This window comes from Anomaloglossus baeobatrachus, chromosome 1 (genome assembly GCF_048569485.1).
Source record: "Anomaloglossus baeobatrachus isolate aAnoBae1 chromosome 1, aAnoBae1.hap1, whole genome shotgun sequence".
In the NCBI taxonomy this organism is placed as follows: Eukaryota; Metazoa; Chordata; class Amphibia; order Anura; family Aromobatidae; genus Anomaloglossus; species Anomaloglossus baeobatrachus.
Genome location: NC_134353.1, coordinates 289,769,678 through 289,913,856, shown reverse-complemented (window position 1 = coordinate 289,913,856; position 144,179 = coordinate 289,769,678). Strand labels below are relative to the sequence as shown.

The window sequence follows — 144,179 nt, the reverse complement described above, 5'->3', positions numbered from 1 at the left end:
TCCTTTGGGGGGGTATTGCAACTTTTGGCCATTTTGAGGCAAAATTGTTCCTTTGGGGGGGTATTGCAACTTTTGGCCATTTTGAGGCAAAATGGTTCCTTTGGGGGTATTACAACTTTTGGCCATTTTGAGGCAAAATGGTTCCTTTGGGGGGGTATTGCAACTTTTGGCCATTTTGAGGCAAAATGGTTCCTTTGGGGGGTATTGCAACTTTTTTCCATTTTGACTAGAATTTGTTCCTTTGGGGGGGTATTGCAACTTTTGGCCATTTTAAGGCAAAATTGTTCCTTTGGGGGGGTATTGCAACTTTTGGCCATTTTGAGGCAAAATGGTTCCTTTGGGGGGGTATTGCAACTTTTGGCCATTTTGACTCGAATTTGTTCCTTTGGGGGGGTATTGCAACTTTTTTCCATTTTGACTCGAATTTGTTCCTTTGGGGGGGTATTGCAACTTTTGGCCATTTTGAGGCAAATTTGTTCCTTTGGGGGGGTATTGCAACTTTTGGCCATTTTGAGGCAAAATGGTTCCTTTGGGGGGGTATTGCAACTTTTGGCCATTTTGAGGCAAAATGGTTCCTTTGGGGGGGTATTGCAACTTTTTTCCATTTTGACTCGAATTTGTTCCTTTGGGGGGGTATTGCAACTTTTGGCTATTTTGAGGCAAAATGGTTCCTTTGGGGGGGTATTGCAACTTTTTTTTATTTTGACTAGAATTTGTTCCTTTGGGGGGGTATTGCAACTTTTGGCCATTTTGAGGCAAAATTGTTCCTTTGGGGGGGTATTGCAACTTTTGGTCATTTTGTGGCAAAATGGTTCCTTTGGGGGTATTGCAACTTTTGGCCATTTTGAGGCAAAATGGTTCCTTTGGGGGGTATTGCAACTTTTGGCCATTTTGAGGCAAAATAGTTCCTTTGGGGGGGTATTGCAACTTTTTTCCATTTTGACTAGAATTTGTTCCTTTGGGGGGGTATTGCAACTTTTGGGCATTTTGACTCGAATTTGTTCCTTTGGGGGGGTATTGCAAATTTTGGCCATTTTGAGGCAAAATGGTTCCTTTGGGGGGTATTGCAACTTTTTTCCATTTTGACTCGAATTTGTTCCTTTGGGGGGGTATTGCAACTTTTGGCTATTTTGAGGCAAAATGGTTCCTTTGGGGGTGTATTGCAACTTTTTTCCATTTTGACTAGAATTTGTTCCTTTGGGGGGGTATTGCAACTTTTGGGCATTTTGACTCGAATTTGTTCCTTTGGGGGGGTATTGCAAATTTTGGCCATTTTGATGCAAAATGGTTCCTTTGGGGGGGTATTGCAACTTTTTTCCATTTTGACTCGAATTTGTTCCTTTGGGGGGGTATTGCAACTTTTGGCCATTTTGAGGCAAAATTGTTCCTTTGGGGGGGTATTGCAACTTTTGGCCATTTTGAGGCAAAATGGTTCCTTTGGGGGGGTATTGCAACTTTTTTCCATTTTGACTAGAATTTGTTCCTTTGGGGGGGTATTGCAACTTTTGGCTATTTTGAGGCAAAATGGTTCCTTTGGGGGGGTATTGCAACTTTTTTCCATTTTGACTAGAATTTCTTCCTTAGGGGAAGTATTGCAACTTTTGGCCATTTTGAGGCAAAATTGTTCCTTTGGGGGGGTATTGCAACTTTTGGCCATTTTGAGGCAAAATGGTTCCTTTGGGGGGGTATTGCAACTTTTGGCCATTTTGAGGCAAAATGGTTCCTTTGGGGAGGTATTGCAACTTTTTTCCATTTTGACTAGAATTTGCTCCTTTGGGGGGGTATTGCAACTTTTGGCCATTTTGAGGCAAAATTGTTCCTTTGGGGGGGTATTGCAACTTTTGGCCATTTTGAGGCAAAATGGTTTCTTTGGGGGGGTATTGCAACTTTTGGCCATTTTGACTCGAATTTGTTCCTTTGGGGGGGTATTGCAACTTTTGGCCATTTTGACTCGAATTTGTTCCTTGGGGGGGTATTGCAACTTTTGGCTATTTTGAGGCAAAATGGTTCCTTTGGGGGGGTATTGCAACTTTTTTCCATTTTGACTAGAATTTGTTTCTTTGGGGGGGTATTGCAACTTTTGGCCATTTTGAGGCAAAATTGTTCCTTTGGGGGGGTATTGCAACTTTTGGCCATTTTGAGGCAAAATGGTTCCTTTGGGGGGTATTGCAACTTTTGGCCATTTTGAGGCAAAATGGTTCCTTTGGGGGGGTATTGCAACTTTTGGCCATTTTGAGGCAAAATGGTTCCTTTGGGGAGGTATTGCAACTTTTTTCCATTTTGACTAGAATTTGTTCCTTTGGGGGGGGTATTGCAACTTTTGGCCATTTTGAGGCAAAATTGTTCCTTTGGGGGGGTATTGCAACTTTTGGCCATTTTGAGGCAAAATGGTTCCTTTTGGGGGTATTGCAACTTTTGGCCATTTTGACTCGAATTTGTTCCTTTGGGGGGTATTGCAACTTTTCGCCATTTTGAGGCAAAATGGTTCCTTTGGGGGGGTATTGCAACTTTTGGCCATTTTGAGGCAAAATAGTTCCTTTGGGGGGTATTGCAACTTTTGGCCATTTTGAGGCAAAATGGTTCCTTTGGGGGGGTATTGCAACTTTTTTCCATTTTGACTAGAATTTGTTCCTTTGGGGGGGTATTGCAACTTTTGGGCATTTTGACTCGAATTTGTTCCTTTGGGGGGTATTGCAAATTTTGGCCATTTTGAGGCAAAATAGTTCCTTTGGGGGGGTATTGCAACTTTTTTCCATTTTGACTCGAATTTGTTCCTTTGGGGGGGTATTGCAACTTTTGGCTATTTTGAGGCAAAATGGTTCCTTTGGGGGGGTATTGCAACTTTTTTCCATTTTGACTAGAATTTGTTCCTTTGGGGGGGTATTGCAACTTTTGGGCATTTTGACTCGAATTTGTTCCTTTGAGGGGGTATTGCAAATTTTGGCCATTTTGAGGCAAAATGGTTCCTTTGGGGGGTATTGCAACTCTTTTCCATTTTGACTCGAATTTGTTCCTTTGGGGGGGTATTGCAACTTTTGGCTATTTTGAGGCAAAATGGTTCCTTTGGGGGGGTATTGCAACTTTTTTCCATTTTGACTAGAATTTGTTCCTTTGGGGGGGTATTGCAACTTTTGGCCATTTTGAGGCAAAATTGTTCCTTTGGGGGGGTATTGCAACTTATGGCCATTTTGAGGCAAAATGGTTCCTTTGGGGGGTATTGCAACTTTTTTCCATTTTGACTCGAATTTGTTCCTTTGGGGGGTATTGCAACTTTTGGCCATTTTGAGGCAAATTTGTTCCTTTGGGGGGTATTGCAACTTTTGGCCATTTTGAGGCAAAATGGTTCCTTTGGGGGGTATTGCAACTTTTTTCCATTTTGACTCGAATTTGTTCCTTTGGGGGGGTATTGCAACTTTTGGCCATTTTGACTCGAATTTGTTCCTTTGGGGGGGTATTGCAACTTTTGGCCATTTTGAGGCAAAATTGTTCCTTTGGGGGGGTATTGCAACTTTTGGCCATTTTGAGGCAAAATGGTTCCTTTGGGGGGGTATTGCAACTTTTGGCCATTTTGACTCGAATTTGTTCCTTTGGGGGGGTATTGCAACTTTTGGCCATTTTGAGGCAAAATTGTTCCTTTGGGGGGGTATTGCAACTTTTGGCCATTTTGTGGCAAAATGGTTCCTTTGGGGGTATTACAACTTTTGGCCATTTTGAGGCAAAATGGTTCCTTTGGGGGGGTATTGCAACTTTTGGCCATTTTGAGGCAAAATGGTTCCTTTGGGGGGGTATTGCAACTTTTTTCCATTTTGACTAGAATTTGTTCCTTTGGGGGGGTATTGCAACTTTTGGCCATTTTGAGGCAAAATTGTTCCTTTGGGGGGGTATTGCAACTTTTGGCCATTTTGAGGCAAAATGGTTCCTTTGGGGGGGTATTGCAACTTTTGGCCATTTTGACTCGAATTTGTTCCTTTGGGGGGGTATTGCAACTTTTTTCCATTTTGACTCGAATTTGTTCCTTTGGGGGGGTATTGCAACTTTTGGCCATTTTGAGGCAAATTTGTTCCTTTGGGGGGGTATTGCAACTTTTGGCCATTTTGAGGCAAAATGGTTCCTTTGGGGGGGTATTGCAACTTTTGGCCATTTTGAGGCAAAATGGTTCCTTTGGAAGGGTATTGCAACTTTTTTCCATTTTGACTCGAATTTGTTCCTTTGGGGGGGTATTGCAACTTTTGGCTATTTTGAGGCAAAATGGTTCCTTTGGGGGGGTATTGCAACTTTTTTTTATTTTGACTAGAATTTGTTCCTTTGGGGGGGTATTGCAACTTTTGGCCATTTTGAGGCAAAATTGTTCCTTTGGGGGGGTATTGCAACTTTTGGCCATTTTGTGGCAAAATGGTTCCTTTGGGGGTATTGCAACTTTTGGCCATTTTGAGGCAAAATGGTTCCTTTGGGGGGTATTGCAACTTTTGGCCATTTTGAGGCAAAATAGTTCCTTTGGGGGGGTATTGCAACTTTTTTCCATTTTGACTAGAATTTGTTCCTTTGGGGGGGTATTGCAACTTTTGGGCATTTTGACTCGAATTTGTTCCTTTGGGGGGGTATTGCAAATTTTGGCCATTTTGAGGCAAAATGGTTCCTTTGGGGGGGTATTGCAACTTTTTTCCATTTTGACTCGAATTTGTTCCTTTGGGGGGGTATTGCAACTTTTGGCTATTTTGAGGCAAAATGGTTCCTTTGGGGGTGTATTGCAACTTTTTTCCATTTTGACTAGAATTTGTTCCTTTGGGGGGGTATTGCAACTTTTGGGCATTTTGACTCGAATTTGTTCCTTTGGGGGGGTATTGCAAATTTTGGCCATTTTGATGCAAAATGGTTCCTTTGGGGGGGTATTGCAACTTTTGGCCATTTTGAGGCAAAATTGTTCCTTTGGGGGGGTATTGCAACTTTTGGCCATTTTGAGGCAAAATGGTTCCTTTGGGGGGGTATTGCAACTTTTTTCCATTTTGACTAGAATTTGTTCCTTTGGGGGGGTATTGCAACTTTTGGCTATTTTGAGGCAAAATGGTTCCTTTGGGGGGGTATTGCAACTTTTTTCCATTTTGACTAGAATTTCTTCCTTAGGGGAAGTATTGCAACTTTTGGCCATTTTGAGGCAAAATTGTTCCTTTGGGGGGGTATTGCAACTTTTGGCCATTTTGAGGCAAAATGGTTCCTTTGGGGGGGTATTGCAACTTTTGGCCATTTTGAGGCAAAATGGTTCCTTTGGGGAGTATTGCAACTTTTTTCCATTTTGACTAGAATTTGCTCCTTTGGGGGGGTATTGCAACTTTTGGCCATTTTGAGGCAAAATTGTTCCTTTGGGGGGGTATTGCAACTTTTGGCCATTTTGAGGCAAAATGGTTTCTTTGGGGGGGTATTGCAACTTTTGGCCATTTTGACTCGAATTTGTTCCTTTGGGGGGGTATTGCAACTTTTGGCCATTTTGACTCGAATTTGTTCCTTGGGGGGGTATTGCAACTTTTGGCTATTTTGAGGCAAAATGGTTCCTTTGGGGGGGTATTGCAACTTTTTTCCATTTTGACTAGAATTTGTTTCTTTGGGGGGGTATTGCAACTTTTGGCCATTTTGAGGCAAAATTGTTCCTTTGGGGGGGTATTGCAACTTTTGGCCATTTTGAGGCAAAATGGTTCCTTTGGGGGGTATTGCAACTTTTGGCCATTTTGAGGCAAAATGGTTCCTTTGGGGGGGTATTGCAACTTTTGGCCATTTTGAGGCAAAATGGTTCCTTTGGGGAGGTATTGCAACTTTTTTCCATTTTGACTAGAATTTGTTCCTTTGGGGGGGGTATTGCAACTTTTGGCCATTTTGAGCCAAATTGTTCCTTTGGGGGGGTATTGCAACTTTTGGCCATTTTGAGGCAAAATGGTTCCTTTTGGGGGGTATTGCAACAACTTTTGGCCATTTTGACTCGAATTTGTTCCTTTGGGGGGTATTGCAACTTTTCGCCATTTTGAGGCAAAATGGTTCCTTTGGGGGGGTATTGCAACTTTTGGCCATTTTGAGGCAAAATAGTTCATTTGGGGGTATTGCAACTTTTGGCCATTTTGAGGCAAAATGGTTCCTTTGGGGGGGTATTGCAACTTTTTTCCATTTTTACTAGAATTTGTTCCTTTGGGGGGGTATTGCAACTTTTGGGCATTTTGACTCGAATTTGTTCCTTTGGGGGGTATTGCAAATTTTGGCCATTTTGAGGCAAAATGGTTCCTTTGGGGGGGTATTGCAACTTTTTTCCATTTTGACTCGAATTTGTTCCTTTGGGGGGGTATTGCAACTTTTGGCTATTTTGAGGCAAAATGGTTCCTTTGGGGGGGTATTGCAACTTTTTTCCATTTTGACTAGAATTTGTTCCTTTGGGGGAGTATTGCAACTTTTGGGCATTTTGACTCGAATTTGTTCCTTTGGGGGGGTATTGCAAATTTTGGCCATTTTGAGGCAAAATGGTTCCTTTGGGGGGTATTGCAACTCTTTTCCATTTTGACTCGAATTTGTTCCTTTGGGGGGGTATTGCAACTTTTGGCTATTTTGAGGCAAAATGGTTCCTTTGGGGGGGTATTGCAACTTTTTTCCATTTTGACTAGAATTTGTTCCTTTGGGGGGGTATTGCAACTTTTGGCCATTTTGAGGCAAAATTGTTCCTTTGGGGGGGTATTGCAACTTATGGCCATTTTGAGGCAAAATGGTTCCTTTGGGGGGTATTGCAACTTTTTTCCATTTTGACTCGAATTTGTTCCTTTGGGGGGTATTGCAACTTTTGGCCATTTTGAGGCAAATTTGTTCCTTTGGGGGGTATTGCAACTTTTGGCCATTTTGAGGCAAAATGGTTCCTTTGGGGGGTATTGCAACTTTTTTCCATTTTGACTCGAATTTGTTCCTTTGGGGGGGTATTGCAACTTTTGGCCATTTTGAGGCAAATTTGTTCCTTTGGGGGGTATTTCAACTTTTGGCCATTTTGAGGCAAAATGGTTCCTTTGGGGGGTATTGCAACTTTTTTCCATTTTAACTCGAATTTGTTCCTTTGGGGGGGCATTGCAACTTTTGGCTATTTTGAGGCAAAATGGTTTCTTTTATGTGGGTATTGCAACTTTTTTCCATTTTGACTAGAATTTGTTCCTTTGGGGGGGTATTGCAACTTTTGGGCATTTTGAGGCAAAATGGTTCCTTTGGGGGGGTATTGCAACTTTTGGCCATTTTGACTCGAATTTGTTCCTTTGGGGGGGCATTGCAACTTTTTTCCATTTTGACTCGAATTTGTTGCTTTGGGGGGGTATTGCAACTTTTGGCCATTTTGAGGCAAAATGGTTCCTTTGGGGGGGTATTGCAACTTTTTTCCATTTTGACTCGAATTTGTTCCTTGGGGGGGTATTGCAACTTTTGGCTATTTTGAGGCAAAATGGTTCCTTTGGGGGGGTATTGCAACTTTTTTCCATTTTGACTAGAATGTGTTCCTTTGGGGGGGTATTGCAACTTTTGGCCATTTTGAGGCAAAATTGTTCCTTTGGGGGGGTATTGCAACTTTTGGCCATTTTGAGGCAAAATGGTTCCTTTGGGGGTATTGCAACTTTTGGCCATTTTGAGGCAAAATGGTTCCTTTGGGGGGGTATTGCAACTTTTGGCCATTTTGAGGCAAAATGGTTCCTTTGGGGGGGTATTGCAACTTTTTTTTATTTTGACTCGAATTTGTTCCTTTGGGGGGGTATTGCAACTTTTGGCTATTTTGAGGCAAAATAGTTCCTTTGGGGGGGTATTGCAACTTTTTTCCATTTTGACTAGAATTTGTTCCTTTGGGGGGGTATTGCAACTTTTGGCCATTTTGAGGCAAAATTGTTCATTTGGGGGGGTATTGCAACTTTTGGCCATTTTGAAGCAAAATGGTTCCTTTGGGGGTATTACAACTTTTGGCCATTTTGAGGCAAAATGGTTCCTTTGGGGGGGTATTGCAACTTTTTTCCATTTTGACTAGAATTTGTTCCTTTGGGGGGGTATTGCAAATTTTTTCCATTTTGACTAGAATTTGTTCCTTTGGGGGGGTATTGCAACTTTTGGCCATTTTGAGGCAAAATGGTTCCTTTGGGGGGGTATTGCAACTTTTTTCCATTTTGACTCGAATTTGTTCCTTTGGGGGGGTATTGCAAATTTTGGCCATTTTGAGGCAAAATGGTTCCTTTGGGGGGGTATTGCAACTTTTTTCCATTTTGACTCGAATTTGTTCCTTTGGGGGGGTATTGCAACTTTTGGCCATTTTGAGGCAAATTTGTTCCTTTGGGGGGGTATTGCAACTTTTGGCCATTTTGAGGCAAAATGGTTCCTTTGGGGGGTATTGCAACTTTTGGCCATTTTGAGGCAAAATGGTTCCTTTGAGGGGGTATTGCAACTTTTTTCTATTTTGACTAGAATTTGTTCCTTTGGGGGGGTATTGAAACTTTTGGCTATTTTGAGGCAAAATGGTTCCTTTGGGGGGGTATTGCAACTTTTTTCTATTTTGACTAGAATTTGTTCCTTTGGGGGGGTCCTGCAACTTTTGGCCATTTTGAGGCAAAATTGTTCCTTTGGGGGCTATTGCAACTTTTGGCCATTTTGTGGCAAAATGGTTCCTTTGGGGGTATTGCAACTTTTGGCCATTTTGAGGCAAAATGGTTCCTTTGGGGGGTATTGCAACTTTTGGCCATTTTGAGGCAAAATAGTTCCTTTGGGGGGTATTCAACTTTTTTCCATTTTGACTAGAATTTGTTCCTTTGGGGGGGTATTGCAACTTTTGGGCATTTTGACTCGAATTTGTTCCTTTGGGGGGGTATTGCAAATTTTGGCCATTTTGAGGCAAAATGGTTCCTTTGGGGGGGTATTGCAACTTTTTTCCATTTTGACTCGAATTTGTTCCTTTGGGGGGGTATTGCAACTTTTGGCTATTTTGAGGCAAAATGGTTCCTTTGGGGGTGTATTGCAACTTTTTTCCATTTTGACTCGAATTTGTTGCTTTGGGGGGGTATTGCAACTTTTGGCCATTTTGAGGCAAAATGGTTCCTTTGGGGGGGTATTGCAACTTTTTTCCATTTTGACTCGAATTTGTTCCTTGGGGGGGTATTGCAACTTTTGGCTATTTTGAGGCAAAATGGTTCCTTTGGGGGGGTATTGCAACTTTTTTCCATTTTGACTAGAATGTGTTCCTTTGGGGGGGTATTGCAACTTTTGGCCATTTTGAGGCAAAATTGTTCCTTTGGGGGGGTATTGCAACTTTTGGCCATTTTGAGGCAAAATGGTTCCTTTGGGGGTATTGCAACTTTTGGCCATTTTGAGGCAAAATGGTTCCTTTGGGGGGGTATTGCAACTTTTGGCCATTTTGAGGCAAAATGGTTCCTTTGGGGGGGTATTGCAACTTTTGGCCATTTTGAGGCAAAATGGTTCCTTTGGGGGGGTATTGCAACTTTTTTCCATTTTGAGTAGAATTTGTTCCTTTGGGGGGGTATTGCAACTTTTGGCTATTTTGAGGCAAAATGGTTCCTTTAGGGGGGTATTGCAACTTTTTTCCATTTTGACTAGAATTTCTTCCTTAGGGGGGGTATTGCAACTTTTGGCCATTTTGAGGCAAAATTGTTCCTTTGGGGGGGTATTGCAACTTTTGGCCATTTTGAGGCAAAATGGTTCCTTTGGGGGGGTATTGCAACTTTTGGCCATTTTGAGGCAAAATGGTTCCTTTGGGGAGGTATTGCAACTTTTTTCCATTTTGACTAGAATTTGCTCCTTTGGGGGGGTATTGCAACTTTTGGCCATTTTGAGGCAAAATTGTTCCTTTGGGGGGGTATTGCAACTTTTGGCCATTTTGAGGCAACATGGTTCCTTTGGGGGTATTGCAACTTTTGGCCATTTTGAGGCAAAATGGTTCCTTTGGGGGGGTATTGCAACTTTTGGCCATTTTGAGGCAAAATGGTTCCTTTGGGGGGGTATTGCAACTTTTTTTCATTTTGACTCGAATTTGTTCCTTTGGGGGGGTATTGCAACTTTTGGCTATTTTGAGGCAAAATAGTTCCTTTGGGGGGGTATTGCAACTTTTTTCCATTTTGACTAGAATTTGTTCCTTTGGGGGGGTATTGCAACTTTTGGCCATTTTGAGGCAAAATTGTTCCTTTGGGGGGGTATTGCAACTTTTGGCCATTTTGAGGCAAAATGGTTCCTTTGGGGGTATTACAACTTTTGGCCATTTTGAGGCAAAATGGTTCCTTTGGGGGGGTATTGCAACTTTTGGCCATTTTGAGGCAAAATGGTTCCTTTGGGGGGGTATTGCAACTTTTTTCCATTTTGACTAGAATTTGTTCCTTTGGGGGGGTATTGCAACTTTTGGCCATTTTGAGGCAAAATTGTTCCTTTGGGGGGGTATTGCAACTTTTGGCCATTTTGAGGCAAAATGGTTCCTTTGGGGGGGGGTATTGCAACTTTTGGCCATTTTGACTCGAATTTGTTCCTTTGGGGGGGTATTGCAACTTTTTTCCATTTTGACTCGAATTTGTTCCTTTGGGGGGGTATTGCAACTTTTGGCCATTTTGAGGCAAAATGGTTCCTTTGGGGGGGTATTGCAACTTTTGGCCATTTTGAGGCAAAATGGTTCCTTTGGGGGGGTATTGCAACTTTTTTCCATTTTGACTCGAATTTGTTCCTTTGGGGGGGTATTGCAACTTTTGGCTATTTTGAGGCAAAATGGTTCCTTTGGGGGGGTATTGCAACTTTTTTCCATTTTGACTAGAATTTGTTCCTTTGGGGGGGTATTGCAACTTTTGGCCATTTTGAGGCAAAATTGTTCCTTTGGGGGGGTATTGCAACTTTTGGCCACTTTGAGGCAAAATGGTTCCTTTGGGGGTATTACAACTTTTGGCCATTTTGAGGCAAAATGGTTCCTTTGGGGGGGTATTGCAACTTTTGGCCATTTTGAGGCAAAATGGTTCCTTTGGGGGGGTATTGCAACTTTTGGCCATTTTGACTCGAATTTGTTCCTTTGGGGGGGTATTGCAACTTTTGGCCATTTTGAGGCAAAATTGTTCCTTTGGGGGGGTATTGCAACTTTTGGCCATTTTGAGGCAAAATGGTTCCTTTGGGGGGGTATTGCAACTTTTGGCCATTTTGACTCGAATTTGTTCCTTTGGGGGGGTATTGCAACTTTTTTCCATTTTGACTCGAATTTGTTCCTTTGGGGGGGTATTGCAACTTTTGGCCATTTTGAGGCAAAATGGTTCCTTTGGGGGGGTATTGCAACTTTTGGCCATTTTGAGGCAAAATGGTTCCTTTGGGGGGGTATTGCAACTTTTTTCCATTTTGACTCGAATTTGTTCCTTTGGGGGGGTATTGCAACTTTTGGCTATTTTGAGGCAAAATGGTTCCTTTGGGGGGGTATTGCAACTTTTTTTTATTTTGACTAGAATTTGTTCCTTTGGGGGGGTATTGCAACTTTTGGCCATTTTGAGGCAAAATTGTTCCTTTGGGGGGGTATTGCAACTTTTGGCCATTTTGTGGCAAAATGGTTCCTTTGGGGGTATTGCAACTTTTGGCCATTTTGAGGCAAAATGGTTCCTTTGGGGGTATTGCAACTTTTGGCCATTTTGAGGCAAAATAGTTCCTTTGGGGGGGTATTGCAACTTTTTTCCATTTTGACTAGAATTTGTTCCTTTGGGGGGGTATTGCAACTTTTGGCCATTTTGAGGCAAAATTGTTCCTTTGGGGGGGTATTGCAACTTTTGGCCATTTTGAGGCAAAATGGTTCCTTTGGGGGGGTATTGCAACTTTTTTCCATTTTGACTAGAATTTGTTCCTTTGGGGGGGGTATTGCAACTTTTGGCTATTTTGAGGCAAAATGGTTCCTTTGGGGGGGTATTGCAACTTTTTTCCATTTTGACTAGAATTTCTTCCTTAGGGGAAGTATTGCAACTTTTGGTCATTTTGAGGCAAAATTGTTCCTTTGGGGGGGTATTGCAACTTTTGGCCATTTTGAGGCAAAATGGTTCCTTTGGGGGGGTATTGCAACTTTTGGCCATTTTGAGGCAAAATGGTTCCTTTGGGGAGGTATTGCAACTTTTTTCCATTTTGACTAGAATTTGCTCCTTTGGGGGGGTATTGCAACTTTTGGCCATTTTGAGGCAAAATTGTTCCTTTGGGGGGGTATTGCAACTTTTGGCCATTTTGAGGCAAAATGGTTTCTTTGGGGGGGTATTGCAACTTTTGGCCATTTTGACTCGAATTTGTTCCTTTGGGGGGGTATTGCAACTTTTGGCCATTTTGACTCGAATTTGTTCCTTGGGGGGGTATTGCAACTTTTGGCTATTTTGAGGCAAAATGGTTCCTTTGGGGGGGTATTGCAACTTTTTTCCATTTTGACTAGAATTTGTTTCTTTGGGGGGGTATTGCAACTTTTGGCCATTTTGAGGCAAAATTGTTCCTTTGGGGGGGTATTGCAACTTTTGGCCATTTTGAGGCAAAATGGTTCCTTTGGGGGGTATTGCAACTTTTGGCCATTTTGAGGCAAAATGGTTCCTTTGGGGGGTATTGCAACTTTTGGCCATTTTGAGGCAAAATGGTTCCTTTGGGGAGGTATTGCAACTTTTTTCCATTTTGACTAGAATTTGTTCCTTTGGGGGGGGTATTGCAACTTTTGGCCATTTTGAGGCAAAATTGTTCCTTTGGGGGGGTATTGCAACTTTTGGCCATTTTGAGGCAAAATGGTTCCTTTTGGGGGGTATTGCAACTTTTGGCCATTTTGACTCGAATTTGTTCCTTTGGGGGGTATTGCAACTTTTCGCCATTTTGAGGCAAAATGGTTCCTTTGGGGGGGTATTGCAACTTTTGGCCATTTTGAGGCAAAATAGTTCCTTTGGGGGGTATTGCAAATTTTGGCCATTTTGAGGCAAAATGGTTCCTTTGGGGGGGTATTGCAACTTTTTTCCATTTTGACTAGAATTTGTTCCTTTGGGGGGGTATTGCAACTTTTGGGCATTTTGACTCGAATTTGTTCCTTTGGGGGGTATTGCAAATTTTGGCCATTTTGAGGCAAAATGGTTCCTTTGGGGGGGTATTGCAACTTTTTTCCATTTTGACTCGAATTTGTTCCTTTGGGGGGGTATTGCAACTTTTGGCTATTTTGAGGCAAAATGGTTCCTTTGGGGGGGTATTGCAACTTTTTTCCATTTTGACTAGAATTTGTTCCTTTGGGGGGGTATTGCAACTTTTGGGCATTTTGACTCGAATTTGTTCCTTTGGGGGGGTATTGCAAATTTTGGCCATTTTGAGGCAAAATGGTTCCTTTGGGGGGTATTGCAACTCTTTTCCATTTTGACTCGAATTTGTTCCTTTGGGGGGGTATTGCAACTTTTGGCTATTTTGAGGCAAAATGGTTCCTTTGGGGGGGTATTGCAACTTTTTTCCATTTTGACTAGAATTTGTTCCTTTGGGGGGGTATTGCAACTTTTGGCCATTTTGAGGCAAAATTGTTCCTTTGGGGGGGTATTGCAACTTATGGCCATTTTGAGGCAAAATGGTTCCTTTGGGGGGTATTGCAACTTTTGGCCATTTTGAGGCAAAATGGTTCCTTTGGGGGGGTATTGCAACTTTTGGCCATTTTGAGGCAAAATGGTTCCTTTGGGGGGGTATTGCAACTTTTTTCCATTTTGACTAGAATTTGTTCCTTTGGGGGGTATTGCAACTTTTGGCCATTTTGAGGCAAAATTGTTCCTTTGGGGGGGTATTGCAACTTTTGGCCATTTTGAGGCAAAATGGTTCCTTTGGGGGGGTATTGACACTTTTGGCCATTTTGACTCGAATTTGTTCCTTTGGGGGGGGTATTGCAACTTTTTTCCATTTTGACTCGAATTTGTTCCTTTGGGGGGTATTGCAACTTTTGGCCATTTTGAGGCAAATTTGTTCCTTTGGGGGGGTATTGCAACTTTTGGCCATTTTGAGGCAAAATGGTTCCTTTGGGGGGGTATTGCAACTTTTTTCCATTTTGACTCGAATTTGTTCCTTTGGGGGGGTATTGCAACTTTTGGCCATTTTGAGGCAAATTTGTTCCTTTGGGGGGTATTTCAACTTTTGGCCATTTTGAGGCAAAATGGTTCCTTTGGGGGGTATTGCAACTTTTTTCCATTTTAACTCGAATTTGTTCCTTTGGGGGGGCATTGCAACTTTTGGCTATTTTGAGGCAAAATGGTTTCTTTTATGTGGGTATTGCAACTTTTTTCCATTTTGACTAGAATTTGTTCCTTTGGGGGGGTATTGCAACTTTTGGGCATTTTGAGGCAAAATGGTTCCTTTGGGGGGGTATTGCAACTTTTGGCCATTTTGACTCGAATTTGTTCCTTTGGGGGGGTATTGCAACTTTTTTCCATTTTGACTCGAATTTGTTGCTTTGGGGGGGTATTGCAACTTTTGGCCATTTTGAGGCAAAATGGTTCCTTTGGGGGGGTATTGCAACTTTTTTCCATTTTGACTCGAATTTGTTCCTTGGGGGGGTATTGCAACTTTTGGCTATTTTGAGGCAAAATGGTTCCTTTGGGGGGGTATTGCAACTTTTTTCCATTTTGACTAGAATGTGTTCCTTTGGGGGGGTATTGCAACTTTTGGCGATTTTGAGGCAAAATAGTTCCTTTGGGGGGGTATTGCAACTTTTTTCCATTTTGACTAGAATTTGTTCCTTTGGGGGGGTATTGCAACTTTTTTCCATTTTGACTAGAATTTGTTCCTTTGGGGGGGTATTGAAACTTTTGGCCATTTTGAGGCAAAATTGTTCCTTTGGGGGGGTATTGCAACTTTTGGCCATTTTGAGGCAAAATGGTTCCTTTGGGGGTATTACAACTTTTGGCCATTTTGAGGCAAAATGGTTCCTTTGGGGGGGTATTGCAACTTTTGGCCATTTTGAGGCAAAATGGTTCCTTTGGGGGGGTATTGCAACTTTTTTCCATTTTGACTAGAATTTGTTCCTTTGGGGGGGTATTGCAACTTTTTTCCATTTTGACTAGAATTTGTTCCTTTGGGGGGGTATTGCAACTTTTGGCCATTTTGAGGCAAAATGGTTCCTTTGGGGGGGTATTGCAACTTTTGGCCATTTTGACTCGAATTTCTTCCTTTGGGGGGTATTGCAAATTTTGGCCATTTTGAGGCAAAATGGTTCCTTTGGGGGGGTATTGCAACTTTTTTCCATTTTGACTCGAATTTGTTCCTTTGGGGGGGTATTGCAACTTTTGGCCATTTTGAGGCAAATTTGTTCCTTTGGGGGGGTATTGCAACTTTTGGCCATTTTGAGGCAAAATGGTTCCTTTGGGGGGGTATTGCAACTTTTGGCCATTTTGAGGCAAAATGGTTCCTTTGGGGGGGTATTGCAACTTTTTTCTATTTTGACTAGAATTTGTTCCTTTGGGGGGGTATTGCAACTTTTGGCTATTTTGAGGCAAAATGGTTCCTTTGGGGGGGTATTGCAACTTTTTTCCATTTTGACTAGAATTTGTTTCTTTGGGGGGGTATTGCAACTTTTGGCCATTTTGAGGCAAAATTGTTCCTTTGGGGGGGTATTGCAACTTTTGGCCATTTTGAGGCAAAATGGTTCCTTTGGGGGGTATTGCAACTTTTGGCCATTTTGAGGCAAAATGGTTCCTTTGGGGGGGTATTGCAACTTTTGGCCATTTTTAGGCAAAATGGTTCCTTTGGGGAGGTATTGCAACTTTTTTCCATTTTGACTAGAATTTGTTCCTTTGGGGGGGGTATTGCAACTTTTGGCCATTTTGAGGCAAAATTGTTCCTTTGGGGGGGTATTGCAACTTTTGGCCATTTTGAGGCAAAATGGTTCCTTTTGGGGGGTATTGCAACTTTTGGCCATTTTGACTCGAATTTGTTCCTTTGGGGGGTATTGCAACTTTTCGCCATTTTGAGGCAAAATGGTTCCTTTGGGGGGGTATTGCAACTTTTGGCCATTTTGAGGCAAAATAGTTCCTTTGGGGGGTATTGCAAATTTTGGCCATTTTGAGGCAAAATGGTTCCTTTGGGGGGGTATTGCAACTTTTTTCCATTTTGACTAGAATTTGTTCCTTTGGGGGGGTATTGCAACTTTTGGGCATTTTCACTCGAATTTGTTCCTTTGGGGGGTATTGCAAATTTTGGCCATTTTGAGGCAAAATGGTTCCTTTGGGGGGGTATTGCAACTTTTTTCCATTTTGACTCGAATTTGTTCCTTTGGGGGGGTATTGCAACTTTTGGCTATTTTGAGGCAAAATGGTTCCTTTGGGGGGGTATTGCAACTTTTTTCCATTTTGACTAGAATTTGTTCCTTTGGGGGGGTATTGCAACTTTTGGGCATTTTGACTCGAATTTGTTCCTTTGGGGGGGTATTGCAAATTTTGGCCATTTTGAGGCAAAATGGTTCCTTTGGGGGGTATTGCAACTCTTTTCCATTTTGACTCGAATTTGTTCCTTTGGGGGGGTATTGCAACTTTTGGCTATTTTGAGGCAAAATGGTTCCTTTGGGGGGGTATTGCAACTTTTTTCCATTTTGACTAGAATTTGTTCCTTTGGGGGGGTATTGCAACTTTTGGCCATTTTGAGGCAAAATTGTTCCTTTGGGGGGGTATTGCAACTTATGGCCATTTTGAGGCAAAATGGTTCCTTTGGGGGGTATTGCAACTTTTGGCCATTTTGAGGCAAAATGGTTCCTTTGGGGGGGTATTGCAACTTTTGGCCATTTTGAGGCAAAATGGTTCCTTTGGGGGGGTATTGCAACTTTTTTCCATTTTGACTAGAATTTGTTCCTTTGGGGGGTATTGCAACTTTTGGCCATTTTGAGGCAAAATTGTTCCTTTGGGGGGGTATTGCAACTTTTGGCCATTTTGAGGCAAAATGGTTCCTTTGGGGGGGTATTGACACTTTTGGCCATTTTGACTCGAATTTGTTCCTTTGGGGGGGTATTGCAACTTTTTTCCATTTTGACTCGAATTTGTTCCTTTGGGGGGTATTGCAACTTTTGGCCATTTTGAGGCAAATTTGTTCCTTTGGGGGGGTATTGCAACTTTTGGCCATTTTGAGGCAAAATGGTTCCTTTGGGGGGGTATTGCAACTTTTTTCCATTTTGACTCGAATTTGTTCCTTTGGGGGGGTATTGCAACTTTTGGCCATTTTGAGGCAAATTTGTTCCTTTGGGGGGTATTTCAACTTTTGGCCATTTTGAGGCAAAATGGTTCCTTTGGGGGGTATTGCAACTTTTTTCCATTTTAACTCGAATTTGTTCCTTTGGGGGGGCATTGCAACTTTTGGCTATTTTGAGGCAAAATGGTTTCTTTTATGTGGGTATTGCAACTTTTTTCCATTTTGACTAGAATTTGTTCCTTTGGGGGGGTATTGCAACTTTTGGGCATTTTGAGGCAAAATGGTTCCTTTGGGGGGGTATTGCAACTTTTGGCCATTTTGACTCGAATTTGTTCCTTTGGGGGGGTATTGCAACTTTTTTCCATTTTGACTCGAATTTGTTGCTTTGGGGGGGTATTGCAACTTTTGGCCATTTTGAGGCAAAATGGTTCCTTTGGGGGGGTTTTGCAACTTTTTTCCATTTTGACTCGAATTTGTTCCTTGGGGGGGTATTGCAACTTTTGGCTATTTTGAGGCAAAATGGTTCCTTTGGGGGGGTATTGCAACTTTTTTCCATTTTGACTAGAATGTGTTCCTTTGGGGGGGTATTGCAACTTTTGGCCATTTTGAGGCAAAATAGTTCCTTTGGGGGGGTATTGCAACTTTTTTCCATTTTGACTAGAATTTGTTCCTTTGGGGGGGTATTGCAACTTTTTTCCATTTTGACTAGAATTTGTTCCTTTGGGGGGGTATTGCAACTTTTGGCCATTTTGAGGCAAAATAGTTCCTTTGGGGGGGTATTGCAACTTTTGGCCATTTTGACTCGAATTTCTTCCTTTGGGGGGTATTGCAAATTTTGGCCATTTTGAGGCAAAATGGTTCCTTTGGGGGGGTATTGCAACTTTTTTCCATTTTGACTCGAATTTGTTCCTTTGGGGGGGTATTGCAACTTTTGGCCATTTTGAGGCAAATTTGTTCCTTTGGGGGGGTATTGCAACTTTTGGCCATTTTGAGGCAAAATGGTTCCTTTGGGGGGGTATTGCAACTTTTGGCCATTTTGAGGCAAAATGGTTCCCTTGGGGGGGTATTGCAACTTTTTTCTATTTTGACTAGAATTTGTTCCTTTGGGGGGGTATTGCAACTTTTGGCTATTTTGAGGCAAAATGGTTCCTTTGGGGGGGTATTGCAACTTTTTTCTATTTTGACTAGAATTTGTTCCTTTGGGGGGGTATTGCAACTTTTGGCCATTTTGAGGCAAAATTGTTCCTTTGGGGGGGTATTGCAACTTTTGGCCATTTTGTGGCAAAATGGTTCCTTTGGGGGTATTGCAACTTTTGGCCATTTTGAGGCAAAATGGTTCCTTTGGGGGGTATTGCAACTTTTGGCCATTTTGAGGCAAAATAGTTCCTTTGGGGGGGTATTGCAACTTTTTTCCATTTTGACTAGAATTTGTTCCTTTGGGGGGGTATTGCAACTTTTGGGCATTTTGACTCGAATTTGTTCCTTTGGGGGGGTATTGCAAATTTTGGCCATTTTGAGGCAAAATGGTTCCTTTGGGGGGGTATTGCAACTTTTTTCCATTTTGACTCGAATTTGTTCCTTTGGGGGGGTATTGCAACTTTTGGCTATTTTGAGGCAAAATGGTTCCTTTGGGGGTGTATTGCAACTTTTTTCCATTTTGACTAGAATTTGTTCCTTTGGGGGGGTATTGCAACTTTTGGGCATTTTGACTCGAATTTGTTCCTTTGGGGGGGTATTGCAAATTTTGGCCATTTTGATGCAAAATGGTTCCTTTGGGGGGGTATTGCAACTTTTTTCCATTTTGACTCGAATTTGTTCCTTTGGGGGGTATTGCAACTTTTGGCCATTTTGAGGCAAAATTGTTCCTTTGGGGGGGTATTGCAACTTTTGGCCATTTTGAGGCAAAATGGTTCCTTTGGGGGGGGTATTGCAACTTTTTTCCATTTTGACTAGAATTTGTTCCTTTGGGGGGGTATTGCAACGTTTGGCTATTTTGAGGCAAAATGGTTCCTTTGGGGGGGTATTGCAACTTTTTTCCATTTTGACTAGAATTTCTTCCTTAGGGGGGGTATTGCAACTTTTGGCCATTTTGAGGCAAAATTGTTCCTTTGGGGGGGTATTGTAACTTTTGGCCATTTTGAGGCAAAATGGTTCCTTTGGGGGGGTATTGCAACTTTTGGCCATTTTGAGGCAAAATGGTTCCTTTGGGGGGGTATTGCAACTTTTGGCCATTTTGAGGCAAAATGGTTTCTTTGGGGGGGTATTACAACTTTTGGCCATTTTGACTCGAATTTGTTCCTTTGGGGGGGTATTGCAACTTTTGGCCATTTTGACTCGAATTTGTTCCTTGGGGGGGTATTGCAACTTTTGGCTATTTTGAGGCAAAATGGTTCCTTTGGGGGGGTATTGCAACTTTTTTCCATTTTGACTAGAATTTGTTTCTTTGGGGGGGTATTGCAACTTTTGCCCATTTTGAGGCAAAATTGTTCCTTTGGGGGGGTATTGCAACTTTTGGCCATTTTGAGGCAAAATGGTTCCTTTGGGGGGTATTGCAACTTTTGGCCATTTTGAGGCAAAATGGTTCCTTTGGGGGGGTATTGCAACTTTTGGCCATTTTGAGGCAAAATGGTTCCTTTGGGGAGGTATTGCAACTTTTTTCCATTTTGACTAGAATTTGTTCCTTTGGGGGGGTATTGCAACTTTTGGCCATTTTGAGGCAAAATTGTTCCTTTGGGAGGGTATTGCAACTTTTGGCCATTTTGAGGCAAAATGGTTCCTTTTGGGGGGTATTGCAACTTTTGGCCATTTTGACTCGAATTTGTTCCTTTGGGGGGTATTGCAACTTTTTTCCATTTTGATTCGAATTTGTTCCTTTGGGGGGGTATTGCAACTTTTGGCCATTTTGGGGCAAATTTGTTCCTTTTGGGGGGTATTGCAACTTTTGGCCATTTTGAGGCAAAATGGTTCCTTTGGGGGGGTATTGCAACTTTTTTCCATTTTGACTAGAATTTGTTCCTTTGGGGGGGTATTGCAACTTTTGGGCATTTTGAGGCAAAATGGTTCCTTTGGGGGGGTATTGCAACTTTTGGCCATTTTGACTCGAATTTGTTCCTTTGGGGGGGTATTGCAACTTTTGGCCATTTTGAGGCAAAATTGTTCCTTTGGGGGGGTATTGCAACTTTTGGCCATTTTGAGGCAAAATGGTTCCTTTGGGGGGGTATTGCAACTTTTTTCCATTTTGACTCGAATTTGTTCCTTTGGGTGTATTGCAACTTTTGGCTATTTTGAGGCAAAATGGATCCTTTGGGGGGGAATTGCAACTTTTTTCCATTTTGACTAGAATTTGTTCCTTTGGGGGGGTATTGCAAATTTTGAGCATTTTGACTCGAATTTGTTCCTTTGGGGGGTATTGCAAATTTTGGCCATTTTGAGGCAAAATGGTTCCTTTGGGGGGGTATTGCAACTTTTTTCCATTTTGACTAGAATTTGTTCCTTTGGGGGGGTATTGCAACTTTTGGCCATTTTGAGGCAAAATGGTTCCTTTGGGGAGGTATTGCAACTTTTTTCCATTTTGACTAGAATTTGTTCCTTTGGGGGGTATTGCAACTTTTGGCCATTTTGAGGCAAAATTGTTCCTTTGGGGGGTATTGCAACTTTTTTCCATTTTGACTAGAATTTGTTCCTTTGGGGGGGTATTGCAACTTTTGGCCATTTTCACTCGAATTTGTTCCTTTGGGGGGGTATTGCAACTTTTGGCTATTTTGAGGCAAAATGGTTCCTTTGGGGGGGTATTGCAACTTTTTTCCATTTTGACTAGAATTTGTTCCTTTGGGGGTGTATTGCAACTTTTGGCCATTTTGAGGCAAAATGGTTCCTTTGGGGAGGTATTGCAACTTTTTTCCATTTTGACTAGAATTTGTTCCTTTGGGGGGGTATTGCAACTTTTGGCTATTCTGAGGCAAAATTGTTCCTTTGGGGGGGTATTGCAACTTTTGGCCATTTTGACTCGAATTTGTTCCTTTGGGGGGGTATTGCAACTTTTGGCTATTTTGAGGCAAAATGGTTCCTTTGGGGGGGTATTGCAACTTTTTTCCATTTTGACTAGAATTTGTTCCTTTGGGGGGGTATTGCAACTTTTGGCCATTTTGAGGCAAAATTGTTCCTTTGGGGGGGTATTGCAACTTATGGCCATTTTGAGGCAAAATGGTTCCTTTGGGGGGTATTGCAACTTTTTTCCATTTTGACTCGAATTTGTTCCTTTGGGGGGTATTGCAACTTTTGGCCATTTTGAGGCAAATTTGTTCCTTTGGGGGTATTGCAACTTTTGAACATTTTGAGGCAAAATGGTTCCTTTGGGGGGTATTGCAACTTTTTTCCATTTTGACTCGAATTTGTTCCTTTGGGGGGGTATTGCAACTTTTGGCCATTTTGACTCGAATTTGTTCCTTTGGGGGGGTATTGCAACTTTTGGCCATTTTGAGGCAAAATTGTTCCTTTGGGGGGGTATTGCAACTTTTGGCCATTTTGAGGCAAAATGGTTCCTTAGGGGGGGTATTGCAACTTTTGGCCATTTTGACTCGAATTTGTTCCTTTGGGGGGGTATTGCAACTTTTGGCCATTTTGAGGCAAAATTGTTCCTTTGGGGGGGTATTGCAACTTTTGGCCATTTTGTGGCAAAATGGTTCCTTTGGGGGTATTACAACTTTTGGCCATTTTGAGGCAAAATGGTTCCTTTGGGGGGGTATTGCAACTTTTGGCCATTTTGAGGCAAAATGGTTCCTTTGGGGGGGTATTGCAACTTTTTTCCATTTTGACTAGAATTTGTTCCTTTGGGGGGGTATTGCAACTTTTGGCCATTTTGAGGCAAAATTGTTCCTTTGGGGGGGTATTGCAACTTTTGGCCATTTTGAGGCAAAATGGTTCCTTTGGGGGGGTATTGCAACTTTTGGCCATTTTGACTCGAATTTGTTCCTTTGGGGGGTATTGCAACTTTTTTCCATTTTGACTCGAATTTGTTCCTTTGGGGGGGTATTGCAACTTTTGGCCATTTTGAGGCAAATTTGTTCCTTTGGGGGGGTATTGCAACTTTTGGCCATTTTGCGGCAAAATGGTTCCTTTGGGGGGGTATTGCAACTTTTGGCCATTTTGAGGCAAAATGGTTCCTTTGGGGGGGTATTGCAACTTTTTTCCATTTTGACTCGAATTTGTTCCTTTGGGGGGGTATTGCAACTTTTGGCCATTTTGAGGCAAAATTGTTCCTTTGGGGGGGTATTGCAACTTTTGGCCATTTTGTGGCAAAATGGTTCCTTTGGGGGTATTGCAACTTTTGGCCATTTTGAGGCAAAATGGTTCCTTTGGGGGGTATTGCAACTTTTGGCCATTTTGAGGCAAAATAGTTCCTTTGGGGGGGTATTGCAACTTTTTTCCATTTTGACTAGAATTTGTTCCTTTGGGGGGGTATTGCAACTTTTGGGCATTTTGACTCGAATTTGTTCCTTTGGGGGGGTATTGCAAATTTTGGCCATTTTGAGGCAAAATGGTTCCTTTGGGGGGGTATTGCAACTTTTTTCCATTTTGACTCGAATTTGTTCCTTTGGGGGGGTATTGCAACTTTTGGCTATTTTGAGGCAAAATGGTTCCTTTGGGGGTGTATTGCAACTTTTTTCCATTTTGACTAGAATTTGTTCCTTTGGGGGGGTATTGCAACTTTTGGGCATTTTGACTCGAATTTGTTCCTTTGGGGGGGTATTGCAAATTTTGGCCATTTTGATGCAAAATGGTTCCTTTGGGGGGGTATTGCAACTTTTGGCCATTTTGAGGCAAAATTGTTCCTTTGGGGGGGTATTGCAACTTTTGGCCATTTTGAGGCAAAATGGTTCCTTTGGGGGGGTATTGCAACTTTTTTCCATTTTGACTAGAATTTGTTCCTTTGGGGGGGTATTGCAACTTTTGGCTATTTTGAGGCAAAATGGTTCCTTTGGGGGGGTATTGCAACTTTTTTCCATTTTGACTAGAATTTCTTCCTTAGGGGAAGTATTGCAACTTTTGGCCATTTTGAGGCAAAATTGTTCCTTTGGGGGGGTATTGCAACTTTTGGCCATTTTGAGGCAAAATGGTTCCTTTGGGGGGGTATTGCAACTTTTGGCCATTTTGAGGCAAAATGGTTCCTTTGGGGAGGTATTGCAACTTTTTTCCATTTTGACTAGAATTTGCTCCTTTGGGGGGGTATTGCAACTTTTGGCCATTTTGAGGCAAAATTGTTCCTTTGGGGGGGTATTGCAACTTTTGGCCATTTTGAGGCAAAATGGTTTCTTTGGGGGGGGTATTGCAACTTTTGGCCATTTTGACTCGAATTTGTTCCTTTGGGGGGGTATTGCAACTTTTGGCCATTTTGACTCGAATTTGTTCCTTGGGGGGGTATTGCAACTTTTGGCTATTTTGAGGCAAAATGGTTCCTTTGGGGGGGTATTGCAACTTTTTTCCATTTTGACTAGAATTTGTTTCTTTGGGGGGGTATTGCAACTTTTGGCCATTTTGAGGCAAAATTGTTCCTTTGGGGGGGTATTGCAACTTTTGGCCATTTTGAGGCAAAATGGTTCCTTTGGGGGGTATTGCAACTTTAGGCCATTTTGAGGCAAAATGGTTCCTTTGGGGGGGTATTGCAACTTTTGGCCATTTTGAGGCAAAATGGTTCCTTTGGGGAGGTATTGCAACTTTTTTCCATTTTGACTAGAATTTGTTCCTTTGGGGGGGGTATTGCAACTTTTGGCCATTTTGAGGCAAAATTGTTCCTTTGGGGGGGTATTGCAACTTTTGGCCATTTTGAGGCAAAATGGTTCCTTTTGGGGGGTATTGCAACAACTTTTGGCCATTTTGACTCGAATTTGTTCCTTTGGGGGGTATTGCAACTTTTCGCCATTTTGAGGCAAAATGGTTCCTTTGGGGGGGTATTGCAACTTTTGGCCATTTTGAGGCAAAATAGTTCCTTTGGGGGGTATTGCAACTTTTGGCCATTTTGAGGCAAAATGGTTCCTTTGGGGGGGTATTGCAACTTTTTTCCATTTTGACTAGAATTTGTTCCTTTGGGGGGGTATTGCAACTTTTGGGCATTTTGACTCGAATTTGTTCCTTTGGGGGGTATTGCAAATTTTGGCCATTTTGAGGCAAAATGGTTCCTTTGGGGGGGTATTGCAACTTTTTTCCATTTTGACTCGAATTTGTTCCTTTGGGGGGGTATTGCAACTTTTGGCTATTTTGAGGCAAAATGGTTCCTTTGGGGGGGTATTGCAACTTTTTTCCATTTTGACTAGAATTTGTTCCTTTGGGGGGGTATTGCAACTTTTGGGCATTTTGACTCGAATTTGTTCCTTTGGGGGGGTATTGCAAATTTTGGCCATTTTGAGGCAAAATGGTTCCTTTGGGGGGTATTGCAACTCTTTTCCATTTTGACTCGAATTTGTTCCTTTGGGGGGGTATTGCAACTTTTGGCTATTTTGAGGCAAAATGGTTCCTTTGGGGGGGTATTGCAACTTTTTTCCATTTTGACTAGAATTTGTTCCTTTGGGGGGGTATTGCAACTTTTGGCCATTTTGAGGCAAAATTGTTCCTTTGGGGGGGTATTGCAACTTATGGCCATTTTGAGGCAAAATGGTTCCTTTGGGGGGTATTGCAACTTTTTTCCATTTTGACTCGAATTTGTTCCTTTGGGGGGTATTGCAACTTTTGGCCATTTTGAGGCAAATTTGTTCCTTTGGGGGGTATTGCAACTTTTGGCCATTTTGAGGCAAAATGGTTCCTTTGGGGGGTATTGCAACTTTTTTCCATTTTGACTCGAATTTGTTCCTTTGGGGGGGTATTGCAACTTTTGGCCATTTTGAGGCAAATTTGTTCCTTTGGGGGGTATTTCAACTTTTGGCCATTTTGAGGCAAAATGGTTCCTTTGGGGGGTATTGCAACTTTTTTCCATTTTAACTCGAATTTGTTCCTTTGGGGGGGCATTGCAACTTTTGGCTATTTTGAGGCAAAATGGTTTCTTTTATGTGGGTATTGCAACTTTTTTCCATTTTGACTAGAATTTGTTCCTTTGGGGGGGTATTGCAACTTTTGGGCATTTTGAGGCAAAATGGTTCCTTTGGGGGGGTATTGCAACTTTTGGCCATTTTGACTCGAATTTGTTCCTTTGGGGGGGTATTGCAACTTTTTTCCATTTTGACTCGAATTTGTTGCTTTGGGGGGGTATTGCAACTTTTGGCCATTTTGAGGCAAAATGGTTCCTTTGGGGGGGTATTGCAACTTTTTTCCATTTTGACTCGAATTTGTTCCTTGGGGGGGTATTGCAACTTTTGGCTATTTTGAGGCAAAATGGTTCCTTTGGGGGGGTATTGCAACTTGTTTCCATTTTGACTAGAATGTGTTCCTTTGGGGGGGTATTGCAACTTTTGGCCATTTTGAGGCAAAATTGTTCCTTTGGGGGGGTATTGCAACTTTTGGCCATTTTGAGGCAAAATGGTTCCTTTGGGGGTATTGCAACTTTTGGCCATTTTGAGGCAAAATGGTTCCTTTGGGGGGGTATTGCAACTTTTGGCCATTTTGAGGCAAAATGGTTCCTTTGGGGGGTATTGCAACTTTTTTTTCATTTTGACTCGAATTTGTTCCTTTGGGGGGGTATTGCAACTTTTGGCTATTTTGAGGCAAAATAGTTCCTTTGGGGGGGTATTGCAACTTTTTTCCAATTTGACTAGAATTTGTTCCTTTGGGGGGGTACTGCAACTTTTGGCCATTTTGAGGCAAAATTGTTCCTTTGGGGGCTATTGCAACTTTTGGCCATTTTGTGGCAAAATGGTTCCTTTGGGGGTATTGCAACTTTTGGCCATTTTGAGGCAAAATGGTTCCTTTGGGGGGTATTGCAACTTTTGGCCATTTTGAGGCAAAATAGTTCCTTTGGGGGGTATTCAACTTTTTTCCATTTTGACTAGAATTTGTTCCTTTGGGGGGGTATTGCAACTTTTGGGCATTTTGACTCGAATTTGTTCCTTTGGGGGGGTATTGCAAATTTTGGCCATTTTGAGGCAAAATGGTTCCTTTGGGGGGGTATTGCAACTTTTTTCCATTTTGACTCGAATTTGTTCCTTTGGGGGGGTATTGCAACTTTTGGCTATTTTGAGGCAAAATGGTTCCTTTGGGGGTGTATTGCAACTTTTTTCCATTTTGACTCGAATTTGTTGCTTTGGGGGGGTATTGCAACTTTTGGCCATTTTGAGGCAAAATTGTTCCTTTGGGGGGGTATTGCAACTTTTGGCCATTTTGAAGCAAAATGGTTCCTTTGGGGGTATTACAACTTTTGGCCATTTTGAGGCAAAATGGTTCCTTTGGGGGGGTATTGCAACTTTTTTCCATTTTGACTAGAATTTGTTCCTTTGGGGGGGTATTGCAAATTTTTTCCATTTTGACTAGAATTTGTTCCTTTGGGGGGGTATTGCAACTTTTGGCCATTTTGAGGCAAAATGGTTCCTTTGGGGGGGTATTGCAACTTTTGGCCATTTTGACTCGAATTTGTTCCTTTGGGGGGTATTGCAAATTTTGGCCATTTTGAGGCAAAATGGTTCCTTTGGGGGGGTATTGCAACTTTTTTCCATTTTGACTCGAATTTGTTCCTTTGGGGGGGTATTGCAACTTTTGGCCATTTTGAGGCAAATTTGTTCCTTTGGGGGGGTATTGCAACTTTTGGCCATTTTGAGGCAAAATGGTTCCTTTGGGGGGTATTGCAACTTTTGGCCATTTTGAGGCAAAATGGTTCCTTTGGGGGGGTATTGCAACTTTTTTCTATTTTGACTAGAATTTGTTCCTTTGGGGGGGTACTGCAACTTTTGGCCATTTTGAGGCAAAATTGTTCCTTTGGGGGCTATTGCAACTTTTGGCCATTTTGTGGCAAAATGGTTCCTTTGGGGGTATTGCAACTTTTGGCCATTTTGAGGCAAAATGGTTCCTTTGGGGGGTATTGCAACTTTTGGCCATTTTGAGGCAAAATAGTTCCTTTGGGGGGTATTCAACTTTTTTCCATTTTGACTAGAATTTGTTCCTTTGGGGGGGTATTGCAACTTTTGGGCATTTTGACTCGAATTTGTTCCTTTGGGGGGGTATTGCAAATTTTGGCCATTTTGAGGCAAAATGGTTCCTTTGGGGGGGTATTGCAACTTTTTTCCATTTTGACTCGAATTTGTTCCTTTGGGGGGGTATTGCAACTTTTGGCTATTTTGAGGCAAAATGGTTCCTTTGGGGGTGTATTGCAACTTTTTTCCATTTTGACTCGAATTTTTTGCTTTGGGGGGGTATTGCAACTTTTGGCCATTTTGAGGCAAAATGGTTCCTTTGGGGGGGTATTGCAACTTTTTTCCATTTTGACTCGAATTTGTTCCTTGGGGGGGTATTGCAACTTTTGGCTATTTTGAGGCAAAATGGTTCCTTTGGGGGGGTATTGCAACTTTTTTCCATTTTGACTAGAATGTGTTCCTTTGGGGGGGTATTGCAACTTTTGGCCATTTTGAGGCAAAATTGTTCCTTTGGGGGGTATTGCAACTTTTGGCCATTTTGAGGCAAAATGGTTCCTTTGGGGGTATTGCAACTTTTGGCCATTTTGAGGCAAAATGGTTCCTTTGGGGGGGTATTGCAACTTTTGGCCATTTTGAGGCAAAATGGTTCCTTTGGGGGGGTATTGCAACTTTTGGCCATTTTGAGGCAAAATGGTTCCTTTGGGGGGGTATTGCAACTTTTTTCCATTTTGACTAGAATTTGTTCCTTTGGGGGGGTATTGCAACTTTTGGCTATTTTGAGGCAAAATGGTTCCTTTAGGGGGGTATTGCAACTTTTTTCCATTTTGACTAGAATTTCTTCCTTAGGGGGGGTATTGCAACTTTTGGCCATTTTGAGGCAAAATTGTTCCTTTGGGGGGGTATTGCAACTTTTGGCCATTTTGAGGCAAAATGGTTCCTTTGGGGGGGTATTGCAACTTTTGGCCATTTTGAGGCAAAATGGTTCCTTTGGGGAGGTATTGCAACTTTTTTCCATTTTGACTAGAATTTGCTCCTTTGGGGGGGTATTGCAACTTTTGGCCATTTTGAGGCAAAATTGTTCCTTTGGGGGGGTATTGCAACTTTTGGCCATTTTGAGGCAACATGGTTCCTTTGGGGGTATTGCAACTTTTGGCCATTTTGAGGCAAAATGGTTCCTTTGGGGGGGTATTGCAACTTATGGCCATTTTGAGGCAAAATGGTTCCTTTGGGGGGGTATTGCAACTTTTTTTCATTTTGACTCGAATTTGTTCCTTTGGGGGGGTATTGCAACTTTTGGCTATTTTGAGGCAAAATAGTTCCTTTGGGGGGGTATTGCAACTTTTTTCCATTTTGACTAGAATTTGTTCCTTTGGGGGGGTATTGCAACTTTTGGCCATTTTGAGGCAAAATTGTTCCTTTGGGGGGGTATTGCAACTTTTGGACATTTTGAGGCAAAATGGTTCCTTTGGGGGTATTACAACTTTTGGCCATTTTGAGGCAAAATGGTTCCTTTGGGGGGGTATTGCAACTTTTGGCCATTTTGAGGCAAAATGGTTCCTTTGGGGGGGTATTGCAACTTTTTTCCATTTTGACTAGAATTTGTTCCTTTGGGGGGGTATTGCAACTTTTGGCCATTTTGAGGCAAAATTGTTCCTTTGGGGGGGTATTGCAACTTTTGGCCATTTTGAGGCAAAATGGTTCCTTTGGGGGGGTATTGCAACTTTTGGCCATTTTGACTCGAATTTGTTCCTTTGCGGGGGTATTGCAACTTTTTTCCATTTTGACTCGAATTTGTTCCTTTGGGGGGTATTGCAACTTTTGGCCATTTTGAGGCAAAATGGTTCCTTTGGGGGGGTATTGCAACTTTTGGCCATTTTGAGGCAAAATGGTTCCTTTGGGGGGGTATTGCAACTTTTTTCCATTTTGACTCGAATTTGTTCCTTTGGGGGGGTATTGCAACTTTTGGCCATTTTGAGGCAAAATTGTTCCTTTGGGGGGGTATTGCAACTTTTGGCCATTTTGAGGCAAAATGGTTCCTTTGGGGGGGTATTGCAACTTTTGGCCATTTTGACTCGAATTTGTTCCTTTGCGGGGGTATTGCAACTTTTTTCCATTTTGACTCGAATTTGTTCCTTTGGGGGGGTATTGCAACTTTTGGCCATTTTGAGGCAAATTTGTTCCTTTGGGGGGGTATTGCAACTTTTGGCCATTTTGAGGCAAAATGGTTCCTTTGGGGGGTATTGCAACTTTTGGCCATTTTGAGGCAAAATGGTTCCTTTGGGGGGGTATTGCAACTTTTTTCCATTTTGACTCGAATTTGTTCCTTTGGGGGGGTATTGCAACTTTTGGCTATTTTGAGGCAAAATGGTTCCTTTGGGGGGGTATTGCAACTTTTTTTTATTTTGACTAGAATTTGTTCCTTTGGGGGGGTATTGCAACTTTTGGCCATTTTGAGGCAAAATTGTTCCTTTGGGGGGGTATTGCAACTTTTGGCCATTTTGTGGCAAAATGGTTCCTTTGGGGGTATTGCAACTTTTGGCCATTTTGAGGCAAAATGGTTCCTTTGGGGGTATTGCAACTTTTGGCCATTTTGAGGCAAAATAGTTCCTTTGGGGGGGTATTGCAACTTTTTTCCATTTTGACTAGAATTTGTTCCTTTGGGGGGGTATTGCAACTTTTGGCCATTTTGAGGCAAAATTGTTCCTTTGGGGGGGTATTGCAACTTTTGGCCATTTTGAGGCAAAATGGTTCCTTTGGGGGGGTATTGCAACTTTTTTCCATTTTGACTAGAATTTGTTCCTTTGGGGGGGTATTGCAACTTTTGGCTATTTTGAGGCAAAATGGTTCCTTTGGGGGGGTATTGCAACTTTTGGCCATTTTGAGGCAAAATTGTTCCTTTGGGGGGGTATTGCAACTTTTGGCCATTTTGAGGCAAAATGGTTCCTTTGGGGGGGTATTGCAACTTTTGGCCATTTTGAGGCAAAATGGTTCCTTTGGGGAGGTATTGCAACTTTTTTCCATTTTGACTAGAATTTGCTCCTTTGGGGGGGTATTGCAACTTTTGGCCATTTTGAGGCAAAATTGTTCCTTTGGGGGGGTATTGCAACTTTTGGCCATTTTGAGGCAAAATAGTTTCTTTGGGGGGGTATTGCAACTTTTGGCCATTTTGACTCGAATTTGTTCCTTTGGGGGGTATTGCAACTTTTGGCCATTTTGACTCGAATTTGTTCCTTGGGGGGGTATTGCAACTTTTGGCTATTTTGAGGCAAAATGGTTCCTTTGGGGGGGTATTGCAACTTTTTTCCATTTTGACTAGAATTTGTTTCTTTGGGGGGGTATTGCAACTTTTGGCCATTTTGAGGCAAAATTGTTCCTTTGGGGGGGTATTGCAACTTTTGGCCATTTTGAGGCAAAATGGTTCCTTTGGGGGGTATTGCAACTTTTGGCCATTTTGAGGCAAAATGGTTCCTTTGGGGGGGTATTGCAACTTTTGGCCATTTTGAGGCAAAATGGTTCCTTTGGGGAGGTATTGCAACTTTTTTCCATTTTGACTAGAATTTGTTCCTTTGGGGGGGGTATTGCAACTTTTGGCCATTTTGAGGCAAAATTGTTCCTTTGGGGGGGTATTGCAACTTTTGGCCTTTTGAGGCAAAATGGTTCCTTTTGGGGGGTATTGCAACTTTTGGCCATTTTGACTCGAATTTGTTCCTTTGGGGGGTATTGCAACTTTTCGCCATTTTGAGGCAAAATGGTTCCTTTGGGGGGGTATTGCAACTTTTGGCCATTTTGAGGCAAAATAGTTCCTTTGGGGGGTATTGCAAATTTTGGCCATTTTGAGGCAAAATGGTTCCTTTGGGGGGGTATTGCAACTTTTTTCCATTTTGACTAGAATTTGTTCCTTTGGGGGGGTATTGCAACTTTTGGGCATTTTGACTCGAATTTGTTCCTTTGGGGGGTATTGCAAATTTTGGCCATTTTGAGGCAAAATGGTTCCTTTGGGGGGGTATTGCAACTTTTTTCCATTTTGACTAGAATTTGTTCCTTTGGGGGGGTATTGCAACTTTTGGGCATTTTGACTCGAATTTGTTCCTTTGGGGGGGTATTGCAAATTTTGGCCATTTTGAGGCAAAATGGTTCCTTTGGGGGGTATTGCAACTCTTTTCCATTTTGACTCGAATTTATTCCTTTGGGGGGGTATTGCAACTTTTGGCTATTTTGAGGCAAAATGGTTCCTTTGGGGGGGTATTGCAACTTTTTTCCATTTTGACTAGAATTTGTTCCTTTGGGGGGGTATTGCAACTTTTGGCCATTTTGAGGCAAAATTGTTCCTTTGGGGGGGTATTGCAACTTATGGCCATTTTGAGGCAAAATGGTTCCTTTTGGGGGTATTGCAACTTTTGGCCATTTTGAGGCAAAATGGTTCCTTTGGGGGGGTATTGCAACTTTTGGCCATTTTGAGGCAAAATGGTTCCTTTGGGGGGTATTGCAACTTTTTTCCATTTTGACTAGAATTTGTTCCTTTGGGGGGTATTGCAACTTTTGGCCATTTTGAGGCAAAATTGTTCCTTTGGGGGGGTATTGCAACTTTTGGCCATTTTGAGGCAAAATGGTTCCTTTGGGGGGGTATTGACACTTTTGGCCATTTTGACTCGAATTTGTTCCTTTGGGGGGGTATTGCAACTTTTTTCCATTTTGACTCGAATTTGTTCCTTTGGGGGGTATTGCAACTTTTGGCCATTTTGAGGCAAATTTGTTCCTTTGGGGGGGTATTGCAACTTTTGGCCATTTTGAGGCAAAATGGTTCCTTTGGGGGGGTATTGCAACTTTTTTCCATTTTGACTCGAATTTGTTCCTTTGGGGGGGTATTGCAACTTTTGGCCATTTTGAGGCAAATTTGTTCCTTTGGGGGGTATTTCAACTTTTGGCCATTTTGAGGCAAAATGGTTCCTTTGGGGGGTATTGCAACTTTTTTCCATTTTAACTCGAATTTGTTCCTTTGGGGGGGCATTGCAACTTTTGGCTATTTTGAGGCAAAATGGTTTCTTTTATGTGGGTATTGCAACTTTTTTCCATTTTGACTAGAATTTGTTCCTTTGGGGGGGTATTGCAACTTTTGGGCATTTTGAGGCAAAATGGTTCCTTTGGGGGGGTATTGCAACTTTTGGCCATTTTGACTCGAATTTGTTCCTTTGGGGGGGTATTGCAACTTTTTTCCATTTTGACTCGAATTTGTTGCTTTGGGGGGGTATTGCAACTTTTGGCCATTTTGAGGCAAAATGGTTCCTTTGGGGGGGTATTGCAACTTTTTTCCATTTTGACTCGAATTTGTTCCTTGGGGGGGTATTGCAACTTTTGGCTATTTTGAGGCAAAATGGTTCCTTTGGGGGGGTATTGCAACTTTTTTCCATTTTGACTAGAATGTGTTCCTTTGGGGGGGTATTGCAACTTTTGGCCATTTTGAGGCAAAATAGTTCCTTTGGGGGGGTATTGCAACTTTTTTCCATTTTGACTAGAATTTGTTCCTTTGGGGGGGTATTGCAACTTTTTTTCATTTTGACTCGAATTTGTTCCTTTGGGGGGGTATTGCAACTTTTGGCTATTTTGAGGCAAAATAGTTCCTTTGGGGGGGTATTGCAACTTTTTTCCATTTTGACTAGAATTTGTTCCTTTGGGGGGGTATTGCAACTTTTGGCCATTTTGAGGCAAAATTGTTCCTTTGGGGGGGTATTGCAACTTTTGGCCATTTTGAGGCAAAATGGTTCCTTTGGGGGTATTACAACTTTTGGCCATTTTGAGGCAAAATGGTTCCTTTGGGGGGGTATTGCAACTTTTGGCCATTTTGAGGCAAAATGGTTCCTTTGGGGGGGTATTGCAACTTTTTTCCATTTTGACTCGAATTTGTTCCTTTGGGGGGGTATTGCAACTTTTGGCCATTTTGAGGCAAATTTGTTCCTTTGGGGGGGTATTGCAACTTTTGGCCATTTTGAGGCAAAATGGTTCCTTTGGGGGGGTATTGCAACTTTTGGCCATTTTGAGGCAAAATTGTTCCTTTGGGGAGGTATTGCAACTTTTTTCTATTTTGACTAGAATTTGTTCCTTTGGGGGGGTATTGCAACTTTTGGCTATTTTGAGGCAAAATGGTTCCTTTGGGGGGGTATTGCAACTTTTTTCTATTTTGACTAGAATTTGTTCCTTTGGGGGGGTATTGCAACTTTTGGCCATTTTGAGGCAAAATTGTTCCTTTGGGGGGGTATTGCAACTTTTGGCCATTTTGTGGCAAAATGGTTCCTTTGGGGGTATTGCAACTTTTGGCCATTTTGAGGCAAAATGGTTCCTTTGGGGGGTATTGCAACTTTTGGCCATTTTGAGGCAAAATAGTTCCTTTGGGGGGTATTCAACTTTTTTTCCATTTTGACTAGAATTTGTTCCTTTGGGGGGGTATTGCAACTTTTGGGCATTTTGACTCGAATTTGTTCCTTTGGGGGGGTATTGCAAATTTTGGCCATTTTGAGGCAAAATGGTTCCTTTGGGGGGGTATTGCAACTTTTTTCCATTTTGACTCGAATTTGTTCCTTTGGGGGGGTATTGCAACTTTTGGCTATTTTGAGGCAAAATGGTTCCTTTGGGGGTGTATTGCAACTTTTTTCCATTTTGACTAGAATTTGTTCCTTTGGGGGGGTATTGCAACTTTTGGGCATTTTGACTCGAATTTGTTCCTTTGGGGGGGGTATTGCAAATTTTGGCCATTTTGATGCAAAATGGTTCCTTTGGGGGGGGTATTGCAACTTTTTTCCATTTTGACTCGAATTTGTTCCTTTGGGGGGTATTGCAACTTTTGGCCATTTTGAGGCAAAATTGTTCCTTTGGGTGGGTATTGCAACTTTTGGCCATTTTGAGGCAAAATGGTTCCTTTGGGGGGGGTATTGCAACTTTTTTCCATTTTGACTAGAATTTGTTCCTTTGGGGGGGTATTGCAACGTTTGGCTATTTTGAGGCAAAATGGTTCCTTTGGGGGGGTATTGCAACTTTTTTCCATTTTGACTAGAATTTCTTCCTTAGGGGGGGTATTGCAACTTTTGGCCATTTTGAGGCAAAATTGTTCCTTTGGGGGGGTATTGTAACTTTTGGCCATTTTGAGGCAAAATGGTTCCTTTGGGGGGGTATTGCAACTTTTGGCCATTTTGAGGCAAAATGGTTCCTTTGGGGGGGTATTGCAACTTTTGGCCATTTTGAGGCAAAATGGTTTCTTTGGGGGGGTATTGCAACTTTTGGCCATTTTGACTCGAATTTGTTCCTTTGGGGGGGTATTGCAACTTTTGGCCATTTTGACTCGAATTTGTTCCTTGGGGGGGTATTGCAACTTTTGGCTATTTTGAGGCAAAATGGTTCCTTTGGGGGGGTATTGCAACTTTTTTCCATTTTGACTAGAATTTGTTTCTTTGGGGGGGTATTGCAACTTTTGGCCATTTTGAGGCAAAATTGTTCCTTTGGGGGGGTATTGCAACTTTTGGCCATTTTGAGGCAAAATGGTTCCTTTGGGGGGTATTGCAACTTTTGGCCATTTTGAGGCAAAATGGTTCCTTTGGGGGGGTATTGCAACTTTTGGCCATTTTGAAGCAAAATGGTTCCTTTGGGGAGGTATTGCAACTTTTTTCCATTTTGACTAGAATTTGTTCCTTTGGGGGGGTATTGCAACTTTTGGCCATTTTGAGGCAAAATTGTTCCTTTGGGGGGGTATTGCAACTTTTGGCCATTTTGAGGCAAAATGGTTCCTTTTGGGGGGTATTGCAACTTTTGGCCATTTTGACTCGAATTTGTTCCTTTGGGGGGTATTGCAACTTTTTTCCATTTTGATTCGAATTTGTTCCTTTGGGGGGGTATTGCAACTTTTGGCCATTTTGGGGCAAATTTGTTCCTTTGGGGGGGTATTGCAACTTTTGGCCATTTTGAGGCAAAATGGTTCCTTTGGGGGGGTATTGCAACTTTTTTCCATTTTGACTAGAATTTGTTCCTTTGGGGGGGTATTGCAACTTTTGGGCATTTTGAGGCAAAATGGTTCCTTTGGGGGGGTATTGCAACTTTTGGCCATTTTGACTCGAATTTGTTCCTTTGGGGGGGTATTGCAACTTTTGGCCATTTTGAGGCAAAATTGTTCCTTTGGGGGGGTATTGCAACTTTTGGCCATTTTGAGGCAAAATGGTTCCTTTGGGGGGGTATTGCAACTTTTTTCCATTTTGACTCGAATTTGTTCCTTTGGGGGGTATTGCAACTTTTGGCTATTTTGAGGCAAAATGGATCCTTTGGGGGGGAATTGCAACTTTTTTCCATTTTGACTAGAATTTGTTCCTTTGGGGGGGTATTGCAAATTTTGAGCATTTTGACTCGAATTTGTTCCTTTGGGGGGTATTGCAAATTTTGGCCATTTTGAGGCAAAATGGTTCCTTTGGGGGGGTATTGCAACTTTTTTCAATTTTGACTAGAATTTGTTCCTTTGGGGGGGTATTGCAACTTTTGGCCATTTTGAGGCAAAATGGTTCCTTTGGGGAGGTATTGCAACTTTTTTCCATTTTGACTAGAATTTGTTCCTTTGGGGGGGTATTGCAACTTTTGGCCATTTTGAGGCAAAATTGTTCCTTTGGGGGGGTATTGCTACTTTTGGCCATTTTGACTCGAATTTGTTCCTTTGGGGGGGTATTGCAACTTTTGGCTATTTTGAGGCAAAATGGTTCCTTTGGGGGGTATTGCAACTTTTTTCCATTTTGACTAGAATTTGTTCCTTTGGGGGGGTATTGCTACTTTTGGCCATTTTGACTAGAATTTGTTCCTTTGGGGGGGTATTGCAACTTTTGGCCATTTTGACTCGAATTTGTTCCTTTGGGGGGGTATTGCAACTTTTGGCTATTTTGAGGCAAAATGGTTCCTTTGGGGGGGTATTGCAACTTTTTTCCATTTTGACTAGAATTTGTTCCTTTGGGGGGGGTATTGCAACTTTTGGCCATTTTGAGGCAAAATGGTTCCTTTGGGGAGGTATTGCAACTTTTTTCCATTTTGACTAGAATTTGTTCTTTTGGGGGAGACTAACACTGTCCCTGCTAGGGATCCCTCATTTCAGGGGGGGGGTCAGGGGCTGTGACAGTGACCACAGACTCTGCCCCTGCTCTAATCATGCTTTGTTTGAATATATCAGCATGCACTAGGATTCTGTAACAAAGCATCATCAGACTGGAAATAGGAAAAAAAAATAGAAGAGCAGTTAGATAGTGTAGTTAGGGAACGGTAAGTAATTTTTTAATACAATAATATCAGAAAATAGCTTAGATTACAGTCCTAAATAGATATGGATTTAAATGGTAATTTATTTTTACTTGGGACCACCACTTTACCTGATTTAATGAAGAAAGGGGCTGATGTGATCTCCTGGAAGCCTGAGGCAATCGTTGCCTTCACAAAGTTAAAACAACGCTTCTAATAAGATCCTTTTATAGTGAAGCCTGATGCCTCAAAAGTTAATGTTACCTTTTTTCTCACTCAACTTTGCCCATGCACCTTCTTGACAAAAACATTCATCTGCTAAAATGAATTATGATTCCAGTAATCAAGTGGGGCTTCGAGGAATGGAACCGCTCCCTCGAAGGTGCTAAACATAAACTCACTATTATTACTGATCACAAAATTCTTACTTATCTTGAATTTGCCAAAAGACCAAATTTTAGACAAGCTAGATGGGCTTTGTTCTTTACTAGGTTTGATTTTGTGGTAACAATTAGCCTTGTTACTAAGAATGTTAAAGCCGACGCTCGTTCCTGAAGCTTTTGTCTATCTCAATTCAAAGACTTTCAACAGGTCTCTATTGTAGCTGAAGGTACTGTTTCCCACAATCCTTTTGAGGAGATCCGTAGATCCTAAAGCGGGCTTTACACGCTACGAGATTGCTACAGCGATCTCGTTGGGGTCACGGATTTTGTGATGCACATCCGGCCACTGTAGCGATCTCGTTGTGTGTGACGCCTAGGAGCGATTTTGGATCGTTGCAATAACGTCCAAATCGCTCCTCGTTGACATGGTGGTCCATTCTCAAATATCGCTGCTGTTGCGTGGGCGAAGTTGTTCCTCGTTCCTGCGACAGCACACATCGCTACGTGTGATGCCGCAGGAACAAGGAACCTCTCCTTACCTGCCACACGCCAGCAATGAGGAAGGAAGGAGGTGGGCGGGATGTTCGTCCCGCTCATCTCCGTCCCTCCGCTTTGATTGGCCGGCCGCTTAGTGACGTCGCGGGGACGTCGATGTGATGCCGAACGTCTCTGCCCCTTGAGGTAGGGATTGTTCGGCAGTCACAGCGACGACGCTGACCAGGTAAGTGCGTGTCATAGCGATAATGTTCGCTGTGGCAGCGATCACAAAATATCGGGATAACGAAAGGGGCGGGTGCTATCACGCTCGCCATCGCTAGCATCGGCTAGCAATATCGCAGCGTGTAAAGCCCGCTTTAGTGTTAGCTCCAGAAGAGAAAAAAATCCCACCCACCCCCACCCCTGTTTTGTATATAAATTCTTCAGGAATCCCATGATTCAGCGCTCACAAGTTGTTCAATATTGTAATTTTAAGATTGGAATGTCATTACTTGTGAAATTTGGGCCAGAGCTAAAGTACCCTGCACTGGCCCTGCTGTCTTTCTCCAGTCTACCTACTCCCAGAGGTCATTGGACTCATTTCTACATGGACATTACTTACCTGCCATCCTATGAGAGAAAGATTTCTATCTGGGTGGAGGTCAACAAATTCAATAAAGAGTATCATTTTGACCCTTCGTCTAGGTTACCTGACTATCAAACCTTAAGAAAATCATTAATTGAACGCATTGTGCATTTACAGGGTATGCTAGAAAATAATGTTTTACAACCGGTTACACAGTTTGTTTAAAAATTTTGGTAGGGATTTTGAAACAAGTTCAGTGTTGAACTGTCCCTTTCATCTGCTAGAGAACAATGGTCTAACTAAATGTGCCAACAAGACACTTTCTTCGTTGTTATGTCTCTGTCTCTGACTATCAGTCTGACTGGGTGGAAGATCTGCCTCTAGCCGAATTCACTATAAATAATCAATAGTAAGAATTTCTTAATACATCTTCTTTATTCTGCAATTTTGGGTATTGCCTTCGGTTTGGGCTTTTTAAAGCCTCTGAATGGAACATTTGAGGCCAAAAAATCAATAGACAAGTTAAAGATTATCTTGTCTTAGAGCAGTGAAAACCTGAGAATGACACAGGACACACAGAAGAGGTAGCCTTTTTGACCCTGTGGTCTATTACAGACATAATTGTATCGCCCAGGGTTATGGGGTACTCTGTCTTGGGCGGTCTATAACTGGGGAATGTCACTTTGGTGGCTGTTGCCCGGTCCAGTGCCCTGGGTCCTTTTTGAAAAGGGGAATATTTACAGGGTATTTACAGGGTATTAGAATAGTGTTCACACGTGACGCTACTTGCGGTGTTGCGGCTATGTGGATGGAGCCGCCACTGCACAATGCCCACTACTGGGGCTGGTGTCAATGGCAGTCTGGATAGTAGGCCCTCTGCAAGCAGGGCTGGGCCCCAGAGGGTAGGTGATGTGAAGGGTGTCGGAAGAAGGTAGTCCACACAAGGGGTTTAGTGCAACTGGTTCTTTACTCACTTTCTGGTGGTAATTGGTCACCCAACGCCGGCTGGTTTCTCCTTCAGGTCCCCATAGTCCTAGTGCCAAGAGCTTCTGCCTGAACTAGGGTCCTGTCCCTCGTTGTTGAGTAGTTCCGGGAGTACTCCACCGGCAACTAACCTCCTTGGCACCAGGTTACTGTTCACTCCTAGTCAGTGAATCTGCTCACTTTCACTGTCAGTTAGACTCTCTACTGTCTCCCTGACTGTCCACTGTCTTCCCCTCCTACCTAGTCAAATAGTGGACTGGACTGGCTCCACCTCTAGGTGGCTGTCCATCGGTCCGACACTAGCTTTGTACCATTCTCTTGGGGATAATTGGGTAAAACTGGGATTTTCAGGAGTGTTTGTGTGTTACCGGCACTGATCTTCTGGGTCCCTAGGGGGTAGGCCCTGCATCCCGGTGGGGATGCAGTACCTTGTAGCTCCCTGATGGCTTCAGGGGTGCTACATAATACACACCAGTAGAACAACTATTATAATACTCTCCCATCTCTGTAGAGTTGTCTTTCAGGGAGAGGACTCCAACTGGAGATTAAGATGTGGATGGAAAACTGTTCATAATGCCTCAAACCTTTCATTGCATCCAGATAGATCAACAAAGTTTTATCCCAAACACAACAGCATGGGAAGAAAACATTGCCTGTTGAAGATGTGGATCCATTTACATCATGCAACATTTTTGAGTGTAATGTCTCCTCCCCCACCAGTAGACTGAATTCAACTGCACCTGGCGAGGTAAGCAGATGTCATAGGGGCAGGTCCACGTAACGGCAACAACCAATAAGTCTCCTTTGGTATCTTTTGTATTATCCCCTTGGGATTTACAGCCACCTACATACAGTATAATTCCCCAAAAGCTCTCTATATACAGTATTTTTAATGAATCAGGAGAATATTACTCCAACGCATCTACTCATCAAGACCAGCATGAACATCGCTGGGGATCATAAGTTGGGCCACAGAGTTTTTTACCTTTACTATCTGCATATATAGCAGATAAAAGCCTATGGAACATCTTTTTACCAAAATCTTCTATGCTCTGCCTGTTTTTTTCAGCCCATAATATAATGCAGATTTTAGCTTCCAACAAAATAATAGAGCATTCAGACTTTGTGAGAATAAAATGTTTAACTTGGGACATACAGCAATCATTATCTGCTTCATTCCAACAAGCAGGATTACAGACAAAAACAACTGTATACAGATACACCAAAGAGATCACACACTACAGTATGAGAAAACAACAACACAGCGACATCTGGTTGGGTGAGTTTTGTGTTGAAAAACTTGTTAGGCCTGCACAAATGGTCTACTAGATGAATGGGCAAAAATTCCCACTGGCATGCTTCAATGTATATGTGACTCAATACATTTGTCTGTATAAAATAGATGGATAGACACAATCAAACCTTAAATATTGAAATGCATCCCTAGTAGGGATCATCAGTCCCTGCTATCAGCAAGACCTGTTCTTCCTGATTTCCCTGGTGTGATGACAATTGGGGTAATATTTTTAGGGGTTGGTATCAGCTGTATAATGCCAGCTGGCATCAATTCAAGGGGTTAGTAATGGAGAAGTGTCTATCAGGCACCCCCATTACTAACCCAGTAATCCAAAGAAAACACACACAGGAAAAAATAGTTCATTTGAATAAAGACTCCCCACACTATCCAGGGTTCACCAATTTGTATTCAAAAATGTTCCCACAAAGTTCCATCGATCGTAGTTAACATTCCCCGAATGCAGCACTGGCAACTGTAAAAAGAAGTTAAGTACAGCTTCACTAGTGGAAGCCGGATAAACATATAGCTGGGATGATTTAGGAAAACCTGCACTCGCAGAGGGTTGGACCCGATAGCCCTAGTGGTCCCTTCCAACTTTACCATTCTATGATTCTATGATTCTATGAGCTATTCACAGGCGTTAGGTAGTGACAACAAGTCTCATCAGAACTGCCGGCTCAATACTGCACTCAGTGAGATCTGGCAGCTCTGGTGAGAGGTGTTGTCACCTAAAGCCTGTGTATAGCTGTACTTTACTGCTTTTCACAGTCACCAGAGCTGCATTCGGGAAACATGGATTTCGTCAGAGGAGCTTCGTGGAAATTTTTTGATAATAAAGTGGTGAACGAGGGATAGTGTAGGGGAGTCTTTATTCAAATAACCTATTTTTTCCTGAGTGTTTTCTTTCTTTTTTTTTTATTACTGAGTTAGTAATGGGGCATCTGATAGATAGCTCTTAATTAGTAACCCATGGGATTGATGCCAGCTGAAATTACACAGCTGGCATCAACTGGCAAAAATATTACCCCAGTTGCCAACAGGAGAATCTGAAGAGCCGGGAAAAGCGATAGAATTGGCACATCTAATGTAATACACCAATTCTGTGGCTGATATTTTAGGCTATGAAGGGCTAAATAACAATTAGCCTTCCTAGCCTGATAATACCAGCCTGCAGCTTCCTGCTTTACCTTGGCTTGTTATCAAAAATAAGGAGGACCTTCAGTCATTTTTTTAAGTTATTTATTAGGTTATACAAGGCTTAAAACACCCTTAATTGCCACATAAAAGGTACTAAAGGGTGCAAGTGTACAGTATACAATGTACTGCGATAGCAATTAAACAATATATATGCCTCGTCAAAAGTCTGCTCTAATCTGAGCTTTCCCTCTTAGGCCTCATCCATGTCTACGGTACGTGTGATGTCTGTTTCCACATGTACCGGAGACATGGACACATGTAGACCTATTAAAATCAATGGGCTAGCACACGCTGTTTTTACACGGAATGTTTGTTTGTGTGGAGCACACGCATTTCTGTGTGCTCCACATGGCAACATGTTCATTTTTTGCCGACAGCACGGATGTCAGACAGAACACATACTGATGTGATCTGTGTGACATCAGTGTGACACGTATCAGAGGAAACACACATGTCACTGAGAAATAAATATATTTATATACTTACTTGTCTCCAGCGCTGCTTTCTCAGTTACTGCTATCACACTTGTTTTTGAGCTTGCTCATTATGCTCATGAATATTTACTGCATTGACTGCGGACCCGGAAGAAAGTATGACAGCAGCGCTGGAGACATGTAAATATACAAGTTTGTGCTATCCGGTTGTCACAAGGTTAACACACGATTAGCACACTGTACACTACACACAGACAGACATACGCACCTACTAGTGATAGGTAGACTCGCAGATAACCGGCACTGGCGGGTCTAACTGGGTTAAAAAAAACACTTCAGGCTCAGGATTAATCCTGGGTATCTGGCCGGATGCTGGTCCCTATATTAGTCTATGGGGACCAGAATCCGGAGATTAGAAATGGTGGTAGAAGGCTCCAACGGAGCTGTAACTACTTCCAGGCCACTTATTCACCTTCATGCATATGCACTGCTTTCCCTGCCCAACGGTGTCTGTGATTGGTTGCAGTCAGATGCGTCCCCACCCTGAGTGTCAGCATGTGAGCTGACTGCTTACAATCACAGATGTTATGTTCGCGTATCGTGGTATAAAAATCAAGAAATTAAAATATTTGGCATAGGGTCCCCCTATATATTGATACCAGTACAGATAAAGTATATGGCTACAAGCTGCAGCCCCCAGCCATGTGCTTATCTTGGCTGTGTATCAAAATGAGAGGAACCGCTTTTTTTTTTGGTCCTCCCCAATTTTTATACCCAGCCATGAGAAAGCCTGACATCTGGAAGCTGGTATTCTCAGGCAGGAAAGACCCATGTTATTGGGCCCTCCCAGCCTAAAAATACCAGCCTCCAGCTGCCCGGAATTGTCGCATTCATTAGATGTGACAAGTCAGGTGCTTTACCTGACTCTTCCTGATGGACCTAGTGTGGTGGCTGTAATAAAGAGTTCATGGCAGTCCACAGCTGCTACTAAGCCCTATGTTAGTGAAGGGAAGGGTCTCCGAGACCTCTCCCATTACTAGTCTGTAAGTTAAAGTAATAAACACAAACACCGAAAAAATCCTTTATTTGAAATAAAATACAAAAAAAGCATCCTCTTTCACCACTTTATTAACCTCCAAAACACCCCTGCTGGTCTGATGTAATCCATACAAGGTCCCACAACAATTTCAGTTCTACTACATTTGAAGCTCACAGCGAGCGCCATAGAACAATGACCAGCCGCTGTGAGTTGTAGGCAGAGGCTGAGTGAGCCACGCGATCAGCGGTGATGTCACTTAGGTGATTTGTGGTCACAGATGGATGGCCCCATACACGAGTGATAGTTCTCATGCAATGATGGCAGTCTTGGTTGATCGCGCCCATTTACTAGTTTGAACTCAGTGAATGTAAATGCAACCCAAATATTTGAGTGTGATGGTGCAATATTTGGGCATTTAAGACCACACTTTAATCTTTTGCCCAGGGCCCCACTTTGTCTAAAACTGGCCCTGCCCATGTGCTCCAGTCGCCACAGCATATTACACCATAATTAAGGAGCGATATTCGCCTCGGGTAAGCAGGGGGTTAATCACCGGTGTTCCACATTCATACTTTACATACAGCTTAGGAGCCTTTTCACGGGGGAGGGGGGATGGCTCAGGGTAGATAAGGGGATGGCCATCACGATGCATGGGACTTCACTGAAGCCAGCCACCTGGGGGGCGGGTTCCACTTGGGGTAGAAGTAGGAGCAACTCACACAATCTTCAGTCAGTTGACCTGGGACACTAGTTCTGGGACACAACACCATCACCACTTTCTTCTCTTCTCTTCACGGGGCCTGTGGCTTGGAGCAGTCCACGTTCTTCAGAAGGGTAACTCTGAAAAAGGACCTTCTTCTTTCAAACACTGGTGTCTGCTTCTAACTTATCCAAGGTCGACGGGGCACATCACAGCGGGTGACCAGTACTACCCAGGCGAGCGACATAAAGAGTGAGTAAAGATACCTGGAACCGCAGCATCTGACTCGGATTCTTATTACCGGCACCGCCGCCGCTCGCCTCGGCGCCAAAGGCCTTCGTCATCACTACTCCCCTCATCATCCTTCCTGGGGCCCGCTCCACCTGTGGGGAGCGATCCCATCTTCGGCTGCTATTACCATCCACCCCGGAGGACTGCGACAGCAGCGGCGGCTAATCTCTGGCCGCATACCACAAGTGGCGTCACAACAATCATCCTACTACAACCCCCATCATTCTCCCTCGGAGGCACAAAGTCGGGCAGGCCACCGCGACATCCCAGACTACAACACCGGCCTGGTGACGAGTAAAGCAGGTACAAGACCCATGCCTGACTACCCCCTTCCCCCTGGGTGCTACACCCACATCTTACCAATTTATAGATTATGGAATCTGACTAATGTTATCTGACCTAATTTACGCTTCAAATAATAATGCATTTGATGAAATATTAACTGTAAAGCAAACAAATCATTGTCAACGTGCAACAGAGAATGACAAACCCATTGTGTACAGTGGATTGTGTCTGCCAAAATCTCAGGCAGGCAGAGTTTATAAGCCTGCCTAGGACGCAGTGCTTGGGGCTGAAGAAAAAGCTCAGGGAGTGTCAAATACTCACACAGGACACAAGAAGGTTAAAGTGGAGACAGTGTTCAGCCCTGTAACCGACACCAAGATGTGCACCACAGGAAAGGTATTGTACGAGTAACATTAGAACGCTGCTATGCTGGCATATTGCTTCTTTCTTAGTTAAATGCCTTTTAATGACAATGCTTTATAGTATTTGTATGTCTGCATTTTTTGCAGTTTGTGTTACTTCCTATATTTAGTCAACCGATGCATTTACGAGGTCTCAAGATTTGTCAGATACTCAAGAATGAAATCTATAAAATGTTCTGTGAACATTGTGCTCGCATACAGTGAGCTGTTTACAATTCTGGAAAAATAAGAGTAACCTAATACAGATGTAGGAAATAAGATGGTGCCAAGAATGGAGTGTGTGCAGATCCTTAAAGGGAAACTAAACCTATTACATTTTTATATCTATGTGCATTTTATTTGTAAACAGATCACTGGAGTTCCAGGTCCGGAGATCCCACCAATCATTCAACCCTACACTCCCCTCCCCCACCTCCGCCCTGGTTTAAAAACTGCATGTGTGATATGAGCTTCATTATTTACTGGCTTTAAGGCTATGTGCGCACTTTGCGTTTTTACCTGCGTTTCCGCAGCGCTTTGAACTGCAGCGTTTTAATGACAAAAGGCATGCGTTTTGATTTTCAAGCAAAGTCTAAGGGAAATGGGGTTTTCTTGTGCGCACTTTGCTGTTAAAAACGCAGCGTTTAATTTGCATATTTTTGGGCAAAAACTCAGCGTTTAAAGAAGCAGCATGTCAATTGTTTTTGCCATTTGGGCAGCGTTTTGCTAACATTGAAGTCAATGAGAAGTTGCAAAACGCATCAACATCAAAATTCTTGCATTTTACCTGCTTTTTGATGCTGAAAACATGCGTTTAGGACCAATTAATTGCATGCATTTTTGGCAAAATATTAATGGCATGATATGTCCCTTTACACACACTTATTGTCCGACAATTATTTTTAAGAAAATTCATAAATAAATGTAATTTTATGCAGAATGATTATCACAAACATATCATTTTAATAAAAAAAGCCAATTTTTGATTTATAATAATTTTGATATTTTGTTATTTTTTTCCGTTTTTTTCATAGTGTTTGAATGTTTAAACTTTATTTAGAAGTGTCTTTGTATTTAAAACACATCTGACTTTAAGCAATGGAAACGCGTATTTATCGCGTTTTTGTGGTCAAAACCAACTTTGGCAAAAACCATTTCTGCCAGAGGATGAAGTTAGACCTGCAACTACCTCGACGCAAAGTGCGCACATAGCCTAAATGTTAGAGGTCCAATTAAGAAAAAAAATGACTGTTTTTCATAACTGTATATATCACCCATTTTCTCGGCTAATGATTGTGGACGCTATATAGATGGTGTCTGGATAGAATGCAGCCATTGAGTTTAATATTGTCACATCTGATCCAAAAAATTGTAGTGCAAGCTGAAATATTTTACATGTGAACCATTGTAGTTCAACTGAACTACACTATTCACTTCAACGCGTTGTGTGCTGTCCGTGTGCCATCTAAAAAAGAAAAAAAAGCATCATCTGAACAAACCCTTAAGGCCGCTTTACACGCTACGATATCGTTACCGATATCGCTAGCGTGCGTACCCACCCCTATCGGTTGTGCGACATGGGCAAATCGCTGCCTGTGGCGCACAACATCGCTCAGAACCGTCAAACTACTTACCTGCCTAGCGACGTCTTTGTTACCGGCAAACCGCCTCCATTCTAAGGGGGAGGTTCGTTCGGCGTCACAGCGACGTCACTAAGCAGCCGCCCAATAGAAGCGGAGGGGCGGAGATGAGCGGGACATAAACATCCCGCCCACCTCCTTCCTTCTTCATTGTGGGCGGGACACAGGTAAGGAGAGGTTCCTCGTTCCTGCGGTGTCACACAGAGCGATGTGTGCTGCCGCAGGAATGACGAACTGTAGTTGCAGTAGCAACGATAATCGAGATTGGGGGGGCATGTCACTGATTAGCAATTTTGAAAGTTTTTGCAATGATTCAAAATCGCTCATAGGTGTCAAACGCAACGACATCACTAACGCGGCCGGATGTACGTCACAAATTCTGTGACCCCAACGAGATCGCTTTAGTGATGTCATAGCGTGTAAAGCGGCTTTTACACTTAATACACAAACAGCATTTTCTCTTTTTTAGTGTTTTAATTTTTTTTTCTTTTTTAAATAGTATGTTTTTGATGGCCTTATTTTAGGTTAAAAACATGCTGTCCTTGATATTACTTGTCTGGTATTTGTGCTAAATCTCCTCTAAACTTCAAAAATGGCTGAAATAAATCATGCTTCAATTGCTATAAAACTAACTCAACTATCCTAAGAAATGGCATGAAAAAAGCTTGAAATTCTTGATTGCTTTCTACAAGTAATGCTGAAAAAAAGTTTATAAAAATACAATTAAGGTGGACAGCCAAAGATATACAGGTCCTACTGTATATCATGAATACATAACTAACCTGTGAAATGGAGGAAAAAACAATGCACTAAAGATATGCACACCTGAATGGAATTTTATGATATGATACACCCTGTCTATTTTTTTTTTTTAAACTGTTTTACCTCACAAAAAGAATAAGCTATGATCCTTTGCTGTGCTGTCTGTATACTTTTTTTACTGCTTCTCCAGCCCAGGAGCTTTGGTATGATTAGCCCATGTGCCTGTGCAGTCAGACATAGTTATTACACAGTACATAGCAGGGACACATATATAAGATCATCTCAGCACAGGAACATTTTTTTTTTATTTGTTTTAAACAAATCCAATTGTGGAAATTATTATTATTATTATTATTATTATTATTATTATTATTATTATTATTCCAAGATCTATTGATTAAAATCAACCTTCAAATGAATTTTGTTAGTGGGAAAACCCCTTTAACTGCAGGCTCTAATATATTTATACTTTCAATTTCTGGGCACATTTGCCATGTATTTCCTTATCTGGTTTGTCAGCACCTGTTGGGTCCCCTTTGCATGATATTTGCACATTGCCATTTAGCTTAGACTATTCTAAATACATAACTATTGCAGTGGACCGACTCCTTTATTATTTTTCTTTATATATCATTGTTCATATTTATTGTCCCTTTGACTACATTTCTAGACAGATATCAGCACATATTCAATAGGTTTGTAATGTTTTGTTTTGTTTGTTTTTTTTTAATGGTGTGGTCTGTTATATTATTGTTTAATAAAATTCCATTCAGGTTTGCATCCCCCTAGTGCATTGCTTTATCTTCTATTTCATCTTCTATTTCATAGGTTAGTTATGCATGCATGATATTGCACCTGTATCTGATACATTTGACTGTCCACCTAAATTGTGTTTTTATTGACTTTTTCAGTTCATTGCTTTTTCTTCTACGTATTTCAAACAAAGTCTGTGAATTATGGAATTTGTTGAATTCTTTCCATAATCCTGGCCATGAAACATGCTGACAATACAAGAGTAAAGGGGGTTTTACACGCAGCGATATCGCTAACGATATCGCTGGTGAAAGCACCCGCCCCCGTCGGTTGTGCGTCACGGGCAAATCGCTGTCCATGGCGCACAAAATCATTAGGAGCAGTCACATGGACTTACCTGCCTAGCGACATCGCTGTTGCCGGCGAACCACCTCCTTTCTAAGGGGGCGGTTCGTGTGGCGTCACAGAGGTGTCACTAAGCGGCCGCCCGCCCAATAGAAGCGGAGGGGTGGAGATGAGCGGCCGTAACATCCCGCCCATCTCCTTCCTTCCTCCTTGCCGGCGGCCGCAGGTAATCTGTAGTTCGTCGTTCCCGAGGTGTCACACGTAGCGATTTGTGCTGCCTCGGGAACGACGAATAGCCTGCATCCTGCATCAATCAACGATTTTTTTCAAAATGAACGACGTGTCAACGATCAACGATAAGGTGAGTATTTTTGATCGTCAACGGCCGCTAGTTGGTGTCACACGGAACAATGTCGCTAACGATGCCGGATGTGCGTCACGGAATCTGTGACCCCGGCGATATATCGTTAGATTCCTCATTGCGTGTAACAAGGCCTTTAAGGCCCTGTGTGACACCTCGGCAACGACGAACTGCAGCTTACCTGCAGCCACCGGAAATGAAGGAAGGAGGTGGACGGGATGTTACGGCGTGTAAAGGCCCCTTTATGGCTCATGGGCACGTTGCGTACTTACATGCATTTACGTTGTGTATTGTACTGCAGCGTAAATGCATGCGATGCTTTTATGAATGCAGCGATTTGGGTGCTACAATTTTGACCCAAATCTGTGCGTTTATAAAAGCAGCATGTCAATTATTCCGTGCGCTATGGATGCAGCTCCCACTCTGTCTATGGTGGAGGCAACAGCCATAGCACATGAAATCGGCTTTTTTTAACAAAAATACTGCATTCATTATGCAGTGTTTCTGTTGCGGGCGGGGAGGAGGGTGTCAGCACTGCGCTCACCCCTCTGCTCGGGTCCGGCGGCTGCTGCTCAGTGGTGGCTCGAGCGGTGGGCCGGATCCCGGGGGTTCTCGAGCGGCGCTCCTCGCCCGTGAGTGAAAGGGGATTGGGTCTTGGGATATTGTCTATTGTCCGTGACGCCACCCACGGTTGTGGTGATTTGTTGACACCACCGCTGCTCAGTATGGGGATCCCGGGAGTGATGGCGTGGAGCAGCAAGTTGTTGTGTTGCCCCTCCGTGGGTAGGGGTTGGTGATCCCGGTGCCCAGTGACTAGGTGTGAGATGCAGGGCCTGGTGGGCGCAGGGACGCGGGGGCAGCGCTGTGCCTTGCGGCACTGTGGTACTCACTCAGCCTGAGACGATGACACAGTTCTCGGTAAACCACACGGCTGGGAAGACGGTTCCCACGGACGGCTGCACTTGCTTCCCCAGTAGGTGATGGTGATGTCCCTTTTCCTGCACCTAATGTTGTTGATGGTTGATGGCTCTACTCTTTGCCCGCAGGCGCTGGCCCTCAGAAACTGGTGCCCTGGCGGTGGCGGTGTCTCTGCTTTAATGTTTGGGCTGTTGCCTTCAATCGGGACTTGGTTGTTTGGAGACGTCGTCCCCTTCACTGACGGATTTGGCAACTTATGGCGACTCCTAGCCTTGCCAGGGTCCGAGAGGCCCCTGCCCTGGTGCTGACTGTCCTTTGTCCACTGCTCCAGACCGCCGGGTCACCACCCGTCCGCGGTCCTTCCAGGAACTCCTGAGCAGTCACCCCTGCGGACTATCACCGCCGTCTGCTGACCTTGCTGTCTCTCGGCCCGGGGCACACACCCGGACCAACTTCAGGCTTTACAACTGTCACCTTTCCGTCCTCCTTTACCACTTCACTTTGCTTCACTTTCACTGCCCTAGCTGGACTTCCACTTCACTGTTTACTCAAGCTCTCCCTGAGCTAAACTGCCTGGTTTTTCTGCCTCCAGAGCTGTGAACTCCTCGGTGGGTGGAGCCAACCACCTGGCCCACCCCCTGGTGTGAACACCAGCTCCTGGAGGAAGGCAACAAGGATTTTGGTAGCTTTGGTGTGCCTAACTGGTGTGTAGGGTGTGGTGGTGCAATGACCTGTGACCCCTGGCTTGCCCAGGGCGTCACATTTCTGCATTGATTTGAAGCGCATATGTGCTGTCAAATCGTTGCAGAATATTCTGCAGTTACGTGCGCATGAGCCCTTTGGCTGGATTCACACAGTGGTGTGGTATCCAATGCGAGTGTATCGGATGCAATAAGCTAATGACCCTCGGCTCACGCTGTACTGCCAGCATGAAACCGAGTGACTGTGATCTGATCTTGCGATTGGATCACGACTGCGGAGGAGAGGGCGGGTGCTCCAGAGGAGAGGGAGGGATTAGTCTCTCCATCTCCTCCATTGTCAGCTGATGCGATTATCGCACTGCATTCAGATATCATCCGAGTGCAGTCCGATGTTTCAATCGCACCCATAGATTTGTATGAGTGCGAGTGACATGTCTCTCCTGACAATCACAGCATGCTGCGACTTTTCTCTCATCCAGAATTTGGATGAGAAAAAAGCTGACCATCTGCTCTCCCTCATTGTCCCTGTCCAAGTCATACGCTCGTATGAGCATACCTCAATATTTTTATTTAGGGTACTTACACACTGCATCTTTTTAGCCTTTATTTTCAAGTCAAAACTACTGGAGGAGCAAACACAGGAAAAACGATCTTATGTACATCAATTTTTTTATTTTTTTGGCACGTGTGGTATCTGTTAATTTTTGGATAGATCACAGACTCATTACAATCAATGTGTCACTTCTCATGACCTTTTTGTTTTTCTGCAGATCATGGATTTCATAAAAAAAGATGAAAAATGTCATACTTTGAACAGTGCTGCTAACAAAACATGCCAATGCAAGTTTATCACACACACACACACACACACACACACCTGTATTTTACTGTTTCAGGCTACATTCATGCATCAGTGATCTTTCTTAAGCCAACCAATGCTTCAGTTTTCATCACTGTTTCACTCGTATGCATTAAAGTAATAAAAAAAATAAAAAGCTTCTCATGTCCATTGCAAGAATAAAGACAGATTACACATTAAATCATAGGCCACACAGGTATGTTTTCTATCCATGAAAATCCCACATCTTAACAGGTGCAGTATATGAGAAACGGGCATTTGATCGAGCCTTCATGGGTAGGAGAAGCTAAGAAATATTCTATTTAAGAAAAAAATTGATGAAAGAAAACCCACTGACCTTTATTCACATGAGTTAAAAAACTGGCCTAATGGAAACTACTCCATCTTGTCTTTATTTTGAACCCACTTCTTATTATTCTGCAAAGAGAACATTCACACAACCGTATGTTCAGGTTCGAGTGTTGTCCATAAAAACATCTGATCTCACTCAGACAGCACTCAAACCAATGCCGTTTTATTTGACTGCTCAAATAACTGTTCATTTTTCCCCATACTCCAAATATCCGTATGAAAAATTATTGCAGTATGCACTGGACTCTTCCATAGTTCAGATGAGACTTGGGTATCCAAGTCTGTGAGTGTGAAAAAAATAAAAACGGATTTCGTACATATCAGCCATACAGCATCTGATTTTTACATATACATTGGGATTATTAAAGGGGTATTCCCATCTCCAAGATCCTTGTTTGCTTTTGCAGTTGCTGCTTGACATTGAGTGCTGCTGCTCAGCTTATTTGTAACCAGAATACCCAAGTCCTTCTCTGTAGTATCTATCTATCTCTGTAGTCCTTCCCGGGTATACTTCCATTACTTCCATTTAATGTATACGCAGCTATAGGATTACTCCATCGTAGGTGCATTACTTTACATTTATCAACATTAAATTTCATTTGCCAAGTATCTGCTCATTCTGACATCTTATCCAGATCATTTTGTAATATTGTACTTTGAAGGTCTGTTTTTAACTATCCTACATAGTTTGGTGTCATCAGCAAAGACTGACACTTTACTATCAATCCCATCCACAAGGTCATTAATAAAGAGATTAAAAAGAATCGGTCCTAGCAAAGATCCCTGTGGTACCCCACTGCTGACTATAGCCCATTTAGAAAATATACCATTTATGATTACTCTTTGTTTCCTATCTTTTAGCCAATTCCTTACCCATCTGCTTATAATTTCCCCTAGTCCTTTACATACTTCATGTGTATGGTATCCATAGTTCCGACCATTAGCAACTAACTGTTGCTATATGTGTTGCTGTAACCTTGGATTCCTAAGTTACAGTAATGCCCTGCACATACAGTTAGGTCCAGAAATATTTGGACAGTGACACAAGTTTTGTTATTTTAGCTGTTTACAAAAACATGTTCAGAAATACAATTATATATATATATATATATATATATAATATGGGCTGAAAGTGCACACTCCCAGCTGCAATATGAGAGTTTTCACATCCAAATCGGAGAAAGGGTTTAGGAATCATAGCTCTGTAATGCATAGCCTCCTCTTTTTCAAGGGACCAAAAGTAATTGGACAAGGGACTCTAAGGGCTGCAATTAACTCTGAAGGCATCTCCCTCGTTAACCTGTAATCAATGAAGAAGTTAAAAGGTCTGGGGTTGATTACAGGTGTGTGGTTTTGCATTTGGAAGCAGTTGCTGTGACCAGACAACATGCGGTCTAAGGAACTCTCAATTGAGGTGAAGCAGAACATCCTGAGGCTGAAAAAAAAGAAAAAATCCATCAGAGAGATAGCAGACATGCTTGGAGTAGCAAAATCAACAGTCGGGTACATTCTGAGAAAAAAGGAATTGACTGGTGAGCTTGGGAACTCAAAAAGGCCTGGGCGTCCACAGATGACAACAGTGGTGGATGATCGCCGCATACTTTCTTTGGTGAAGAAGAACCCGTTCACAACATCAACTGAAGTCCAGAACACTCTCAGTGAAGTAGGTGTATCTGTCTCTAAGTCAACAGTAAAGAGAAGACTCCATGAAAGTAAATACAAAGGGGTCACATCTAGATGCAAACCATTCATCAATTCCAAAAATAGACAGGCCAGAGTTAAATTTGCTCAAAAACACCTCATGAAGCCAGCTCAGTTCTGGAAAAGTATTCTATGGACCGATGAGACCAAGATCAACCTGTACCAGAATGATGGAAAGAAAAAAGTTTGGAGAAGAAAGGGAACGGCACATGATCCAAGGCACACCACATCCTCTGTAAAACATGGTGGAGGCAACGTGATGGCATGGGCATGCATGGCTTTCAATGGCACTGGGTCACTTCTGTTTATTGATGACATAACAGCAGACAAGAGTAGCCGGATGAATTCTGAAGTGTACCGGGATATACTTTCAGCCCAGATTCAGCCAAATGCCGCAAAGTTGATCGGACGGCGCTTCATAGTACAGATGGACAATGACCCCAAGCATACAGCCAAAGCTACCCAGGAGTTCATGAGTGCAAAAAAGTGGAACATTCTGCAATGGCCAAGTCAATCACCAGATCTTAACCCAATTGAGCATGCATTTCACTTGCTCAAATCCAGACTTAAGACGGAAAGACCCACAAACAAGCAAGACCTGAAGGCTGCGGCTGTAAAGGCCTGGCAAAGCATTAAGAAGGAGGAAACCCAGCGTTTGGTGATGTCCATGGGTTCCAGACTTAAGGCAGTGATTGCCTCCAAAGGATTCGCAACAAAATATTGAAACTAAAATTTTTTTTTTGGGTTTGGTTTATTTGTCCAATTACTTTTGACCTCCTAAAATGTGGAGTGTTTGTAAAGAAATGTGTACAATTCCTACAATTTCTATCAGATATTTTTGTTCAAACCTTCAAATTAAACGTTACAATCTGCACTTGAATTCTGTTGTAGAGGTTTGATTTCAAATCCAATGTGGTGGCATGCAGAGCCCAACTCGCGAAAATTGTGTCACTGTCCAAATATTTCTGGACCTAACTGTTAGGTAAGTGACATCGCTTTTCATAAGTATTTGCTAGTATTATTATTACGCCTAATATATAGTGAGATAGAATCCTGGAGATGGGAATACCCCTTTAACACAGCAACCTGAACTTGTCTTGTAAATTTTATTACCTGTTGATGTATAAAAATGGATGGCATATGGATAATAATGGATATGAAAAACAATTTTTCCTGGACGACATTTTTATACGCTCAGTTGAGACGAATACCGATGTAAAATACTGCGGCGTAAAAGGAGCCTTAGCTAAGAACTCATACAAATAATTATAACTGAGATGTTTGTTCCAGTATTCACAATATATCCCCATATGCCTGCACTGTAGTAAAGCATTATATAACTGAACCTTTACTTATTTATTATAAATGTTATATTTAGTTATTAAAAAAACAACATTGCCTAAATACTTGTAAATATGAATAGTAGGAAGCTTTATAAATCTACAAATCTAATTTTCTTGGACAGTTGAGGCTGCAGTTGGTGAACACCATCTTACAAGTGGTTTCAGCTGCGTTTCTCTTTTAAATGTCCACAGGCCAAACTATTATGTTAGATTTCTGTGCTGAAATGACTAGTCATAAATCCATGGCTGGTTTCACATGTTCACAATAATTATGTTAGATAATTGTATGAAACATTATCCAACACAATGGTTTTATGTTTAAGGTCATTAAATGCAAGGCTGCCATTGCCTGGGAACCCTCTAAGCCCCTCAGCATTGAAGAGATTGAGGTTGCTCCACCAAAGGCTCATGAAGTTCGCATAAAGGTAAGAGAACTGTAATAAAATATAACGCAAATGTATTTGTTGCTGAGAAAATTCTGTAATATACATTATGCAAAGTAAATAAATGTCAAAGGAAGAACGTGGATCAGAAACAGACCCAAAGGCAAAGTGGGCAAATTCCATAAAAAAAGACACCATTTTTCTGTAATATGCTATTGACCCTCTCCTACAAGCGTCAGCCAGGGGTCATACGACTGTGATCCGATCTTGCGATCAGTCAAAGGTCAGGAAAGGTGCTCTGTAGCACTTAGCTCTGTAACTTTCTCCCATCTCATTCGCTGCCTGTCTCTTCGTATATCTCACTACACTCGGATTACATGCGAGTGCAGTGCAATATTTCACACACTCCCATAGACTTGTATGGGGGGCGTGAGCCGAGACTCGCTGCCAAATGCAGCGTGCTGAAATGAATTTTGTGTGCCACTATGGCATGAGAAATCATTTGCAGATGGACACTGCCCCATAGTTTTGCACTAGAGTGAGAGCAATTCGATGTTTTATCAGATTGAATCGTCCATGCAAAACTCAAGTGGAGCCGAAGCCTTAAGCGGGCTTTACACGCTGCGATATCGGTACCAATATCGCTAGAATGCGACCCACCGCCATTGTTTGTGCGAGACGGGCATATCGCTGCCCGTCGCGCACAAAATCGCGCAGACCAGACTTTTTTTGACTCATCTTCAGATCTATCATAAATTATACATTCTGTCCATCTTCTTGGAGAGGACAAAGCCCACTACTTTCCAAAAAAGATCTCCTTCCAATGCCATTTAAAGGGAATCTGTCAGCAGGTTTTTGCTATCTCATCTGAGAGCAGCATGATGTAGGAAAACAGACCTTGAATCCAACGATGTATCACTTATGGCCCTGTCACACCCAGATAAATCTGTGGCAGACCTGTGGCAGATCTGTGGCAGATCTGTGGCAGATCTGTGGTTGCAGTGAGATTGTGGACAATCAGTGCCAGGTTTGTGGCTGTGTACAAATGGAACAATATGTCCATGATTTCACTGCAACCACAGATCTGCCAAAGATTTATCTGTGTGTGTGACAGGGCCTTTAGTTTACTGGGTGCAGACTTTCTGACAGAATCGGAGATTTTAGATTTAGCATGTAGCAGAGCCTTGAAAGCTAACGCTGCCCACACCAGGCTCTCTATGTATAATGTTGGTAGACCATAAGCTGCTTATCAGAGGACAGGTATGCTGAACTACCAGACACGAGCAATGTAGTCCAAACAATGATAAGGTCCTGGTAATAAAACAACCAAAGCAGGTAAATAAAAACACGTACTTTGAGAAGAGACACATTGTTAAATTCTATGTGTTAACCACTATAGCATGCTGTCATCAGATTCATAGCAAAGATTTGCTGACAGATTCCCTGTAACTTGCTGTCTTAAAATTGTATTACCAAATCTCAAGGTTTCACACATAGGCATATTCACACAGGGTTTTATGATTTTAGGCATTGTTTCATTTTGTGTAGGAAAAAAAATGCTAAGAGCCTTTGCCTTTTTCACACTTGGTGGTTTCAGGAAAAACTCCATTCCATCCACTGTTCAAGGTTGTTTAAAGGTTGGAATTACACATCCTGTTTTACTGAAGCTCTAGATGCAGTGATGGAAAAGTACAAAGGAAAGAATAATTACCCCTTTGCTCAAAAACTGCCACACATATTCAACTTGTGATTCCAGTATAACATGATTTTTAGTAGTGTTTTCTAGTGTGTGTGTGTGTGTGTGTGTGTGTGTGTGTGTGTGTGTGTGTGTATATAGATAGCTATAATAAGAGGGTGAAACAAGTACTGAACAAAACACCAATGTTCTACAATTTCTCTGCAGATGTCAGTTAACTCCCATCCAATCCACATAGGCATAAAGTCAAACCATAGATGTAATCAATTAAGTTATGTGCAATAATGATAAATTACACAGGAATAAAGTATTGAAGAAAAAGAGTTGCACAAAGCCATGGAAACTCATGACACTAGCTAAAATCTATCACTAATTTAAAAGGAATTCTGTCAATTAGTGAAAAATATTATCAATTGGTTCAACGGATGGCCTATAAAAAGGTGTCTCATTGTTGTCTCATTACCAAGGTGTCACATAAGAAACATCTCATGATGGATAAAACCAGTGAGCTGTCTCAAAACCTTTGCAACCTTGTTGTTGCAAAACATACTGATGGCATTGGTTACTGTAGAATTTCTAAACTACTGAAGGCTCCAGTAAGTACTGATGGAACCATAATCTGGAAGTGGAAAAAACATAATTTCATTAAGAGGTGCTCCCCGAAGGTTTCAGACAAAGTTTTTTTTAAAGAATTATCAGAAGAGTTGTCCAAGAGCCAAGGCCCATCTGTGGGGAGCTACAGAAAGACCTGGAATCGAAAGGTACAATTGTTTCAAAGAAAACAATAAGTAATGCCCTCAACCTGTATGGCCTGTATGTACGCTTATCAAGCAAGACTCCTTTGCTAAACAAAAAGCATGTTCAAGCACGTTTAAAGTTTGCTCAACAAATTGAACTCTTTGGACGGCATAATACACTCCATGTTTGGAGACCAAAAGGCACTGCATATCACCCCAAAAACACCATGCAAACAGAGACGTTTAGAGGTGGCAACACCATGGTGTGGGGATGTTTTTCGGCATACAGCACTGGCAAACTTCATGTAATTGAAGGAAGGATAAATGTACAAATGTGCAGACACAGTCTTGATGAAAATCTGCTGCCATCTACCAGGGTGATAAATGAAACAAGGGTGGATATTTCAGCAAGACAATGATCCCAAACACACAATCAAGGAAACTCTTAATTGATGTCAGAGAAAGTAAAGCTGCTAGAATGGCCCAGATAATCGTCTGACCTGAATCCAATAGAAAATGTAATGAAGAAATCAAAGCTCAGCGTTCATAGAAGGAGCCCACGGAATCTTCAGGATTTGCAGAGTATTTGTGTGGAAGAACAGGCCAAAATCACACCTGAGCACTGCAGCATGTGACTAATTTCTCCATACAGGAAGCGTCAAACGCTTTTGTATGATGTATTAAATAAATTTAAGTAAGCGTGTAGAATACTTTTTCCCTGTGTCATTTCTCATTATTACACATCACTTAATTTCTGGACCTGTATTGTTTTGATGTCTTTTCATGTGTGGATTGGATAGGTTGTTACCAACATCTGATGAGAAATTTATGTCAATAGCACCTCAAGAAATATATTATTATTATTTATTTATTATATTATATTATTTAGAAAATTTGTGACATGTTGAATACTTATTATACCCCCTGCATATACATATACACATACCTATATGGTGGCTCCAGGGCTCCTTTCCTGACCTTTGACTGAAACCCATCCACCCATAAGTTACACTCCCATGTAGGCCTAAAGACAAATCATTAGGTTACATAGGTGTTAGGGCCAGGTGGACGGGCAGACCCAGGAGGTGGATCCACTGGGCTGAACACCTCACCGAAGGCAAGGTGCCCGGTAGCCGAAGCACTACGGGTAGCAGGACAGTCCGTTCAGAGGAGCGGAGAAGTCCCTGGGACCACGGAGTCACTGAAGGTAGTCCGGGTGACGGAGCTCAGGTTCGGAGGCCGAGATGACGTCAGGCAGAGTCCGGAACTGACGGAGCGAGAAGACGGGTCACCACAGGGATTGGAGATGGTATGAACTGACGGGATGGCAGACAGTCACCGTTCGGGGTTCGGGTATCGTCAGGACCAGTTGGCGAGGCAGGAGCGGCTCTACGAGAGAGATAGGTAAGTATACCAGAAGACACAAGGAGACCTGACTCCTAGCTTAGCAAAACATGAAGAACAGGCCCCGCCCACTTGGAAAGGATTCCCCTATATACCCTGTACCTGATTCTTCAATATCCTGTTGGAGGACACTGGCCCTTTAAGAGAGGGTCAATGACCGCGCGCGCGCCCTAATGCGCATGCGCGAGGCCCGGGTGCCAGAAGCCAGAGCAGGGAGCGGTGAACGGGAAGCAGGAGAGCCAGGCTGGAGCAGAGTTGCCGACGGGCGCCGGGAGCGGGGACCGGGCTTCCTGAGGACCGCAGGTGATGGGGCATGGAGGCTGTGGAGCGGGGGACGCCTGGCAGAGGAGCTGGGGAGCGTGGCAGGGGAGCCGGGGAGCATGACAGGGGACCCGGGGAGCGTGACAGTACCCCCTCCCCCACGCCCCCCTCCCCGCAAGCGGGACAGGAAGGCACGTATCAGAGGAGTACCCACATTCTCCCGGGGTTCCCAGGACCTATCCTCAGGACCATACCCAGCCCAGTCCACCAGGAAGAACTGTCGGCCCCGTACAGTTTTCATGGCCATGATATCCCTTACCGCATAGATGTCATCATCAGCAATAGGAGGAGGAGCAGAACTGGCAGCAGCAGAGAAGGGACCAAGGACAACCGGCTTGAGACGTGGAAGGAGTTGGGTATTCTCATCGTGGCCGGGAGCTGCAGCTTGTAGGAGACCTCATTTATTTTGCTGAGGACTTTAAACGGCCTGATGTAGCGAGGACCCAGCTTGTATGATGGTAGCTTCAATCGGACGTACTTGGAAGCAAGCCAGACCAGATCTCCTGGAGAGAAACACGGAGGATCCAGACGCCTCTTGTCTGCGTGTCTCTTCATCCGCAGGGAAGCACGTCCAAGGGACGTCTTGACAGAGTCCCAAATTGTTGTAAAGTCACGGACTACAGCATCAGCAGCAGGGACATCCGAGGAAGAGGATACAGGTAATGGGACGGAAGGCTGAAGTCCGTAAACGACATGGAAGGGAGAGCTGGAGGAGGACTCACCGACATGGTGGTTATGGGAGAATTCAGCCCAAGGAAGAAGCGTGGACCAGTCGTCGTGATGGGCGTTAACGTAGTGACGTAAGAAGGAGGTCAAGATCTGATTGACTCGTTCCACTTGGCCATTCGACTGAGGATGGTAGGCTGAAGAAAAGTCCAGAGTCACTCCCAGATGTTTGCAGAGAGCCCTCCAGAAGCGGGAGGTAAACTGAGTTCCTCTGTCAGACACAATGTGTGATGGAAAGCCATGCAACCGGAAGATGTGCTGTATGTAGGCGTCAGCGAGTTCCTGGGCAGAGGGCAGTCCAGCCATAGGGACGAAATGAGCCATTTTGGAGAACCGATCCACCACGACCCATATGACTGTGTGTCCGGAGGACAGGGGCAAGTCTGTAATAAAGTCCATAGCAATGTGTTGCCACGGAACGGAGGGTATAGGCAGAGGCAGAAGACGACCATATGGTAGGTGTTTGGGCGTCTTGTTCCTGGCACAAGAGGAGCAGGCTGAAACAAAAGACGCGACGTCCGTGCAAAGGGATGGCCACCAGTAGTGACGTACAATTGCACTCCATATTTTCTTCTGACCAGCATGGCCGGCTATTTTTGAGGCATGGCCCCAGTGCAACACTTTTTGCCTGTCAGTCTCAGAGACTTAGGTCTTCCCGGGCGGTATCTGGGCCAGGGTAACAGGGGCCACCGCAATGATTTTACTTGGGCAGATGATGGGCTGGGATGTCTCCTCCTCCTGTCCCATGGGCATGAATGACTTGGACAAGGCATCTGCTCGCACATTCTTGTCCGCGGGTCGAAAATGGAGCTGAAAATCGAACCTGGCAAAGAACAAGGACCACCTGGCTTGCCGTGGGTTCAGTTGCTGAGCGGACCGCAGGTATTCCAGGTTCTTGTGGTCCGTGTAAATGATCACGGGGTACACTGCTCCCTCCAGAAGGTAGCGCCATTCTTCTAGAGCCAGTTTGACTGCTAATAGCTCTCAGTCACCGATGGTGTAGTTGCGTTCAGGCGCTGAGAAGCTCTTGGAGTAGAAACCGCAAGTAACCATCTTCCCGGAGGAGGACTTCTGCATGAGCACTGCTCCGGCTCCCGAGGAGGAGGCATCCACCTCCAAGGTGAACTGTCGGTTTAACTCAGGACGGTGGAGCACAGGGGAGGAAGCGAATGCCTGTTTCAGGGAGCCAAACGCGGCGTCAGCCGCAGGTGACCAGTCCTTTGGATTAGCCCCCTTCTTGGTCAAGGCGGAGAGAGGTGCAGTCAGGGCAGAGAAGTGAGGGATGAACTGACGGTAATAGTTTGCAATCCAAGAAAGCGTTGGATTGCCTTCAGTCCGGAAGGAGGGGGCCAGTTGAGAATGGAAGAGACCTTCTCCGGGTCCATCTGCAGACCGGTATCGGAGATTACATAACCCAGGAAGGGAAGAGAAGACTGCTCGAAGACACACTTCTCATACTTGGCGTACAGCCGATTCTCTCTCAGTCTTTGTAGTACCAGCTGCACGTTCTCTCTGTGGGTCTGGAGGTCCGGAGAGAAGACCAGGATATCATCAAGATACACCACCACACAGACGTAAAGAAGGTCCCGGAACACGTCGTTCACCAATTCCTGAAAGACTGCTGGTGCGTTACACAGGCCGAAGGGCATCACAAAGTATTCTTAGTGCCCATCGCGAGTATTGAATGCGGTCTTCCATTCGTCCCCAGAGCGGATGCGGACCAGGTTGTAGGCACCCCGAAGATCCAACTTGGTAAACACACGAGCTCCTCTAAGTCGACCAAACAATTCGGGGATGAGCGGCAGGGGGTATTTATTTTTCACGGTGATTTGGTTCAATCCCCGGTAGTCAATGCATGGGCGTAGGTCGCCCTCTTTCTTCTTAACGAAGAAGAAGCCTGCTCCAGCAGGAGAGGAGGATCTCCGAATGAATCCCCTTGCCAGGTTCTCTGTGATGTAGGCAGACATGGCCCTTGTTTCAGCAGGAGACAGAGGATATATCCGTCCTCGAGGTGGTGTAGTTCCCGGGAGTAGGTCGATGGCACAGTCATAAGGACGATGTGGCGGCAGTACCTCTGACTCCTTTTTATCAAAGACGTCCGCGAAGGACCAATAGGCCGAAGGCAGTCCCGGTAGGGACTCCGGAGCCGGAGGTCGTCGGATGGGCTGGATAGTCTTCAGACAGTTCTCGTGGCAAGAGGAGCCCCATCGGGTGATTTCACCAGTACACCAGCTGACTGACGGTTCGTGTGTCCGTAACCAGGGGAGTCCCAGCAGGATTTGATGAGACATGTGTGGGAGGACGTAGAGAGCGATGTTCTCGGTGTGCAGGGCACCGATACGTAGTTCCACCGGCTTGGTGATCCACGAGATGGTGTCAGAGAGGGGTCTCCCATCTACAGAGGCAATCACGAGGGGTTTGTCGAGTGGAGTAACAGGCACCTGGTACTTGTCCACCGTGGCCTGCTGGATGAAATTGCCTGCTGCCCCGGAATCGAGGTACACCTCGGCCGTGAACCGCGTCTCTCCCGTTGTTACTTGAACAGTACACATAACCGGGTCTGAGAGAGTCCCAGCACCTAGAGTGGCCTCTCCCACCAACCCTAGGCTTTGGAGTTTCCCGGCCTCTCTGGACAGGAACGTAGCAGGTGTGTGCCCTCTCCGCAGTAGAAGCAGAGGCCCTTGGCGAGCCGTTCTGCTCGGCGTTGTTCGGACTGCCGCAAACGGTCAATCTGCATGGGCTCGTGGACAGAGACACCAGACGACGCTGACTGAAGTACGGCGGGCTTCTGCGGAGGAGAGGAATGCCGTATCGGACGTCTCTCACGGGACACCTCTTTGGATCGTTCCTGGAATCTGAGGTCCACGCTGGTGGCTAGTGCGATCAGGGCGTCCAGGGTAGAAGGAACATCGCGGCCTGCCAGCTCGTCCTTAATACGACTGGAGAGTCCTTCCCAGAAGGCGGCGGTGAGGGCTTCATTGTTCCACCCCAATTCTGAGGCCAAAGTGCGGAAGCGGATGGCATACTGCCCCACCGTCATGGTCCCCTGACGTAGCCTGAGGAGTGATGAGGCGGATGCGGCGGCACGTCCGGGTTCGTCAAAGGTGGTTCTAAACGCCTGCAGGAAGTCCTGGATGTTAGTGGTTACAGGGTCCTCCTTTTCCCACAAGGGGTTCATCCAGGCCAGTGCCTCACCCTCTAGATGGGACATCACAAACGCCACCTTGGCTTGGTCGGAGGCAAACAGGTGCGGAAGCAGCTTGAAATGGAGGGAGCACTGGTTTAAGAATCCTCTGCAGGTCTTGGGATCTCCGGCATATCGGGGTGGAGAGGCCAAGCGGAGTTTAGAAGCTTCCGAGATAGCCGCCACGGGAACCGTGGCCGTGGACTGTGCAGGAGTAGCCTGAGATGCCAGGGACGTGGCAGTTGCTTGCAGTGTGTTCAGGCGGGTATCCACCGAGGACATGAAGGCCAGCATGCGGGACTGAGTCTCGCGCTGTCGTACGAGTTCCTGCTGCAAGGTACCCAGCTGGGCCGCTAGTGCTTCGGCGGGATCCATGGCCTGTTCTTACTGTTAGGGCCAGGTGGACGGGCAGACCCAGGAGGTGGATCCACTGGGCTGAACACCTCACCGAAGGCAAGGTGCCCGGTAGCCGAAGCACTACGGGTAGCAGGACAGTCCGTTCAGAGGAGTGGAGAAGTCCCTGGGACCACGGAGTCACTGAAGGTAGTCCGGGTGACGGAGCTCAGGTTCGGAGGCCGAGATGACGTCAGGCAGAGTCCGGAACCGACAGAGCGAGAAGACGGGTCACCACAGGGATTGGAGATGGTATGAACTGACGGGATGGCAGACAGTCACCGTTCGGGGTTCGAGTATCGTCCGGACCGGTTGGCGAGGCAGGAGCGGCTCTACGAGAGAGATAGGTAAGTATACCAGAAGACACAAGGAGACCTGACTCCTAGCTTAGCAAAACACGAAGAACAGGCCCCGCCCACTTGGAGAGGATTCCCCTATATACCCTGTACCTGATTCTTCAATATCCTGTTAGAGGACACTGGCCCTTTAAGAGAGGGTCAATGACCGCGCGCGCGCCCTAATGCGCATGCGCGAGGCCCGGGTGCCAGAAGCCAGAGCAGGGAGCGGTGAACAGGAAGCAGGAGAGCCGGGCTGGAGCAGAGTTGCCGACGGGCGCTGGGAGCGGGGACCGGGCTGCCTGGGGACCGCAGGTGATGGGGCATGGAGGCTGTGGAGCGGGGGACGCCTGGCAGAGGAGCCGGGGAGTGAGGCAGGGGAGCCGGGGAGCGTGGCAGGGGAGCCGGGGAGCGTGACAGGGGACCCGGGGAGCGTGACAATAGGTAAGTGCTATAGCACATGGCTGTGAATGTGGTATAGGCTATGTACGCACGCTGCTGATTTACCGTGGATTTTACTGTGGATTTGCTGCAGAAAATGTTTCTAACATTCCTGCAGTCATTCCCCAGCAAAACCTATGGGTATTAAAAAAATGCTGTGCGCACACTGCGTTTTTCTTATACTTGCGGATTTACCCGCGGAATTTCCGCTGCGGAATTAATGAGCATGTCACTTCTTTTCCGCAGGTATTTCTGGTTTTTAGCCATAGCTAATGGTAAAAACCCGCAGGGACCAACCTGCGGAAAAAACGCGGCAAATCCGCACCAAAACCGCGGCAAAACTGCATCTGGATTTCGTTGCGGTTTTGGTGCGGATTTTACCACAGGTGCGGGATTCTTTCAGAGGGTCCGGTTTTTCCTTAAGAAAGTCAATTTCTAGTGCGCACATAGCCTCAGGCTCGGTTGAACTCTATATGGAACATTTATCACTATGTTCCATCGCACAATTCAACATATAAGTAGCACTATATATTTTTTTATTTTTTTTGTAATATGGAGGACACCATGAAATTATGATGTCATATGATGGATAATTTTACTAAAATACAACATAATGAATTTCATAATGCCCATGTGAATTCAGCATTTTTGTATGGCGTTGAAGTAGTGGGGTAGACGGTGAGCATGGACCCCACTGCCACCATTGATTGCACTATTTGCACTTTTTGAGCACTATTTTCACTTAAGCCGTTTGTTTGTCCTCCCTGACTATATACCTCAGTACTTTTTGTGACCTGTGGTAAATTACTGCCTTGCAAGTGTGCAATTTTGGGAGGCTAACGGTTTTGCACAATGTCACTTTCTATTTGGATGGTTATTTTTGAACTAGGAGGACAGTGAAGGTATATTGAATAACTCCTTTTCTATACATCCAATAGGTACGTTGTGCTCAACTACCTTGTGATATCACTTGTTTGGGTTTTTATATAATATTTTTATCATAAACTAATAAAGGTTAAATTTTAAATACCAGTGCTACACACAACAATTTTTGTATGGCGCTTGTAATAGGACTTTCATAGAGGTGCATGAGCCTCTTTTATCTCTTTGTGTCTCTAATTTCCTACAAAAGCATACAGAGATTTTTTTTCTGTTTTAGCTTTTGTTCAAATGAAATAGAAAAAAAAAGTCACAGAGTCTAACTGAACCTGAATGCGTCTGTATGTGAAAAAAAGTCACAAAGAGTCTAACTGAGCCTCAATGTGTCCGTATGTGCATGTTGACTGTACGGCTGGTCAGTAGGATCACGTGCACATGCTGAGTATTTGGTGGGGTTTTTACCTCAGTATTTGTAGCCAAAACCAGGAGTGGGTAATAAATACAGAAGTGGTGCCCGTGTTTCTATTATACTTTTCCTGTGATTGTCCCACTCCTGGTGTTGGCTACAAATACTGAGGTAAAAACTCACCAAATCCTCACTATGTGCACATGGCCTTATAAAGAGACCATACAGACTCTGTACACTGTTGTACAGGCTCCTTGCACAGGACCCTGCTGTGTAAGTGAGTCTTAAGTCTGCTTTCACCCAAACTCTTTGTGTGCCGATGTTTTCTTTACAGTCCCTGCCTCAACAGGTTTGTTGGCAGAGGACTGAGATTTTCCAGAGGGTGAGGTGTGTCCTCCATTGGCTGAGGTCTCTTTTGCAGACAGTTATACACTCCCAAGAACATGTTCTGTTGGCAGAATGCCTAGATGGATGTGGAGGCAAACTGGTGAACATTGTTAATTTAGTGTTTGTGCCCAGCAGGGGTGATGTAGTCATCAAACTTACATTATTTTATTAACATATCAATTTGCCACATTTTTGGTTTGATGGTGTGTTTATGGATCTAGAGAGTAGGGTATAATTGAAGGTACATTCTGTTGCTCCTGAACAGAATTAGCACCTTGTTGTAGCACACTAACTAAGGCCCATTTCACATGTCAGTGAAAAACACAGACGTTCTTCACTGACGTGTAAAACACGCACATGTCCCTCCCTGTGCCATGATTCACGGCACACGTGGGTTGTCTAAGTGCAATCCGGGCTCCGTTTTCCGTGGTCCGTGATTGCACATAGAGATTAACTCACCTGTGCCGCTCCTGCTCTCCTTGGTGCTGAACGCTCCCGTGGTGCAGCATCCAGCTGGCGCTGACCCCCGCAGCAGCTGCTTCTGTCGCGGGCGGAGGGGACGCGCTCACCACGCTCGAGTCCGGGGCTTTTGCTGCTGCTGCTCGGTGGCTCGAGCGGTGGACCGAACCCGGGGACTCGAGCAGCGCTCCTCGCCCGTGAGTGAAAAGGGGTGGTTTGGTTAGGGATATTGTTCGTGACGCCACTCACGGGACGTGGTGATGATGGCACCACTGCTGCTGGTAACGGGGATCCCGGGAAAGATGGTGGGGTGCAGCTGGGATGTTGTCCCCTCCGTGGGTAGGGGGTTTGGTGATCCCGGGGCCCGGTGGTGTAACGGGGAGGCTGGATGGCTGGGGTGCAGGGACTGCGCGGTGCGGTGCCGGACGGCACTGGTGTACTCACTCAGACAATCACTGACAAAGTCTCTGGTAAACCAAAACGGCCGGATGGACGGGTCCCGCAGCCGGCTGCAGTGTTGATGTTGTGCTCTCACCGGACGGCTGATGGTGGCTGTCTTTCCCTGCACCTTTTAGAAATGTTCTGATTCCCGTGGTTGCCCACTGGTAGTCCGCTCCCCGGCGTATAGGTGCCGTAGGAGCCCGTTTTGCCCGCAGGCGCTGGCCCTTGGATCTCTAGCCTGTGGCGGTGGCTGTATATCCTCACGGTGTGAGCGGTTGCCTTCAAATCAGGACTTGGTTGTTAGGGAACCCCGGGGGTTCCTGTCACATTCGGATTTGACTATTGAAGGCGGCTCCAAGCCTGGTCGGGGTCCGATGGCCCTACCTGTGTGCTTAGCTTCACTCCGTTCCCCGGTCCGTACCGGCGGGCCGACGCCCGACGCCGGTCCTTACGGATCTGCGGAGTTCCACCAACTCCTGCAAACGGCCACCACTGTCTGCCAACCTTGCTGTCAGTGCCTGGGCTCCGACCCAGACACCTTAAGTGTTTACTCCTCTCACTTTCACCTCCACAACTGATCTGACACTTTTCCCGCCTCGAGGCTTGTGAACTCCTCGGTGGGTGGGGCCAACCGCCTGGCTCCGCCCCACCTGGTGTGGACATCAGGCCCTGGAGGGAGGCAACAAGGGTTTTTGATTGACTGCTGTAACTGCCTAGGGTGGGGGTGTGTATGTTGGTATGTATGTGACTACCTGGCTAGTCAAGGGCGTCACACTTCCGGGTCGGCTGTGTCGTGCATTCATGAATATGCACGACAGTAATGAGCCGGCTCAGAAGCAGCAGGCAGAACAGGCTGCAGAGAGCATGGCTGAAGCCGGGTGAGTAAAAATGATTTTTATTTTATATGCACGTTTTTTTCTGGCATGTGTTTCACGGATCACACCACTGCGTGGTCCGTGGGACATCAGTGATGCCAGAAAAAAATTGACATGTCTCCATGCGGCAATCACGGACACGGAGACACGGTCAGTGAAAAATCACTGATGTGTGAGCAGACCCATTGATTATAATGGGTCTGCGTATGTCAGTGATTCTGGTACGTAGAAAAAAAAAGCACAAACGTACCAGAATCACTGACGCATGAAACAGGCCTAAGGCAAAGGCTAAACTCTGCACTGATCTCTTATCAATACTTAAAAGACTAAAGGCCGCTTTACACGCAACGACTTATCTGACAATATGTTGTCGGGGTCACGGAATTCATGACGCACATCTGGCGTCGTTAGCGACGTCGTTGCGTGTGACACCTACGAGTGACCACTAACGATCCGAAAAACAGCAAAAATCGTTGATTGTTGACACGTCGTTCCTTTCTCAAATATCATTGCTTATTTTGGATGCAGGTTGTTCGTCGTTCCTGAGGCAGCACACATCGCTACGCGTGACACCCCGGGAACGACAAACAACAGCGTTCCTGCATCCTCCGGCAACGAGGTGGGAGTGACGTTAATGCGGCTTCTCTCTGCCCCTCCGCTTCTATTGGTGGGTCGGTGTGTGACATCGCTGTGATGCCGCATGAACCTCCTCCTTAAAAAAAGAGTTTGTTCGCCGGCCACAGTGACGTAGTTAGGAAGGTATGTGTGTGTGACGCGTACTAGCGATATTGCCCATGACGCACGCACGACGGGGGCGGGTGCGATCGCTAGCAACATTGCTAGCGATGTTGCAGTGTGTAAAGCGGCCTTAAGTTCACACTATGGTTTGGTGGGTGGTTTTTATTGCATTTTTGAGTGGTTTTCATTGCATTTTTGAGTGGGTTTTTTTACATGCCTCTTTACTGCATCTTTGATGCTGTGGTTTTGATTTTTTTGGGGGGAGCGGGGTTATGTTCATGTTTTAAATAAAGCTGCTTTGTATTTGAAACTTCCTGGTGATTGGCTTTGACAAAATGTAACTGATCTGTATCCTGTGTGCATTACACACATTTGTGCAGCGGAATCGTACTAAAAACATTTCTTTTCACCTGTGGATGTTCCACAGCTAATTCAAGTTTATGGGGAAAATCTGCACATAAGGGTTCGCTCACATGAGTGTATGACTCACACAAGTGCCATGCGAGAAAATCACGCATAGCACTCAGACCCATGTTTTTTCCTGAGCAATAATCAGACTAAGGAAAAAATCACAGCATGCTGAGAATGTCATCGAGAGATGTGTCACTTACATCCATAGCAGCCGATAATCACATCAGCTGACAATGGAGGAGATGGAGACATTAATCCTGCCCTCTCCTCCGCAGTTGCATGACACTAGGCTGACTCTGGCAGCAGAGCAGGAGCCGAGGGTCCTTAGCATATTACATCAGATGTCATACACTAGTGTGACTCCAGCTTTAAACTCAGTGTACCTTCAAGAGAAATTAACATGTTGCAGGGCAGATTATGTTGAGTAAAAAAGATACACAGTGGATGTGAGGTTTCTATAAATCCCATCCACTTTGTTGGAACTATAAGATGCTGCATTTTTTCCATAGTGAAAATACAGTGTCAAAACCTTACCAATAACTTATCATGGGAAGTTTACCTAAATCTCACTGAAGGTGCCACATAACCATGTTGATTCTTTTCATGATCTACAAATGGAGCTGTAGCTTGGGGATATATGTAAACTTTTGCATAAATAAAAAATCACATTGAATCCCTTATTAGTGATAGTGTCACATCATTTGACTGCCTCACTTTTCCACGTGCATTTTGGCACACAGCATGGAGCCCCCTGTGACTATAGAATCTGTAGCAGAATACAACAACAAGGAGTCATGGTTGATTTTTCTTCAGGAACCATGTTTTTTACAGGAACGGATTTGAGATGCTATATGCCTCTTGAAGCTCAGAGGGACTGTCCCACAAAGTGTTGAGGGCCCCGTTGTTAAGACCCTCACAGATCAGGAGAAAGGAGGATCCCGTGTCCGTTGTTTATGGAATTGATGAAAATAGTTTATTGCTGCACTCTGCTGTATCCATCAGTCTGGAACAGAATAAACTATACAGATGCGAGCAATAAAACACATCAAATCTATATCAGCGTTACATGACCACTAACACTATGACGTAGACTGGATGTTGATTTAGTGCATCTCCATTACTTATACCTCCCAACTTTTAAAGAAGGGAAAGAGGGACAAAGTTTGTGGCGCGCAACGCCCGCCGCAGCAATTTTCAGACCATGCCCCCTAACCACACCCATTTCACAAACAGCCACACCCATATCCACTCCCCATCCACACCCATCCAGCAAACTGAAACTGCAGAAGCTGTCCGTGATCGCTCTGAGCCGCCACAGATCAGCAATGTGTAGAACAGGCAGGGAGTTAACTACAGGGTGTGCAGGCGGCTAAGACCCAGGAGGAGAGCTGAACAGGGTGTGCAGGCAACTAGGACTCAGGAGGAGAGCTGAACAGGGTGTGCAGGCAGCTAGGACCCAGGAGGAGAGCTGAACAGGGTGTGCAGGCAGCTAGGACCCAGGAGGAGAGCTGAACAGGGTGTGCAGGCAGCTAGGACCCAGGAGGAGAGCTGAACAGGGTGTGCAGGCAGCTAGGACCTAGGAGGAGAGCTGAACAGGGTGTGCAGGCAGCTAGGACCCAGGAGGAGAGCTGAACAGGGTGTGCAGGCAGCTAGGACCCAGGAGGAGAGCTGAACAGGGTGTGCAGACAACTAGGACTCAGGAGGAGAGCTGAACAGGGTGTGCAGGCAGCTAGGACCCAGGAGGAGAGCTGAAAAGGGTGTGTAGGCAGCTAGGACCCAGGAGGAGAGCTGAACAGGGTGTGCAGCTAATGTTCACACATCAGTTTTTTGCCATCAGGCGCAATCCGGCAGAAACATGAAAAAACACATCCGGCGTCTGTTGCCGCCGGATGCGTTTTTCCCCCCATAGACTGTTATTAGCGCCGGATTGCGTCGGATGGTCTTGCGTTCCATCCGGTTTTCGCTGGATCCAGTAAAATTTGCTTGTCCGGCGGCCAGATGGAACGCTGAGGTGAACGGTTTTTTGTCCGGCAAAAAAACGGATTGCGCCGGATCTGGCACCGTACGGCGTGTTTTATAATGGGAGCCTATGGACGCCGGATCCGGGGTCATCCGTCATATGCCGGAAGCTGGCGCCGATTTCTGTTTTTTGTTTCTGGGCATGCTGAGACAGTGTGTAAATAGTCTCTCTCTTTCTCTGTCGGTTTGTCCGTCGGTCTGTCTCTCTGTCAGTCAGTCTCTCCCTCCCTCCTTTATACTCAACGATCACCGTCGCGGAACTGCACGGCTGTCACACTTCTTTAGCGGATTCTTCTCTTTTGAAAATGCCAGCCGCTCATTATTCCATCTAGTATTCACTGCTTCCCCCACCCACCGGCGCCTATGATTGGTTGCAGTCAGACATGCCCCCACGATGAGTTAAAGCTGTCTCACTGCAACCAATCACAGCCGCCGGTGGGCGGGTCTATATAGTGCAGTAAAATAAATAATTTTAAAAAAACGGCGTGCGGTCCCCAAAAATTTTGATATAGGCAAGATAAAGCCACACAGCTGAAGGCTGGTATTCTCAGGTTGGGGAGCTCCACGTTATGGGGAGCACCCCAACCTAAAAATATCAGCCAGCAGCCGCCCGGAATTGCCGCATCCATTAAATGCGACAGTCCCGGGACTCTACCCGACTCATGCCGAATTGCCCTGGTGCGGTGGAAATCGAGGTAATAAGGAGTTAAATGGCAGCTTATAGCTGCCACTAAATCCTAGGTTAATCATGGCAGGCGTCTCCCCGAGATACCGTCCATGATTAACCTGTAAGTGAAAGTAAATAAACACATACACCCGAAAAAAAAATTTATTTGAAATAAAAGACAAAGAAATACCCTCTTTCACCACTTTATTAAAATCCCCAAATACCCCTCCAGGTCCGACATAATCCACACGAGGTCCCACGACACTTTCAGCTCTGCTACATGAAGCTGATAGGGAGCGCCGTAGAACACGATCGCTCTGTGTCAGCTCCACACAGCAATTGCAGTGAGCAGCACTGTCACCGGAGACTTCACTCAGGTAGTGCCGGTTTGTGTGCGGGGATGATGATTAGTGCGGTAGTGCTTGTGTGTGCGGGAATGATGGTGAGTGCGGTAGTGCCTGCGTGTGTGCAGGGATGATGATGGGTGCAGTAGTGCCTGCGTGTGTGCGGGGATGATGATGGGTGCGGAAGTGCCTGCGTGTGTGTGGAGATGATGATGAGTGCGGTAGTCCTTGTGTGTGCAGTGATGATGATGGGTGCAGTAGTGCCGGGGTGTGTGCGGGGATGATGATGGGGGTGGTAGTGCCGGGGTGTGTGCGGGGATGATGATGGGAGCGGTAGTGCCGGGGTGTGTGCGGTGTTGATGAGTGCGGTAGTGTCGGGGTGTGTCCGGGGATGATGGGTGCGGTAGTGCCGGGGTGTGTGCGGTCAGGGCCGGCTCCAGGTTTTTGTGGGCCCTGGGTGGAAGAGTCCCAGTGGGCCCCATAAACACGCAGACACACACATACACAGATACGTTCATATACATATTTAAAGACAAACTCACAAAATACATATAAACAGAAGACAAATCTATACAGTCATATACACTGACATACATAGATACACATCATACAACGCCTACAGACAGACACACACACTGCTCTGCTGCATACGTACAGAGACACACACTGCTCTGCTGCATACATACGGACAGACACACACATGGCTGCTGCATACATACATACATACATACAGACACACACATACTGCTCTGCTGCATACATACATACATACATACACACACAGCTCTGTTGCATACATAGACACACACACAGCTCTGCTGCATACATACAGACACACACACAGCTCTGCTGCATACATACAGACACACACTGCTCTGCTGCATACATACAGACGCACTCACACTGCTCCAGCGGCTTTTCCTCTTTTGAAAAAGCCGGCCGCCCATTATTCAATCTTGTATTCATTGCTTCCCCTGCCCACTGGCACCTATGATTGGTTGCAGTCAGACCCGCCCCCACGCTGAGTTACAGCTGTCTCACTACAACCAATCACAGCCGCCGGTGGGCGGGTCTATACCGTGCAGTACAATAAATAAATATTTAAAAGAAAACGGCGTACGGTCCCCCCCCAATTTTGATACCAGCCAAGGTAAAGCCACACGGCTGAAGGCTGGTATTCTCAGGATGGGGAGCCCCATGTTATGGGGAGCCCCCCAGCCTAAAAATATCAGCCAGCAGCTGCCCAGAATTGCCGCATCCATTAGATGCGACAGTCCCGGGTTTCAACCCGGCTCATCCCGAATTACCCTGGTGCGGTGGCAATCGAGGTAATAAGGAGTTAATGGCAGCAGCCCATAGCTGCCACTAAGTCCTAGGTTAAAAAATTGAAAAAAATCCAGCACTCAAAGCATTCAACTGAAATTGTTTTATATTTTATTCATTGATCTGTGTAATTATTAAAGACGTTTCGGTCATCCGACCTTCATCAGTTTACACACATTGTAATGCATGAATCATGAACTATGATATACAAAAAATGTCAACAAAAAGACAAAAGTGAAGAATCTGTCAGTTGAGCCGCTTCACTAGCAGATATAATGTCCACCAGAAAGGGTTCTGTAGAAATGTATGAAAAAGCTGGACCAGAGGAAAAAGCTGCCCGCCCGGGTCTGCAGTCAATGTCACATTGGATTTTTTTCAATTTTTTGATCTGGGGTGGGACCCTATCCAAGCACCAGCGACTATAGAAGGAGTGCCACATTTCTATATTTTATATAAGTCCTAGGTTAATCATGGCAGACATCTCCCCGAGATACCTTCCCATGATTAACCTGTAAGTGAAAGTAAATAAGCACATACACCAGAAAAAATCCTTTATTTGGAATAAAAGGCAAAAAACCCCACCCTCTTTCACCACTTTATTAAAATCCCCAAATACCCCTCCAGGTCCGGCGTAATCCACACGAGGTCCCGTATCCAGCTCTGCTACATGAAGCTGACAGGAGCTGCAGTAGAACACTGCCGCCCCTATGAGCTCCACGCAACAAATGAAGTGAATCGCGCTGTCAGCGGGGACGTCACTGAGGTAATGCCGGTGTGTGTGCGGTGATGATGAGGGCTGTAGTGTCGGGATGTGTGCGGGGATGTCGGGATGTATGCGATGATGTCGGGGGGTGTGCGGTGAAGATGTGGGCGGTAATGTCGGGATGTGTGCGGTGATGTCGGGATGTGTGCGGTGAAGATGTGTGCTGTAATGTCGTGGTGCGTGCGGTGATGTCGGGATGTGTGAGGTGAAGATGTGTGCTGTAATGTCGGGGTGCGTGCGGTGATGTCGGGTTGTGTGCGGTGATGTCGGGATGTGTGCGGTGATGTCGGGGTGTGTGCGGTGAAGATGTGTGCGGTATTGTCGGGATGTGTGCGGTGATGTCGGGATGTGTGCGGTAATGTCGGAATGTGTGCGGTGATGTCGGGGTGTGTGCGGTGAAGATGTGTGCGGTAATGTCGGGATGCGTGCGGTGATGTCGGGATACGTGCGTTAATGTCGGGATGTGTGCGGTGATGTCGGGATGTGTGCGGTAATGTCGGGATGTGTGCAGTGATGTCAGGATGTGTGCGGTGATGTCGGGATGTGTGCTGTGATGTCGGGATGTGTGCAGTAATGTCGGGATGTGTGCGGTGATGTCGGGATGTGTGCGGTAATGTGTTAGGAGGATGCTAGGAGGGAAAAGCAGCGAGGCGGGGAGAGAGTGGGTGGGCGGAGCCACGGGATACAGACCTCCCGCCCTGGGCAACGGGACAAACCCTGAAAATCGTGATAGTCCCGCTGTATCCGGGACGGTTGGGAGGTATATGTTCCTCATATCGATAAACATAACAAATGAAGCGGAATTAAGGGAATAGTTTCACGATGACGAACACTAAGTAGGGACTGATCAGCTGATTACCAGGGGCCTGGCTTCTCTGGGTCCCGGGGGTAGGCGGCTGTCACCAGGGGAAGCAATGGCCAGTCAGACATGTTAAATCTTCATAATTGGGGAGAAAATCTGGCACAATTTGATATTTGGCATTGCCCCCAACTAGGGTTCATTTAAGGACATCTCACATAAATCACTCCTTGAGCGCTTTCTCAAAGGTGTGTTGTTTTTGGAACGCATTGTATAGTCTGAAAGTTTTTATCCTTCCATTATACTATATTTGCACAGAAGATTGTATTACAAAATGCCAAAAATCTAAAAATATATTCACCCTTAATATCCGGATGACAAAACTGCATCTGCATCTATTAACATTGTAAAAAACTGTTTTTGTTTTTAATTTTTTTGTATAAATGCTGAAGATCGGGACATCATGAATTGTGTCATAAAGGGAAAATTCTGAACTTGGTACTTAAAGGGGCAATCCTAATGGGTGATTAATAGTTCTGTATGCACAGTTATTACAGGTTCGTCAATCACGGATTACGACCAGCACTTATCTGCTATACTATTATACTATTCTGAACCGACAAGACAAAGTGACTTCCAAGCACAATCCTTAGTGAGGATCACATCAGTTGGGTCCTTAACAAGGTCTGACAATAAAGGCCGCTTTACACGCTGCGATATCGGTACCGATATCGCTAGTGTGGGTACCTGCCCCCATCTGTTGTGCGACACGGGCAAATCGCTGCCCGTGGCGCACAACATCGCCCAGAGCAGTCACACATACTTACCTGCCCAGCAACGTCGCTGTGACCGGCAAACCGCCTCCTTTCTAAGGGGGCAGTCTGTGCGGCGTCACAGCGACGTCACAGCAGCGTCACTGAACCGCCGCCCAATAGCAGCGGAGGGGCGGAGATGAGCGGGACGTAACATCCCGCCCACCTCCTTCCTTCCGCATTGTGGCCGGGAGGCAGGTAAGGGAGCTTCCTCGTTCCTGCGGTGTCACACGTACCGATGTGTGCTGCCGCAGGAACGAGGAACAACTTCGTTACTGCTGGAGTAACGATAATCGAGAATGGACCCCAATGTCACCGATGAGCGATTTTGCATGTTTTTGCGACGATGCAAAATCGCTCATAGGTGTCACACGCAATGGCATCGCTAATGCGGCCGGATGTGCGTCACGAATTCCGTGACCCCAACGACTCCGCATTAGCGATGTCGTAGTGTGTAAAGCCCCGTTTAGCCTTTAAAATGTTCAGTAACTATTTTAGGTTTCAATCCTTTCATGACTTCATTAACATAATATCATGATTTTCCCAAAAAAATTTTTTTGCCCCCAAAAAAGCACTAGGGCATTATTTTCAGGGTAGGTCTTATTCTTTTGTGGTGCCCTGGACTAGCCAGGTCGTCACAGGTACTACAACAACACACCCCACACCAAGAGATAGGCACATCAGTCACACAAATCCTTGTTGCCTCCCTCCAGGGGCTGATGTCCACACCAGGTGGGGTGGAGCCAGGCGGTTGGCCCCACCCACTGAGGAGTTCACAGTCCTGGAGGCGGGAAAAGGAAGTCAGTTGAGTGCAGTTCAGTTCAGTTAGGGAAGTGGTAGTAGAGGAGCAGACTGACCGTGTCCGGGTACGTGGCCCGGGCACAGAGAGCAAGGTTGGCAGACGGTGGTGGCCGTCTGCAGGAGAGGTCGATCACGCAGAACCGTAGGACCGGGGACGGGTGGTGGCCCGTAGGTACCGAACCGGGGAGCGAAGAGAAGCCAGCACAAACCGGCAGGGCCTACGGACCCCGACCAGGCTTGGAGTCGCCATTAAACCGGTCAAATCCATTAGCGACTGGAACCTCCGGGGTTTCCTAGCAACAAAGACCCGACTGAAGGCAACCGTCCAAACCGAGAAAAGGGAAATACAGCTACCGCCACAGCTAGAATTCCCAGGGCCAGCGCCTGCGGGCAAAAGGGGCTCCTCCGGCCCATATCCAAGCTGGGGAGCGGGTTACCGGTGGGAAGCCATCGGGACCAAAGATACACAACAGGTGCAGGGAAAGGCAGCCACCACCAACCTACCGGGGGTGACCACAGCAGCCGGCTGCGGGACCCGTCCATCCAGCCGTTTGTTTTACCGGAGACTCTGTATCCATTCTTGGCTGAGTGAGTACCACTGTGCCATCTGGCACCGCGCTGCCCCCGCGACCCTGCACCTCGCCAACCCTGCCAACCCCGTCCCACCTCACCGGGCCCCGGGACCACCAACCCCCCCTACCCATGGAGGAGAGAGAAACATCTCGGCTGCTCCCTGTCATCGCTCCCGGGATCCCCGTCCAGAGCAGCGGTGGTGTCCCAACCTCACCAAACACCGTGGGTGGCGTCACGGACCGACTCCCCAAACCCCAAACTACACCCCCTTTCACTCACGGGCGAGGAGCGCCGCTCGAGTCTCCGGATCCGGCCCACCGCTGGAGCCACTGAGCAGCAGCAACGCCGGACCCGAGTGTAGTGAGCAGCAGCGCCCTCCCCGCCTACGACAACTTGGCATCACGAACAGGATCTTACCGTTCTTCCGGCTGGTAGAAGTGCGCCTTGTGTCCCGCCGGCGGTGTCCGGCTGAAAAATTTCAGAAGCCGCCATATTGGGAGCAAAGATTTTCCCGATCGAGCGCCTTCTCGAGCAGTGGAGGCGCAAAAGCCAAAGCTCCGCCCCTGAGAGGAGGTGCTGAGAAAAGACCAAGGGGGGTGGATGGCGTCCGGCCGCATGTAAACCGCGGCTATAAAAGCAGGGACACCAGGACTCTGCGGCCATATTGGTTCCTGGAAGATACCGCTGCCAAGATGCACAGTCCATCCGGTAACACCGCAGTCCCAGCGCCCGCGCCTGGTACCGCAGCATGGGTGGAAGTCCGGACCGTCCAGTTGAGCAGCCGCCTGCAGGTCCGAATGCAGCTCCTCCTGGAGGGGTGGGAGGCCGACATGGCGGACGTGGTGGCGGCTATACGGAGATGCGAGGTGGAGGAAGATTTGGAGGAGCGGGTAAGCGACCCACGCCCCTGTATTCCCAAGGGATCGGCTGCTTCGGCTGAGGGGCCCGGCCTGCGCCCGCTCACCCTGCTGCCTCCCCCACTACCTGTGTTAGCAGCCACCGCCCCACCACTAGGCCCGCTACCCGCACAACCGGTAGCGGAACCCTGCCCGTCCGCCCAAACGGACAGACCTGTAGTTGAAGCCTGTAGCCGCCCTGAACCGCTTCCCTGGAAGTTGCCGAAGACATTGTCCACCGGCGAAGATATACCGGTTGCACTTGCAGTGACCGTGCCTAGTTCCGTTCTGGCACCGGCGGTCCGTCCCGTGCAGGAGGAGGTGGAGGTCAAGCGGGAGAGGACCCCTGTACCCATCCCCCACGCCTCGGCTGAGACTGCGCCGGGTCGTTGCTGTGAGGCAGCACCCCAGGCCATGACACCGCGGGATCTTCCACAGAGGGCGCCAGTAGTGGGCAGTGTGGTGGAAATCCAGCGGGGCCCGACCCGCGCGCAGGGGCACGCAGTAGCCCCTTACTGGGACAGGGAACCGACCCCGCTGGGCCGAGAAATTGCAGAGAGGGAAAAGCTGAAGGCTGAACTGATAGCCCGCACCATCAGAGAAAAAGAGAGCCTCCGCAGAGCCACCTTCCGGGTACGGGGCCCGATCCACGAGGGGCAAGTGAGAAGGTTCGATGTCCGTCGGGGGTATGGGTTTATCTTCGAGCCGGGCCTGGAGGCCGAAGTCTTTATGGCCTGATGGGACGTTAATGCCCACCTGCCGGAGGACCACCCGGGCCGCAACCTGCTCCCAGGTGATTTAGTTACCTACACGCGGCATTGTGGAGAGAGGGGCTGGTTTGCCCCGGACGCCAAACTGAGAGGAGGCCAGGAGGCCCAAGCACCAGCCCAGCTCCCTCCTCCGGCCTGCGTTGTGGATTTGAAGTGAGTCAGCGGTCCCTCCGTTGCACCGTTGTCCCCGTCGGGACCACCAGTACTGTTATTAAATGAATGAAAATGAATCAACCGAGAAGTTCACCAGATTGTCAACCGTGATTGAACCGGCCGTTGCCGGCAAGGTTGTCCCCGTAGGGACCCTTTGCACCGTGCGTAAGGAACTACTTACGGACACGCCCGAGAACTTGCAGGGCAACCACAAACTTGTGGAATGTAAATAATTGGCTTAATTCCGTTGCCGCCTCCGGAGAGGCAGATTGGAGGAAGGGCCCGCAGCAGAGTAGGCTGGGGCCCGGCCACCACCTGAACCGGTCGCCAACCTCTGGGGGTTAGGGGTTCCCCATGGACGTGGGTCCCCTGAAAAGACCGTGGGTGCGAAGTATCGTACCCGTACCCACTCGGGCAGCCTGGATATGGACTGGGGTCAAGGGGTGATGCCCACTTCTTAGGGGCAGCATCAGGGCCAGGTTGTTTGGGCGGGAGAGAGCGGAAGCCGACCATTACTGCTAATAAATATGTCTACCGTTTGTAACGTTGAAAGTACCGTGCCTCCCGTTATGGGAAGATTTATAAAAATTACTTGTGTTTGTTGTTACCTGTTTTTCTACCTTCTTTTACAGTTTTACAAAAATAAAACCGGTGATGGACGGGCAGCCCGCGGACGGTCTGCATTTAACCAAGGGGGAATGTGGCACCCTGGACTAGCCAGGTCGTTACAGGTACTGCAACAACACACCCCACACCCCGAGATAGGCACATCAGTCACACAAAACCTTGTTGCCTCCCTCCAGGGGCTGATGTCCACACCAGGTGGGGTGGAGCCAGGCGGTTGGCCCCACCCACTGAGGAGTTCACAGTCCTGGAGGTGGGAAAAGGAAGTCAGTTGAGTGCAGTTCAGTTCAGTTCAGTTAGGGAAGTGGTAGTAGTGGAGCAGACTGACCGTGTCCGGGTACGTGGCCCGGGCACAGAGAGCAAGATTGGCAGACGGTGGTGGCCGTCTGCAGGAGAGGCCAATCGATGTGGAACCGTAGGACCGGGGACGGGCGGTGGCCCGCCGGTACCGAACCGGGAAGCGAAGAGAAGCCAGCACAAACCGGCAGGGCCTACGGACCCCGACCAGGCTTGGAGTCGCCGGTAAACCGGTCAAATCTGTTAGCGACTGGAACCTCCGGGGTTTCCTAGCAACAAAGACCCGACTGAAGGCAACCGTCCAAACTCAGAAAAGGGAAATACAGCTACCGCCACAGCTAGAATTCCCAGGGCGCCTGCGGACAAAAGGGGCTCCTCTGGCCCATATCCAAGATGGGGAGCGGGTTACCGGTGGGAAGCCATCGGGACCGAAGATACACAACAGGTGCAGGGAAAGGCAGCCACCACCAACCTACCGGGGGTAACCACAACAGCCGGCTGTGGGACCCGTCCATCCAGCCGTTTATTTTACCGGAGACTCTGTATCCATTCTTGGCTGAGTGAGTACCACTGTAACATCTGGCACCGCGCTGTCCCCGCGACCCTGCACTTTGCCAACCCTGCCAACCCCGTCCCACCTCACCGGGCCCCGGGACCACCAACCCCCCTATCCACGGAGGGGAGAGAAACATCTCGGCTGCTCCCTGTCATCGCTCCCGGGATCCCCGTACAGAGCAGCGGTGGTGTCCCAACCTCACCACACACCGTGGGTGGCATCACGGACTGACTCCCCAAACCCCAAACTACATCACCTTTCACTCACGGATGAGGAGCGCTGCTCGAGTCCCCGGATCCGGCTCACCGCTCGAGCCACCGAGCAGCAGCAGCAGCAGCGCCGGACCCGAGCGTGGTGAGCAGCAGCGCCCTCCCCGCCCGCGACACTTGCAGAAACATGGTTATGGGTAAGTTCCCCCTCCCAAAGCAGACCCCTACCCACCACGAGACTCATACTTACCAGATTCCGGACGTCTATGTGGCGCCCTGGTCTTCCTAAGATCTGTAGCAGGTGCTCCCAGCAGTTATGCTCCACAGCAGTCCTCCCCTGCTTCTGGTTGAGACACACACATCAGATCGCATGTGCACACACATTCGTACATACATACACACTCACACACATATCAGATCCCACACATGTGATGCCCCTGGACTAGTCAAGGCATCACAGGGGACTGCACGCTCTTAATTCTTAGTGTAGGACTCAACCCCTCTTGGTTCTGGGTTCCCAACTTGCAGTACTGCCTCCATCAACATCCAAAAATCCCAATCACACCTCGCACCACACCCTGTCAGGCACACCAGTGTGCTGCTAAGCTGGAATAGGGCCGTTCACCTAGGGGTCAGACAGGGAGGTGGGAGGTGACAAGTGAGTTAGCTCCAGGGGAGCAAGGATTTGAGTGGTAGCCCTCAAGCAGTGAGGAGCTAGAAGGGAGTGTGTTGGCTCCTGGGGAAGAGAAGATTGGGTTGCAGATGGTGGTCTGGACCCGGAGGAGTCGGACACCCAGTCGTGGGTTATTGGGACTGAGTGCCTGACTTAGTCTAGGAGGACGGTCAGCAGCAAGTACAATAGCCGGTCTGGGACCGAAAGCACGTCGGGGTACTGGACCCTAGGTCGGGGAGAGGCTTCAAGCAACCCGGCAATTAGGCTGCGGAGGATAGGGCCTTTATGGACTGTCCCCACGAAGCTCAGAGATCGGGGGCACTAGTGCAACGAGGGGGATAGGGCTTTCCAACCAAAGCAGGCCACTGAAATCCCAAGCGTGAGCTACTGAGAGCACAGCTCCTTCACACAAAAAGTGGGGAGTGAGGCTTGGACAGCTTCAAGCTTTACGGGCCACTTGGACACTACTAAAATCTGTGCACGGAGGCAGGCTCCAGACCATCAGGCAGTACTGCAGGGGACGGGACCCGGACGAGCTCCCCCAAGAGGGCAGCAGCACCCAGAGACTTGGTTTACCACGTTGTCAGCGTCTGCTTTCCTTCTGAGTGAGTACCTGATCACCCCCTGCTACCAGCAAGCCTGCGCTTTCCTGCAACAACCCCACAATCCAGAGTCCTGGGGCATTCCCTGCTCTTGGAGGGTAACGTCATCTGGCTGCCTCCATTCCATCACCCCGGGTACTCCCATTGGCAGCGGCAGTACTCCCCGTTACCGCACACCACGGATGGCATCACAAACTATCTAATCCCCTGTAAACAACCCCCCATCACATTTTAGAGTGACCCTGAGCCCCCGGGTCCGGAGTACCTCGAGCCACGAGTAGCAACACCCTGATCCTAGCGGTTTGACCACTGCTGGGGCGGTACACACACAATCACTGATCAGATTGCACACACCCACTCACTAGTCACTTACAGCATCCGATGGTACAAAATGCCTCCGCTGCAGGTAAAGATGGGATGCAGTTAAGTGAAACGCATGGAGGTCCCGACAGTGGAATACATCGCAGGTCATGTGTGCACTCCATCTGCAGGTCCTTGCACTGTGCCTAAGGATTCTGCCGTCCAGAAAAAAATCGATTTTGCTGAATGTGGTGAGTGTGTGTGCAATCTGGTGTGTGTGTGTGTGTGTGCGTGTGTGTGTGTGTGTGTGTGTGTGTGTGTGTGTGTGATCTGATGTCTGCGGGTATGCGATCTACCGCAGGTCCTCCCGCTCAGTGTCTGATGAGTATGATGGCTGGGTGTCCGCTGTCTATAATGAAGTGTCCTGCAGTATTCTTTAACTTTGTTAGCTGAATAGACACCTTCATTATTGAACCATGACTGGGGCTTATTTTTGGGGGAGGGCTTATTTTTTTGAAAAACACAGTAAAACAATCGATTTCACCCTATTAGCTTTTTATGTTTGTTTGGTTTTTTTACCTAGTTAAGCATTGTAAAAAAAAAAACAACAATCTATTATTGTATGTGAAAACAATAATCCTTTTCCTCTTGGGGATTTTGCTTTCTTATGGATATGCATGTTAGGTTAAACTTTTAACTCAACGGACTGTCTACCGTCTGCTCGATGAAGTTTCTACCATCAACCTTTAAAACTCTGAAACTACATAAAGTCAATATAAAATGTTGGTCTTGTTAGATTTAGCACAGCATATTGTCACACCTGGGGGCTTATTACATGTAGTTTTTACAGTTCAAGCTATGTAATAAACTTGTTGGCTCCCCATAGTGGTAGCTTCAGGAACCAGAATTTTATTATATGGAGCTCTGTGTGAGGAAAAAAACATTCTATAATCATTGTAAACATATTTTCAGACACCAACAAGCACACAAGTGTGACAAATTTAAGTTGAGGAGGTTCCAATGTTCATATATCCCCTTTGAGCACATGGCATCCTTTGCCATTTGCCTAGAGTGGCGGGAACTAGGTCAGTAGCGATCAACTGATTGAAAGAGGGGTTCCAAACCAATAGGGCTTATCTCATTGGATACAAATTGATTCAATGTAAACTTATATAAATAAGTCTGGTCTAGCAAAGTTTATGTTTTCACCCAGTATGAAAAATTGAAATTTATTTTGAATATTTCTTATTTTATACAGATTATTTCTTCTGGCATTTGCGGATCTGATAAAAGTGCACTTAATCAAATAATACAGACTAACTTTCCAGTGATTTTGGGTCATGAAGCCATTGGAGTGGTGGAAAGCATAGGCGCGGGAGTCACCGTAGTTAAACCAGGTGAGTCGCAAGTAATCTGAGATGTTGTATGAAGGACCTATGTATATGTAAGTTCAATTATATCATTTAAGAGGTTGTCTGGTCATCAAAATATTCATAGCTTATCAGGAGGATGGGTCATCAAAATTAGATTGGTAGGAGACCTACACCAAGCACTCCCATCGATCAGCTGATATAATTTCTGGCGGCCAAATGTAAATGGTGCTGCACTCCACAACCAGACCACAGGGTGGTGTTTCAAAGTAAGAATGTTGTAGATTATGATAGTCTAAAGGCTACTTTACACACTGCGATATCGGTCCCGATATCGCTAGTGTGGGTACCCGCCCCCATCTGTTGCGCGACACGGGCAAATCGCTGCCCGTGTCGCACAACAGCCGTCACACATACATACCTGTCCGGCGATGTCGCTGTGACGGGCGAACCGCCTCCTTTCGAAGGGGGCGGTCCGTGCGGCGTCACAGCGACGTCACTGAACCGCCGCCCAATAGCAGCGGAGGGGCGGAGCTGAGCGGGACGTAACATCCCGCCCACCTCCTTCCTTCCTCATAGCGGCCGGGAGGCAGGTAAGGGGAGCTTCCTCGTTCCTGCGGCGTCACACGCAGCGATGTGTGCTGCCGCAGGAACGAGGAACAACCTCGTTACTGCTGCAGTAACGAGATTTGAGAATGGACCCCCATGTCGCCGATTAGCGATTTTGCACGTTTTTGCAACGATGCAAAATCGCTTATCGGTGTCACACGCAACGGCATCGCTAATGCGGCCGGATGTGCGTCACGAATTCCGTGACCCCAACGACTCCGCATTAGCGATGTCGCAGCGTGTAAAGCCCGCTTAAGAGCGTCGCTACACAGGTTGCTGGTGATCTGTCACACAGGCAGATCTCACCAGCAACCAGTGACCAGCCCCCAGCCAGCAGCAACGCGTGGAAGCGATGCTGCGCTTGTTAACTAAGGTAAATATCGGGTAACCAACCCGATATTTACCTTGGTTACCAGCGCACACCGCTTAGCGCTGGCTCCCTGCACTCCCTGCACTCCGGGTTAATTACCCGATGTGTAGTCTGGCTATGTGTGCAGGGAGCAGGGAGCCGGCACTGACAGCGTGAGAGCGACGGACGCTGGTAACGAAGGTAATTATCGGGTAACTAAGGAAAGGGCTTCTTGGTTACCCGATATTTACATTGGTTACCAGCGTCCGCAGAAGCCGGCTCCCTGCTCACTGCACATTCAGTTGTTGCTCTCTCGCTGTCACATACAGCGATGTGTGCTTCACAGCAGGAGAGCAAAAACAAAAAAATGGTCCAGGACATTCAGCAACAACCAGCGACCTCACAGCAGGGGCCAGGTTGTTGCTGGATGTCACACACCGCAACATCGCTAGCAAGTCGTGCCTCAGCAGCGATGTTGCTAGCGATGTTGCTTAGTGAGACGTGGCCTTAAAGGGAAAGCTTTTCTCCTTTCGTAGACTGACGCTCCATTCCAGTATGCCAGTGAGGAGATTTTAAGCCACAATTTTCAAATTGTCTCTTCAGGTAGGAAGAAGACGAACTCTGGTGCCACCTATTAGAGGTAGCAATGCTAGAAGTCAAAGTGACCCTCCGAGTCTTGTCGTATGACTAAGGCGGGCTTTGCACGTTGCGACATCGCAAGCCGATGCTGCGATGTCGCACGCGATAGTCCCCGCCCCCGTCGCAGCAGCAATATCCTTGTGATAGCTGCCGTAGCGAACATTATCGCTATGGCAGCTTCACATGGACTCACCTGTCCTGGGACGTCGCACTGGCCGGCAACCCGCCGCCTTATTAAGGGGGCGGGTCGTGCGGCGTCACAGCGACATCACACGGCAGGCGGCCAATAGGAGCGGAGGGGCGGAGATGAGCGGGATGTAAACATCCCGCCCACCTCCTTCCTTCCGCATATCCTACGGAAGCCGCAGTGACGCCGGTAGGAGATGTTCCTCGCTCCTGCGACTTCACACACAGCGATGTGTGCTGCCGCAGTAGCGAGGAACAACATCGGACTGTCGCGTCAGCGTAATTATGGATTACGCCAACGCTGCACCGATGATATGATTATGACACTTTTGCACTCGTTAATCGTATCATCGAACCTTTACACACTACGATGTCGCATGCAATGCCGGAAGTACTGCTGAAAAGGGGGAAAACAAAGGCGCAAATAGGGTTTTACCCGGTAATAACCGTGTAATAGATGTAAATAGGTACACTCACCTGGAGCGGTTGTGCCAGTCACAACCCCTTTTAAAACATATGAGTGTCCGCGTGGTTCAAGCAGCGGCCCCTGAAGACGTAGTAGTAAAATATATATATATATGCACACATATATATGAGAATCGGGTTTTAGCCGTGCTAAGAAACCACTGTTGACAGGATGTAGATTAAATTAAAATCTCTTTTTATTACAGCATCCAACGCGTTTCAGAGACATAAGCCGTCTCCTTCTTCAGGGAAAAGAGAAAATACATGCCTAGTACAAAAACCGGTTACTTATAGAGGAGTTCATATCGCCATGCTACCATCTATGACGTCAATGTTCTCATGGTAACGGGGTGACTCATGGACAGGTGAAAAATGCAGAGGAGGAGTATTTACTGCTGAGCACAGAGCATATATCGGAGCATTGGAGGAAAAAAAATATATATATAAATAAAATATATATATATATATACAGCATGAAATGAGTATAAATTTGAGGTTCCGTGATCCAATACAAATACATAAAAATGTGAACTGTTTGGTTTTTCAGAGCGCGTCCATATGATGACAGGTGTGCGTGCTTACTGTGATTCTTGAACTCAAAAGTTTAAGATCACTCGGTTCAGCACAAAGTGATTAGTGAGCTTCCATGAATCTAAAGCTGACTACTTGTAAAGGGAAACAGATGAATGAATCACTTAGTGAGAAAAACCGTGCGCATTACGTTTGAACTTTAAATACTCAAAGTGTTAAAGGAATTCCTAGAAAGCAGGGGATAGTGTACGTGAAGGGGAAGGAGAGCGCTTGCGCGAGGACACTGAGCAAGCTCTCAATGGGAGCCAGGGTGAATCAAGTTCAGACCATGGGAACTGGAAGAGAGCGCATGTGTGAAGTCACCATCACCGTGCCTTCACGCATGAGCTCTTTCAGTTCCCACGGTCTGAACTTGATTCACCCTGGCTCCCATTGAGAACTTGCTCAGTGTCCTCGCGCAAGCGCTCTCCTTCCCCTTCACGTACACTATCCCCTGCTTTCTAGGAATTCCTTTAACACTTTGAGTATTTAAAGTTCAAACGTAATGCGCACGGTTTTTCTCACTATGTGATTCATTCATCTGTTTCCCTTTACAAGTAGTCAGCTTTAGATTCATGGAAGCTCACTAATCACTTTGTGCTGAACCGAGTGATCTTAAACTTTTGAGTTCGAGAATCACAGTAAGCACGCACACCTGTCATCATATGGACGCGCTCTGAAAAACCAAACAGTTCACATTTTTATGTATTTGTATTGGATCACGGAACCTCAATTTTATACTCATTTCATGCTGTATATATATATATTTTATTTATATATATTTTTTTTTTCCTCCAATGCTCCGATATATGCTCTGTGCTCAGCAGTAAATACTCCTCCTCTGCATTTTTCACGTGTCCATGAGTCACCCCGTTACCATGAGAACATTGACGTCATAGATGGTAGCATGGCGATATGAACTCCTCTATAAGTAACCGGTTTTTGTACTATGCATGTATTTTCTCTTTTCCCTGAAGAAGGAGACGGCTTATGTCTCTGAAACGCGTTGGATGCTGTAATAAAAAGAGATTTTAATTTAATCTACATCCTGTCAACAGTGGTTTCTTAGCGCGGCTAAAACCCGATTCTCATATATATGTGTGCATATATATATATTTTACTACTAATGCCGGAAGTACATCATTTTCAATTTGACCCCACCGATATCGTACCTGCGATGTCGTAGTGTGCAAAGCCCGCCTTAGGATTTATGTCAGATCAGAACCTCAATTTGCAGACACGGTGTTTCAGGATGGTTGTGGGCTACGATAGTGAACAAACTAGATGTGCATTGTAATACAGAAACTCAACCACTTATATTTAGGTTATTGGGTACAAATGGGTTAAAAATAAGCAAATTTGTACAGGAATGGCAAAGAATTTATTCAATATACCATTATTGGTGTCTGAAAACAAGTACAGGATACTGTATACAGGGTAAATATAGTCTGTGGCACAAGAAATCAACCAGGAAAAGTCTAGTTTGGCAGCAAGGTCTCAGTAGACTTCTAATTCATGATACAAAGACATGGGCTCACATTCAAGATTACAGGTACAGAAATAAAACTCAGATCTGGAAGCAGGATAAAGTCCTATTCCCCAGGATCAGGCTCCAGTTTTATGGTGTAGGACACAGGCACACTCTAGCACATGGGGTTCAGGATCAGAATCTTGTGTAGGAAAAAGGAAGGATACAGGCACAGTCCAGGATATGGAGTAGCAGCCAAGATTTCTGGGCGTGAACAGTGACCAGAATGCAAACTCGTGCTATCAAATTTAGCCAGATTTATATTGTAAGCAGAGACCAAGTCACTAGCTGGTGCACACAGTAAAACCTATCCTGAAGAATTGTCCCTGAGACCAGTATGCAGGAGACTTAAAAGCTCCTTATAATACCGTTACACATGCTTTTGGATCTAGTCATTTCTCTGTTGCATTACTTTTATGAATGAAAGAAAATTCAGAAACTGCAATTCTCTTGCAAATAACAGAAGCAGGTTTTCCGCCAGGATTTTTTTCTGCCATCATGGTGTATGTTCTGTCCCCACTTAAAGGCGATTGAAGGCGCGTAATTATGAGATGTTGTGAGAATCTTACCTTCGTTTTCCTATAGGTGAGGCAGACATGACCAAAGCGCTCCAGAGTTAAACATGCACATGCTGAGATGAAACAATGGTGGTTTATTTTCTCCAAAGGTCAAGGACATACAGGAGTACAGCGGTCCAAGTACTTGGCATTGTAGTTCTCCTGTGATGTTTGTTTCTGAAGCCACTAAAGTCGTCAGAAGACTTTGCTTCTAACAGCTCCAATAAGGGGTTGTTTTTCTCACAAACTCTGGCTGGAACTGAATATGCCAGGAAATGATGTAAGAGGAGCAGCAGACACTCCCATGGGCTGGACAAAAGAAACAGAGGAGCCAAAGGGTCTGACCAGTAGATAGCAGCAAAGACTAGCATGAAAAAACATTAAATAACAGTTTTAACTAAAACAAATAGAAACAGCACACTCCCCGTCTGAAATTCACTTTGGGGATTTCACTATTGAGTCCATAATACAACCTAAAAGGAAAGGCATGTTAAATGCAAAACAAACTCAATTGAGTCCAAAACAAGAAGGATTATGAGGAACTCGCTATGGGAGATGTCCTCAGCAGGAAGAGGTTTGTGGCAGACATGCCAGCGATGACCGTCTTTGTTTTTAAGGTCTGTACGATAGCATTTGGCGATATGCACTAACCTAGTGACAGTCCTGACGAGCCTCATACAGCTGGAGAAACTTTCAAAACATTGGCAACCGAGGTTAGACGTTTTTCCTGCACTGGTAGTCAGGGTGTTGACTTCAGCTCAGACATCTGGATCGTTGTCTGGATCTAGGATGCTGCAGGCTTCCTGGACACCTTCTTCTGACTGTCTCAGCAGGAACTCTGGACCTGTAAGCCAAGAAGAGTTAGAAAAAGAACTTATGGACATAGGTCTGGTTGCGTGATCTGCTGGATTCAGTTCAGTTGGTACAGGTTCTGCTAGGTTGTTGCAGACTTCCTTGTCCATAACGGCGATGCTGTGTTCTCTCATTTCTGGCTTGCTGTTCATGGAAAGCTGAAGAGAGTAAAATCTGTTCTGAGCTTGATCTCGGTTGTTTGGGAATCTTAACCTGGTAGATCGGAAGGGTAATGGAGAGACCCAGTGATTGGTTTTGTCTTTAGAAAACTCACAGTCCATTATTTCGATGAATTCTATGTCCTCTACTGACAAGTCTACTTTATCATCGTCCTTGGTTGTGTGAAACACTGATCGTCCCAAGTTGTCGATATGCAGAGAAGAAGCGATGTCAGGTAGCTGTATTGTGTCTGGAGACTTCTCTTTCTCTCCATAGTGATGGGAACATGGCTTTAGGCAGGTTGTGCGCCCATCTCCATGCACGTAAGTCTTAAAGGAATCAATTTCTGATCGATCAACGCACACATTTCCAATGACCACCCATCCCAAGTCCAGTCTCTGGGGGTATGGTGCATAGTCAGGCCCATTACACTGTTGTCGCACCTTGTGTACCCTTAGATTGTCCCTGCCGAGCAGGAGTAGAATCTCTGCGTTATTATCCAAAGGTGGGATAACACTAGCAAGGTGTCTCAGGTGTGGTTGATGAAATACAGCTTCTGGGGTAGGAATTTCATTCCTGTGGCTGGGTATTTGGTCACATTCAACGAGCGTTGGTAGAGGTATTTCAGTCTTCCCATTAATAGGAGAAGCAATGAATCCCTGAGCTCTTCTGCCGCTAGTCTATATGCGACCCGAGCAGGTGTTCAAGGTGTAGGGTTCTGATGGTCCATTAATTCCGAAGGCTTCAAAGAATTTGGTTCCTGCCAGGGACCGGTTGCTTTGGTCGTCTATGATGGCATACACCTTCATTGCCTTTTCTGGATGTCCCTCGGGATAAACCTTGATGAGGCATATTCGGGCACAACATTTCTCCATTTGGCCCTCTCCACATACCTCTGAGCATGAGCAGGAGATGGCTGTGGTGGTGTCAGTCTGATTCTTGGGCTCCCCGCCATGACTTGGAGTGGGAGCGGTGGTGACTGCGGTGTGTCTCTAGCTAGCTGGGTTGGGTGCATGGCTGAAACGTGTTTTTTACTATGACACTCCTCACACTTGACGATGGATTTACAGTCCTTGGCCATGTGCTCAAGTGATGCGCAGCATTTGAAACAGATCCCAAGCTCTGTGAGGACTTTCTTGCACTCCTATAGGGTTTTGGATCTAAACCCTCTGCACTTGTTTAGTGAGTGTGGTTTTTTATGGATGGGACATTCTTGATTAAAAGACTTATCTCGTGATGAGATGGTGTTCTGTTTATCTGTGGGTGCTGCAGGTGATGGTAGCTCAGTCTTCCTAACACTCACAGTGTTCTTAATTTCTCTGCATTTGTGTATGGCACCTTCATACCTTGATGATGATGTTGTTGCAGCTGCCGAAGTGTTGAACTCTAGGAAGTCGAGGCTGGGGTCGTTCCTCATCTGGGCCTGCTCGTCGATGAACTTGCAGAAGTGAATAAATGGGGGAAAGGTGACGTCATACACTCTTTTGTACCTTGATACTGACGTTGCCCATTTCTCCTGCAGACTGTAGGGCAGCTTCACCATGATTGGGTTCACTCCATGGGCTGCATGCAGGTAGCACAGCCCAGACAGACGAGGGTCTCTTTTGGTGAGCTCCAGCTCCATGAGCAGATCACTTAGGTCTTGAAGCTTGTGGACTTCTTTAAGGTTGATCTTTGGGATGTCCTGCAGTCTCTTGAATAGGGCTTTCTCTATTGCTTCTGCGCTGCCAAAGGTGTGTTCCAGTCTTTGCCATGCAGCAGCGAGACCTGCTTCTGCTTGACCCACATAGACGGTTCTGAGGCTCTTGATACGGTTTGTAGAGCCTGGGCCCAACCACTTGATCATGAGGTCGAGCTCCTGTTCTGCAGTTAAGTTGAGATTGGCGATGACTGCCTTAAAAGTTGCTTTCCAGGCCCTGTAGCTCTCTGCACGATCATCAAATTTCGTGAGACTAGTGTTGATTAGCTTTCTGCTCACCATGAACCTGGCAAACTCAGACATATCTGATTTCTCACCACTTGTTGCCACGACGACTCGTGATGCCCCTGGGGTGTATGGGCTGCCTGGCATGAATGGATGAGATGTTCCCGGGTAGAATGATGTTGCTGCAGGGTTGAGCTGTGGTTTAGCCTCTGTAGATTCTGATGACCGCTGCTTGAGCTGTGGAAGTGGGTCAGGAAACACTTGGTTGCCATCTTGCCATGGTGACTGTGTTTGAAAGGGCACCTCTTGGTGACTGTTATTAATTTGCTTGGGTGCTTTAGGTGGTACTGGCACTGGTAGAGGTAAGTTGGAGGTTTTGGTGTTGTCAGCTTGGACGGTACTGCAAACCAGGGTTGCTACAGGTAACTGATTCAGTACATAGTCTCTCATGCAATCAACTGGATTGTCTGCTTCCAGTGGTGGCGAGTGAGCTGGATCAGGACCTTGGCTCAATGCTTGCTCAAGTAGTCTCACTTTAGCTAGCGCAACTTCCTCTTCCATCTGTGACCGAAGAATCTTTATCCGAGCCTACGCTTCTTACCTTTTGGCTTCTGCTTTAGCAGCTTCTGCTTTTGCAAGGGCTTCTGCTTTAGTGGCTTCTGCTTTTGCAAGGGCTTCTGCTTCTGCCCTTTTCGCTTCTGCAACTACCCTTTTGGCTTCTGCTTCTGTCCTTTTGGCTTCTTCCTCTACTTCTCTTTCTGTGAAGGAACGTCTCACCTTGGATTCTTCCGCCCTTATGCGGGCCTCTAGTATCCTGTCGCTCAGGGCTGAACTTCTTGAGGATGATGACCCGGATGACCGAGAGGAACGTCTAGATGAGGTTGATCGGTGTGATCTAGTTTCTTGCTGGTGAGAGATACGGTGTTTGGCTGTGTCTATGGCATCTTGCACCTTGGCATCTCTTTCCTTGTCCACCTCTTCTGCCTTGCTCAGGTCTGAAAGAGCTTCATCAATTTTAAAGTCTTTTAGAAAGGTAATGTACCTTGTTGACAGTCTCTTGTATCTTTCATGAGCTGTGTTCAGCCGTTCCATAGCGGCTTGTAAGCATGCGGCATCACCTGATGAGGATTCGAGTCTTGACATGTAATAGGTGACTCGTTCCCACTGTTCTTCCAGGTGTTCACATAGCTCATCTTTCATAGTGTGATAGTTTTCAGTGGCCTTTATCGTGGGTTTGGAAGAGCGCTTCGGTCGGACAACTTGGTCTGCTGGAAGCGCGGGATCTGCCTCCTGGGCTTCATAATGGACAGTATAAGGTTGTATTTGCTCTGTTTCAGCAGTGGGGAACTGTCCGAGGTCTTTTTCGGCCATTTTGATTTAAGGTGTACTGTCTCTTTAAGAAACTTGACTTTTGAATAGGGGTCCGAAAATTGTTGTCCAGCTCTGCAAGGACTCCCTGATGAAATTCCCAAGGTGTCTTTAGCAAAACTTGGGGTTTACAGTCCAGCAATGTGCAGTAATGAGGTATAATGTACTGCAAGTCTATAGAAGGTTTATGGCAAGAGGGAAACAGCAGGTGCATAAACTGTTCCTTTACAATGCAAGCAGAGGTAATACAGGACGTGGCATGTGGGAGAGCTTCCCCTTAGGCTTGTCCAGGCATGCACTGTTGCAGGCAGACTAGTGCACAAGGCTTGTTGCTAGGCAGATTACAAGGGAAGTTACAGAGCTCTTAGGGATCTGTAGCCGGGGTATTGAGCTGTTAAGCAGTCTTCTGACTGTTCTGTCCTCACTTAAAGGTGATTGAAGGCGCGTAGTTATGAGATGTTGTGAGAATCTTACCTTCGTTTTCCTATAGGTGAGGCAGACATGACCAGAGCGCTCCAGAGTTAAACATGCACATGCTGAGATGAAACAATGGTGGTTTATATTCTCCAAAGGTCAAGGACATACAGGAGTACAGCGGTCCAAGTACTTGGCATTGTAGTTCTCTTGTGATGTTTGTTTCTGAAGCCACTAAGGTCAGAAGACTTTGCTTCTAGCAGCTCCAATAAGGGGTTGTTTTTCTCACAAACTCTGGCTGGAACTGAATATGCCAGGAAATGATGTAAGAGGAGCAGCAGACACTCCCATAGGCTGGACAAAAGAAACAGAAGAGCCGAAAGGTCTGACCAGTAGATGGCAGCAGAGACAAGCATTAAAAACATTAAATAACAGTTTTAACTAAAACAAATAGAAACAGCACAGTGTACACTATTTTTTTCACCTGTTAAAACATACTTAAATACCATGACGTATCTATAGGGATAAGCGGGTCTACAATGTAAACTTCCCCTTACCAACTATACCTGAAATAACGACACAGACTACGACTTTATTGGCCACAGCTTTATTTAACAGTATATATGTACCCAAACTCGTGGCTCAACATGCCACCCTGTTGTGAATGTTAGTTATGTTTTGGCTGCTAGGAGGCTCCCTCTGGTGGCCAGGAATGGTTTGGACTTGGACCAGGTGTGTTGTGCAGTGGGTGTTTCCTTTGCTAACTCTCTGCTTATTTAAGTCCTGGTCTGATTGCAGGCTGTTGCCGGATGTCAGTTGTTCTTTGTATCTCCAGCCTGCTTAATCCTGCTTTACACCACATCTACTCCAAATAAGTGCTTGCTCTTTATTTATTGTCTGGTTCTTTTGCTTATCTGGGTTTGTCATTTGTTGTGGTTGGTTTCAGTTTATTTCCTTCCTGGGATTTTCCCCCTCAGTGGATTGTTGAGGAACTCCCTGCAGTTCTGTGTGGAATATAGCTCCTTTGGGTCCATGTGTTTGTGGCTTGTTGAATTTGTTATAATTCTTGTTTTCTGTTCATTGGTATGACAAGGGCACCTGGTATAGGACGGAGTTCAGATCGAGCGATCTGAGGGCCTTTTTGTACTATCAGGAAGTTGGTATTTTGCAGGGTTTTTCTCTGGTCACCATCAGTCCCTTTCCTGTCCTTTCCTATTTTAGTCAGCGGGGGCCTCACCTTTTGCTAATCCTGTCATCTACCTGTGTATTGTGTTTTTCCTATATCACCGCAGTCTTTGAATGTGGGGGGCTTGCTATTCTTGTCTATTTTCTGAGGCAGATAGTTATTCATCTTTCCTACCTGTAGGATAGTTAGTTCTCCAGCTGGGTTCGCGGTGCACAGGATGTTAGTTCCCCCCTCGGCTACTTCTCGGCTACTTCTAGTTGTGATGGTTAGTAAGGGGATGGCGGCCAGATTAGTTGCCAATGCTCTTGTCACTTTTTGCCAATGATTTGTGGTGGTCTTCCATGGTTCCGGATCATAACACCACCCATTGATAACACATAATCTGTACATATATACTTATTCTCCACAAACCACACCTGATAGATCCGTCCGAGAGGCCAACCATCATTCCTATCCCCCGGCCGTAACCTCCAACAGGCCCAGAGGACCACCTCGGCCGTGACCAACCGACCCGAGGTGTGGGGTAACAACGTTCCATCGTTAATTACCCCTCCCCAGAACCTGCAGGACCTCCGCTCACAAGTTCCCATCCAAACCGAAGCCACTCCCCCTGAGTGGCTTCATACCAACAAACCGACTGTTGGTACTCCCAACCTCTGTGAACAGACCTATCACCCCGCCACAGACCGGCCAAGTGACACCTTACTTGGCCCGGGCCCTCCACACCCCCATTGCTTGCTCTAAGCCATCCCTCAAACCCAACATCCACAAATCCAAACCTATGTCCATGAGATGGACCCCATCTCGCCTCAAATACTGCTCGGTGGACTCCTCCAGCTCTCTATGTCGAACCACCAACCCTCCATTTCGCGCTACGAACCTGCCAATTGCCTGGTTTAATTTTACCCGGGCCCTGTTAATTCGATCCACCGACCTCGCAAAACGCCACTGCGTCCTGGTTATGATATCGGACCATACAACCAAAATACCAAGGAACGCCTTCCACAAATGCAACAAGTCTAACTTGATATTCCTCTTCAACTCTCTCGTAGCCCTCACTCCAAGGTCATTCCCTCCCACATGCAGAATTAACACATCCAGTTCCCGATCAATACGGCTATAATACGCCACCTCAGGGCGAACTCTCCCCCAGGTCATGCCCCGAATCCTGAGCCATTTCACACGGGCTTCCGTCATCGCCACTCCGAGCTGCCCACCGTCCCGAAAAAACATCCGCCCGGAAAGCTCCCCAATACACAAAAGGAGTGCCCGAGAATCCACATGAGGCATGGACCTACGAAAATATAAAGACCATGAATACACAGCAATTGAACAAGAAAAAAATGCCCACCAGAACCATAACTCAAACAAGTGAACCCAACTCACCAACCATCACCTGATCAGATGTGGTCTAATATACAAACCTGGAAGATTCCCATCTCCCAATCCGCTGAATCCAATCCTCACTCAGCCCCCATCTAGCGGCTTCAGTCGCTGCCCCAATCCGGAAGGAGTGGGACCCGTAATCCCCTGGCTTCTTCCCCGCCCGTATTAAAGCAGTCTTCAACACTGCGATAAACTGGAATCGCGATAAAACGGATCCATCCACATGTCTAAGGAAAACACCGGGATAACCACCCCGCACCTTCAAAAACTCCGTCACCTGTACCACCGGGCATAGCTGGTGCCCTGGTAATTCAAACAGCACCACCAGGCGTCCCCGGCCCACTTGATCCGTCTTTGAAAACCATAGCCGGCTTTCCACTCTATCCATCCCAAGCATCACATCCTCCATCAACAGCCCGCCTACCGTTTGCCTAACAGGGCTAACCAATTCTCCGATGCGAAAGGCCCCATAGAACGCCAATATGAAGGCAACCGTGAACAAAGCTCGTTCATAAGGAGACGAGCATATATCCCCCAAACACCCCACCAAACGAACCAACAATGGGAACGCTATAGGCCGCCTTGTGTCCCGCGCCCGCGCCCCCTTTCAAAAACCCCTCATCGCCTGCCACACCAGAAAATTCTTTGTCGCGTCCCGAACCCCTTGCATTTTAAAAAAGAAAGCCAACGCCGCCAACTTGTGACCTAACACCGAAATAGACCGACCTGCTGAAAAATCCCCACTAATCAACGACAAAACCCCCAACACTCATCCCGTGTAACCAGGCTCCATAAAATCCACCTTCTCCAACTCTTCCCATTCCTGCCACACCGACTGGTATCGGCACCAAGTAGCCTCGGCTACCGATCTCCTAATTCTCTCAAATGCTACACAGACGCCAGGTCCCACAGCCATTCGGGCATAGTTCTCCATCCTCGTACGCTCCCGGCACCAGTCTCCTGAACCTGTGAAACTAAAACCGAGATAGCGCATCAGCCACCTCATTTTGAACCCCGGGCACATGCCGCGCCACCACACAAATATTTAGCGCCAAGCAACGCAACACCAGATGCCTCAAGTACCCCACTACCGGAGGTGATTTAGCCGACAGTGAATTGATAGAATGCACCACCGCCATGTTATCACAATGCATGCAAAGCTTCTTGCCTGCAAATTTGGGGCCCCACAACTCCACAGCCACTATGATGGGAAACAGTTCCAGGAGCGCCAGATTCTTTACCAGCCCCTTTCCCACCCAAAGCCGTGGCCATTTCCCAACGCACCAATGCGTTTGAAAAATTGCCCCAAAACCTATTATTGCCTTGCTCATCCATAACGTCCTTCCGTTGTATTGGTCGAGAAACGCACCCCACACCAGCAGATCTCCTTTCATCACCTTCGTCACTCTGACAAAATGATTCGGAGCAGTCACCGCTGCAGATGCGCTCGCCAATCGCCTATTAAATATTCGCCCCATCGGCATAATGCGACAGACAAAGTTCAATTTTCCAAGCACTGACTGCAAATCCCGCAACCGCACCTTCTTAGCCTGATCCAAAAACCGCACTGACGCCTTCAAATCACGCAGCTTGCCCTCAATTTCAATGCCCAAAAAACACAGAACCGTCACTGGCCCTTCCGTTTTTTCCTTTGCCAACGGAATACCCAGGCTTCGCGCTATCCACTCTAACGTAAATAATAACAAGGAACAAACCGAGGAGCCCGCCGGTCCAACGCAAAAGAAATCATCCGAATAGTGAATCACTGAATGGACTCCTGCCACATCCTGATTACCCATTCCACAAAAGAACTAAACGCTTCAAAATAAGCACACGAAATGGAACAACCCACAGGCAGGCACCGATCCACATAGTATTCACCATCCCACATGCACCCTAAAAGATGAAGACTCTCTGGATGCACCGGAAGTAAATGAAAAGCTGTCTGCCTTGGCCATCAGGGCCCCCTGCCCGGCTACCCGCACTAACTCCAATGCCTTATCAAATGATACATAACAGACAACTCAACTCAACTGAGACAACTCAGGTGAAATTCCATTGTTCACGGACAACCCTGCCGGATAAGATAAATGATGAATGAGCCGAAATTTGTTCACCTCCTTCTTGGGTACCACCCCAAGTGGTGAAATCCTCAAGTTGGAGAATTGCGGGTCCTTAAACGGGCCCGCCATCCTCCCCAACTCCACCTCCTTCTGCAGATTTTCCCTCACCACCTCCGGATGTTCTTTTGAGGACCTCAAATTACCCGAGCGAAACACTGGCGCCTCAGATTCAAACGGAATCCGGAAACCCTTCTTAAAACCTGTCGCCCACAGCTCCGCCCGAACATCCGGATATCTATTTAAATAGGGAAGCATCGCCTCTACCCTCACTGGCGTCCTCCCTTTTTCCAGACCCCTCCCCCAACTTTCCTTTACCTTTTTTGAAACACCTGGCCAAAGAGTGGGACCCTCCACAACTGGAGCACTTGTGTTTGAACCGACACGACGCCCCAAACTTACATTGCCCCTCATTAAATTGCCAGCATGCCCCTTTTTTCTGTCCAGCCGGGGACCCACCGCTCGCACCCAGGCTCCCGGCACCCCCTCGAAAGGGCTGAGCCGGAGCAGTCATTAACCGCATCCACAAGGAAATATCTTTGTGGTCCCACTGGATGCCAGGCTGCAGAGCCTTCCGTTGCCGGAACTGCTCGTCATATCGCAGCCAGCCTAAACTACCGTACACTCTGTATGCCTCGCCGATCGAGTCCATGTAACCGAAAAGGGCGGAACAATGCTCTGGCTCCTTTTCCCCAATCACGCTGGCCTTTTCTTTTTCCTTTTCCGCATCCTTGCTAACCACCGCCTCAGCCGCCGCACCGTCCGCCTGACCCGCAACAACCGCCGGCACAGCTTCCTGAGCCTCTACCTCGCGCATCGGCACCACCGGCGGCACACCCACCGGGGGCCCACCCAAGCCCCCGCCGGAGACCCAGGCCCGCTCCGTCCTAACCGCTCAGCCGACAACCCCTGCAACACCCCCAACAGCTGACCCCAAAATTCCGCCCCGGGTAACCCCGACTGACCGACCGCACTCGCACTCAGCATACTACCCACCATGGAGGAACCCCCGCCCCCACTACCCACAGCATTAAACATATTTGATTTGTCGTCCTCTCACCGGGCTGCCTCTGAACCGAATCCGAAGCAGCCGTAACACGAACGTCCTGCTGCCGCTCCATCCGTCCTGCCGCCTCCTCCGGTCCTTCTTCCTCGCCGGATTCAGAAACGCTGCTGAAGTCCTCAGGTCCCCATGGTCACTGCACCCTGCTCCTCCGGGCGTCTCCCGCTGGGCCTCTTTTTTTTTCCGCGACATGGCGTCCTGCCGCCGTTCTTCTTTGCTGCCTCCACTCCTGCCTGCTGCGCCGTCCCCACTTCAGCCATTCTCAGGGGTCTCCCTCCCTGCCAACTGCAGGGAGGCCGTGCCGCTCCCGATGTATGCAGGGAACTCCCCCCAGCCGGGGGGGGGGACAGTTACTACAGACCTGAGCATCCAGCCCTGCAGACTGCAGGGCCCTGCCCCCGGTCCTCTCTGGCTGCCGCTCCGATCTGCGCCACCCCTCACTCTCGGATCGCTGCCCTGCCGCCTGCAGGGGGTCTCCGCTCCTGCTCCATAACGCTGGGCACCACCCCCAGCGAGCACTTCACTGGGGGCTGCCGCCGCTCCGGTCCGGGGCCATGCAGGCCGCAAACCGGAAGTAGGCCTCGCCAAAGCTCCGCCCACTTCTGGCCCACGGGATCTCCGGCGAGGGTTCCTCACAGCGGCCGGTGACTCTCCAGACGGGTAAGGAGGGCTCCGCTGCCCCGGAGGGTCCCCGAGGGGGCTCCTAGATCTGTTCCTCCTACCCCCGGTGGGGGAGTAGCGCTCCGGTGGTCACGCCCGCCGAGCGCGCAGCGCAGGCCAGGGTGCAGGAGCAGCAGGCCTAACTGCTCTAGCCCCACAGACCGCCGCCAGCTGCTCCCACAGCGTGTCCACTCCAACGACCTCAGAGGTCCCACACACCAGCTCTAGCAGTGCAGCCAGGTCCGCCATCTTGCAGGTCAGCGATGCAGCAGCACAGGTGGGACACACTAGTTGTAGGACAAAAGAGGCAGTGACCTATGCACAGCCTCCTTTATACCCACTGCAACACCCCACCCCTTCCTGTCTATCCCCCAATCCCCCTTGCCGTCTTTCCCACCAATACAATAGCCCCATATACAGCCCTCTACCTTAACCCTTTCCTACCCTGATCCCTCCCGATCGTCATGGGGCCTATTCACCCCTATGGGGCTCACTGTCCATCTTGAAAACTTGCTCTAAGGCCGGGGTTACACAGGCATATATCATTGGATGTGATATGCTAATGATACTGTGTTCAGGCTCTGCTGTGAGCATGATCAGAGTGTCCTTCACTGTGCTCCGATTATCTCATATAGGAGAATCTAAGAACAGGGGAGGAAAAGATGAGAAGATTAATATATCCATTGTCTTTCGCAGCGTATATCAGACTGCACTCAGATGACATCAGTGCAGCCCAATATTTCACCCACATCCATAGACTTGTATGATTCGAGACATGCTGCTGTAGCCCCCTGAAGCCATCAGGGTGCTACAAGGTTCTGCATTCCCACAAGGATGCAGGGCCTACCCCCTGGGGCCCGGGAGACCAGTGTCGGTAACACCAAAAACCCAGGTAATCCCAGTTTTCCCCCAAAATTCCCCGATACAATGGTACTTAGCTAGGGTTGGACCAATGGATGGCCACCTAAAGGTGGAGCCAGACCAGTCCACTAGTTGACCAGGTGGGAGGGGCAGACTGTGGAGGGTAGTCAGACAGTAGCAGGAGAGGAGTGAAGGTGGAAGCGAAGCAACATCCTGACTCAGGTTAACAGTAACCTGGTACCCAGGAGAGTAGTTGTCGGTGGAGTACTCGCGGAACTAAGCACCGACGGGGTACCGGACCCTAGGATAGGAAAGAGCTTCAAGCCAACCTGTTAACACCTGCACAGGGAGGGGACCATCAAGGACCTTGCTGACCCTAAGAAGCCGAAGACTCAGTAGCAAAGGGAGAACCGGGGACAGGACCAGAGACTCCAACCCCACAGGGTTTACGCTATCGTCAGGCAGACAGAAGTGGACACACCACCGGACGGCGACCCCCAGTTGCTCTATGCCACGGGGACACATACCAGAGACAGGTGCAGGGGAAGAAGGTACCAGAGTACTGAACTGGCACTGGAATAAAGGCGACCTAAAGGTGAAACCAGCCGGCCTCGGGTAAGCTGTTACCATCAACCAGAAGTGAGTAAAAACCAGTTGCACTATACCTCTGTGTGGACTACCTTCTTCCAACGCCCGTCATATCACCCATCCTCTGGGGCCCAGCCCTGCTTGCGGAGGACCTACTATCCAGGCTGCAATTAACACCAGCCCCAGTAGTGACATTCTGCAGCGGCGGCTCCACATATATAGCTGCAACACCGCAAGTGGCGTCACGTATGAACACTAACCTAAATGCCCTGTAAATACACCCCATTACAAAAAGGGCCCAGGGAATGGAACCGGGCAACGGCCACCAGTGACATTCCCAAGATATACACTGCCCTGGACAGAGTACCCTATATCCCTGGGCGCGACACTGTCACTCGCGGCATGCTGTGATTATTATTTTTATTTCATGCCAAGTCAACATCAGAATTAAATTGCAGATCTGCACTGTCTCATTGAATAATATTGGTCTGAGAGGAATGCGATTTTCTCCCATTGCACCCGTCAGCTTTAAACACTAGTGCGATCAAGCCCTAAAGGCCCCATTACACGGGACGATATATCGTGCGATCACGTGAGCGATCGCACCCGCCCCCATTGTTTGTGCGTCACGGGCAAATCGTTGCTCGTGTCGCACAAAGTCATTAACCCCCATCACACGTACTTACCTCCCGAACGACCTCGCTGTGGGCGGCGATCATCCTCTTCCTGAAGGGGGAGGGACGTTCGGCGTCACAGCGATGTGACACAGCGGCCGCCCAATAGAAGCAGAGGGGCGGAGATGAGCGGCTGGAACATCCCGCCCACCTCCTTCCTTCTTCGTTGCCAGCGGGACGCAGGTAAGATGATGCTCGTTGTTCCCGGGGTTTCACACGTAGCGATGTGTGCTGCCTCAGGAACGACGAGCACTCTGCATCCAGGAATGTGACCGACATTTTGAAAATGAATGATGTGTCAACGAGCAACGATAAGGTGAGTATTTTTGCTCGTTAACAGTCGCTCGTAGCTGTCACACGCTACGATATCTCGAACGATGGCGGATGTGCGTCACGGAATCCGTGACCCCGACGACATATCGCTCGATATATCGTAGTGTGTGACGCCGCCTTAAGTCCTCATGTGGTTTTGTTACATAGTTCTTGGCACTCTATCACTATGTACACACCCAGCCTGACATAGCTAGATAAATATACTTATGCATCTTTCAGCTAATGAATAATGGTTAGTGCAGATCTATTCTTGCTTTAGTATTATATGGTTTTCATGACCGCTGATGTACAGAATGATTATGGATACTTTGCCTCATTACTCATTTACCAAGTACAGCAAAACTAGTTTCACCCTGTCCAAAGCTTTTACCTAATAGCCATTGAAAAAGGTTGTAGACAAGCGCAAATACATCCTATTGTACATCAGTGAATAAAAAAGCGAAGCATTTAATCCACCATAAAGACACAGCTCTGGGTGGCAGGATTTCAGTATGCCCACAATGAGCAGAGTTATTAAGGAACTGGGATTATTAATGCTGATCAGTTTGATGACTTTCTCAACAAATATTAGGAACTAAGAAAGTGTAACAAGTTTTAAAACTTGTAAACATATTATGCTAAAACGGTCTTCTACTTACTTCATAGGTGACAAAGTCATTCCGCTGTTTGTCCCACAATGTGGATCGTGCAGAGCATGCAATGGCAGACAGAGTAACATTTGCAAAAAATTTGAGTAAGTAAAGTGTTTATACAATTATCACTTGATATTAGCCCACTGATATGTAATCCAAGAAATAGAATCTTTCCTGATTCATCCGGAACAACTTATTTGACAAAGAGCATAGTGCAAAAATGCTGCTGTAACACTATGGTAACTAAAAATACAGGATAAACAGTTTTAAGTACCATTACTTCAACCACAATTGCAATATAAGTTCTTACACAGTCATGGCTGAAAGTGTTGGCACCTGTGAAATTGTTGCAGAAAATTGTACCTGAAATTTATTGGAACAATATATGTTTTGTTATATACATGTTTATGTCCTTTCTGTGTATTGGAACAACACAAAAAACTGAGAAAAAAAAATAATTAGACTTCACACAAAACCCAAATTTCAGCTGGACAAAATTGTTGGTACCTTTGCAAAATTGTGGGTAAACAACTTTGTTTCGAGCATGTGATGCTCATTCAAACTTACCTGTGGCAAGTAACAGAGGTGGGCAATATGAAAATCACACCTGAAAAAGGGGGAAGTTGACTCAACCTTTGTGTGCCATACTAAGCATGGGAAATAGAAAGCGGAAAAGAACTGTGTGAAGACTTAAGAACCAAAATTGTTGAAAAATATCAACACTCTCAAGATTATAAACCCATCTCCAGACATCCATATGTTCCATTCTCCACGGGGCACCATATAATCAAGAGGTTTACAACCCATGGCACTGTAGATAATCTCCTGGATATAGACAGCAGGGAAATTTGATGAAAGGTTGCAAAGCAGGATAGTCCGGATGGTGGATAAGCAGCCACAATCAAGTTCCAAAGAAATTCAAACTATCCTACAGGTTCAGGGTGCATCAGTGTCAGTGCAATCTGTCCACATTTGAATGAAAGGAAATGCTATGTCATGATGAGACCTGTGGGGACCCCACTGCTGACACAGACATAAAAAAGCTACACTGCAGTTTGCCAAAATGCCCATGAGTAAGCCAAAATCCTTCTAAGAAAGCATCTTGTGGACAGATGAGACCAAGATAGAGCTTATTAATAGATCACATCATTCTACTGTTCACTGAAAACGGAATGAGGCTTACAAAGAAAAGAACACAGTACCTACAGTCAAATATTGTAGAGGTTCAATGAGGTTTTGGGGTTGTATTGCTGCCTCTTGCACTGGGTGCCTTAATTGTGTACAAGGCATCATGAAATCTGAAGATTACCAAAGGATTTTGGTGCTTAGTGTCAAAGCTAGGTTTGCATCCTAAGTCATGGGTGTTCCAGTAGGACATTGACCCCAAACATACTTCAAGAAGCACCAGAAATGGATGGAAACAAAGAGCTGGAGAGTTCTGAAATGGTCAACAATGAGTCTGGATCTAAATCCCATTAAACACCTGCGGAGGCACCTTCAAATATGAGAGACTGGTTACAGGATGCAATTGATTGCAGTTATTTATTCCAAAGAATGTACAACTTTATATAAAATTGAAGTTGCCAACAATTTTGTCCGGAGCATTTTTGAGATTGTGTGAAATTATGTCCATTTTTATTTTTTTTTGTGTTGTTCCAATAAACACAAAGGAAATAAACATTTTTTTATAACAAATCATGTGTAATTGTAATAGCTTTCTGGGAGAAAGGCTTCATTTCCTGGAACAATTTCAAGGGTACGAACATTTTCAGCCATGACTATATGCTTACCACAACCATTTGATGTTAAGCCACCTTTTTTCTTAAAAACAGATTCAAAGAGTTAATTATATTAATTGAAACATTCAATTAATCTATTGTCCCAGTGTGTGTGTGTGTGTGTGTGTGTGTGTGTGTGTGTGTGTGATAATAAATAAATATACCGTATATATATATCTTCAAATGATGCACGTTCTTCTTGGACTTTCACAAAATAAAAAAGTGGGGGGTTTTTCCTGTTTTTGACTCAATTTGTCACTTGTTACTGAAAAAAAAGTCGCACGTTTCACTGAATGGCACAAAAATTACACCAAATAGCAGGCGTACATAAAATAATTCATAAGGACTGGAGAACATTAGCGCCAAATCTAGTAACTTTATAATAAAGTCGCATTTGATGAATCAGTCAAAAGCAACTTTAAAAAAGGCACAAATCGCTTGATGAATATGTTGCAAATGAAAAAGTCAGTTAATTCGAGGTATTCATGCCAAAAAACTAGTCAAAATGAAATAATGAATTGGGCCCCATGTTTAATGTTACAGGTTCCTGTTAAAATAAAGTTTTCTCTATATTATTCATTTAAGATTCTGCTGTTTCATAGGAAAAATTGTAATTGTCCATGATTTTGTGAATATAGGGGTTTTTTTTGTTTGTTTGTTTGTTTGTTTTTTTAAAATAATCCAATGCCTAATATTTGCTAAAATTACCTTCCCTCACTTCTACATGCCAGATTTGTAACTGCCAAATTTTGGGGATGATCTTTAAAGTTACATCTAATTTTAAAGTATTAAAACTTTATTAAAGAATTAATAAAGTTCATTTTATTGTACAATTTGTATACTCGTTATATACTGTCTTTATAAACTCGACTTGTGTTTCACTACTTCTAACTGCAAATAGAAATCTGAATAATCATGATTGATTCAAAAATTTGTGAGAATTTTAAAAATTGCATTTTTTTCATTGTATTATAGGCCAAAATTATTTTTGCTTAAAGAAATAGATTGAAATTGAAAAATAATTTATTAAATAGTTATTAGCTATATATTCCATTTTGTGACCTAATAGGTTTGCATTTGGAGCTCAATCAGGACTGATGGATGATGGTACCAGCAGATTTACCTGTAAAGGCAAACCAATTTATCATTATGCAAGCACAAGCACATTTACTGAATACACTGTGGTGTCTGACATTTGCGTTGCCAAAGTGGATGACCGTGCCCCCATTGAAGTTTGTCTCATAGGCTGTGGATTTGCAACTGGATATGGTGCAGCTGTAAACACCGCTATGGTAAGAATTTTCATGGTTTATAAAAGACTTTATAATGCGGCATGAATGTGCCCTGAGGTATTCAAAACTCAGCCATTGATAGGTAACGGAGCAGATCTTAAAGGAAATCTGTCACCAAGTTTTTTCCAACCCATTATCTATGGGCAAAGACCCTGATTCTAGTGATGCATCACTGCTTGCAGCAGTATTTATAAAATCAATGTTTTATCTGCTGCAGATCTACCAATTCTCTGAATCCTGAGCTCTACATAACCCCGCCCACAAAGCTGCCAAATTAGTGATGGTGTAGGGTTATACCTAACCTATGAATATGGAGGACCAAGTGGCAGTAGGTTTACTAGTCCTATAGTGACAATTTTCCTTGCTAATAAAACAGTGATTCTATTTAAACTACAGCAAGCAGCCTAGTAACTGACACAGCACTGGAATAAGGGTGTCTCTCTACATTATCTGTAAAGATCCGGTAACTGTGGAAGATTGCAAAAAAATCCCATTAGTAGAAAAACACCAAGAAAAACAAGAGTATTTGAAACTTGAGCTGAGCGCAATCCCCTAGCTATCAGACCACACTAGAAGTAGCCGTGGAGCGTTACTAAACTGCTAGATGCCATGTCACAGCTGGAGAAACTAGCTACACCTCACAGATAGAAATGAGGAAATCTATCTTGCCTCAGAGAAGTCCCAAAGGAATAGCCAGCCCCAGACATATAGAGATTACGATGATGTAGGAAAACATGATACACAGATAGGAAAAATAGATTTAGCAAAGGCGAAGCCCGACTACCTAGATACAAAAGGAAAAAAAGGAAACTGATTGAAGTCAGTACAAAAATCCTGCAGAAAAATACAAATCTCCTAATAGTAAAAATGGCCCTGGAAGTCAAACAACGCTTACAGCCATGGATTGTTACTGAACAGGACCCGCTGCCGCCTCCCCTTAGCCTCCTGATGAACCTCTGAAGGGAGAGGAGAAATGCGTTGAGGCCTGTCAGGCCTGGATTCCTGCTTCTCAGAGAAGTAGTTCATCTTTTCTCCCTGTTATACTATATTATATAGAATATGATTGGAGCAACCTTTTCTATTTTGCAGTAATTTGCAGGGGTGTCTGTATCCCATTTTTCTTTCAGCTCCTGGGGTATAATGGGGAAATTATCTGAGCCCCTTGTGATATGACTCTAGGTGACTGTAATATACTTTTGGGGTATACCACCCTGTAACATATGGGGTTGTAAATAACTTTTATGGATCACTACCTTGCATAAAGATAATTTATTAGGAATAGAAGTCTATACGTCTTGTACAGTGCTAGTATTATGAATAGGAATTCCTGGTTATAGATCAGTAAATTGATACCTTCTTGATCTAAGAAAAACAATATAGGGAGGAGTATTACCATTTGGGAACTCATATATATTGTACTGTGCAAGCACCACTATAGTGCTTTTTATCCCATCCCTATATCAGAGTCAGGTAGAGGGAGAGCCGACGTGGAACAGGGGCGCCCGGTAACTTATGGTGTCATACCCTCCGTTGTTAGATAGGGATACACTGTGTATATAAAACTCCTTTGTTATTTACAAGGATAACGTGATCCATTCTCATTTATGTTTGTGCGTCTGTTTGTTGGTACATTTTAATGAATATTAATAAAAATTGCACATTTTAAAATAGGGTTGAGATTACATGTTAGTCCCCAATAGTAAAAATGGCCCTGGAAGTCAAACTACCTCATCCCCACTATATAAGGTACTCTTGTATTTTTTGTGTGTTCTTTTTGGTATTTTGTTTCTCCCATTATTTACAAAAGTGCAAATAATCATGTTTGACAGGGAGAATCTCCCTTTTCTTGCAGAAGAGCTAGCTAAAGGGGAAACCCCCATGCTCACCAAACTAGAAAAGCAAATCTTCACCTACAAGAAAACAGATTCCAAACAAAACAAAAGAAAAACAAACACCCTAGGGTGTAAACCAGGAAGCAAAGCAAAAGCTTGCAAACTTATCTGCAGAGGTCTTGCACAGGAAAACAGGGAAGAACAGAACTCCAAGCCAGGTTCAGAGACTGAAGAAAATTCAACTATCACCGGCGCCAGCAAGGCAAAAAATGCTCTCCTATATACACCAGGCTTGTCTGCAATAGGACTTCCTTAATTCCCAATTAACACCGACACCTGTCTGAGTCACAGACTCAGACTCAGCTTCACTACCATTCCTGGCCACCAGAGGGAGCTCCAAAACAGCACCCACACAGACGACATTCACAACAATTATCCCTCTCTGGCTAGTTGGCATAAACTCATGAAAATTTCCTTTAATTTACTCTTATGTGAGCAAGACACTGAAAGTAAAATATGCATGAGACATGAAGCCATTTGTTTCTGTCCCTTATAAAAATACATTTATCTGCTAATTTTCCCCTTCTCAGGTGACTAAGGGCTCTACCTGTGCTGTGTTTGGCTTGGGAGGAGTTGGATTTTCAGCAATTGTGGGTTGCAAGGATGCAGGAGCTTCCCGAATCATTGGAGTAGGCACACATAAGGATAAGTATCCAAAAGCCCTACAACTGGGGGCCACCGAGTGCATAAACCCTAAGGATTACGATAAACCTATTCATGAAGTCATCTGTGAAATGACCAATGGAGGAGTGGATTTTGCCATTGAATGTGCAGGACGCACTGAAACCATGGTAAGAGGAAAATAATATTTTGAGCTAAAGAAAAATTGCAGAATATTTCTAATTCTCTTTTCTTATACTGTATATCAGTTCTCTCTAGGTCCAGTCCTCAAGAGCCACCAACACATCATGTTATTAAGATTTTCTTAGTATTGCACAGGTTTCCCTTGAGATTTGGAATTGGGGAACACTGCAATAGACCAATACTAGATATGAACATTTCTAAAATATCAATTTTATTCTTACCATTACCATGTTACAAACATACTAACATGGATTGTCTTCAATTTCTTCTTAGATGACTGCTCTTCAGTGTACTTACTGTGGCAATGGCGTTGCTGTTGTCTTGGGTGTGGCATCTCCTAAGGACACACTTTGTTTGCACCCCGGTTTGCTCATCACAGGGCGTTCCTTGAAAGGATCTATATTCGGAGGTAGGATGTTTTAAAAAAATCTAATAACACCTAAAAAGTAATGATGATTAGAACATATCAGATTTACATTTTATAGGGAAACCCCTCCCCCTTCTTAATAGATGCTAAACTGGGCCAAGTGAACATAGTCGGGGAACTCCACAACCTATAGAAGAGATTGCATATCTCACTAAAAGATTTGTGTCAGTTATTGGAAAGTAGGTTTCAGACAGTGTAAAACACCTAAGATAACACAATCACCTGATACTCATCCGGCATACTTGCAGTATCGGGGACCGGAGAAGTTCGTGGGCATGGTCGGATTAGTAGGCATTAGTAGCTTAATCAGCGTTGCCTGTCATTTCTAAATGTCCACTCAATAAGAGTTCGCAGAGTCCCAGCCCACGCGGTGGTGGCAGCAGATGACAGCTTTGTACAAAGGTGGCGCGGCATCACCAATTTCGTCTACACAGCCAATCAGGCTATAAGTAAGACTGCCAGTAAGTTTGTTCATGTGCAGCATAAGAATGTCAACATCAGTTTCAAAGGAGGCTAAGCCCACCAAGTTGGTTACATCCACCAACTGGGTAAAGCAGCGGACAGTCCCCAATACATCAACCGATAAGCACAGTCAGTCCGCGATAGTGAGGTCACGCCCACTTTATATGGTCACGCCCACTAACTCGCTGCTCTGATCATGGTGATTAGGCTGCAGTGGAGACTTTGCATCAACAGTGTGTGCCAGTGCTCTATTCAGTCACTGAGCTCAGTGGCTCATGCATAAGGCTCTGCAGCTGTGCTGAAGCTGACGACACATTCCACTGACCTTAAAGCATGAGCACCAAGCTCACTAACTGGCTAAAGCAGTGATGTGCAATCTTAACATTATGTCACCACTTCAGCCTAAATACCAGGATTGGAGCAGCGGGGGGGAGGGGGGAGCAGGAGTCGACCTGGTGAGTACTTGCTCAGTATGTTATTTTTGGTATTTCACAGTGTAGGATCCACTCTCATGAAAGCTGACAACCACTTCAGCCTGTAGGAGGCTAATCTTTATAATTTTCTCCCATGAGGCATTTCTTTTAAGATTCTGTACTCTGACTAAATATCCTTTTTTTTTCATGTATGAGAAAAACAGACCTAGTTTCATCAGTGCTTTTGGTCATCGTGTCATCGGAGTTAGGTCCGAGCATCAGTTTTTCTCAGATAAAAAAATTTCAGCTTGTCCTACCAACCTGTGAAAAATGGACAGCACACGGATGTCATCCATGAGTTGAATTGGCGAGTTTTGATCCCACATTCGGATCAATATTCGAATATATCAATATTGAATATATTTCCTTGATTTTGTGTGGCCACTTGGTCCAACAAAAAAATTAAATTTGTGAAAGTCCAATAGACTATCATAGTTATGAGCTCTATCCATTAATAACATGGATAGAACTCGCATTTGACAGACGTTTGAATGATCCCTAAGGCTGGATTCACACATTCGTGTTTTGCAGTCCAAATACAGAATGCAGAAATTGGCTGTGAACTGGACAGCCATATGTCAGGGTGTTGAGTTCAAATTTGGAGATCTGCAACCGGTCTGTGCATCGATGTCCGCACTCAGAGCACGAAGTACTGATGTGTGAATCCTGCCGTGGAGGAGTCAGTACTTCAACCACAACCTGTGTATGGAATAATTTTCAATACTGACCATATTATTAATAGGTTACTTCAGTATGGCGGTCGGTATATTAACATTAATGCCATTTTCAGATCACATTTTTTGTTTAAGCCACACATCTAAAACCACACTACTATTGTCAGTTAAAAAGGTGACCAACCTTTCTATCAGAGAATTAGGTATAATAATGTGAAAATGAATAGTCCAAGTTGTACTGGTCCAGAAATACTAATATGTACTTTTGTTGTTGTTTTTTTTTTTTTAGAAAAACAAACCTTTTTAAAGGGAACCTGTTACCAGGATTTTGCACTATATTCTGTTACTTACTTGTCCACATGCTGTCATTTTGATACAGTTAATGTTTTCTCTGCTTTTTATCTAGCAGTGCTCAAAATGCTGAGTCCTGTATAACCCCGCCCACATCACTGATTGGCAGCTTTTTGTCTACACTGTACTTTAATAGAAATCTGCTAATCAGTGAAGTTTATTGAAACAGCAGCACACAGCCCAGTAAGTGACACATCGATGCAATAAGGGTGTCTGCCCCTATAGCATGCTCCTCTCAGATTACAAAGCAAAAACCTGCTGACAGATTTCCTTTAATGGGGTAAAATTTGTTCTTAATGTGTGTTGAGGGTGGGGTGGGGGGGGTATTTATTTACATTATTGCAAAGTTCCTTATCTTTAATTATCTTTAAAACATCCAAAGGCTACTTCAACACTAGGCAACCTAATAACTGATATATTAGATATCAGTGGGCCATGGGGGTCCATTGGGACTTTGTAAAAGAGGGGGTATGATGTGTGAAAAAAGGGGCCCCCTCCTTTGCCTAACTTCCTGGACAGTCTATTGACCATGACCACCAGAGTGATTGCACTCGTAAGCTGTCATAGAAGCATGTTAATCAGAAGTAAGTAAAAATTGCAGATAATATACATATACCATAAGGGACTGAAAGTGCAAAGTATGCCAAAGTGTTACTTTATCTAAAATATGTAAAATAAAAATATGTTTGTACATAGAGTCCTCTATTGTTTTGAAGTGTTCTCTCCTTTTGTCAAACCTTAGTACATATTGACCAAAGCATACGAGGGGTTAAAAAGTCAGGATCAGAGTAAGGTACCATTGGACTTTTCCCATTCTAGTGGTGCACACTGTAAGATATATTTGCAAGGAATAAAATGCTTATGTAAGTGAGCCATGAAAAACAGCCAAGAGAATAATTCATTGATTGGATTAAATGCAATATTTCACTGGTGATCATTAGTAAAGCAATGTTTGTTTTTCCTAGGCTATAAGGGTTCTGACCTCCCAAAACTGGTTTTAGATTATATGAACAAAAAATTCAATTTGGACCATATGGTCAGTACAAAGCTACCTCTGGAAAGAATCAATGAAGCATTTGAACTGCTGAGCAGTGGAACAGGGTGAGTACATTGAAAGATACACTCACATACATACACACGCACATACATACACATGCACATACATATATGCATACATGGAATATACTCAGATACCATATTTCAGACTAATGTGATGTGAGGTTAGCACTTTGGAGTCCACCATGGATTATAATAGTATCACAAGGAGTGGCTAGTAAGGTGTGGGCAAAGTACACAAAAAGGAGAATATGGTACACTCCTCACATACACATGCCTCTAGTCTAAGAATAGAGACTTGTTAGGAGTAAAGCACAGAGTAAAATACCGCCACTCAATGTAATACAATCACCGACTACGGCTAAGTGCTCACAGCTTCTATACACTAAGGGTATGTGCGCACGTTGCGTACTGCCCAGCACCGTAAAAGGTGCGCTTCAGAGCGCAGCTGAAAAGCTCCGTTCTGAAGCGCATGGTGCCGGCGAGAACGTGCGCTGTGCCTGCAGCTCCTGCCATAGACAGAGCAGGAGCTGCCGGCAAAGCGCATGGAAGAAGTGACATGTCACTTCTTTTTGCGCAGCGCTTCGGCAGTAGCCGAAGCGCTGCGCACTAAAACGCCACGTGCGCACGGCCCCTGCACAATCTCCATAGACTGTGCAGGGGACGCAGGACGCATGCAGTTACGCTGCGCTGCAAAGCGCAGCGTAACTGCATGAATTTACGCAACGTGCGCACATAGCCTTAGTCCTTAGTATTTGTCCGGACTGGAGCCTTTACAAATACTGTATATGCAGTACAGTAAAATTTCCATAGGTCGCTAATCATTGGATGGAGGCCAAAAGTTTGCTTTTTCGGCATCCATCGGGCAGCTAGCCATCTGCACATACCGTTTGTGTTACTGTACAGGAAATTCTCACAGATTGTGCTTTGGTATAAACAGGGACGTGGCAAGGAAACGAATACCATGTGGTATAAATCTTTTTTACAATATTTTGGTATGGTTGACAAATGCCAAGGCATCCATCCTGACTGTGCCATTGTCGGATGCGCTACCCGCCAAACAAATGTGTGTGCCTAGCCCAAGTTAAGTTACTCTAGTTGTTTAACTCCTTCATGACCAATGATATATATTTGTCGTCAGCCATATCCATGCCTTTGATAAAATTTTGCCCCATTAAAAATAAAACAATTAAAAAAAATGAAAATGAAAAACATATATTTGGTATTGCATTGTTAAGAAATTTCCAATCTATCAAAATATAAAATTAATGTGATATGTAAATGGTGTAATAAGAAAAATAAAGAAAATGGTGTAACAAGAAAAATAAAAAAAATTAAACTGGCAGAATTACATATTTTACTCATCGCAGCATTGCAATAAAATGCAATAAGAGACAATCAAAACATCACATCTACCCCAAAATGGTATCCGTAATAAAGTCAGCTCAAGACACAAAAAAATAAGACCTCACATAGCCCTATATCCAGAAAAATTAGAAAGTTACTGGTCTAGGAAATTAGCAACAAAAGTCAGCAAGCCCTCATATGGCTTATAGTGATGGAAAATAGAGTTATGGCTCTTGGAAGTAGGGGAGGAAAAATAAAAACTAAAAATGAAAAATCACCTGGATGTGAAGGGTTTAATACATTTTTCAATTATTAAATGTCATAAAGGACGAACACCTGTTATTAAGCAGAGGGAGACCCTTTGTATAGAGCATGAACATACATATGGAGCAATTTTAACCTCTACAATTGGTACTCTGCTATATTAAGATTGCACAGCTTGGCGTGCTAAACTGCTAATCTAGTGTGACGCCCTGGACTAGTCAGGTCATCCCAGGTAGTCACACACAACACCACACCCCTCCCGGTTAGGTAACAACAGTCAAACTAAAAGCCTTGTCACCACCCTCCAGGTTTGATGTCCACACCAGGGGGCGGAGCCAGGCGGTTGGCTCCGCCCGCCAAGGAGTTCACAGGCCTGGAGGAGGGAAAACAGTCAGTCAAGTTCAGGTTCTAGAGGAGAGTAGTCTGGAGGAGGGAGTAGCAGATAACTTCACGGGCAGTCCTGTGCCCACGCCTGCCAAGAGACTACCGGGTGGCTGGGTCGGAGCCCAGTCACCATTGGCAAGGAGGCAGACGGTGGTGGCCGCCTGCAGGAGCTGAGATTACAGCCGGTTGAACCGTAGGGACCGGGGTCGGGCGGTGGCCCGCCGGTACCGAACTGGGGAACCGATTGGAAACCGGAGCACCAGGAGGGGAACTCAGACCCAGTACAAAGCCCTGAACCGACAGGGCCGAGTCAAATCAACTGATTGTGGACTGGACTTAAGGACCTATCCCACACAAGCCCTGTTAGAAGACAACAGCCCAACCATACAGGGTAAAGCCACCGCCAAGGCATAGAGATCCAAAGGGCCAGCGTCTGCAGGCAAATGGGCTCCTACAGCATATGCAAGTCGGGGAGCGGACTACCGGTGTCTAGGCATAGGAGTCAAACATTTGCACACAGAGGTGCAGGAGAAAGGCAGAAACCACCAACCTATTCTGGGAGAAGCTGCAGCCGGCTGCGGGCCCCCTTCATCACTCCGTTTGGTTTACCAGAGACTCCAGTGTCTTGTGTCAGAGTGAGTACACCAGTGCCATCAGGCACCGCACTGCACCGCACCGCAACACTTCACCTTGCACCCCGGCCCTCGCCAACCGGGCCCCAGGACCAACATCCCCTACCCACGGAGGGGTCAACACCTAGCTGCGCCATTACACCGCTCCCGGGAGCCCCCATACCTTCACCGCAGCGGTGGTGTCTACAATCACCACAACCCGTGGGTGGCATCACGAACTTACAATCCAAACCAAACAACTGTGGCCCCGGCCGTGGAACTCCTCACCCAAGTCCCCGCGTGTAACGCCAACTCCCTTGCAGAGCGACGTGACCCCCGGGTCCATGAGAGGCTCAAACCACCACCCGCAGTACGAGCACGGATCCGAGCGGCTCGGCGGCCGCAGCTGAGCCCGCGGGGCGGTACACATCGACTCTTCTGGCGTCTGCGAACAGGATAGAACCATCCACTTACCTGTGGAAGTGTGCCTTGAGATCATCGCCAGCGGTGTCCCGCTGAAAAATTGGAGAATTCGCCATCCCTGGGCACGAAAACTTCCCGCCCGAGCTGTCTTCCCTGAAGAGAAAGGGTGCGAAAGTGAAACCCCGCCCCCCAAGAGCAGAGAGGAGCAAAAAGCAAGCAAAGTGCTCGGAAAATACCACGGGGGGAACGGATGGAAAGATGTCGGCGTTCCCGGACGGGAGCGGAGGGGCGCCCGCCGCTGGAGCGGCAGGGCTCGGAAGAAGCAGAGGAGGAGTAGCCTTTGAGGACTGCGGCCTGGGTGAGCTCTCCGCCGGAACCGCTGCTTGGTTGGAGTGGGAGCTGGGCCGGTTCTGTATGAAGGTGAGGGCGCAGAGTCTGCAGCAGCTGCTTGATTGGAAGGCGTAGGTCCGCAGGATGGTTGCCGTGGTGTGGGCCCACCGTGAGTAAGGGGCCGTTGCAGCCGTGCAGCGCCGAGATCAAGCCATGCAGACCCCCGAGCCAACCCTAATCAATTGGGAGCCGGGACCCGGCAATACCGCAGCAAGTGGGCCCGAGGTGGTGCAACTCATGGAGGAAGAGGTACCGAGTATGCTGCCCCCGCCGCCGTTCCCGTTAACCGCCTACAGCCCCGGAACCTACTGCACATGGCTGGGGAACCCGGTAGATCACCAGACCATCGGCCGGGTCGGTGCCCTGCGGTGGTAGCCACACTCCGAAATGATCCCTGAAGTTTACAGTTCACCGTTTTTTTTTTTTTGTTTTTTTTTTAACCACACACGTGCCTATTTAATATACAACCTTATCATAGTCAACAGTTCACCGTTTTTAAAGTTAATGTTTTAAAGGACCCGCTCCTGCAGTACTTGGAGTCCTTTGTTGAACGTCCCTGAGTTCCCCGTGGGACGCCATCCGGTACGCCAGGTGGAAGGAGCCGGACCCTGCCTGACTTGTTGAACACCGCTGGGGTCGGAGCCTTGGTGGGCGCCACCAGGGGTCGGAGCCCCTGGTGGAGGACGGCAGGGAGTTAGACGAGCGAGGACAGTTCTACAAGTAGAGCCCGGCTACCGTACCCGCACTGCAGGCAGTGGAAGACGGGGTCTTTATGGACAGTGCCACCGTGAGTGAGTGTGACATTGGGGACCCGTGCTGCCCTGTGGTGGACAGGGGAAAGCGGCTGGAGGAGGCTGCGCCGGCAGCGGAGTTTTGACAAGGAGTTAGAGGTAGCGGAACCCGGCTGCCCATGTGACACAGTCCCCGTTGGGACTCCACTGCCCTTTGTTTTGCCCCCGTTTTACTAAAGACAAGGCCGAGAACTTGCAGGCCACCCAAAAACTATTGGGCTTGTAAATAATACCTCCCTTACCAGTCGTCCGGTTTCACCGCCTCCGGAGAGGCAGACTGGATGATGGGCCTGCGGGAAGCTGATGGCCGAGGCCCGCCACCACTACAACCGGTGGCCATCCTCCGAGTCAGGGGTCCCCTGGATGTGCGGCCTCTGAAAGGACTGTGAAACCTGCACCCGTCCCGTTAAAACATACCTGGGCCCGTTCCTGGACTGGGGAAAAGGGGTGCTGCCCATTTCTTAGGGGCAGCATCAAGGCTAGGTTGTTTGGGTGGGTGACTGAGGACCCGGTTCCCCTGTTATAAAAAGTGTTCACGTTTGTAACGTTTAAGTATGTGCCTCCCGTAAGGGAAGATCCAAAAAAAAAAGATAAAAATGTTGAAAGTTTGTACAAATGTTAGTATAATTGTATTATGTTCCCGTTTTTCTATTTTCCAGAAACAAAAAAATTAAACCGGTTATGGACGGGCAGCCCGCGGACGGTCTGCATTAAACTAAGGGGAAATGTGACGCCCTGGACTAGTCAGGTCGTCCCAGGTAGTCACACACAACACTACACCCCTCCCGGTTAGGTAACATCAGTGAAACTAAAGCTTTGTCACCACCCTCCAGGTTTGATGTCCACACCAGGGGGGGCGGAGCCAGGCGGTTGGCTCCGCCCACCGAGGAGTTCACAGGCCTGGAGGCGGGAAAACAGACAGTCAAGTTCAGGTTCTAGAGGAGAGTAGTCTGGAGGAGGGAGTAGCAGACAAGTTCACGGGCAGTCCTGTCCCCACGCCTGCCAAGAGACTACCGGGTGGCTGGGTCGGAGCCCAGTCAGCATTGGCAAGGAGGCAGATGGTGATGGCCGCCTGCAGGAGCTGGGATTACAGCCGGTGGAACCGTAGGGACCGGGGTCGGGCGGTGGCCCGCCGGTACCGAACCGGGGAACCGATTGGAACCGGAGCACCGAGAGGGGTACTCAGACCCAGTACAAAGCCCTGAACTGACAGGGCTGAGTCAAATCAACTGATTGCGGACTGGACTTAAGGACCTATCCCACACAAGCCCCGTTAGAAGACAACAGCCCAACCATACAGGGTAAAGCCACCGCCAAGGCATAGAGACCCAAAGGGCCAGCGTCTGCGGGCAAATGGGCTCCTACGGTATATGCAAGTCGGGGAGCGGACTACCGGTGTCTAGGCATAGGAGTTAAACATTTACACACAGAGGTGCAGGAGAAAGGCGGAATTCACCAACCTATTCTGGGAGAAGCTGCAGCCGGCTGCAGGCCCCGTTCATCACTCCGTTTGGTTTACCAGAGACTCCAGTGTCTTGTGTCAGAGCGAGTACACCAGTGCCATCAGGCACCGCACCGCAACACTTCACCCTGCACTCCGGCCCTCGCCAACCGGGCCCAGGTACCAACATCCCCTACACACGGAGGGGTCAACACCTAGCTGCGCCATTACACCGCTCCCGGGAGCCCCCATACCTTCACCGCAGCGGTGGTGTCTACAATAACAACAACCCGTGGGTGGCGTCACGAACTTACAATCCAAACCAAACCACCGCAGCCCTGGCCGTGGAACTCCTCACCCAAGTCCCCGCGTGTAACGCCAACTCCCTTGCAGAGCGACGTGACCCCTGGGTCCGTGAGAGGCTCAAGCCACCACCCGCAGTACAAGCACGGATCCGAGTGGCTCGGCGATCGCAGCCAAGCCCGCGGGGCGGTACACTAGCATGCTCCAGTATACTTATGGTATGTTAAAGGGACTCTGTTACCAAGATTTTTCTATGTAATCTGAGAGCAAAATCGTGTAGGAGTAGAGATCCTGATTACAGCAAAGTGTCACTTACTGTTATTTTGATACAATCACTGTTTTCTCTGCTGCAGTTTTAGCAGACCTATGAATGCTGAGGTCTATATAATCCCGCCCACATTACTGACTGGCAGCTTTCTGTGTATATTGTTAGTAAGCAGTTAATCAATGTTGGGGTTGTTATTACACAGAGCATGTTGTCTGGGAGGCAAGAGATGTACAGTCCTGTACTGATGATCTCCTGCTGATAAAACACTGATTTCATTGTAACAGTAACAGACAGTCCTGTAAGTTACACATCACTGGAGTCGGGGTCTTGGCCTCTACAATATGATGCTCTCACATTACATAGAAAAAAACCTGCCGACATTCTTTTTAATAGCGAAGTTTGCTATGACACTCTACTTTAAGAGTGTGGTGCGCTGTCTATAGAGGTAAAGATTGTTACCTCTGTGCATTACATGTTCTGATATTCATTCATCAAGACGTACATTGTTTTGCTACAGAACAAATATATTGCAGCCCGCAGCTTTCTTTTGCAATATCAGCTGATCATCAGTAGCCGGGTATACAGCTAATTATCATTTGGAATAAGTTTAAAATAAAATAACGACAGCAAATAAAAAAAAAATTGCTTTTTGTACTAAAATACTATACACGTACCCTGAACGTATTTCTAAAAAATACAATATACAGTCTAGTTAAAAAGGTTCTTTTGTAAAGGACGCTTTACATGCAACGACATCGCTAACGAGATGTCGTTGGGGGTCATGGAATTCATGACGCACATCCGGCCTCGTTAGCGACGTTGTTGTGTGTGAAACGCACGAACAACCGTTAACGATCAAAATTACTTACCTTATCGTTGATCGTTCACGCGTCGTTCTATTCCCAATTATCGTTGCTGTTGCAGGACGTAGGTTGTTCGTCCTGAACTATGGTCCTGAACCATCGCTATGTGTGACACCGCAGGAACGAGGAACCTCACCTTACCTGCGGCCGCCGGCAGTGAGGAAGTAAGGAGGTGGGCGGGATGTTACGTCCTCTCATCTCCGTCCCTCCGCTTCTATTGGGTGGCCGCTTAGTGACGTCGCTGTGATGCCGCACGAACCTCCCCCTTAGAAAGGAGGCGGTTTGCCGGCCACAGCGACGTCGCTAGGCAGGTAAGTACGTGTGACGGGTGTAAGCGATGTTGTGCACCACAGGCAGCGATTTGCCCGTGATGCACAACCGACCGGGGCGGGTGCTTTCACTAGCGACATCGCTAGCGATGTCTCTGTGTGTAAAGTGCCCCTTAGATCTACAGCATATCTAAAGTAACCAGGAGTCCAAATGTTATTATTTGTGCACGAAAAAACTTGTGTATGAAGTACCCTTTCATATTTGTTAACCCACATTGATTAATCGATCGACTGTACAACAAATAAATATTTTCCCATCTTCTTGTTTCAGGGTCCGGAGCATTGTGGTGTATTAATGAGACTACAGGAAAATATATTGCACTAGATGGCGAACCTGTCCTCCTTGAGATCCATAATCAGCGTCTGTTTAATCACTTAACACTTCCATGCTTTTATCTGATTGCTGTATCACGTTATGTACATGGTGGTAGAATCCGCATTTGTTTTGGTTCAGCTTCTATACTAATGAAAACTGAAAATGCAATAAAGTCTGATGCAAAAAAAAAAAAAAAGTTATTAATGTGTTTTCTATCATCTTGGAAAGAAAAGCATTACATATTGTGCTTCTAAGAAGTACTGGTGATGATTATACAGGTGTCCATCCAGCTTCTTGACTGTCTTCATAAGGAATAATAAAGATAATATTCAGCCTCTCACACCCAGGACTGGCCACTCTCCTGGCTTTAGCTGGAGTCCCCCCATTATAACTCCCTAACTGGGTGATGTATAGCTTTCACACACTATCCAAGGAAGGAGACAAATATATTGCACAGCTGAAGTCAGAGTGGACGCTGCGCAGGTTCAGGGCATGAAATGGTTATGCTCAGGGGCATAATGATCATGGTCGTAGAGAGTGGGACTGTGACCGGGCCTATTCGGGAGAGGGACTTTCCTCATTCCCCGCTGGTCCAGTCTTAGCAGTGAGTGTTCTGAAGCTCTGTCTTCACTGCTCAGCACAGTGGACACAATTAAATGATATCATCTTGCCTATACACTCAGATCTCCCATGCTGAGGAAGAATTGTGATGCCCTGGCGCCGCCATGTGGTCACAGAAGTGTATTGCACCCTACATAACACCATCCCACACAAGGTACCATCAGCCACAAAATCCTAGCCACCCCCCCCACAGGGTAAGAAGGACACACCAGTGGGCAGGACGAGGCAGATTGGGAGCGCCCACCTAGGGGGTCTTGAGGATCCGGGGAAGGGAACACAGTAGATTATGTTTGGAGTTTGAAGTTGGAGGTCAAGTGGAGAGGAGTGACAGTGACAGACTGTCAGAGGAAAGCGAAGCCTAGTGGAGAGTAGACAGGGTAGTGGCCCTGGTCTACTGGCTAGGTGGCAAGCAGTGGACTTGTGTCCAAAGGCGAAGAGAACACGGTTGCGGGAGATACAGAGTGGACCGGGACAGGGTTGGAGCCTGCAGGTAACGACAGCGGAGATGCGGCCCGGAAACCGTGCACAGGTGGGGTACCTGGACCCTAGTTAGACGGTTGTAAGCCCCTTCTCTAATTCACCAGGCCGGGAGCAGGTTTCAAGCCTAGCTCCACAAGTGTTAGCCCAGGTAGAGGGAAACAGCAGCCCACCGTGGGGGATAGGGTATCCGCAAACACCCACTGAAATCAAGGGTCAGTTTTCGCGGGCACGTTTCCCAACCAGAACATACCGGAAGTGGACTTCCTCGTTCCAGACGGAGTCGTCCAAAAGTGAGGAAAATTACAGAGTGCCGGAGGAAGGGACATTGGTACACCAGCCGGGTGTGGGACCAGAGTACACCCGGACGCGGCAGCCGGCCTCTGACACCTTAGTTTACCAACGGACTTGTGTGCAATTATTCCACAGTGAGTACACCAACACTCCCCGCTCCGGCCCAGCCTGCCACCTCCACCTCCGGCCCACATCGCTCCCCGTGTCCTGGACACTGAGCCCCGGGGCATCCACCCCTACCCACGGAGGGGTTAACATCCAGTTGCCATCCCATCGCCCCCAGGTGCTCCCCAACAGCAGCGGTGGTACACCATATTACCACACACCGTGGGTGGCGTCACGAAGTATCTACAGCAATCCCTGTACATATACGTCCCCTTTTTATTTGAGTGTCCGCCCGACCCCCGGGTCCGGAAATCCCTCGAGCCACTGCAGATCCGGATCCGAGCAGCCCGACTGCTGACATTGGGGCAGCACAGAATGATGGAGGAAGGAAGCACTGACCACTCCCTCTTTCATCATTGCATTCAACTTTATCAGCATCCATGATGAGCCAATACAGTTGAACAGTCGGAGGGACAGTGTAAGTGCTGACACTTAACCCCCCCTACTCAATGGCCGCATAGTGGCCATGTGATCTGCACCATTGGCAGTACACCACTTGAAGGGGCCCAGGATGAGGGTCATTAAGAAAGGACAGGACGTAGCATAGAGGACATTATACCAGGATTGGTGACATTATACCAGGAATGGACCCATTATGGGGATCATTATACAAGCAAGGGGCCAATGAAAGTGGTCATTATACAAAGAAGGAGCCTCTATTGGGGACATTATACCATGAAGGGGCCCAGGAGGGGATACAATATACCAGCAGGATAGAAAAGATTGTTATGGGCTGAGGAACATTATGCTAGGAAGTGGGCCTAGATGGGTACATTGTTTTAGGGTGGGGGACATTATACCAAAAAAGGGGCTCCTGGTGCGAGACATTATACCAAGATGGGGGACATTGTTACAGAATGGGCGACATAATTACAATAACGGGCCCAGGACATTGGACATTATGCCAGTATTTGACCCAGGACAGGGCACATTATTACAAGAAGGTGCCAGGACAGGGGTATTATTAAAGAAATCTGCCTTGATGGGGACACTGTTACACTTATGTCTTTATAGAATCTAGAACGCTACAAAGGCTCATACATCCTATGAACAAGGAGGTAGGGCATAGGTTCAAATTTTGCATCAGGGTCCATGGAACTCTGTTGTAGATCAGGGATCCATAGTCATCCAGGCACAAGCAGCTGAATATCCTCCCTGCATTCGTCCACCTGTGCTGTCCCACTCTGTATGCAGTGAAGGAAAGAGCTCAGCCACTTATTACTTTCCTAAAGGGTGCTCAGAAGTCATCATTACTTTTTGTGGCAGCATTAATACTTTCAATCTGTTTTTAGGGGGCACTCAGGGGACACTGTTAGGGTGTTCTTTTACAGCTAGGCCTTGTAGGTTAAACATGAGGTAAATAGTATGTGTCCTCTATTGTACTGATAGTGAAGCGATGGACCGAGGGCCCTCTGCTCTGCAGAACAAGTCACGGCATTGTCGTGGGCGGAGGAGGGGACGCTGCACTCTCCCACTGCTCGGGTCCGGCTGCCGCTGCTGCTGCGGCCTGCTGCTGCTCGGTGGCTCGAGCGATGGGCCGGATCCCGGAGACTCGAGCGGCGCTCCTCGCCCGTGAGTGAAAGGGGTTTGGTTTTTGGGATAGTTTATTGTCCGTGACGCCACCCACGGTTGTGGTGATTGTAGGGACACCACCGCTGCTCTGTATGGGAATCCCGGGAGCGGTGACAGGGAGCAGCAAAGTTGTTAGTTCTCCCCTCCGTGGGTAGGGGGTGGTTGTCCCAGGGCCCAGTGATGAGTTGGGGGATGAAGGATGGCGGGGCCGGTGCAGGGCTTGGTGGGGTGCGGGGACGCGGGGGCAGCGCTGTGCCTCACGGCACTGTGGTACTCACTCAGCCTGAGACGGTGACACAGTTCTCGGTAAAACACACGGCTGGAAAGACGGTTCCCACGGACAGCTGCTGTTGCTTTTCCCCGGTAGTTGACGGTGACGGTCCCTTTTCCTGCACCTAAGTCTATGTTGGTAACCCGCTCCCCGGCTTGGATATGTGCCAGAGGAGCCCCTCTTTGCCCGCAGGCGCTGGCCCTGAGAAACTGGTGCCTTGGCGGTGGCAGTGTCTCTCTCTAACGGTTGGACTGTTGCCTTCAATCGGGACTTGGTTGTTGGGAGACCCAGAGGTCCCCTTCACTGACGGATTTGGCAAATTCACGGCGACTCCTAGCCTTCCCGGGATCCGAAAGGCCCCTGCCAATGGTGCTGGCTTCTCTTCGTATACCGCTCCGGTACCGCCGGGCCACCACCCGTCCACGGTCCTTTCGGCAACCTCCAAGCAGCCTCTCCTGCAGACGGTCACCGCCGTCTGCTGACCTTGCTGTTCTCAGTCCGGGGCACACACCCGGACCAACTTCAGGCTTTCTCAACTGTCGCTTTCTCTGTCACTACTCTCACTGTCCTCCTTCTCCTTCCTCTCTTGCTCCTCTACCACCTTACTGTTTACTCCTTCACTCCCTAGCTTGACTCTCACTCTCCCTAAACTCTTCTGCCTGGTTTTCCCGCCTCCAGGGCTGTGAACTCCTCGGTGGGCGGAGCCAACCGCCTGGCCCACCCCCTGGTGTGGACATCAGCCCCTGGAGGAAGGCAACAAGGATTTTTGTGTAGCTTTGGTGTACCTATCCGGGGTGTAGGGTGTGATGGTGTCATGACCTGTGACCCCTGGCTTGCCCAGGGCGTCACAGCATCAGACAGACTTAACGGGTAATCCAAGAAGAAAGTTTATTTATCATGGTAATAAATGTAACCTGCAGAGCAGCGGCGGGATAAGGACCAAAAGAAACAAACGGTAAAAGAGACAACTTCAGATACAACAGTGTATACTTTAGCTGAGGCGGACGGCCCAGGTCACCACAAATCGTACAGTAAGCAATACAAGTTCAACTAGCAATACAATGATATGCGCATATGCAACATTAACCAATCCTACTCTATCCACTAACCTAGCTGGTCTCCTCTAAAAGGGACAATGCGGATACTGCACTCTCACTATGGAGGCCTAGACTGGTTCCCTCACTCGCAAACACAGGAATTACTCTTGGCTCCGTCCGCAGGAGTGGTCCGCTCTGGAGCTTGTCGGTACGGTGGTGCACACTTCACTCCAGGAGGGCAATGCAGGACTTCTTTTCCCCAATTTGCTCGACAGCTGGGCTCATCGAGCAAGGAACTCTGGCAGGCCGGATGCCGACTCTCCTGTATTTCCATCTCTCTACAGTGCACGTCCTGGAATCCACACTGTCTCACTTCATGCTTCGCTCTCTACTTCAGTCCGATCAGACCAAATAAGCTCCCAGCAGCAGGGGAGATCGGGCCATTCCATTATGTTCTGCTAGTGAGCCAGTCTCTTAAAGCCACAGTACAACACAATCTGAAAGTCACAGTGAAGAATCATCCTTAGGCGGGCTTTGCACACTGCGACATCGCAGGTGCAATGTCGGTAGGGTCAAATTGAAAATGACGCACTTCAGGCATCGCATGCGACATCACAGTGTGTAAAGTCTCGATGATACGATTAACGAGCGCAAAAGCGTCGTAATCGTATCATCGGTGCAGCGTCGGCGTAATTCCTAATTACGCTGATGCGACAGTCCGATGTTGTTCCTCGCTCCTGCGGCAGCACACATCGCTGTGTGTGAAGCCGCAGGAGTGAGGAACATCTCCTACCGGCGTCACCGCGGCTTCCGTAGGTTATGCAGAAGAAAGGAGGTGGGCAGGATGTTTACATCCTGCTCATCTCCGCCCCTCCGCTCCGATTGGCCGCCTGCCGTGTGACGTCATAGTGACGCCGCACGACCCGCCCCCTTAACAAGGAGGCGGGTCGCCGGCCACAGGGACGTCGCACGGCAGGTGAGTGTGTGTGTGAAGCTGGCGTAGCGATAATTTTCGCTACGCCAGCTATCACCACATATCGCTGCTGCAACGGAGGCGGGGACTATCGCACTCGGCATCGCGGCATCGGCCTGCGATGTCGCAGTGTGCAAAGTGCCCCTTAGTAGGGGCTGCACACCCCTATAACAGCACCATACCCACTTCATTTCTTAGTACTTGTCATTTTTTTCTGCTGGTGAGCTGTCACAATGTGACTGTAGGATAGCAAATGATAGGGGCTCCTATTTTGTCCTTCACACTAGGAGATCCTAGGCTATCCCTAACCTCAAACTTACTCCTAATGGTAGAGATGCTTGAGTCTCATGCCTAGCAGTGCTCCTAACCAGAACTATTCTGATTTCCCCCTCCCACTAGGGAAGGAATGTGCAGGAGTTAGATGGAAACAGAAATAAAAGACAGACAGGGGCAAACCAAAACTGTGAAACACTGCAAACTCACTGGAACAAACAATCGCAGAAACAAAAAGGAACCTGTGGACAAGAAAGCGCAATAGGGTCTTACCCTGACAAACAGGGGGTGAAAGAAGAGTAATCCAACTCACCAATCAGGGTTGTGACAGGCACAACTCCTGTAACAGCATATGTATGGATCAAAGGCAGCAGTACCCCAAGCGGCTGATAGCAGAGAGAAGTAGTGGAACGGGGCTTTAAAGAACCGCGCCAGAGATCACAGATGTAATCTTGGATTAATGTAAACTTTTATTTTGGCACAGGTCTACGCGTTTCAGGAGGCTCAGCTCCCTTCCTCAGGACCAGCAGGCACAAGATACATCAATATCTTACAGAGATTTGATGTATCTTGTGCCTGCTGGTCCTGAGGAAGGGAGCTGAGCCTCCTGAAACGCGTAGACCTGTGCCAAAATAAAAGTTTACATTAATCCAAGATTACATCTGTGATCTCTGGCGCGGTTCTTTAAAGCCCCGTTCCACTACTTCTCTCTGGAACAAACAATGAGAGACTCAGGTGGTGACCCCTGACCAAACCTACTGCTGGTTTCTGGGGTCCCTCACCACCCTAGGTAGGTTCCGCCCCTTTGCACCATGGTGGAATGAACTCTTCAGCAACCCCACTAAACACTAAAGGAAGACACAAGGAGGACACACGGGGGAAAAAGCATGAATTACTTATCCCCAGATGACTCAGGTAGATGTTCAGCAAAGCTACAGCAACAACACTACAGATGAGAGCAAGCCACCTGCTTGCAACCAGAGCTGGAATGAACTGAATAATATCACCAGCACCCGTCCAGGGAAGAAGGAAGTATTTAAGTACAACTTAGCACCAGTGAGGATAGATTACTAAAACTTAGCTTTTAATAGAGCTATTTAAAATTCATTTTGAACAAACACTTATAAAATACACTTAGGATCACCCTGCAGGTAACCAAGGTGCATGTTACCATGCTGCAATGAACAACCCTTGGAAAACACCGATAGGGGGAAAACAATTATGTGTAATGCTGGTATAAATTACCGTCATACATACCGCATTATGAGGATTTTTTGCACAGAAGTTCCGTTAGCTTAAAGCTAAATTTAGGAACCTATCTCCTCATAAGCAGTAAGGTATATACTATCCCCTAATACAGGGATCGCTTACACATACTAAGATATAAAATTAAGAACGATCTCACCCATTTGGAGGATCTTCAAACGTTTGGTACGGCAGTCCGTCTTTAGGAAGGGTCACAAAGGGGCCTGTGGTCCAGGCTAGGTATGTCTTGCCCTAAACCCCCTTGTCTCCTGTCCTTACAAGGACGGTCCACATCTGAACCTATATCCTTGAAAATGGTAGTCCCACATGCCTCCCGCCTCCCGACGCGTTTCGTCACTTTCTGTGACTCCTCAGGGGTCCAAGCATGAAAGATCATGTAGTGGGTCAAAGAAAGGTGTGTGACCTGCAAAGTCCAAACACCAAATGCTGCCAACCGTCAACCCCCTCATTAGTCATCTATAAATGTATAGTTAGGGGCCCGCACAGCCAATCCCAGCAACTCCTAAACAGGTGCAACCCATGAGTAATGTAATAACTCACCATCTGGTTAATAGTTATCGCCATGACAGCGGCTTTCCACGTGTCCCGGGCATTGGCATGTATTCCAAAAACCATTACGCCCCGGCGTGTACCGCACTTCCGGATAGCGATCACGAGAGGGAGGCTTGATCCGCCTCACGTGGTGCACTAAGCACCACGTGGTCGGACACGTGATCCATTACGTCACCATGTCCTTCGTTGCGGACCTCCGATGTCAGGCACGCCCATAGAGAGGCCAGTTCCGTGTCACGTGGTGCATTCCGCACCACGTGATCGGACATGTGATCCAGCACGTCACCATGTCCCCCAGAGCGGACCTCCGGTATCAGGCACGCCCACAGAGAGGCCAGCTCTGCATCACGTGGTGCATTCCGCACCACGTGATCGGACATGTGACCCAGCACGTCACAATGTCCCTCAATGTGGTCCTCTGACACCGGGCACGCCCATAGGGCATACAATTAGAAATAACGCACAAAGTATCTAATCTCTCTGAATAGTTCATTGGGCTCTAATGTCGTAGTTATACTAAAATATATAGATGTAATTATGTAATTTCGTAGCAGAGAAAACCTCCACGTCTGGAGGAGATGTCACATAATGCTCACATCACCAAGTGATCTGTCCTATCATCATATTAACAAAAAGGGGGGGGGGGGGGGGATGCAGGCCACAGGACTTCCCCCTGACCCTCACACAGAGGGGCCAAAAAAAAATTTTTTATATAAAATATACATGGATCGTAATGTATTGCATTGTGCAAAAACGATGCCATGTGTCAGCCAACAGTGGAAGGGGACACATCCAATAGGCAACTATACTGCACATGTGACCAATAAACATTACCTCTCAGTAGGGGGACTGCTCCAGGTTCAAGCACACATTCATGTGTTCCAGTGACTCAAGATAATAAAGACATGCAGCCCAAAATAATCCCTGCTATATTTCACATACAACACTATATAATGTCTGGACGTTAGAATGTCGCTTAGACTTACTATGAAGCAATATATATGAGTAGCAACAATTTTTTTTGGGGGATAACTTAGTGGTTATTTCTTATCACTCATTCCCCAAAATAAGGGGGGGGGGGGGGAGGATTGCACATAACCCATGAGTGTAGTAGGAGTTGGTGTATTTTAACAGAAAGACAGCGTGGCAGAATAGATTGTTATCTTCTGCCACACATATATAATATGGGGGGCCAAAAGCATGCCCCGATTATGTCCAGTAATATTTAGGCAGGCTAGATACTGGCACAGGTTTATGGATAGTAGCAAGAGAAGTTTCATAGAGAGGTATACATCGTATTCAGGATATGGGGAGTCAGGTTAAATATAGCAGCCATATTGTAGTTGTTCATTTAGGCCCCTGGGTGACACCGTATCCAACTTGAAGATCCACCTCGTTTCGCGCTGTAGGATCAGGCGATCCCAGTTACCACCCCTGATTGGTGGTTCGACTTTGTCAATGCCGATGAAGGAGATCACAGTTTTCCTTCCTCCATGTGTGTTATTCACATGGCGCGCCAGAGGGGTCTCTCTCTTGTGTTCTATGTCACCCAAATGGTCCCCAATTCGTCGTCTGAACTCTCTGATTGTTTTCCCGACATATTCTACTCCGCATTCACAGGTGGCTTTATATATAATACCTCGGGAACGACAGTTGAGAAGGTGACGTATGTCGAATTGTTCATGGGTGACATTAGATTCAAATTTCTTTGAGGGTTTAATAAATGGACAGGCTACACATCCTCCACATCTGTAACACCCTTTTACATTCGATTTTAGCCATGTTTCCTGCTGGGGTGTTTGAAAATGGCTATGGACGAGTCTATCCTGGATAGACCTTCCTTTTTTATACGTGACATGTGGATATGCGCCAATCTTATCCTCGAGATCTTTGTCCATCCGAAGGATGTCTGTCCAGGATGTTCCTTACTTGGTTTGATCCATTAGAGAAGGTCGTAATGAATCTAGTTAAACCCTCATCAATCTTTTCTGGGGCTGGAACCAGGAGATCTGCTCTGTTCATTTTTTTAGTATCATTATATGCCTTTTTTAAGACCTTGTCAGGGTAGCCTCTTGCTAGGAACCTCCTTTTGAGGTCATTAGCCTGGTGTTTAAAGGCACCCTCATCCGAGCAGTTTCTACGCATTCTAAGGTATTGCCCTTTTGGTATTCCCCTCTTGAGGGGAGCAGGGTGATTGCTTTCCCATCTTAGAATGGAATTCGTAGATGTCGGTTTTCTATATGTGCTCGTTCTGAGGGTGCCCCCCTCCATTTTAGTGACCAGGACGTCCAAAAAGGGCAGGCTGGTGTGATTAACCTCATAGGTGAAATGTAGTCCAATAGGGTTACCATTCAAACTCCCCACAAAGTCCCCAAGAGCACTCTCCGTGCCACGCCAGACCAAAAACACGTCATCGATATACCGTGTCCAGAATTCAATTCTGTTTATGTCACTTACTTCGTCCTCGCCGGTGAACACCATCGTCTCCTCCCACCAGCCCAGGAGCAAGTTGGCATACGAGGGGGCACAAGGGCTCCCCATCGCGGTGCCCCTGCGCTGGTGGTAGAAACGGCCATCAAAGACGAAGTAATTTCTGGTAAGGCAGAAGTTAAGTGCTTTCAATATGAAGGCATTGTGTTGAGCAAACTGGCAACCTCTAGTGGACAGAAAATATTCCACCGCCTGTAAGCCCTTGTCGTGTGGTATAGAGGAATACAAGGCCTCCACGTCTATGCTCGCCAAGATGCAGTCACCGTCTATACATATCCCCTCGATCTTCCTGAGGAAGTCCATAGAGTCCCTCGTATACGACTGTAGGGATACGACGAATGGACGCAGAATAATATCTAGGTATTGTCCCAGATTTTGGCAAATACTGTTAATTCCTGACACGATAGGCCTACCCTTTAATGGATCCAACCCTTTATGTACTTTTGGTAGTCCATAAAAGGTAGCGACTACCGGGTTTTGGGGCAGCAGGAATTCATGTTCTTTCTTATCAATAGACTTGAAGGCTAAAGCCTCATCCAACAAGTTTTTTAATTCAGATAGAAAAGGCTTAGTAGGATTTTCCTTCAGAATATCATATGCTTCTCTGTCTCCGAGAAGGTTCATGCACATACTACGATATTTCTCAGAGTCAAGGACCACCACATTGCCACCTTTATCTGAGGGCTTAATGACAATGTGGTGGTCCTGCTCCAAACCACGCAGAGCCAGCATCTCCTCCCTGGTACAATTGAAAGCCGTAAATAGATTCTGTTGCCTCAATTTTCTCAGGTCCTCCGTTACCAGGTTAACAAAGACATCCACAGCAGAGATGTCGCCCTGCGGGGGCGGCATCTTTGTGCTTTTGCCCCTAAGGCTGGTAAAGGGGCCTTCACCCCTATCATTCGGGTTTATCTCGGTCAATGAATCGAGCAATCTTACATCGGGCAACATGTCGGGGGGGATTCCCAACTCCTCACAGGTTTTATTATCCTGCCTACAAAGTATTTAAGTACCAAGAGAATACTGATGATCAGCAGCTGGGTAGAAGGTGAGCTTCTGCTGCGTCCAAAAGGGGGAGAGATGAATCCAACAGGAAAGCTACCTATTACAATGAATACTAACAGCAGAAACAATAGAATTAGGGAACATTTTGCGCAGCCAAATGCTGTAGCCTTCTAATGCCAGATATCACATGACTGTTTGTTACTCGTGACGTTTTCTCAGTCTTTTTGACAGCTATTATGTGATCAAATACCCGCTGGTAAGGTTCCCTCTTACATCTTCATTAATACCCTGCATTCTATTGTGTTGTGTTACCCTGCTTAATGGAAAACAACCTTCTTTTTGGCTAATTTTCATTCTTACAGGTCTATCTTAGGTTTATCAAGTCTTAATTATATTCGGGAGCTTGAAAAATAAAATAGTAGCCATGCACAACAAAAAGTGTGGCGCCCTGGACAAGCCAGGGGCCACAGGTAACAACACGCACACACCCCCACCCCCAGCAGTTCACACAGACATCCCCAGTGAGACCTGGTTTCTTCCTCGGGTTCAGACAGACACACCAGGTGGGTGGAGTCAGGCAGATGGAGACGCCCACCCAGGAGTCTAGCTGGTCTGAGGCAGGAAACAAGTTCAGACAAGTCCAGGCAGAGGAGGAGAGAGGAGGTCTGCAGAGAGGCAGACGCAGACTGGGGCCTAGGTTGGAGCCTAGGGCCCTCGTGCAGCAGTCAGGCAGACGATAGTGGCCGTCTGCGAGAGCCGGGAAGACAGTCTGGTGGAACCGTAGGTAGCCGGGGCTGGGCGGTGGCCCACCGGTACTGAACCGGGGAGCCAGCTGGAAACCGGAGCGCAGGAGGAGCGTACAAGAAGGTGCAGGAAAGGACTTACATTACCAACCTGGGGTCAGGGGAAAAACACCGCAGCCGTCTGTGGGACTCGTCCATCCAGCCGTTTGTTTCATCAGAGACTCTGTGTACATCATTGGGCTGAGTGAGTACCACCGTGCCGTGCGGCAGCGGCACAGTGCTGCCCCTGCGACCCTGCACCTCACCAGGCCCCGTAACCCGCCTGCCATCCTTCCCTACCCCATCACCGGGCCCCGGGACAACCAACCCCCTACCCACGGAGGGGAGAACTAACATCAAAGCTGCTCCCTGTCACCGCTCCCGGGATCCCCGTCTAGAGCAGCGGTGGTGTCACCAATATCACCACAACCGTGGGTGGCGTCACGGACAATAACCAAATCCCCACAATCCAATCAATTCCCCCCTTTTCACTCACAGGCGAGGAACGCCGCTCGAGTCCCCGGGATCCGGCCTACCGCTCGAGCCACCACCGAGCAGCAGCAGCAGCCGGACCCGAGCGGTGGGAGAGCGCAGCGTCCCCTCCTCCGCCCGCGACAAAAGCAACTCTTATTTTTTGCTGAGCCCTCACACTGTAAAGCACTCTTCTACGGTAGTTTGACATCTGTGTATATTCATTATGGGATACGTTATTTTGTCCGGGCTTGCTCTGTTGCTCAGATTCACCTTTTACTGCCAAAGTAGTCAACTAAAAAGTTTTAATTCGCTAAGACTGAATTAAAGGAGTTGTCCGACATTAGCTTAACAAAAAATTTTGAGTTTATCTGTGCTGTATTGTCATATAAATCACACCTACATTGTTATTTTTTGTTTTCTAACTTTTGTTCCTCTTGAATTATCCCTTTATTCTCTGCAGCTTCTTGTTTACATTCAGATCCAGCAAACATGACCACTTCCTGTGCTGAACCTCAGTCAGAGCTGTCACCACCCAGCCTCAGTGTCCAGCCCCACCTCAGTGTCCAGCCGCACCCTCTGCCCGCCCCCTGCACACACAGTCCCTGTCAGTATTCTTCCCCAGCACCTGATCTGGTATCACTACAGCATTGCAAATAACAGCCCTACATCGGGCTCTGCACCGTACACGCACACACATGGCTCTGCACCGTACACGCACACACATGGCTCTGCACACGCACACATATGGCTCTGTACCGCACACGCACACATATGGCTCTGCACCGTACACGCACACACATGGCTCTGCACCGTACACGCACACACATGGCTCTGCACCGTACACGCACACACATGGCTCTGCACCGTACACGCACACACATGGCTCTGCACACGCACACATATGGCTCTGTACCGCACACGCACACACATGGCTCTGCACATGCACACATATGGCTCTGTACCGCACACGCACACATATGGCTCTGCACACGCACACGCACACACATGGCTCTGCACCGTACACGCACACATATGGCTCTGTACTGCACACGCACACATATGGCTCTGTACCGCACACGCACACACATGGCTCTGCACCGTACACGCACACACATGGCTCTGCACACGCACACATATGGCTCTGCACCGCACATGCACACATATGGCTCTGCACCGTACACGCACACACGGCTCTGCACCGTACACGCACACACGGCTCTGCACCGTACACGCACACACATGGCTCTGCACACGCACACATATGGCTCTGTACCGCACACGCACACATATGGCTCTGCATACGCACACACATGGCTCTGCACCGTACACGCACACATATGGCTCTGCACCGCACACGCACACATATGGCTCTGCACCGTACACGCACACACATGGCTCTGCACCGTACACGCACACACATGGCTCTGCACCGTACATGCACACACATGGCTCTGCACCGTACACGCACCCACATGGCTCTGCACATGCACACATATGGCTCTGTACCGCACACGCACACATATGGCTCTGCACACGCACACACATGGCTCTGCACCGTACACGCACACATATGGCTCTGTACCGTACACGCACACACATGGCTCTGCACCGTACACGCACACACGGCTCTGCACCGTACACGCACACACATGGCTCTGCACCGCACATGCACACACATGGCTCTGCACACGCACACATATGGCTCTGTACCGCACACGCACACATATGGCTCTGCATACGCACACACATGGCTCTGCACCGTACACGCACACATATGGCTCTGCACCGCACACGCACACATATGGCTCTGCACCGTACACGCACACACATGGCTCTGCACCGTACACGCACACACATGGCTCTGCACCGTACATGCACACACATGGCTCTGCACCGTACACGCACCCACATGGCTCTGCACACGCACACATATGGCTCTGTACCGCACACGCACACATATGGCTCTGCACACGCACACACATGGCTCTGCACCGTACACGCACACATATGGCTCTGTACCGCACACGCACACACATGGCTCTGCACCGTACACGCACACACATGGCTCTGCACACGCACACATATGGCTCTGCACCGCACACGCACACATATGGCTCTGCACCGTACACGCACACACATGGCTCTGCACCGTACACGCACACACATGGCTCTGCACCGTACACGCACACACATGGCTCTGCACACGCACACATATGGCTCTGTACCGCACACGCACACACATGGCTCTGCACACGCACACATATGGCTCTGTACCGCACACATATGGCTCTGCACACGCACACACATGGCTCTGCAATGTACACGCACACACATGGCTCTGCACATGCACACATATGGCTCTGCAACCCCCCCATCCCCATCCCCATCCCCATAGGGAACACATGTGGAGTACATACTCACCTGTCCTCGGTCCCCGCCGCTCCTGCACGTTCGTGCGCTGTCTGTGTTCTCTTCAGCACAGTAGTGACGTCACCGCTGTGCTGCAGAGAGCACAGACAGCGGGAGGGACAGTGATGAGAAGCTGTGCTGCGCTGCTTCTCATCAGCACTTTCAAATGTACCGGCATCGGTGATCTGTGATGCCGGTACATTTGAATGTGCGATCCTGGGCAGGGGGCCCGGTACTGGCGCTGACACCACGGCAGCTGCCGCCAGGCCCCGCCCCCAGGTCACGGACCCCACAGCAGTGCAGGGGGAGGTTATTGGAGGTGCGGGGGGAATGTGTGGGAGGGTGCAGGGAAGGGGGCGGTGACTCCTCGCACTGTAGACACCCAGCAGGGAGGTGACATGCTGTTCCACATTTGCATGTCAACATGGCCCTGCCCATGTAGACGTGCAATGACCGGAAGCAGCAAAATCGCGGCAGGAGCGGTCACATGACCGCTCTGAGCCGGGGGAGAGGGGCTGACAGCAGGGCAGGTAAGTGGTCTCTATCTACTTACCTGCCCCAATGTAGCCCAATAGGGAAATAAAAAAAAAATGTCAAAGAAGCCGGAGAACCCCTTTAAGTCTTTATGCTTTGTTCAGGCATGTGTAACTCCTGTTATATAAATTGATTTGCACTGCTCTGCTGAATAAACATGAGCAACCAAACTAAGTAAGGATTTGTTAATTTGAATGGTGAATCACTTCTATTTTTATTTCTATCTTAGCAAATTCGGAGGTTACTTAGGACAGTATTTATTTGGTCATATTCTACCCATTGCTACATAGCAATGCAGTTAATGGTTCAAAGAAAGAGCATAGTTATAACGGGTGCAGAAAAACAGTCACATCCAACTCCTGGTACTCTTAGTGGCCCTCCATCATGTAATAAGACACCAATAACACAGGTATGTAAAATGTGTGTTTATGAAAATGTTTTGAAATCCAATGACCGATTCTTTAGTGGGATCAACTAAACTTTTTGCAACTATGCTGTTGAGACCAGATTGCAAAAATGTTATCGTTGGCCATCTTATTTGTTTCCAGTGATGAATCCTATCCCAGCTGTTCATTCACACAAAAAGCTTGGGTGGTTCATGTATCCTTGCTGCCCAAGGACCAAAGAGAGAACTATCAGATCATCACATATTGACCATCCTTGATCTCCTTATTCATACCTCCCAACCGTCCCGGATACAGCGGGACTCTCACGCTTTTGAGCCTTTGATCCCGAGTCCCGCCCATGGGCCTGAGTATCCCGTGGCTCCACCCACCCACTGTAGCCCCGCCTCACTGTTTCTCCCTTCTATTCATTACAGAGTCGAGCGCGCACCTTGAAACTTCTGTGACTGCTGCTGAGGTATGAATCACCCCCTGAAGCAGAGCCGACCCCCCCCCTGCAGCAGAGCCGACCCCCCCTCCCCCAGAGCGGACATCCCCAGCCCTGGAGCGGATCCCCTGCACCAGAGCCGACCTCCCCCTCCCCCAGAGCGGACATCCCCAGCTCCGGAGCCTGCGCTTCCCTGCAGCTGTTCTCTCTGATTCCCCCGTGTGTGGCTTCTCAGTGCTGCAGACACACGGGGAATCAGGAAGCTGAGGAGAAAGTGCAACCAACACTTCTCTCTCCTGCAGATAGCACTGACAATAGCAATAACCTATGCAGAGTGACATCTGCAGACTTCTATTAGCTTACCGACAAGTGGTCTCCTGCCTGTGGAGCTGCTGGGTCCTAGCTGTCCAACAGCTTCAGCTCTGCTTTATCCTGACTCCCCCACCACTTAAAGGGAACCTGTCAGCAGAAATTTAGCAAAAAAAATAAAAGATTCCCTTCTGCAGCTCCTGGGCTGCATTCTAGAAAAGTTCCTATTGTTATTGTGCCCCCTTTGAGACCTAAAAAAATACTTTATGAAGTCTTACCTTTTTGTATGCAAATGTTTTTTTATGGTCACGGGGGCGGGCTGTCTGGCGTCCGTTATTCCCCCTCCTGCCGCTTTACGTAGTCCCCCATTGCTCATTTCCATACATGAGGACGCCTTCCTCATGTAACTGTCCTCCCGAAGTTTTGCGCATGCCCAGTGGCACTCTCGCGGGACTGAGCACTGTGCAAAGTGTGAACGCTTTTGAAATGATTGCGCAGGCGCGAGATTATGGGCGGCGCTGTGATTGTCATCAGCAGCGTTATCCAAGTACCCGCCCATAATCTCGTGCCCGCACTTTTCCCTCTGACTCCACTGTTATGCGCAAGCGCTGGCCATATGAACCATGTTACCTATTACCGCTTGCACGAGATTATGGGCGGGTACTTGGATGACTTTGCTGATGACAATCACAGCGCAGCCCATAATCTCGTGCCCACGGTAATAGGTAACATGGTTCATATGGCCAGTGCTTGCGCATAACGGTGGAGGCAGGGTGAGAAGCGCAGGCACGAGATTATGGGCGGGTACTTGGATGACGCTGCTGATGACAATCACTGCGCCGCCCATAATCTCGCGCCTGCGCAATCACCTCAAAAGCGTTCACACTTTGAACAGTGCTCAGTTCCGCGGGAGTGGCACTGGGCATGCGCATACTGTCTATGCCCCCAGCCCCTCCTGTGCTGTATATACTGTAGCCCCCAGCCCCTCCCGTGCTGTGTGCTGTATATACTGTAGCCCCCAGCCCCTCCTGTGCTGTATATACCGTAGCCCCCAGCCCCTCCTGTGCTGTATATACTGTAGCCCCCAGCCCCTCCTGTGCTGTATATACTGTATAGATATACAGTGTATATATATATATATATATATATATATGCTATGTATGTATCACAAGAGAGGATGGGGGTTTTATATATTAGTATATAAACCCCCATCCTCCCTTGTGATACATACACTGTGCGTGGCTAGGTCTGTTAAAGTGATGCCAATTGATCACATGCGAGGAGGAGCTGGATAGAGACAAGCGGGGTAGGTGAGTGCGGCTGCTGCTGGTGTCCCCATATTATTACCTCCAATGTGTGTATATGTATGATGTATATATCCATGTATGTCAGTGTAGATGACTGTGTATAGATTTGTCTGTTTATATGTATTTTATGGAATTTGTCTTCAAATATGTACCGTATATGTGCCTATGTCTGTGCCCACGATCAGGACTCACTGTGTCCTGGAGGCAGTGGGTCCTGACCTGCGGGGCTGCACGTCTCCTCCGCAGGAAACCACAGCTGCCTGTGCCCACAATCAGGACTCGCTGTGTCCTGGAGGCAGCGGGTCCTGACCTGCGGGGCTGCACGTCTCCTCCGCAGGAGACCACAGCTGCCTGTGCCCAAAATCAGGACTCGCTGTGTCCTGGAGGCAGCGGGTCCTGACCTGCGGGGCTGCACGTCTCCTCCGCAGGAGACCACAGCTGCCTGTGCCCACAATCAGGACTCGCTGTGTCCTGGAGGCAGCGGGTCCTGACCTGCGGGGCTGCACGTCTCCTCCGCAGGAGACCACAGCTGCCTGTGCCCACAATCAGGACTCGCTGTGTCCTGGAGGCAGCGGGTCCTGACCTGGGGGCTGCACGTCTCCTCTGCAGGAGACCACAGCTGCCTGTGCCCACAATCAGGACTCGCTGTGTCCTGGAGGCAGTGGGTCCTGACCTGCGGGGCTGCACGTCTCCTCCGCAGGAGACCACAGCTGCCTGTGCCCACAATCAGGATTCAGTGCGCTGCGGTCTCCTGCTGTGTTCTCCCTACGGAGGACGCATGCAACTGCAGCAAACAATTGATACGCTGCAGTCTGGAAAGACGCTCCGCAGGTCAGTGTTTGCTGCAGAAAAAACAAGCACAGTGGGCACGAGATTTCTAGAAACCCTCCACTGTGCTTGTACTGTACAATGCGGCGTTTTAGACACAGCAAAAACACGCTACATCCAAAATGCTGCAAATACTGATCGTGGGCACGCAGCCTTAAACAATGTGATCAGCAGTGCTGAAAAGGATTGGATGTGGGCGTGACAGATTGCAAAATAGGTGTGGTTAGGGGCGTGGGTTAAATGTTGGGAGGTATGCCTTATTTAAGGTTCTTGAGAATAAAGTGTAAATTCCCATATATTTCCTTCAAGTTCACAGAATCCCCTACAGGCACTGAAGCATACTTGCTGTCATGGTGCAGTAGCAGCTTTCAGACTTTTTATTAATGAATCAATAAATATTCTCCACTCGTTTACATTGTACTCAATGTACAATTTTTCCATCAGCCCAGTACTATCACTACAGTACACTAGAGCATTGTCATGAGAAAAGTATGGATGGAATTCTTATTCTCTTCTGTACCATGAAAAACAGGTACCAGAAGCTAGCAGGTTCTTTTCCTCTAGTCTCAAGCCTAAAAGTTCTCCAGAATGTTTAGGGAGATCCAAGTCCCTGACTAATGTGACGCCCTGGCTAAACCAGGTAGTCACACATTAGTCCCCCACATAACACCATCCCTCACCTAGGTTACATACAGCCGACATGAAACCCTAGTCACCCCCCTCATGGCAAGACAGGCACACCAGTGGGCGGGACCAGGCTGTTAGGAAACACCCACCTAGGGGACTAGACAGCCCAGGGCGTGAAAATAAACAGTCTAGTCTACTCTGTAGTTCAAGTTGAGAGGAGTGTGGGCTGGAGCTAGGTGTAGCTCCAGCAGAGGAGAAGTTCAAGTTGAACGGTGCCAGAGTCGGAGACCTGGTACCTTGGCTAGGTGGCAGACAGTGGTCTCCATCAGCAGGAGACGGGAAGACGGTTCGGCAGATCCAAGGAGGACCGGAGCAGGGTTGGAGACAGCTGGTACCGACACCGGAGACCCGACCGGAAACCGTGCACAGAGGGGGTACTCGGACCCTGAAGCCAGGACCGGAATCAATGGCCTAGCTAATCAACCGATTGAGGGCAGGATTACAGGTCCTGTCCCAACCAAAGTCCCAAAAGCAGACAACCACCCACAGATAGGGATAGGGCAACCGCCAGGGCCCATAGATCCCACGGGTCAGCATCAGCGGGCACGGCTCCTCAGGAACACAGAAAGCCGGGAGCGTTCTCCCGTGTTCCACACGGGAAGTCCAAACACACAACCACAACCAGTGCAGAGGAAGAGACCGCGATCAACAGCCCGGGTGGGGGACCAGAGTACAACTGGCCGCGGCGGCTGGCCACCAGCACCTTGGTTTACCAAAAGACTCATGTGATTCATTCAAGTGTGAGTAACCAAACATCCCCTGCAACGTCCGGGCGCGAAGGCCCCTGCCACCGCCATACCTTGCACAGAGACACTGGCCTAGGGGCAACCATCCCTACCCACGGAGGGGTTAACATCCGGCTGCCATTACATCTCCCCTGGGCATCCCACAACAGCAACGGTGGTGTCCCACTTCACCACACACCATGGGTGGCGTTGTGGCGCCCTGGACAAGCCAGGGGCCACAGGTAATTACACCACCACACCCTACACCCCGGTTAGGCACATCTAAGCCAGACACAAAACCCTTGTTGCCTTCCTTCAGGGGCTGATGTCCGCACCAGGGGGTGGAGCCAGGCGGTTGGTTTCCACCCACCGAGGAGTTCACAGTCCTGGAGGAGGGAACGACATAGAGATTAGTTGTGGAGGAGCAAGTGTGAGGAACAAAGTGGTAGTTGAGTGATCTGAAGTTAGTCCGGGTGTGTGGCCCGGACGGAGCAGCAAGGTTGGCAGACGGTGGTGACCGTCTGCAGGAGTGGCCTATCGGAGTTTACCGTAAGGACCGTGGACGGGCGGTGGCCCGGCGGTACCGGACCGGTACACAAGGAGAAGCCAGCACCATTGGCAGGGGCTTTTCGGACCCCGGCAAGGCTAGGAGTCGCCGTGAATTTGCCGAATCCGTTAGTGAAGGGGACCTCCTGGGTTTGCAAACAGTCAAGTCCCGACAGAAGGCAACAGTCCAACCCAGTAAGAGAGACACCGCCACCGCCAAGGCAACCGTTTCTCAGGGCCAGCGCCTGCGGGCAAAAGGGGCTCCTCCGGCCCATATCCAAGCCGGGGAGCGGGTTACCGGTGGGAACCCATTGGAACAGTTTACCGTACCTAGGTGCAGGGAAAGGCAGTCGCCGTCAACCTGCCGGGAAAAAGCAACAGCAGCCGTCCGTGGGACTCGTCTTTCCAGCCATGTGTTTTACCGAGAACTGTGTCATCGTCTCAGGCTGAGTGAGTACCACCGTGCCGTGCGGCACAGCGCTGCCCCTGCGACCCTGCACCTCACCAGGCCCCGCAACCCGCCTGCCATCATCCATTCCTACCCCATCACTGGACCCCAGGACAACAAAACCCCCTACCCACGGAGGGGAGAACTAACAACTCAGCTGCTTCCTGTCACCGCTCCCAGGATCCCCATCCAGAGCAGCGGTGGTGTCACCTAAATCACCACAACCGTGGGTGGCGTCATGGACAATATCCAAATCCCCACAATCAATCCCCCCTTTCACTCACAGGTGAGGAGCGCCGCTCGAGTCCCCGGGATCCGGCCCTCCGCTCGAGCCACCACCGAGCAGCAGCAGCAGTAGCCGTGCCGGACCTGAGCAGTGGGAGAGCACAGCGTCCCCTCCTCCGCCCGCGACAGCGTCACAAACCAAATACGGTCAAGGCTGTACAACTACGTCCCCCTTTTCATTCGGCGTGTCCGCGTGACCTCCAGGTCCGGAGGATCCCTTGAGCCATGCATCGGGTCCGGATCGAAGCAGCGCCGGCTGCTGGCATGGGGGCGGCACACTAAATCATTTAGTTTGAGCTGTGAAAAAAGCTGTGGGCTCATTAGGACTAGCGTGAACAGCATCAACAGAATCCTATTCCTCATGTTCGTAATCTTCTGAATCAGGTGTATCTTCAAGTTTTTCTGGAGATGAAGGGACATCTATTCCTAGACCATGAGGTACAGAGAGAATCGCTGCCGTGCGGTCCAGGTATAAAATTTCCTTCTTATTTTTTAAAGCTGAATCCCTCCACGTTGCGCATACAAAAGTATCAGTCATCACTATAATTTTGCAGTTCTCTCCTGATCAAAGGCACACCAAAACAAAAGCTATCTTCCTTCGATTTAGACCACTGTCGTAGCTCTTCTACATAAGCAGAACGCACTTCATGTGGAGCCCATGACTTTTCCTAAATATCTAGTTTTACACCAGAGTATGCATAATACACTTTTCTAATGCAGTCCAATGTTTCTTTGTTGATTTTTCACTACAAACCAACCACAAATATAGCAAAAGTTGTCGTGTGACTTACGATACCCCCTTGTCTATTTCGATCATGCTGTTAGAAATAGAAGCTTAATTCACCACAACCACTAAATACTGAAAGGAATTATGGTACGCACGAAACCATACTCTTATAAACTCTGTCTAATAGAAAAACTGCCATTGCTCCCCATAGCAACCAATCATAGCACAGCTTTCTTTTTTTATATTGCTGAGTAGGGATGACTGAACCCAAACTGTAAAGTTTGGGTCCTGGACCAGAACACGGATTTTATCTGTACATCTGGTTCGTACTCTGGTTTGCCATCAGAATAAGTTTGCTGAATGGCTGCAGAGTATGGTCACTTCCAGCCCCATCACAGCCATGTCAAGTATTGGAATGGCTCTGATTGGCCAGTGCACCACTTTACATAAAAAATAATAATAATATAATAATAATAAATAAAATGATGTTGGTTCCTGCCCTATTTTTGATAACAAGTGCAGAAAAAACAGACAGCTATGGTCTGCAACCCCAAGCTGTCTGCTTTACCTTGGCTAGTTATCAAAAATAGAGTGAATCCCACTCTGTTTTTTTAAATTATTTAAATAAATAATAAAAACACTGTTTGGGGTCCCTCCTATTTTTTATAACCAGCCACGGTAAAGATGACAGCTTGGGGTTGGTATTATGAGGGTTGGAAGGGCCATGGTTATTGACCTGTCCCAGCCTAAAAATACCAGCTTGCAGATGCCCCAGAATTGGCACATCAATTTGACGCTCCAATTCTGGTGTTTTAGCCAGCTTATTCTAATTACCGTGGTGTAGTGGGTAATGCATAGGGTTGATGTCAGCTGTAATTGCTAAAAAATCATAGCTGCCATCAAGCCCTAGGTTAGTAATGGGGAGTCATCTATGAGACACCCCCACTACAAGCCCTGCAAGTCAAAAGAAATAAATACAAACAAAAAAAAATCCTTTATTTGAAATAAGAAAACACTGACACTATTTTTCATTCATTTATTAAGCCCCAAAACACCCCTGCAGGTCTAATGAAATCTATACAATGTCCCATGATGATCCTCAGCTCTGCTATATTCAGAGGCTCCAATGACAGAAAACGTGACTACTCACTGCAGCCCCTGGGAAACATGGAAGGCACATTACCCAGTTTGACTGTACTCACTGATTCCGACGGGACTGTCGAACTCCTATACTGCCATGTCACGCAATCCAACAGTCTGGCAATCCGGCACCAAGTTCATCTGAGGTCACAATTGGCGGCTCCCATGTGAGAAGATTGTGTTGCCTGGAAATGGAGAGAATGGTAAACTGAACCAATGATGAGTTAGGAATTTATATCAGACTACCTATAGAGAGTACTGTACATAAAATTCATGGGGCTCCATAGCAAAAGTTTTAATTGCCCCCCCCCCTCTATAAAAAAAAAAATATTTGCAGAGTAGATGGGCCATGTCCACCAACAAACAGGAAGAAAAAGACATGAATTGCTACCTGGAGTAACATTTCAGGCATAGAAAATGCTGTCATATTTGATGAATTTGATGCGGGACATAGCCAGGCCTCTGCTCTAGATCCTGCCCAGCTCCATCCATTTCAAAAGAGCTGTTCCAAAGTGGTGTGATAACGCTAAAAGTCACAACATTTTTACACAACTCTGTGCTGAGTGTAAATGAGTTCAAAAGCTACCAACACTCCAGCTTCAAAAAATTGTGGTTATATAATGCATTTGTACCGCCCCGCGGCCTCGGCTGTGACCGCCGAGCTGCTCGGGTCCGGGCTCGTGTGTGTCGGTGGCTCGAGCGCCTCCGAACCCGAGGGTCACGTCACTCTGGAAGGGTGTTTGGCGCTACGAGCGGGGGAATGCGGGTGTTTGGTTTTGGGATGATTGTTCGTGACACCACCCACGGGTTGTGGTGATGGTGGACACCACCACTGCGGTGAAGGTGCGGGGACTCCCGGGAGCGGTGTAGTGGCGCAGCTAGGTGTTGACCCCTCCGTGGGTAGGGGATGTTGGTCCTGGGGCCCGGTTGTGCAGGGGCCGGGGTGCAGGGCGCAGGGCTGCGGTGTGGCGCAGTGATGGATGGTACTGGTGTACTCACGATTAAACCACACAGAGTCACTGGTAAACCAAACGAATGTATGAACGGGGCCGGCAGCTGGCTGCAGCTTCCTAGTCGGGTTGGCAATGTCCGCCTTTCTCCTGCACCTGTGTTTGTAGTGTGACCACTGTGCCTGGGCACTGGTAGTCTGCTCCCCGGCGTGTATGTCGTAGGAGCCCCTTTTGCCCGCAGGCACTGGCCCTTAGATCTCTGGCCTCTGGCGGTGGCTACTATCCAGACAGGTTGGGCTGTTGCCTTTAAACGGGACTTTGGTGGGAATGAACCCCTGAGGTCCAGACTGCAATCAGTTAATTCGACTATGGTGGTGGCGTATAGCCTAGTTCGGGGTCTGAGTACTCTGCCTGGTGCTCCGGTATCCTGTTGGCTCCCTGGTTTGGTTCCGGCGGACCACTACCCTGTCCTGGTCCCTTACGGCTCCACCGGTCATATTCCCGGTCTCCTGCAGGCGATCACTGCCATCTGCCTGCCTGACTGATCTGGGGTCCTAGGCTCCAGCCCAGGCCCCTTTTTCAAACTTTGTTTTACATTTTTTATTCATTTTACTATTCTCCTTAGATGACTTTATGATTGCAGAGTCTGAACGCTTCTCCTGATCAGAGCAGTACTTCAGCCTGTTAGTTGCACGTCAGTGAAGGAATGAAGACCTCGCATCACCTCTCGTAGGTGCTCGGGAGAAAATAAACAGTCATAAGAGGCTAACTCCGGCACACTACCGATTTCCCATAAACCAAAAATTAGAATGCAGTAGTTGGATGTAATAAATCCTTTTCTTTTATTTCATTTTGTAAGTGAAAAAATGTGAGAAAAAAGGTGCTGTACAATTGTCCGCCAGGTGTCGACGTTTCGGCTAACAAGCCTTCATCAGGTCGGACAGGCTTGACTTATACTGGGATGGCAACCTGGTAAATATGTAGGGTGGCTGCAAGAATGCAGTGCCCTCCGTGCGGAGATCACCTATATCAAATGTGGAACTCCCTGGGTAATGTCGGCATATGGGATCAGATCCTAGGAAAGTATGTGGATCATGGTGGGG

The 144,179-nt window shown here is 46.8% G+C and overlaps 1 protein-coding gene across 1 annotated transcript; it reads left to right on the top strand.

The window, feature by feature from the left end:
• Positions 1–44,405: 44,405 nt before the first annotated feature.
• On the top strand, positions 44,406–119,275 carry LOC142291931 (NADP-dependent alcohol dehydrogenase-like). The gene is made up of 9 exons (XM_075336898.1): positions 44,406–44,530; positions 54,593–54,694; positions 82,925–83,063; positions 102,173–102,260; positions 105,007–105,229; positions 107,652–107,912; positions 108,199–108,334; positions 111,278–111,413; positions 119,054–119,275. The coding sequence occupies exons 1-9, from the start codon at positions 44,513–44,515 to the stop codon at positions 119,076–119,078; spliced, it is 1,128 nt and encodes a 375-aa protein (XP_075193013.1). The 5' UTR covers positions 44,406–44,512; the 3' UTR covers positions 119,079–119,275.
• Positions 119,276–144,179: the final 24,904 nt, after the last annotated feature.

Excerpts from the sequence above, each read along its gene's own strand:
- LOC142291931 (XM_075336898.1), top strand. Across the intron at positions 105,230-107,651 it reads CAGCTGTAAACACCGCTATG|GTGACTAAGGGCTCTACCTG; the intron begins GTAAGAATTTTC and ends TCCCCTTCTCAG. Across the intron at positions 107,913-108,198 it reads CAGGACGCACTGAAACCATG|ATGACTGCTCTTCAGTGTAC; the intron begins GTAAGAGGAAAA and ends ATTTCTTCTTAG.